The sequence below is a fragment of the Pinus tabuliformis genome, chromosome 7 (assembly GCF_031772625.1).
Source record: "Pinus tabuliformis cultivar Carrire ecotype Pingquan chromosome 7, CPIR1, whole genome shotgun sequence".
Lineage (NCBI taxonomy): Eukaryota > Viridiplantae > Streptophyta > Pinopsida > Pinales > Pinaceae > Pinus > Pinus tabuliformis.
This window is the reverse complement of record NC_142293.1, coordinates 315,401,053-315,545,231: the sequence shown is the minus strand read 5'-3', so window position 1 is coordinate 315,545,231 and position 144,179 is coordinate 315,401,053.

Below are 144,179 nucleotides of genomic sequence, written 5' to 3'. Positions count from 1 at the left end.
AGCGTACAAGTACGTAGTTTTTGTGAACATTAGGTGCGTATACGCAGGTAAGGCCGAGAGAATATGCGTACCCAGAGATAAACACATTTACTAAGACTTTCTCTCTTTTTGGAGTTTGACATGGAGAGCAGAGGCACAAGACTTGCCCAGGAGGATAGCATGACTGTTGATAGAGCCATACTAACTGTAAATAGCCATGGTGACATTTTTTAGTGTAACACAAGGGAAAATACTTCATCCAATATTTCCTTCTTCAATTCTGCTTGAGCGGATGCTGTAACTAATTCTCCTCCCTACTTGGCTATCTGTAGCTCCTTAGCCATTCGCTCGTTCCCATCTATCACAAAGTGAACACTTGAGCTAGTGGCTTCGGCATATGCTCTGGTAGCATTAGCCAATGCTACAAGATGTTTGTGCATATCAGACATGATCACTCATTCCTCAAACTGCATAGGAGATGTATGATCCTCCAAAGTCGACACTCTGCGAGATTGCACAACTCTATGTTGAGACTCGTCGAATGAGATGTTGTGCATCTCCTCCTTTGGACTGTCTTCAAGGATTTCAGTGTCTCCTTGGTCACTCGGGACTTTCTCCTCTTCTAGAAATGGTGAAGCTGGTGGGTCACCCTGTTGGTGGTGAGGCATGAGGTTGATGTCTTGCTCTAATTTCTTTTTCTCCATATCTCTATCCATCTGTTCAAGTGCTTTCTCTATCTCCTCAGTGAAGTCCTGCGATGGTTCACCCTATGTGCCTGATGCCAACTATTCTGATGAGTCTACTATCTATATGGGTGCAGTTTCATCTATCTGCACAAGTTGCGCCCCCTACTGTACCTGTTCTTGATACACTTCCTTCTCATTTCTGTGTAGCTCCTGTTCCTTCTAGAGTTGCTCCTTCAACTCATACAACCCCTTCTATATTTCCTCCATTCTCCATTTCTTTCTCTGCCTTTGCACATTTCTCTTCTCGCGTTGTTGCCTATTTGCCTCTATTTCCAAAGTTGATTTCTGCACAAGTGGGCCTACTCGGAACTTGTAGCTTTTCTCTTCCTCCATGTTGTCAAAAACATTCCTCTTGACCTTGTTGCACACTAGTATGTTTACCTCTATTGTTGGTGCTCTCTGGGATGCTGCTTCATGCTACATCACTATCCATTCCACAGTGAGGCCGATCAGTTAATTGAGTCTGGAGGAGTTGTAACAATATCTCCATTGGTCTTCCTTCGCCCAATGACATGCCCCGTGGATCCAGTTAAACTGTACTCTCGTGTAGTCATCTTTCACAAGACAATGCAGGTCATACGGATTGTAACTACAGGCATCGAATGGATATTTCTTCATCTCCTCTACTTCGACATCCATATGCTTGAAAGTCCTTATCTCATAAAACCTGATCTGCAATAGAAGAGCGGGCAAAGGTGGCTTCTTCTTCCGGTGCAGTCTAGCTGACAATCCTATCGAGATGTGATATGCTACTTCCTGCATGACGATTTTGTCCAAGGAAAACTTTAGTAGAACATGTAGATGCTTCTCCGCGCTATACATCCATATGAAGGTGCCAAATGGTGAGGCATACCAATCAGTTATGTTGATCATTGCCTCCATTACTACCTTCAACATGTAGGGTGTATCCTATTTGAATATCATCTTGTAAATCGAGGTGACAAAATGATCAGATAGTTGTGTGATAACTCCTCTAAAGCTGCGTTCGGACAACATCTTACAATAAGTGTTCACAGAGGTCTCCCTCGGTGTCCATGCCCACTTCAAGCCTGAGAACTCCTGATGGACACATATTGCATCCACGATGTCGGCAGACATGTAGATACCTACTTTCATACCTTTGGGTGGTTGTTGAGCCCTTGTTACCTATTCCTTCAGCTGATGAGCCAACATGTCAGACCACTTGCATGCTTTTCCTTCTTTGGCTAGTTGGTCCAACGCGGTCACCCAACTCTATGGGAAGGTTTCTGTGCTTTCTTGGAGATACAGATGACATGAAACAATGACCAAGTATTGAGATGCCTTTCGCAGTATCTTCGTCTTGTAGACCTAGTTGGGTGTCATGCTAAATTTAGCCGAATTCTTCACCTAGTTCTTCAATGTATCTTTGGAGCTAGCATTGTTGTTGGGTAAGCTGAAAGGTGTCTCCATGGTGATCATGCACCTCAACATCTGATACATCTGCTCATAATCCTGTGCCTTGAAGGTATCAATCTCCGTCCCATTGACACTACTTAATGTCATTGTTTTAGGATTAGCGTGCGAGATGACCCAATGTATCATGTCCGTGCATGGGAGCATGGGATAACTGCATGCAATCCGGTACAAGCTAGACTTGTGGATGTTCACATAGACTTGGTAGTCTTCAAGGTCTTCCCCATATGTGCCTGCAAATGCATCATTGACCCCTTGCCATTTTAGCTTGATGTCCTTTTCTACAATCAACTTGGTGTCTTCATAGATCAGTAGACTTGTAGACACTCGCTCAACTGTTGCTCTAGTTGCACTTCCATCAGTTTCCTTTGATCCTGCTCTCTTAGAGGCCATTGATCTTGGACTACTAAGAGGCAGATGAACACCTGCTATATCTGGAGACAAAGCAACATGCATGGCAAGAAATATGTCAGCAAAAACCAAAGAAAACTTGAGGAATGACATGCAACATACCTGGGGATTGACTAGAAAGGACTGCACAATTTTTCCTGGGAGGATAGGGGACTGGCTACCAGAACTATGCAAAAGGAAGTCCAGGCTATCTGGGGAGGCTGGATGGCTACTAGAATTGCACAATGCACAATCTAGGCTAGCCTACTGGCTACTAGAATTGCGAAATGTGCAATTTCAGCTGGCATTAGTTGCAGGACCAGTCACTGCATTGCGCAATTTTCTGGGCCAGCAGTCATTGTCCATTAGAATTGTGCCATGCAAGACTGGAGGATAGTCACTGGGTAGAAATGTGCATTTTTTGAGAGGAAGACATAGCCTTCCCTCTCAGGATTGCGTAATGCTGTCATAGTGAGGCAGAGTTCAAGCCAAGGCTGCTCAGGTCCACCAACGGGCAACTAAAAGCAAATGTGAATGTGAATGCATGGTGATACTTAGTGTAAGTAGGAGTGAATGATCGTGCATGCAAACAGTGAATGAGAGGTTCAAAAAATGGAACAAAATGCATGTGGGTGAAGCAAGTCACCAAATCAGTGATCGTTCATGCAAAATAGTTTCATGCATGCGACAATAGTAAGATGATAACGAAAACTAAAACAGTGCTAGTACAAGCTAGTATGCATGCAGGTGACAACAAGCGTTTACATAAATCAATCAAACAACAATCACACAAGCGAAAACACAAAAAGCGATGGAAATTCTGCAAAAGACAAGTTAAGCCGACTTACCCGTGAATAGTTGAGATAGATGTGTCAAAGACTCCTAGATGTGCTGTGGGATGTCAGAGCTCCAAGATTGATGTGAATCAGTGATCTCTAAAGCATTGAATAAATAAGTTTGAGTCTCATCATGCGCATGCCACAAATCTAGGAGAAAGTGACACTTGGAGGAAATATTCTAAAATGATATTTGCATGAAAAGTTTAGCTGCTAAAAATAGCTCCCTAAAATCTAGAAATGCTTTTTTCTATTCTAGGAAAAAGTAGTCCATGCATGCAAGTCAAGTTTTCTCAGTCTCGAGTGGAATCGGTCAACTCAATGGCACATGTTGTGCCTGCTCAGCTGAGGAGAAAATTTGCGCATTTCTTGGAGGGAGCTGGGTTGACTGCCGAGAAGGATTGCACAATTTCTAGGCTGAGGATCTTACTATTGCCTAGAATTATGCAGTTCCTGGGATGAGTAGTCTTGCTGTGAGGAATTGCATAGTTTTTCCAATGAAGGCTGAGAGGCAAATTTGTGTAATTCTGGAGCCCAGCAGGGTGCCAGACATAATTACGCAATTTCTGGAGGGAAGGTTGGTTCCCCTCCAGAATTGTACAATTTCTTGAGGAAGCTGCTCAGCTTGCAGCTGGACCAAGTCCAAAGAAACAACCTGAGGGGAATGCAAAAAGCTCTCATGCATAGGCTGGTAGTCTACTAGGAAATAACTAAAACTTATGTACTTGACAAGGCAAGACAAGTTGCTGAGGATGGTTGGTAGGGAGGCTCCAAAACGAAGCTAAGGCAAAATTTTGGAGGTTGGTTGTAGCCGCTACAACAAATTCTTAATTGATAAATCATAGTAATTTAAGAAATGTTATTTTAACTTTGTTTCGACTAGGAAAATTTGTTAGAGGACAGTTATTTTATATTCTGTATTTAGATCACACGATAATTGACATATTCTCACGATGATCTTGCCATACAAAATATGAATGAATTTTGAAATTATAAAATAATGCACTCTCTACCCATGAGGCACAGATAGATGAAGAGAACAGAGGAGGGGAGTACCAACATTGTAATCATGTACTACAACTTTTCATTAATGCAAATCTCTACCATTCATGGCTTCATACCTTTCTTCTGATTATCTTGCATGTTATGTAATTTACCAGCCCTTATTGAGGAGGAAGGGCCCTCCTTCTTAACAGGGACCATTGGTTAGGGAGGTACTGTAGCAGTGTATTTATTCCCTCTCAGCTATGATTTATGTGAGATTTACTGTTACTGTTACAATCTTGTTCATGCATTGCGTAGAATGTTTTTAACATTTGTTATTATGTAAAATCATAGGTCCTAGACCGATCCTTTCATTAATGTGATGTTCATTTATTTTTTTTTATATTTCTTTGGCTTGTTATTTCATTCAATGAGTGCTTTAGAAAATTACTCAAGTGTTGAATGGTTTTTAGGAGCATTGTTTCTTCTAAATAAGAGTAACTATGTGACAGAGTGTCATTTATTCTGTAGTATGTGTCTTTTCTTTATGAAAGTATGAGAATGTTTTCACTGTAAAAAAAAGTGTGTTTTGAATGCTGAGAGTCACATTACAATTATAGGCTTTGATATTTCATCAGTGCTAATTGACATTTGTTCCTGCATAAACTTTGCATGATAGCCTTGAAACAAAAATCCTTCTTGGTATGACAATTAATGTGAGAATCAGGTCAATTATTCTTAATTAAAAGGGAAATTGATCTTCCTAACATCTATCATGTGAATGGTCACATGAGAACTTAGGGGTTAGGCTGGAAGGGTCGTGGAGCAAAGGATAAGGCCTTCGTTATGAGCATGATCCTATGAAAACTTAGGAGATAGGACCAAAGGGTCATGATACAAAGAATAAGGAAACAATTACATAATTGGACATATGGTAGAGCTAGGCCCAAAGAGCCATGAAAAAAAAAGAGGCGCTAGTTACATGGTTTAGCATATGGTATAGCTAGGTTCAAAGGGCTACCACAAAAAAATAAGGTGACCATTACATGGATGGGCATATGGTAGGACCAAAGTGCCATTACATATGAACCGGTCACATATTGGTCCATGTGAACATGGGACTGCATCAACATTATATATATGGAATCCCTCGGCCCCAATTGTGCATGAACCCATTGATTGCATATTTTACGAAGTTTGTCTCAGAGAATTCAAGATTTATTTGTTATTTTTGGTTTCATTGAGCGAGAGGCAAGGTTTTGTCTTTGTTTCATGTTGAGATGGTTATAGTGATCTACTAGTGGAGATCATTACTTAGACAATTAGTGATTTATGATAGCCCAAAGAGTTATGAAAATGGTTTGATTGTGAAGTAGTATCCTAGAGATACGTAGCTAAAGATCTATGACAGTGGTACCCTGGAGGGCCATGACAATGGTTTGATTGTGTAGTGGTAACCTTCATAGCCATGAAAATGGTTTAATTGTGAAGTGGTAGCCTAAGGAGTTGTGACAGTAGTAGCCCAAAGAGTTGTGATAGTGTTATCATTGTGAGGCAGTATCCCAAAGAGTTGTAGCTCAAGGGTCGTGACAATAGTATCCTAGGGAGCTGCAACAGTGGTATGATAGTGAAGTGGTAGCCTAGATAGTCATTACTTGAGAACCATGACAATGGTAGCCTCAAGACTGTATAGTGATCTGATTATGTATGGTTCAAAAAGCCATGTGATAGTGGTATATCCACATTATAAGCCCAGAAAGTCATGACAGTGGTAGATCAGAGAGATGTGGTAGTGGTATATCCACATTATAAGCTTAGAGAGTCATGGTAGTGGTAGATTAGAGAGTCGTGATAGTGGTAGCTTGGTGAGCTAGTGGCAGTGGTCTGATTGTGAAGGTTGTTGATGTATTGTTCAGAGGATCAATTCCATAATGGGGTCATTGTTGGTGATAAAATACCATGATACAACAATGATTCTGACATCAATATTATGGTGAGAAATCCATGAGTTATTGAAAACATTAAAAGAAGGAATGAGTCCTCACGAAGGAGATCCGTGAGCTGGTAGTTGTGATCGATCTGTCAAGACACTTTTCAATGGTTGGTTGGAGGATAAATCCTCATCAAAACATATTTTTTGATTATGTGGAGGTCTTGTTAGTTTTGATATGATTTCTTGACCAATATATGAATATTCGATCCTTCCACTATATAACTCATTGCATAAGTCACTTAGTTGTGTGCGTTGATTTGGTTTACAGAGGTTGTGGGTTTGATTCTAACTAGACTCAATCAAACTATTTTGTAGAAGGGTTTTATGGTGCACTCGATTTATTTGTTTTGTCAAAGAATCAACATTTTCCAGTCATTATAAAATGATTATCTTGTAAAATGCACCCAAAATATTTCATTTTGTAACATGGTTAATCTTTGCATGGTGTTTTTATAATTGCACATGGTTTTTGATGATTTGTGGGCACATTATTTATCCAAATTGGATTATAGAAGAAATGTGATGATCAAGGTTTAAAGGTGAATAACCCTAGAGAAATGAAGAGTTTGGTTTTGATGATCAAAATCCATATTATGTATTTTGATATTTATTAATGTGGTTGCAGTTTTTGTTGAAGAATAGGTTATGAGAAATACCTTATGTAAGTAAATTGTTGAACATGTTGGAGCAAGAGTTTGATCAAGGAATGAAGCAATATAACACCTTTGAAGAATTATATCATATGAAGAGCAAGTGGATTGAGTTTGAAATATTCTAAATATATATCCGTAAGAAGAAGGAGGTGGGTTCCTCCATTAAGGTCGATGCCTCAATTAGGTCAAAGCCTAGAGTGAGTCAGGGTTTTCTCATCATTGAGATTGGAACCTAAATAAAGTTGAAGATTTCTCATCATCAAATTGGTGCCTCAATCTAGTTGGAGCCTAGAGCTGGTAAGAGCTTTCTCATCTTGAATATTGATGCCTCGATTAGGTTAGAGCCTTGAGCAAGTTGAAGCTTGGTTGTCATTGAAGTTAATGCCTCAATGAGGTTGGAGCCTAAAGCAAGTTGAAGCTTGCTCATCATCGAGGTTGGTGCCTCAATCAGGTTGTAGCCTACCTCAAGTAGTAGATTACATATCTTGGGGGTGATTTCCTCCAGTAGGTTGGTGCCTGAAAATGTATGTACTAAATTGAAAATAAGAAGAAGACAAATTTATAGTTTTCTCTCATATGGTTTCCATGTAAAAGCTTGTGTTTTCTTGTGTTGATGGCTTCTTGATTTCTTATTGATGTGATGATAAATTCATGATGAATTTATTTATTTATTGACATATTGTAAATGGTTATTATTATTTGGTACATAATTGTTTGTTGATCAAAAGTTGCGAAATGATTAAATTTCTCTCACACTAATTCACCGTTTGTCTTAGTGTGATATTTGGTCCGACCAGTGGTATTAGAGCAAGTTACCTTCAGGAATAGTTAAATGCTTGAAGGTAGATCAAGGAATTTATGCAAAATAAAGGAAAGAGAAAGAAAAAACTATCTAAAAAAATGAGTTGTTGCAATCATGTGAGAAATGTATATGATCCTCTAGAAGAATCTTTCTACATACACATGGTTGCTAAATAATGAAGTATTTAATTCTGTTTCAATTGTGGTAAAGAAGTCATTATAATCGTATGTGTCCATATCCTATTATATATGACAAAGATGATGTTCCTCAACTAATGAAGGAGGAAGTTCTAACAAAATTAGATTATGAATAAGAACACAAGAATGCTCTAAAGGAAGTAGAAGTTTCAAGAAGAAAGGTTATCTAATTAGAAGTGCAACTATAAGAAAGAGACAAACAACAGAAAAAGAAGGATCATGATTTTTCTACCTTGAAAGATAAACTAGAAGAAGAAAGAATATTAGATGAAGTATCATAGAGTAGTATAAATTAAAAATAAGTCCATGGTGATACGCTAAAATAATATATCATCTTGAGAGATAAGATAGAAAAAGTCAACAATCAAATGACGAAAAAAATAAAAGGTTAACAATAAATTTCAGAAATTAGGGACTATGAGGCAGTTTCCTCAAAAGCACAATTGGAAGAATCTAAAAGGAGCGAAGATGTAATGATGAATCAACGAGAAGAAAATATGCAAGAATTAGAAGAAAATAATTACAAGCTTATTAAAGAAAAAAAATAAATTGTTTGCTTCAATATCAAGGTAGAAGAGGCAAGAAGGAGAGAAGAAATTCTGATAAGTTATCTTAAAGAAAAATCCAAAGACTTGAATATACTTGAAGTAGAGTTCGAAGGAGAAATCATCTCCTTTAAATCCAAATTTGAAGAAGTTATTTCATTGAGGGATGACATTGACAAGCTTAACAAGAGCCTGAAGAATTGACATATTTTGAATAACCTTCTTAGTTTTAAAAGATATCTGATTGAAAAAAAAATCTTGGTTATACAGGTAAGTCTTCTTACAAAGAAGACTCAAGCTCCAAGTATCCAAAGGTTGAATTTGAATAAAAAATGAATACAAAGATGAGGAAGGCTAGATTAGAAATGTTGCTACTCCATGTTTTTGTGCCAATGTTCTCAAGAAATCCCCTTAGGAAGAAGACAACGATAAGTATCATCAAAGGTATAATACTTGTCCAAGGCAAAATATCTTCAAAATATCTTCAAGGAAATATTTCCCATCCAGGTATCAAAGTACATTTCTTGGTTATTGCTTTTTATGTACAAATTTCAGGCATAAGGCTAGGGATTGCAAAGCATATGGCAAACATGGTTATCAATCCTTTAGAAGAAAGTTTTAGGCTGATTACATCCAAATGGCATCAATAGCATAAACTATGTGTCGTTTTATCCTTCATTCAATTATTATACAATGTGATTTAGATGTCACAATCTAAGTCACATTGCATGTGAATGCAACATGAAGTTCCCTAAGCAAACTATAGAAGGAAAGGGTTCTACCAAGCAAATAAAACGTCATACTAAGTGTGGTGAAGAAAGTAGGTTGAAAATAATGAACTTTCCTTGAGTGTTTAAGGCCCTGATATGCGTTTTTTTATCATGTTCCCTATGGGAAAACCCATGATTTGTTTATTTGAAGTTATTCTTAATAAAGAAGTTCTATGTTTGAAAATTTCTATGAAAGGTATGCTTTTGTGAAGGATTTCAAAGGTGGACGACAAAGAAAAAAAGGATTTGAATACATAATTAAAGAATAAAATGATAATGGTACTCCATATATAAAGAAATGAAGAGGATGGACTCAAAATAAGAAGGAGAGAATGAACTAATTCAAGATGATCATTACTAGGGAAGCAATTATTAATGGAAGAGATCAAGGTGGTGACATTTCGACATAGTATATGAATAGATTTATGCATGATGGGAACATATGATATAAGATATGTACTGATCAGAGGATATATTTAACAATAAGGAATACATCACCAAGTAGGAAAATTGATAATGAAAGGCAATGATACAAAAATATACAAAGTTTGAGCAGGAGGCATAGGACATATTGACATACATTGAGCAGGAAAATTAAAGGAGCGAAAGAAAGAAGGAAACATCTTCACAAGTGCATTTCTTAAAATTTTATTAGGGGGATAATTCACTAGATTCACAGATCCATAGGAAATTTTAGGCACAATTGTAGAGCATTGGTAGAAACTTAAAAATGAATGAAGGAAACATGGTCCTAGGTAGGGAGAAACTCGACGACAATTAGAGAATGCATGCATGGTAGTAACTTACCGATGAAAGAAGTATGATCTAAAGGGGAGAAAAAAACAAATTTACTATAATTTGAGAACATAGGAAGGCACTTAGAATTATTAGCAAGATGGTCTTAGGGGGGGGGGTGGCTTTATCAGGTCCAAAAGAAAGCACTGTACAATTGGAGAAGCTTTGGAAGGAACATACAACATAATACCAAGTGGATCCTCCACCTATAAATAGGATTAAGTCCACACTGATAGGAAAAGTTTCCTCAGACACACACATTTTATTGAGTAAGGAAAATAAAATTACATGATAGTATGCAAGAGATTACAACAATTATTCAATTCTCTTGCAAGAGGAGAAAACCAAGAGAAAACTAAGCTTTAAATAAGATTACGTCCTAAACTAATTTTTTTAGGGATCACTTATTTCATGTGACAAGTTTACATTTACATTTAGTCTAATTCTAACAATTTCCCTAACAAATTTCCTAATTTGATTCCTAAATAACAACACTTTTTTAAATTTGAATTCTATTATAACAAATAAATATTATAAGAAGACTCTAAATAATTAAAAATTAAATTATGTACTTTGGATCATTACAAAAAATACCAATTTCTTCCTTGAACTTAGTAAATTTGATCCTACTAAGTGGCTTTGAGAAAATATATGAGATCTGGTCTTCTGAATGACAATATATCAGTTTGATGATGTCCTTTGCAATGAGTGTCATGATGTAATGATACTTTGTATCAACATGCTTTATTTTCGAATGGAAAATAATATTTTTGGAAACTTTTATGGATCATGGGTTGTCTATGAATAAATATGTGGCTTTTTCTTGAGGAACACCTAAATTCAAGAAAACTTTGCACAATCAAACAATCTTACATGCTACTTCCCATGCTGATATATATTCTACTTTTGCAAAAGAATTTTCCACTGCGTCTTGCTACTTGTAACTCTAAGAAACTGTTGTTGGTCCAATTTTCATCAAATAACTTGATGTTGATGCTCCATGATCAATATTTCCAGCAATATTTCTAAATACCCACCAAGTACAAATTTAGTCTTTTTGTAGAGAAGACCAAAATCTTTCGTATCTTAGATATATCTAAAAACATTTTTTGTTGCATTCCAATGGATTTCCCTTGGTTCATGCGTAATCATGAGAGAACACTAACTACATAATATAATTTTGGATGAGTGTTTGTTAGATAGATAAGATAATCAATACTGTTTACCAAATTCCACCCTCCAAATTATGAAATTTTTAATTTTTTCTCCTTTGGGGTGAGAACAAACTTGCAATCTTGCATTCCAATTTTTTTAAGTAGTTCATATGCATATTTGGTTTGACTAATGAAAATTTTGTTTGGATGTTGGAATACTTCAACTCCAAGATAGTATTGAAGTAGTCCTAGATTAGTCATCTTGAATCCAACTTGTAATTCCTTCTTTACTTGCACAATATGATCATTGTTGTTTCTAGGAATGATCAAGTTAACCACATACATAACTAAAATCACCATATTTTAATCTAATTGGCTCACATTTAAGATATCATCTAATTCACTTCGCTTAAATCAACCCTTACGAAGATTTTCATTCTTTTTTGCATACCAATTTCGTGAAGCTTTTTTCAACCCATATAAAGCCTTGATTAATTTGCAAACTTTGTGTTCTTGTCCTTCGAGTTCAAAACCATGAGGTACTTTCCAACCTTTCTGAGATGAAAATGCAAGCTTGAATTTTATGGACTTCCATTTCTCCATAAGCACAAATGTTTCCTCATAGTTTATTCCTTCTTGTTGTGCAAAACCCTTGGTGACAAGTCTTGCCTTATATTTGTTGATTTCTCTATCTAGCTTATACTTGATTTGGTAAACCAATTTGTGTCTAATGGGTTTCAATTTTCAGGATAATCAATAGGTATCCAAGTATTATTTTCCATCACTAACTAATATTCTTCAACCATTTCTTTTTTCCATTCTACATGTTTTATTTCCCCTTTGAATGTGGAGGGATCCGTAAAATCATTTGTTAGTAAGGAATCTTTTTTCTTCTCTTTTTTATGAAATTCTTGTTCCCATTTTGTTTTATTCATCTGGCATAACATCCTTCAAAAGTTGAATGGCCCATTTAGGTAGTTGATCTTGACTTATTAGTGTGTCTGAATGATTATCATCATTACAAATTAGATTGATATAAATAGAGGTTCTTCAATCATCTGAAGGTTTAGGAGGTGGAGAGTCACTATTAGATGAATTGATGCCAGAGGATTTAGATGAAGTAAGTGAATTGGATGAATCATTTTCTAAAGAATTCCATTCAATATCATACCAATTTTGTGTAGTTGGTTGATTTTGTATTCTGATTTTCTCTTTATCACCCCAAGTGTCCAATTTTTGTAGAATAATTTCTACCTCTGTGGCACTCTTTTTTTTGTTTCATCAAATATAACATCTCTATTAACAATAAAAACTCCATTGGACTAAACATGATAGCCATTCTCTTCATTGAAATATCCAATAAATATACACTTCAAACATCGTGAATCAAGATTAGTTTGCTTTTCTTTTGGAACTAAGGAATAGCATATTGAAACAAAAACTCTAAGATGTTTCACTCAAGGTTTGAAACTGAACCACGCTTCATATGGTGTAATTCCATCCAAAGAAGCAGTGGGAGATTTATTCCTTAAGTCGACTTCAATATGTATTGCTTATGCCCAATATGCCAAGATTCAAATTTTTTAAAGTTAACATGGATCTTGCTATCCCTAACAAGGTGTGATTCATTATTTCTTCTACTCCAATATGATATGGATTTTAGACATTATTAAGCTGTCTTTTGATACCACTGTCCCTACAATAAGCTTGGAATTCATTGGAAGTGAATTCCTCTCCATTATATGTCCTAAAGGTGCCAATTTTTTCCTTAAATTCATTGTTTTCAACTAGTTGGAAAAACGTCTTGAAATTTTCAAAGGTTCTAACGTTTCTTTCAAAAAATAAACCCAAGTCATTCTATTGAAATCATCAATGAAAAGTAAAAAAATATTTAAAACCACCTAGAGAAGCCTGTAGATGTCCACAAATGTCACTGTGAACCAATTGCAAACATATGTTCGCATGCCATGAAATTATTGGAAAAGTATCTTGATTTTGTTTCCCATAAATGAAAACTTCACATCTTGCATTTTAATTCTTAAAATTTGGAAGTTATTTGACAATTCTCTTCTTTTTAGGTTGAGAGGACCTTCAAAGTTTATATTCCCATATTTAACATGCCACAACCTTATAGGTGAAATATCTGAATTATTGCTCTTGTGAAATTAGACTATTGTCTAATGACTACCCTTTTCATCCTTAGAATTTTTCCATTTTCATATCTAGTCATGGTTGTCTTTAATTTTTTTTTATAGAATTGATTCCTATTAATCCATTTTCCATAATGAATTGATGTCCTGCTTTGAAAATCGTGGCTAATGACAACATATTATTCTTGAATTTTGGTACATACCAAAACATCAAAATTAGTTTTCTCTAATGCTTGGAAGAGAAACTTTTATTGTACCTTTTTTGATAGTGAGTATGTGTCATATCATCTTCTAGAAATATTAAATTGAGTTGACACTGTTGAAATGTCCAAAAAATTCATGTCGAGAAGTCATATAATGTGTAGCCCCTGTATCTAAGATCCAAGAATTTTCATAATCTTTTTTAAGAGAATATGTGGATACGTGTAAGGGTATTGGTTTTGAATTCCTAAGAGTGTTGAAGACAATTCTAAAGCATCATCATCTTGATCATTAGAAAATTGTTCCAAATACTATTGAAACTTTGAGAGTTTGCAATAGAAGTTCCACAATTCTCATCATAATGACCGACTTTGTTGTGTCGTTTACAAAAAAATAATTCATTGCAAACTTTTCCTCTTCCTTGAATTTTTCCTCTAGCTTGACTTTGTCCTCTGCCTTGATATTTTCCTCTACCTTGACTTTGTCCTCTTCCTTGATTTTTTCCTCTGCTATAATTATTGTTGGCTTGAGGGGGCTTGGACTGAGGTTTATTGTTAGCTATGCTAACCAACAAAAACCTACACTACTAGCCCTTTCGACAACAACCCGCTTAGCGTCGGCTGCAACCTCACTCGAGGTAGTATTGGGGGATGCTAAAGCTAGGTTTCTGCATCCAAAAGGCTATGTGATGTGGAAGTAATGTGTTTCTTTAGTTTCAGGCCCGATCTAACCTTCACGGACCCTTATCCTCAAAATCCCCAAATTTAAATAAGTTTCCAATTAAACAAAGTTATGAGCTTTGCCTAAGGGTCTAATCATGTATAAAATAACATATAATAGTAGATCCAAATCTTCGTGGGGTAAGATAAATGGCAATTTGAGTGTAAATACAGAAAACACATAAGTATATGAATTGCACACATAATTGCTTTAAATACTCTTTATTATTTTAGATCTTCAATACACATACATTTTAGACCATGTGCACACAACTTTAGGGCCCGCACACTCAGTTGCGGACCTACCAAGGTCTCTGTGCACACAATAGCAGGAACCTTCCTCTTCGTCCAAATACAAAAAGATATTACACTTACAGACTCAAAAACATCTCAAATCTGACTAATTGATTTCCTTAGAATTTCTAAGACATCCCCTTTATATATTTTTTCCTATTACAATACGATGGTCCACAAACCATGGGCAGAGCTCAAAGCAATACAAAAACTAAGGGGATTTGACTTTCCTAAAACCCCTTGACTCCTAGTAACATGTGCGCTCTACTCCTTAAAATGCAAAGGCTTTTACAAAACTTAGTCAAAAGTGGACCTAGGGGGGCCCATCCCAATAGGCCCCCAAAACAAAGATGTGGCTCATCCTCAAGTCAGTTCATTGTTATGCTCTGTATCTTTGCTTTCAGGCTACTAAATGAAGACTTTGTTGGGTGAAGCTCCTGTGTGCATTATGTTTTTACCTGTCAAACGTCTTTGACCAACCTTTCTGTAGTTGGACCTTCTGTTGCTAACTTGATTTCCCGCTGCATTTGTTGCGTACTTTTGAGAATGAATTCCACATTCTATGAGAGCTTCCCTGCTTCTTCTTCCTAAGGTTGCATCTGTGTAGTGATATTTTGCATCTTCTTCCACAAATCCTTGATCTATGCTTGCAGGGAAGTCCCTTCTCTCAACCGCACGAACCGTTGCGTAGGTGCGAAGATGTGCATCATTGCCTTGATCTCATCATACTGCAGTTGATTATCCTAAATGTCTACTTCAATATTTTTCACCTATGGGTCCTCATGTAGTGAGGCCCACAGTTCTAGTGTTTCTTCGAATAATTGGCTATAGTCCTTGACTGCAATGTCAAGATTTTCCCTGGTTGTTATGAATGCAACCTCACGCCACTCTCGGATCTTAGGTGGTGTGGTGGGCTATAGCTTCAATTGAAGCTCAGTAATTTGCATATGTAGATCAAAATGAACCTTATCAAACTGCGCCTTTGAAAATATGAATGCATATTCCAGCTGCACTACTTTGTCTTCTGAAGCGGCCTCAGACTAAATTTGGAGCTCTATAAGCTCACTACATACTCTGGAAATGGCATGCTCTAGCTTCTTTCGTCATGCAACAACCTCATCGTAATCTTGGAGAGCTTGGTGCTTTTCATCGTGCAACTACTGACTAGTGATCTTCACATCTTTGATCACCATGAGAGCCCGTCACTCTCACACCTTAAGTTCATTTGCTACACCCTAGTGTAGGTCATGCAATGTGTGCAGAGGGAGTACCGCGAGGTTAATATTCACGTTCTTAGGCAGTTGTGCACTCTCCCTATATTTGGCATTATTCAAGTGTAAAGATCCATCAAGAAATGGTACAACATGGAGCTCTGAAGTGAGTATTGACTGCACACTTCCCGATGTCATTGGTTCCATGCTCGCTTGAGACAGACTTGCTTGAACCATGCTCACTTGAACCTAGCTTGCCTAAACCTATAATTATTTGAGGCCCTCTTGGACCTTCATTAATACAGACTGGTATTGCCCTTCGATGTGCCCCAAATATCATTCGTCGTGAACCTAATAGTGCCCCCAATTTCATCAAGGTACCTGTCAGTGAGGACCATGGCCTTCGAGCCAACAGACTTATCACATTTGTGCTTTTTACATGCACCTCCCGCACTTTTCTTATACCGCCATTTTAGAATGAATGGAGAATCGACGTCCTTTAAATCTACATAGGGGTCTTCGCCACCTTGATCAGGTTCTTTTGTATGTTGTTCTTCTTCTTGCTCACGCTCTAGTTCCTGCGCGATATTCTTGTCTAGGTCAATGGTCACCTTCTTCTTTTCCTTTGACGCATCTTTACTAGTCCCTGTTGTGCCCTCTATAATTTATGTTGGAAATAGCCAGTTATGGGCCACATAAGAACTAGATGGGAGATATCTTCCTCAGTGACAAAAGATGGCAATGCCATCCAAGTCTTTTCCAAATCATGCCTAGTGTGGATGTACACATGGTGGAAATCAACCTTGAATTCAACGATGCACCGATATTCCTTGAATAGACTTTGTGACAACTTGGGCTTCTGACTGATCACCATCAAAAAATTTGTTTCAAATAGTACCTAGAACAAATTATTTTCTATCATGTCGGTAGGGTCCTTTTTTTCCCACAGCGAGGCAAATATGGCAGCCTCGTACAACTCTAGATCCACAGTGGGGAATTGTGAATCATCTGGTTATCTCCAAGCTATCAGCACGATCAACAATAAGAGCCACGTGCAGTGGAATGTATTTCCCTCCTCCTGCGCTTCACAGAAATATTCAAGGAATTATTGGCATAAATAACATTCCCAATAGATAGTTAGCTTGAGGGGGCTTGAACCCAGGTTCAGATTTAGCTGCGCTAATTAACAAAACCCTACACTACTGACCCTTTAGGCAACAACCCACTTAGCAGAGGCTGCAGTCTCATCCGAGGCAGTATTGGGGGATGCTAGAGCCAGGTTTCTACATCTAGAAGGCTACATGATGTGGGAGTAAGGCGTTTCTTTAGTTTCAGGCCCGATTTGACCTTCACAAACCCTTATCCTCAAAATCCACAAACTTAAAGCAATTTCCAATTAAATAGAGTTATGAGCTTCGCCTAAGATCCAATCATGTATAAAATAACATATAACAGTAGATCCAGATATTTGCAGGGTAATTAAGACAATAATACAGATAAATGGCATTCAATTTGAGCATAAATACAAAAAACACATAAGTATATGAATTGGACACAAAATTTATTCAAATAGTGTTTATTATTTCAGATCTTCAATACACATACATTTCAGACCCTGTGCACATAGCTACAGGGGCCCGCGCACTCAACTGTGGACTTACTAAGGTCTCTGCGCACACAGTAGTAGGAGTCTTTCCCTTCACCCAAATACAAAAATATCTTACACTTACACACTCAAAAACATATCAAATATGACAGATTGATTGCCTTAGACTTGCTAAGACACCCCTTTATATACTTTTTCATATTACAATACCATGGTTCACAAACCATGGGTGGAGCTCAAAACAATACGAAAACTAAGGGGCTTTAACCTTCCTGAAACCCCTTGACTCCTAGTAACCTGTGTGTTGCTCGCTCCGCTCCTTAAAATGCGGGGGATTTTACAAAATTTAGTCAAAATTGGACCTAGGGGACCCCGTCCCAACAATTATTGCTCTAGTGGAACTGTTGCCTCTACCTTGACTATGACCACAACCTTGCCATTTGATGCTCCCTAATTTTGATTGCTACACCCTCTATTATTTTTAGTTCATCTTCCTCTAAAACTTTTAGTTGAATATTTACTAGTCCTATCTTTTGTAAAAAAACATCTTCTCCAACTTGTTTCTTCTTTCCAAATATTTTATCATGTTGAGATAGCATTTCACTTAACTCACCAAATGTTAATTTCTCTAGCCTTCTAATCAAGTGTAAAGTTTCCAAGATATGTGTATATGAAAAAGGAAAACTTACAATCAAAATAGTAGTCATAAATCTATCTTCTACAACTTGAAATATTGCCTTTACTATTTCCTTCTTGATGTTCTTTAGTTTGGAAATGTACTCAAGTTTCCGTTGAAATAACTTCAATTGAAGATCCACTCTCTATCTCTAGTTTTTTATAAAAATAAATATTTAATTTTTTTTTCCAAACAAACATTGCAACATAAGCATTTTCTACATAAATCTACATTTCATCATTTACAGAAGATTTAATTAAAACTAATGCCTTTACATCTTTAATCTCCCATTTGGATAGTGAGTCTGCATCAGTAGGTTTGTTTGGTTTAACAACACCATCTGATCCAGGTGGCTCTAGAGACACACACAGGGCAAAGAGGACTTATGAAAGCTCAAAAATCAAAGTGATCAGAATGATTTCAAACTAGAACCAGAGTGTATATCTCGTCATCCTAATTGTGGCAGTGTGAATAGTTTGTCAATCCGAGCTCGTATGAGGGAGAACAATCTAGTCAAATTTCTGGTCAAACTTGGGCTATGGGCCAGGTTTAAGTGTCCTACAATTTGACCGACCCCAGGGCATGAAACCTAGCTCCCAAAATCAGTTAAAATTCTAGCCTCGTTAATTTTCCCAATATCCCTTATTTTCTAAAGGTTGGAAAATCTCCCCTATTTCTAATAAAATTATATATATATATATATATATATATATATATATATATATAGATATATATATATATATACATATATATACATAGATATAGATATAGATATATATATATATATATTTATATCTATATTTATGTATGTATATATATATATATATATATATATATATATATATATATATATATATATATATATATATATATATATATATATATATATATATATATATATATATATATATATGTGAGGTGGCAGGCCACCACCCCCACCACCCCAAACCATATTACACATTGAATTAATAAAAGGCCTACGGGCCATGACCCCTGATGGCCAACCCTCAAACTGTTTCCTCCATATTAAGATACATAACATCAAATGGGGTGGGCATGGGCCACCTCCGGTGGACCCATCCCACACCCCCAAAACACCACCAATGCATAATGATAAGCCAAAGGTGGTGGGGCTTGGACCCACCCAACTAGGGTGGCTGGCCTGCCTCCCGAGCACCCTAACCAACCACACACCAATACATGCAAAGGCCCATGATACGTACCAACCATGATACTCTAATACACACAACGCACTAATGAAATGTTAATGCGCCAACAATACGGAGCTGCGGAGGATTAAGGGGGCGGACCGCCCAATGTGAACCCGACCCCCAACAATAATGTTTGCAATTGTTTAAAAAAACAATAATGAATTAAAATGGGAGGGGCAGGGTTTGACCACCCAACCCCTCCTCAACAAATTTCTTTATTAACCAATGTGCCAAACGAATTCTTTAGGTAATTCGCTTGAGAATCTATATAAACCCTCATTTTCACAGTGCACCCAAATATATGGAGGAACCAAGAGTGGGCATGGAAAACGAGATGATACTTTTTTTAATTAATTTATTGTAGGTGGAACCATGACTGAGCGAAATTCTCAGGAAGGTAAAATTTTTGCAGTGTCCAAATTGGACAAATTTTATGTTGATCTTACACCTCTCGATGACACGAACCCAATGGCATAGGCAGGTTCTTGATTTGAGCAGCCGATTACTAGAGGACCCAGAGGAGGGAATCTTTGAGGAATCTAGGGGGAATCTAAAAGATTCCTTGAGCCCCAAATTTCCACTTTCTCAGAATCCAGAAATTTGATAGTCATTTTGCACTATTCAATGCCACAAATGTGATCGTGCATTTAGATTTTCCATTTTCACATTTCATTTTTCGGCCACTTTTCAAAGTGGAGTGTAGGTGTCAGCATTCATGTGTGAGCAACCATTCCATGAGACTCGACACCGCTAGATCGTTGGTACGACCAGCTTCAACAACTTGACATCCTTTTCTTTAGATGGCCCGAGGATGTGAGGTATATGTAGTGTGTTCATGTACTTCTTTTCCTATGCATTGTTCTGCATAGATCCCTATTTGATGTTGATGTGGGATCTTGTTTCTTACTTGTTTTCATGGTTCTTGCTTGATGTGATACAGAATCATCTGTGTGATGTCCTTGTTGTCATGATTCATCATGTTGTGTTTTGAGATCCCTTTGTTGTATGTTGATGGGATACTCATGTTTTCGTCATGCATGTTTGCATTGAGATCCCTTTTATGCCATGTTGGCAGGATGTTCATTATCATCATGCATGAATTTGTGTCATACTAATAGGAGTCCTTTTGACTGAGAGTTCCTATAGCAGAACACATATTGGAGCCACTCCTACATGAGGGCATTTTTCCTTGTATGATAACGACATCACCTCTTATGTACATCATCACTATTGACAACACTTAATGCAACGGCCTACACCATATTAACATCAGGGCCTGGAGACCTCCTGGATGAACTCCATTATCAATGGCTTATTTTTTCATGTGTTGATGATTGACATGTTCCTTCTTCTTACGACATGCAGATGTATTCATTTATGTTCTTTTAAAAATGCAATTTAACACATCACGAAAGTAAAAGGTCTTGGAAGGGTCCTTCGTCACACCTGGACCTGGATCAAGTCGTATCGGAGTGGTCTTTGCGTGGATGTGAATTGCAAGCATGAACAATGGAGCGTGCAGCGACAGAGGATGAAAAAGCGATGTATGAGACCGTGCTCAAAATTTCCAAAAGGGTGGAGATAATGTATGAAACTCTACAGAAAGAGACAAACGAAAAGGAGTGATTGCAGCTTCTGTTGCAAGCCACGGAAGAGGCCCTGGAAGAACTGAAGCACAACAAACATAATCTTCAAACAGAGAACGTTGAATTGAAGATGCATCTACATGAGAGAAAGAGGAGAAACATAGTTTGCTATGACAACTACAAGCTAAGGACGAGGCCTTGGAAAAGCTGCATCGTGAGCCATGTGAGGTAAAAAGTAGTTCTCTGAATTCATGTATGTGTCCTGATGATGATTTCACTATTTTTGAAAATCATACCACATGAATTGGCTCCAAACTGTTGAAGAGAATGGGGTATGAAGGAAGAGGCTTGGGCATTAATGGCCAAGGCATTTTCAACCCCATCAAAGTAGAAGAATTACCCCGTCAGACAAGACTTGGGTATGTTAGGAAAGAAGTTGGGGAATGCACCGAGACAACTAGTGAACCACCAACAACAGATGATGAGAGGCCCTCATTAGTTCTTTCAAAATTGACAGAGGTAAAAGATGTTGATTTCCTTTTGGTTTCGTCGTCACATAGTATGATTTTTGTTGGAGATGTGGAGATCCCAATTACAGGGACAAACATGAGGCTCCTTACCAGGATGAGGCATGAGAAGGAAAAAGAACTTGGTGTTAATAACCAAGGCATACCCCAACCTTTGGAGGTTTTGCATAAACATCAATTTGTAGGCTTGGGATACACTGAGGGATAATGATCAAAGGTGTTAGATTCTTCCGAGACATTGTTGAAATCATCGAGGAAAGAGAATGATGGGAACACATCCCCATCATCCCATGGTAGTTTCCATCACAGGGAAAGAGCTGAGGCAAGCTCTCATCATCTTACTTACACCAGAGATGGTAAGGAAAGGTATAACCACTCTCGACGTTCGAATGCTCATTTCGATTATAATCATGTTTTTAATGATGGACATAAATCAAGACATCGAAAAACATGTGCCTTTTGTGCATTACATAACCATACATTTTCTAAGTGTTGGAAAAGAATGGTAGCACACAAAAGGATGAGGCGTGAAAGATCCTCTCAACAACAGGTTAAACAAATATGGAGAAAGAATATGTATTACAGTCATTGTGACAAAAGTGGCCATCAATGAGCCACTTGTTGGAGGCTCCATCCAGAACAGTGCCTTAAAGACATAGTGTCGGTGCATGAACCAGGTGAAATGATTGTTTGACAAGCAAAACTGCCACAAGGAGGCGGCCCATTCACATTGATAAGAGAAAAATGGTTTCTAGATATGTTGTCTTGTCATGGTTGTGCTTTTGTAAATCATTTGTTGCATTTCAAAATGTAAAAGTGATGATGTGTTTCCATCACTTGTTTAGCAACAATGATGTTTGGTATTATTTTGAGTCACATTTTAAACTCTGAAAGTGATGTTGTGTTTCCATCACTTGTCAAAGCAAAACAATAGTGTTTGGCCTTATGTTGTAAATCATGTGTTGCAGTGATGATGTGTTTTCCATCACTTGTTGAAGCAACAATGATATGCTGGCCTTGTGTTCACAGCTGGGGTATTGTATCCATCCTGATGTAAACTTGACCACCGAGTATGTGTTATAAACTCGTGGAAAGTGTGGGATGCTTGGGTCATTAGTTGGTCATGCGAGTCAAGCATGTAACTTGCAAAAAACAATGTACTATATGTTGTAGAGGATGTAGGTGTCGTCTCATCGCTTAAGGCTCCGAAGAACAAAGGTGAAGAAGATGGAAGTGAGACCTTTTAGGATGCTTGTGATGCAGACAAGGTACAGAAACGTTGCAGATTATTTTTCATGCTTTTGGAGGACCAAAAGCTCCTCAATGGGGAGGATTGATTCAGGTGGATCTAGAGACACACACAGGACAAAGAGGACTTATGAAAGCTAAAAAGTCAAAGTGATCAAAATGATTTCAAACTAGGACCAGAGCGTAGATCTCGTCGTCCTGATCGCGGTAGTGTGAATGGTTCATCAATCTGAGTTCGTATGAGGGAGAAAAAGCCAATCAAAGTTTTGGTGAAAGTTGGGTTGTGGGCCAGGTTTAAGTTTCATACAATTTGACCGACCCTAGGGCATGAAACCTAGCTCCTAAAATCAGTCGAAATTGTGGCCTCGTTAATTTGCTCAATATCCCTTATTTTCTAAAGGTTGGAAAATCTCCCCTATTTCTATATATATATATATATATATTTGTGTGTGTGTGTGTGTGTGAGGTGGCGTGCCACCACTCCCACCACCCCAAACCATATTACACATTGAATTAATAAGAGGCTGACGGGACATGACCCCCATCGACCAACCCTCCAACTGCACCCTCCATATTAAAATACATAACATTAAATGGGGTGGGCATGGGCCACCTCCAGTGGACCCGACCTACACCCCCAAAATGCCACCAATGCATAATGATAAGCTGAGGGTGGTGGGGCTTGAACCAGCATGGCTAGGGTGACTGACCTGCCTCTCGGGCACCCTCACCAACCACACACCATTACACGCAAGGACCCATGATACGTACCAACCACGATACTCTAATACACACAACGCGCCAATGAAATGTTAATGCGCCAACAATACAGAGTTGTGGAGGATTATGGGAGCAAGCCACCCAATGTGGACCTGACCCCCAACAATAATGTTTGCAGTTGTTTAAAAAAACAATAATGAATTAAAATTGGAGGGGCGGGCTTTGACCACCTGACCCCTCCTCAACAAATTTCTTTATTATTACTTAAAGAATTCGTTTCGCACATTGGTTAATAAAGAAATTTGTTGAGGAGGGGTCAGGTGGTCAAAGCCCACCCCTCCAATTTTAATTCATTATTGTTTTTTTAAACAACTGCAAACATTATTGTTGGGGGTCAGGTCCACATTGGATGGCCTGCTCCCATAATCCTCCACAACTCTGTATTGTTGGCGCATTAACATTTCATTGGCGCGTTGTGTGTATTAGAGTATCGTGGTTGGTACGTATCATGGTGTTATAGACATTTTTGTGCCTTACAGCATGAAGCATGAAATGTCAATAATCTGAGGGATCTAAAGTCCCTAAACATGTTGTTCCTACCCCTAGAGGAACAAGGTCAGCAAACCACAGCACTACAGATCAGTTCTCCACTGAAAAACACTCAAAAACAGGTCAATTTTGGATCAAAGCAGCTGCTCCACTAAGCATCTGCACTGAATGTCAAAAGCTCTATGGTGTACTTGCGCTGCATAGCAAGTGCAACAAAGGCTACCTGCACTGGGCGTACTTTGACATGTGGAGGAATCTTTTCTCAATGTGCCAGTGCCCAAGAAGCTTCCAAAATGACACTTGGATCAGAAGATTCGCCTAATGATGAGTAAAGAGGTTCTAAAACTCCAAGTGGAAGGTAGAAACTCCGAGTGGACTCAAGGACTGAAGAACAACTGGAGTTGAAGAGGACAACAAGTCACACATCAAGCTGACTTATCTTCACTCCAAAACTCTATATAAGGATCTCATCCCATGGGATCTTGAGGCCGGAATTTTGTGCAAAGAATTGCTGTTGGTTTACAGTTGTGAGTATTGGGTGATTGCTTGAGGGAGGTGAAGAGGAGATTTCTTTCCGTCGGGAAGGTGATGCTGGATTGGACCTCTCACGGTTGTATCACCGCTTGAACCTTACTTCCTTATATTAATAAAGCATTTGAGGTTCTTCTATTCGCATGTGTTTCAATGGTGTATTGTCTTACTTGTGTATTTGATTTATGCTAATCCTTGAATCAATTATGAATGCATGCTTCTTGTAGTTTCCTTTCCTTGTCTTGTTCGCAGGATCTCGTGTAGCTGGGCCCGTGAGAAGACTTGGAGCTGGGAGCGAGCGGCAAATAGAGGAGATTGGATCAACCATTTGCGCAAGACATCGGTAAGTGGATCTCTTCCTTTCATCTCTTGCATGTCATAAAGAAGAAACTTTAGATAGCTTTGCTTCAACTGTTGCTAAGGAACTATCACCCTTAGAGTGGGATAGGGTCATTCCGTGTTGGATACTTTTCCCCACAACAGACTGGCGACTCCACTGGGGATCGTGTCTTGTTGGTAGCTTGTGTTTCTTGCTATTCATTTCCTAAACAAAGGGAGTACCGAATCGAACTGCATTCGAATCCTTCGAATGCAAAGTAGAGGGCAGCTACTCTAGCTCAGTGTTGGGCATGTTTATGATTTGAAGAGCTGATCCACAAGGACTCTTTTTAGCTCTTTGTGATAGTGTTCATCTTCCTTAATCATCCTCTAGTGTATACTTGGCTGATAGCCTCTGATTTGGCCAAAAACCATTGATTTTTTAGCAAACTGTGACCCGGAATTTGAGAGAGACGAGAGTTGTCTCTTCAGTGCAGCTGCAACAAAGGCTACCTGCGCTGCAACGCATGTCCCGAAGGGGCTACCTGCACTGCATGTCAGATTGACAGTGCAGTACCTGCGCTGATCCAGTTTTGCCTTGTGCAACTGGGGTTCCCTACTGTCTGTTGCCCAATTTTCAATATTGTTTTTGCAGCCTGTTGTCAACCTGTATACCCAGCTGAAACTACCTTTCTTTGCCTTCATTCTACCTCAGTTGTATGAAGAAACCGTGATTGTTCTTATTGTATTTCTTGCTTTCATTCACAGTTTCCCATAGCGAAAGTGAACTAGTCTTGCTGTGACCTCTTGGATCTAGGCCTGTAAGAAAGTGTCGTTGTGATTCTAAGAGCTAGTTTATTACTGTTCATAGCTGCTTGAACATTTGCTTTCGTTATATGGTTCGAATTTCAGTATTTCTTGTGTTGAAATGAGTGAATCTCAAGGTGTTCTTTTGATTTTTGGACAAAAACTTGTTTTCTTTCACTTGAAATTGAATTCGAAATTATACAACAGCTTTCTTTTTGTAATACATCAACATTAAGGAAGAAGAAAAGAAATACTTGCATTGTGCATGTGCATTTTGACAGTTTGCATGTCGATTTAGGAAAAGTGCATCAGTGTGTGCTCTATGATCTGTTTGAAAAGATGATGTCTTTCTTTTCCCTCAGTAGTTAAGATTTTCATAAGTTGAAAGAATTGAAAAAGCTTACTTATCATTCTTAGACTGCATTTAGGAGTTGTATAATACATCACGTGGTGATCCATAAAGGCAAACTGCTAAGCAAGATCAACATAAAAAGAACTGAATTTATCTAACAACGCTTTGAAACATAACGAAACACAGTAGAGGTCTAGGTAGAGACGTGTTCCGGCGTAGTTAAACATAGTGACCGTCGATCTCTACGAAGGTGGGTGATTCCTCCTGAGGGACGATAGCACTAATACGGATTTGTGCCCCCGCGTACTGTCGCGTATATTGGGGGACCCCTATAGGAACAAAGCCTTTATCCATAGGAAGCCGTGTCGGCCGCCCTACTGATCGCGATGCAGTGAACACAGCATTCACGAAGATCGACCACTCGTACCGTAAAACGTATTCTGTGGTTTCGCGAAAGGTTTGGCACACCCTCTGCCTAGAACTCCAGAGTAGTTTCTTTTGGCCTTTTTCAAACTCTATAACTGAAAAAGTCCATCCGAGCATTTGTCACTTCGGGCTCGTTAATACATCGAAGGAGACTAGAGTCATCTTTAGCTTTTTCTCGACTCTTAAAAATTGAAAAAGCAAGTTGTGTCTAAAGCGTCGTCATATAAAATTCATTTTAAACGGAACATAATCACCTCCTATTCCTGTGTTGATCTTCGAAGTTAGTCTTTTGGCATCGTAAGTTCTTGTAGAATCGCTAAGAAATCTTTTGGATAGACTAGATATGTCTGAACAACCGTCGACATCTAGGACTGTGTCGTCTGACACAGCAGCAGCAGAACCTCCTGCTGCTACTCCAACGATGTTCACTGGTATACCATCTGTCCCGGCAAATTGTCAACAACAAGTCGGAGTCCCATCAGGGACAACGATGTGGTTAGTTCCTATTTCTTCATCCGGATTATCATCTGGTATTTCTAATGTTGAAACTCAACAAATTGATCCAATGTGTCTTCAAAGGCCAATTTACCCTTTAAGTACTGGATTTCCACCATATGGAGGGCAGTATGCTCTTTCATTGTTCCCTCCCGGAGAACAACCATATGGGAGTTTACAACAAGGTTCAGGTCAAACTGGAATTACATCCAGCAGTTGGGTACCAATACTGCCTCAACAACCAGGGGTTGTATATTCAATGCAACCAGTACACCCTATGTCGAATATTCCCACCACACCTGCTATGGTGAATGCGTCGCAAGTACAAGCGCTGCCTATTGTATGTCAACCCCAAGTTTCTCAGGTTGCAATACAACAGCCTCTTGGCTCAACGGCTCAATCACAATCTCAGGGTAGTGCCTCCTTATCTAGAGCGACTCAGGCTCAAACAAGTACTGTGACTCCTAATCTTGGTCAATCATCCAGTATTGGTCAACAACAAATGGTCCAACAACCAGAGCTGTTTCAATCTCAACAACCGCCAATCCAGCAATCATATCAAGGACCTGAGCAACAAGTCTTTGTAAGTAATGGGAAACCATACTATAGTGGCTATGCCCATCAACCTTGTCAAAGTTGCCAGCATTATGCTGGTTTACAAAGACCCATTGCTCAGGCGATCCCATCTTATCCTGGGTATGCTTCGCCTAATCTGAACCAACAGTTGCATTTTGTAGCAACTCTAGAATTACCAGATCTAAACCGGCTGACGAATGATCCAATTGCTTATGCCCCTTGGTGGCCAGCGATTCCGCATAAACTTCCGTCGGACATTCCTAAATTCAATGGAAATCCGGGTGAAGACCCGTCGAATCACGTCATGACTTTTCATCTATGGTGTTCATCGAACACTCTAAACGATGATTCGATAAGACTTCGCCTCTTCCAGAGGACATTGACAGGTCCAGCGGCTAAATGGTACATTGAATTGCCAAGAGCCTCTTTCGACAATTTTAGCTCCTTAGCCACGACTTTCTTAACCCATTTTCAATTACCAATCAGGTATGAAACAGGAACCGAAATACTGACCAACTTCAAACAGACGACAGCTACTCACATATCCGATCATATACATGAGTGGCGTCGTCGTCGTAGGATGGTGAAAACATACGTTCCTGATCAGCTATTAGCTGAATGGTTTATAAAGTCGTTACTTCCGGCTATAACGGAAGATGTGGCCAAGGGAGGAGTCGTAACAGAGGAGCAAGTCATTGCTCGCGCTCAATATTTAGACTTAGTATATACTCAGTCCGGCACGCTCTACGACAAAATACCTGATGCCCCTAGACCTGAATTTTCAATTCCTCCCCCTCCTAAATCGAATACTGACTCTCACGCTAGTAATGGCGTGACTGGCAAACGCAAAATTTCTAGTCAAAATGCAAATGAGGAACTTCTTGCCTCAGAAGTAAATGCCATGTCGACTGACAAGGGCAAACAACTGAAGCAACCAGGGGCCAAGAAGAAAAAGAAAAGGAAAGGGAAACCCCCGACAGGGTGTCATATATGCGATGAGGATCATTGGACGAAAGATTGTCCACATATAGCTGAAGTTAAGAAACTCTTCAAGAGTTCAAAAACCCCAGCAGTATTGACTGATCCGTTTCCTAATCCAAGACAAAATCTGGTTGCTAATCAAAATGCTTCCCGATCCCAAGTGCTTATGTTGTCCACCTCAAAGCAACAGAATAATGCTTTGACAAGGAATAAAGATTACAGGAATCCAAAGCAGTTGAACAACAAGGCAAATAAACAACCTAGTAGTTCAACAACAACTTTGACCAAAGTCGTGCCACCCATCATTCCTGAACCAATGATAAAGTCGCCAAAGGGAGTAGTACACAAATCGACATTTAATCCTCGTGCAAAAATAGCACAGAATTGTAATATAGTAGAGGACCTGGCCCAATCGCCGTCCGCTATGTCGACACTTGAGGTACCGCAAAATTGCCCCTCCCAAGAGCAAGCTTTACTATCAGCGATAAGTGGGATTGGCCCAATGGATTCCAATCTTGTGGCCTTTGATCATAAAGGATATGACCCTCAGTTACCAGCTCAACTAGCTTTCCTTATTCAAGTGAAAGCCCTCAACAAAACTGTTCATCGAACAATTATTGATGAGGGGGCATCTACATGTCTTATGTCGATGAGTTGCTGGAAAAATTTAGGCTCGCCACCCTTGTCAAAATCGTCAACGACATTAAAAGCATTTGATGGACGATCATACACTCCATATGAGATTTTAAGTAACTTGCAAGTTGAACTGGGGGGCAAAACAGTAGAAGTTGATGTGGAAGTAATCGACAGAAACCTCGATTACAACATCCTACTGGGAAGGCCTTGGATATATGCCATGGCTGCAGTTGTGTCGACCTACTTCAGGAGGATTGTATTTCCTTTTCAAGGAAAAATTACAATCGTCGACCAACAAACATTTCTCCCCAACAGTTCTCAAGTTACGGGAAGCGGCACAATGATCCATGAAAGTAATCAATCGCTCCAAAATATTGGAGTAGGTCTCCTAAAAGACCCTTCCTTAATGGGTACTTTTGCCCTACCGCCGGCGGGTAATCTGGCGGAAGTAGCCACAGTGGAAACCTACAATATGAAATCTTCTATATCCAACGGATTCGGAAGATTCCTAAATATTTTTTCAGCATGGATCATCGCCCTAATGGAAATACTGTAAATACAGTGGGCTCCGAGGACGGTTCTTATCTCGTGTCAACCTCGTTAAAAAATGAAACAAGGAGGCTTGAGGATGGTTCTTTTACTATGTCAACCTCATTAAAAAATGAAACAAACCCCCTTTTCAAAATTCAAAGGTAAACCTTCATTCCAACCACCAAGTTGAATGCAATGAAGCTTGGGGGGCACCCTCCTTTGACATGCATTATTATGATGCTAGGGGCATGCAAAATAAACGAGCAGTTTTGGCAAAGTTCATGCTCGTTAAAAAATAAACGCAAAACCGAGCAGTTTTAACGCGGAATTCATGCTCGTTAAAAAATAAACATAAGCATGTGAGCAAGCTTCCTCTAGAGTTCGAGCTCATCCAGAAAAAATGAACCGGTAAATAACCAATTGAGACCATAAATTCATCAGCCATAAAAAGCCTTGGTCGTGTTTGCACCGTCACCTCCACTTTTCATTTGGCCGATCATTCACATCCCCTTGATTGTTTACCTATTTTGAGGAACAGCTGCGAAGAGTGATTTCACCTAGCCATCCTTGTGACACTACCGTGATTGGAAAATTCCAACCTGTACCTGGAATCTGCTGCTATCCCTGTTTATCACTCATTCCTCAAAATACGAGTCTTCTTTGAGCTCTTTTCACTGACTCGTAAAAAAAAAAATGAAAAGTTTGTCGAGTTTTGGCCTTCCAGCTCGTTAAAAGGACCGGAAGAGCTATCCCTCCTCTAGATTTTAATCTTTTTGGACCTGAGGGATTATTGCACAAAAAGATCGAGCGCTTGTCTAGTTCAGCTCGATAAAGCTATCGAACATTCATCCCTTCTGTATTGTTTTATACTTTTTCGGACTTAAGGGATTAGATGACGAAAAAGGACCTTTGGAGTTAACTTTATGTACCCCTTTTAGACTCTCTAAAAATGAAAAGGACCGAGTTGTCTTTGTCGCTAGGCTCGTTAAAAATACTGAATAGCGACAAACTTGTCTTTAGACGAGAACGAGTTTCCCTATCGCTAGGCTCGTTAAAACATAGAGATGGGCTTGCCCAAAGGGCAGGTTATAGAACAAGCATATGTTATCCTCCTCAAGCTTGACAAAAATAAAGAGGTACTGGTCAGAAATGACTGGGGAAAAATTGGGAGAACCTCAAAGATTAATGGTAGCAAGTCGCTCTTGAACATGACACTTTTGCCTCCGTAAAAACATCGGGTTGGGTTGTTTTCATTCACCGGTCCCTTCACCATGGTCTCGCCATACCATCCACATTTGGGGTAATGCTACTGATCCACCACATCAGTGTCGTTATATGTTCAAGAGATGTCATTCAGAGAGTGTCAACCGGGTCCCATCCACTGCCATACATCATCTTTCATCCTTTCATGACCGCCACCCTGAATCATATTTCACAGATCGTTTTCACCATCATCACAATTACTAGCTCCGTTCCGTGTCACTGATGTGGGATTCATTAAGGCCCTCCTTTGACGGATCACTTCTTGTCGACATCAGCTCACTATCCAAGAAGTTGATCTAGGAACACCCCCTCAGTACTTTGAAGCTTGCATGCCTCAATGGCAAGTTTCTCACTTCCGGCGATAGGTATACATTAATGACCTTCGACCGGGAGACTTTGCGTGGTGTTCGACGTCAGATCCTATATTCACGCCACGTGAATTGTGCTGCAGTACCTTGAGGGTCATCATCATTATCGGTGATTCCTCTCGCGCTTGTTAAAAGTTTACATTATTGACTGGTAATCAAGCGATGTCTTTCAATGTTCGACTTCAAGAAATTCTCACATGGATCGACTTGTACTAGAGTGAAGATCGGACAAGTTTGAAGACCCTGGATCTAGTTTCATCCATCTGGGCTGCGATATATATTCAGGAGATAAAAACATAGACATGTGCAGCAGATGATCATCCTACTAAAAGGATGATAATTAAAAGCAGAGAATTATCAGTCTATTATCAGACGATCGTCTGTTTATGTACAACAAATGTATTTATAAAGCTGAGCATGAGAAATGCCCGCATCAGCTAGATCATGAAAAGAAAGTATGTAAAGATAATGTATTGTATTGTATTTTGTTACAGGTCACCTCCTGACGATTGAATGAACTTCGGATCCTCCTAATAAAGCATTTCACCCGATAAACGACCTCATACTTTAGGGGGCAACTGTTATAGACATTTTTGTGCCTTACAGCATGGAGCATGAAATGTCAATAATCTGAGGGATCCAAAGTCCCTAAACATGTTGTTCCTACCCCTAGAGGAACAAGGTCAGCAAACCACAGCACTACAGATCAGTTCTCCACTGAAAAACACTCAAAATCAGGTCAATTTTGGATCAAAGCAGCTGCTCCACTAAGCATCTGCGCTGAATGTCAAAAGCTCTATGGTGTACCTGCGCTGCATAGCAAGTGCAACAAAGGCTACCTGCGCTGGGCGTACTTTGACATGTGGAGGAATCTTTTCTCAATGTGCCAGTGCCCAGGAAGCTTCCAAAATGACACTTGGATCAGAAGATTCGCCTAATGATGAGTAAAGAGGTTCTAAAACTCCAAGTGGAAGGTAGAAACTCCGAGTGGACTCAAGGACTGAAGAACAACTGGAGTTGAAGAGGACAACAAGTCACACATCAAGCTGACTTATCTTCACTCCAAAACTCTATATAAGGATCTCATCCCATGGGATCTTGAGGCCGGAATTTTGTGCAAAGAATTGCTGTTGGTTTACAGTTGTGAGTATTGGGTGATTGCTTGAGGGAGGTGAAGAGGAGATGTCTTTCCGTCGAGAAGGTGATGCTGGATTGGACCTCTCACGGTTGTATCACCGCCTGAACCTTACTTCCTTATATTAATAAAGCATTTGAGGTTCTTCTATTCGCATGTGTTTCAATGGTGTATTGTCTTACTTGCATATTTGATTTATGCTAATCCTTGAATCAATTATGAATGCATGCTTCTTGTAGTTTCCTTTCATTGTCTTGTTCGCAGGATCTCGTGTAGCTGGGCCCGTGAGAAGATTTGGAGTTGGGAGCAAGCGGCAAATAGAGGAGATTGGATCGACCATTTGCGCAAGACATCGGTAAGTGGATCTCTTCCTTTCATCTCTTGCATGTCATAAAGAAGAAACTTTAGATAGCTTTGCTTCAGCTGTTGCTAAGGAACTATCACCCTTAGAGTGGGATAGGGTCATTCCGTGTTGGATACCTTTCCCCACAACACATGGGTCCTTGCGTGTATTGGTGTGTGGTTGGTGAGGGTGCCCGGGAGGCAGGTCGGTCACCCTAGCCATGCCGGTTCAAGCCCCACCACCCTCAGCTTATCATTATGCATTGGTGGCATTTTGGGGGTGTAGGTCGGGTCCACTGGAGGTGGCCCGTGCCCACCCCATTTAATGTTATGTATTTTAATATGGAGGGTGCAGTTGGAGGGTTGGTCGATCGGGGTCATGTCCCGTCAGCCTCTTATTAATTCAATGTGTAATATGGTTTGGGGTGGTGGGAGTGGTGGCACGCCACCTCACACACACACACACAAATATATATATATATATATATATATATATATATATATATATATATATATATATATATATTATTAGAAATAGGGGAGATTTTCCAACCTTTAGAAAATAAGGGATATTGGGCAAATTAACGAGGCCACAATTTCGACTGATTTCAGGAGCTAGGTTTCATGCCCTAGGGTCGGTCAAATTGTATGACACTTAAACCTGGCCCACAGCCCAACTTTCACCAAAACTTTGATTGGCTTGTTCTCCCTCATACGAACTCAGATTGATGAACCATTCACACTACCGCGATCAGGACGACAAGTTCTGCGCTCTGGTCCTAGTTTGAAATCATTTTGATCACTTTGACTTTTTAGCTTTCATAAGTCCTCTTTGTCCTGTGTGTGTCTCCAGATCCACCTGAATCAGTCCTCCCCATTGAGGAGCTTTTGGTCCTCCAAAAGCATGAAAAATAATCTGCAACGTCTCTGTACCTTGTTTGCATCACAAGCATCCTAAAAGGTCTCACTTCCATCTTCTTCACCTTTGTTATTCGGAGCCTTAAGCGATGAGACGACACCTACATCCTCTACAACATATAGTACATTGTTTTTTGCAAGTTACATGCTTGACTCGCATGACCAACTAATGACCCAAGCATTCCACACTTTCCATGAGTGTATAACACATACTCTGTGGTCAAGTTTACATCAGGAAGGATACAATACCCCAGCTGTGAACACAAGGCTAGCATATCATTGCTGCTTCAAAAAGTGATGGAAAACACATCATTACTGCAACACATGATTTACAACATAAGGCCAAACACTATTGTTTCGCTTTGACAAGTGATGGAAACACAACATCACTTTCAGAGTTTAAAATGTGACTCAAAATAATACCAAACATCATTGTTGCTAAACAAGTGATGGAAACACACCATCACTTTTACATTTTGAAATGCAATAAATGATTTACAAAAGCACAACCATGACAAGACAACACATCTAGAAACCATTTTTCTCTTATCAATGTGAATGGGCCGCCTCCTTGTGGCAATTTTACTTGTCAAACAATCATTTCACTTGGTTCATGCACCGACACTATGTCTTTAAGGCACTGTTCTAGATGGAGCCTCCAACAAGTGGCTCTTTGATGGCCACTTTTGTCGCAATGACTACAATATATATTCTTTCTCCATATTTGTTTAACCTGTTGTTGAGAGGATCTTTCACGCCTCATCCTTTTGTGTGCTACCATTCTTTTCCAACACTTAGAAAATGTATGGTTATGTAATGCACAAAAGGTACATGTTTTTCGATGTCTTGATTTATGTCCATAATTAAAAACATGATTATAATCGAAATGAACATTCGAACGTCGAGAGTGGTTATACCTTTCCTTACCATCTCTGGTGTAAGTAAGATGATGAGAGCTTGCCTCAGCTCTTTCCCTATGATGGAAACTACCATGGGATGATGGGGATGTGTTCCCATCATTCTCTTTCCTTGATGATTTCAACAATGTCTCAGAAGAATCTAACACCTTTGATCATTATCCCTCAGTGTATCCCAAGCCTACAAATTGATGTTTATGCAAAACCTCCAAAGGTTGGGGTATGCCTTGGTTATTAACACCAAGTTCTTTTTCCTTCTCATGCCTCATCCTAGTAAGGAGCCTCATGTTTGTCCCTGTAATTGGGATCTCCACATCTCCAACAAAAATCATACTATGTGACGACGAAACCAAAAGGAAATCAACATCTTTTACCTCTGTCGATTTTGAAAGAACTAATGAGGGCCTCTCATCATCTGTTGTTGGTGGTTCACTAGTTGTCTCGGTGCATTCCCCAACTTCTTTCCTGACATACCCAAGTCTTGTCTAACGGGGTAATTCTTCTACTTTGATGGGGTTGAAAATGCCTTGGCCATTAATGCCCATGCCTCTTCCTTCATACCCCATTCTCTTCAACAGTTTGGAGCCAATTCATGTGGTATGATTTTCAAAAACAGTGAAATCATCATCGGGACACATACATGAATTCAGAGAACTACCTTTTACCTCACATGGCTCACGATGTAGCTTTTCCAAGGCCTCGTCCTTAGCTTGTAGTTGTCATAACAAACTATGTTTCTCCTCTTTCTCTCATGTAGCCGCATCTTCAATTCAACGTTCTCTGTTTGAAGATTATGTTTGTTGTGCTTCAGTTGTTCCAGGGCCTCTTTCGTGGCTTGCAACAGAAGCTGCAATCACTCCTTTTCGTTTGTCTCTTTCTGTAGAGTTTCATACATTATCTCCGCCCTTTTGGAAATTTTGAGCATGGTCTCGTACATCGCTTTTTCATCCTCTGTCGCTGCACGCTCCATTGTTCATGCTTGCAATTCACATCCACGCAAAGACCACTTGATCCAGGTCCAGGTGTGACGAAGGACCCTTCCAAGACCTTTTACTTTCGTGATGTGTTAAATTGCATTTTTAAAAGAACATAAATGAATACATCTGCATGTCGTAAGAAGAAGGAACATGTCAATCATAAACACATGAAAAAATAAGCCATTGATAATGGAGTTCATCCAGGAGGGACTACATCTCCAGGCCCCGATGTTAAGATGGTGTAGGCCGCTACATTAAGTGTTGTCAATAGTGATGATGTACATAAGAGGTGATGTCGTTATCATACAAGGAAAAATGCCCTCATGCAGGAGTGGCTCCAATATGTGTTCTGCTATAGGAACTCTCAGTCAAAAGGAATCCTATTAGTATGACACAAATTCATGCATGATGATAATGAACATCCTGCCAACATGGCATAAAAGGGATCTCAATGCAAACATGCATGACGACAACATGAGTATCCCATCAACATACAACAAAGGGATCTCAAAACACAACATGATGAATCATGACAACAAGGACATCACACAGATGATTCTGTATCACATCAAGCAAGAACCATGAAAACAAGTAAGAAACAAGATCCCACATCAACATCAAATAGGGATCTATGCAGAACAATGCATAGAAAAAGAAGTACATGAACACACTACATATACCTCACATCCTCAGGCCATCTAAAGAAAAGGATGTCAAGTTGTTGAAGTTGGTCATACCAACGATCTAGCGGTGTCGAGTCTCATGGAATGGTTGCTCACACATGAATGTTGACACCTACACTCCACTTTGAAAAGTGGCCGAAAAATGAAATGTGAAAATGGAAAATCTAAATGCACCATCAGATTTGTGGCATCGAATAGTGCAAAATTGACTATCAAATTTCTGGATTTTGAGAAAGTGGAAATTTGGGGCTCAAGGAATCTTTTAGATTCCCCCTAGATTCCTCAAAGATTCCCTCCTCTGGGTCCTCTAGTAATCGGCTGCTCAAATCAGGAACCTGACTATGCCATTGGGTTCGTGTCGTCGAGAGGTGTAAGATCAACATAAAATTTGTCTAATTTGGACACTGCAAAAATTTCACCTTCCTGAGAATTTCGCTCAGTCATGGTTCCACCTACAATAAATTAATTAAAAAAAGTATCATCTCATTTTCCATGCCCACTCTTGGTTCCTCCATATATTTGGGTGCACTATGAAAATGAGGGTTTATATAGATTCTCAAGCGAATTACCTAAAGAATTCGTTTGGCACATTGGTTAATAAAGAAATTTGTTGAGGAGGGGTTGGGTGGTCAAACCCTGCCCCTCTCATTTTAATTCATTATTGTTTTTTTAAACAACTGAAAACATTATTGTTGGGGGTCGGGTTCACATTGGGCGGTCCGCCCCCTTAATCCTCCGCAGCTCCGTATTGTTGGCGCATTAACATTTCATTAGTGCGTTGTGTGTATTAGAGTATCATGGTTGGTACGTATCATGGGCCTTTGCATGTATTGGTGTGTGGTTGGTTAGGGTGCTCGGGAGGTAGGCCAGCCACCCTGGTTGGGTGGGTTCAAGCCCCACCACCTTTGGCTTATCGTTATGCATTGGTGGTGTTTTGGGGGTGTGGGATGGGTCCACCGGAGGTGGCCCATGCCCACCCCATTTGATGTTATGTATCTTAATATGGAGGAAACAGTTTGAGGGTTGGCCATCAGGGGTCATGGCCCGTAGGCCTTTTATTAATTCAATGTGTAATATGGTTTGGGGTGGTGGGGGTGGTGGCCTGCCACCTCACATATATATATATATATATATATATATATATATATATATATATATATATATATATAATTTTATTAGAAATAGGGGAGATTTTCCAACCTTTAGAAAATAAGGGATATTGGGCAAATTAACGAGGCCACAATTTTGACTGATTTTGGGAGCTAGGTTTCATGCCCTGGGGTCGGTCAAATTGTAGGACACTTAAACCTGGCCCATAGCCCAACTTTGACCAGAAATTTGACTAGATTGTTCTCCCTCATACGAGCTCGGATTGACGAACTGTTCACACTGCCACAATTAGGATGACGAGATATACACTCTGGTTCTAGTTTGAAATCATTCTGATCACTTTGATTTTTGAGCTTTCATAAGTCCTCTTTGCCCTGTGTGTGTCTCTAGCCACCTGGATCAGATGGTCTTGTTAAACCAAACAAACCTATTGATGCAGACTCACTATCCAAATGGGAGATTAAAGATGTAAAGACATTAGTTTTAATTAAATCTTCTGTAAATGATGAAATGTAGATTTATGTAGAAAATGCTTATGTTGCAATGTTTGTTTGGAAAAAAAAAATTAAATATTTATTTTTATAAAAAACTAGAGATAGAGAGTGGATCTTCAATTGAAGTTATTTCAACGGAAACTTGAGTACATTTCCAAACTAAAGAACATCAAGAAGGAAATAGTAAAGGCAATATTTCAAGTTGTAGAATATAGATTTATGACTACTATTTTGATTGTAAGTTTTCCTTTTTCATATACACATATCTTGGAAACTTTACAATTGATTAGAAGGCTAGAGAAATTAACATTTGGTGAGTTAAGTGAAATGCTATCTCAACATGATAAAATATTTGGAAAGAAGAAACAAGTTGGAGAAGATGTTTTTTTACAAAAGCTAGGACTAGTAAATATTCAACTAAAAGTTTTAGAGGAAGATGAACTAAAAATAATAGAGGGTGTAACAATCAAAATTAGGGAGCATCAAATGGCAAGGTTGTGGTCATAGTCAAGGTAGAGGCAACAGTTCCACTAGAGCAATAATTGTTGGGACGGGGTCCCCTAGGTCCAATTTTGACTAAATTTTGTAAAATCCCCCGCATTTTAAGGAGCGGAGTGAGCAACACACAGGTTACTAGGAGTCAAGGGGTTTCAGGAAGGTTAAAGCCCCTTAGTTTTCGTATTGTTTTGAGCTCCACCCATGGTTTGTGAACCATGGTATTGTAATATGAAAAAGTATATAAAGGGGTGTCTTAGCAAGTCTAAGGCAATCAATCTGTCATATTTGATATGTTTTTGAGTGTGTAAGTGTAAGATATTTCTGTATTTGGGTGAAGGGAAAGGCTCCTACTACTGTGTGCGCAAAGACCTTAGTAAGTCCACAGTTGAGTGCGCGGGCCCCTGTAGCTGTGTGCACAGGGTCTGAAATGTATGTGTATTGAAGATCTGAAATAATAAACACTATTTGAATAAATTTTGTGTCCAATTCATATACTTATGTGTTTTTTGTATTTATGCTCAAATTGAATGCCATTTATCTGTATTATTGTCTTAATTACCCCGCAAATATGTGGATCTACTGTTATATGTTATTTTATACATGATTGGATCTTAGGCGAAGCTCATAACTCTATTTAATTGGAAATTGCTTTAAGTTTGTGGATTTTGAGGATAAGGGTTTGTGAAGGTCAAATCGGGCCTGAAACTAAAGAAACACCTTACTCCCACATCATGTAACCTTCTGGATGTAGAAACCTAGCTCTAGCATCCCCCAATACTGCCTCGGATGAGACTGCAGCCTCTGCTAAGTGGGTTGTTGCCTAATTTATATAAACCCTGAGAATTTATATAAACCCTCATTTGCACAATGCACCCAGGAAGACGGAGGAACCAGGAGTGGGCATGGAAAACAAGATGATATTTTTTTTAATTAATTTATTGCAGGTGGAACCATGACTGAGTGAAATTCTCAGGAGGGTAAAATTTTTGCAATGTCCAAATTGGACAAATTTTATGTCAATATTACACCTCTCGATGACACGAACCCAATGGCACAGTCAGTTTCCTAATCTAAGTAGCCGATTTGTAGAGGAACCGGAGGAGGGAGTCTTTGAGGAATCTAGGGGAATCTAAAAGATTCCTTGATCCCCAGATTTCCACTTTCTCAGAATTCAGAAATTTGAAAATCGATTTTGCACTATTAGATGCCACAAATCTAATGGTGCATTCAGATTTTCCATTTGCTCATTTCATTTTTTGGCCACTTTTCAAAGTGGAGTGCAGGTGTCAGTATTCATGTGCGAGCAACCATTCAATGAGATTCGACGTCGTGAGATCGTTGATACGACCAGCTTCAGTAGCTTGACATCATTTTCTTTAGATGGCCCTAGGATGTGAGGTATATGCAGTGTGTTCATGTACTTCTTTTGCTATGCATTGTGCTGCACAGATCCCTGTTTGATGTTGATGTGGGATCTTGTTTCTTACTTGTTTTCATGATTCCGACTTGATGTGATATGGAATCATCTGTGTGATGTACTTGTTATCATGATCCGTCATGTTGTTTTTTGAGATCCCTTTGTTGTATATTGATGGGACACTCACGTTTTCATCATGCATGTTTGCATTGAGATCATTTTTATGCCATGTTGGCGGGATGTTCATTATCATCATGCATGATTTTGCGTCATACTAATAGGAGTTATTTTGACTGAGAGTTCTTGTAGCAGAACATCTCTTGGAGCCACTCCTGCATGAGGGCATTTTCCCTTGTATGATAGCGACATCACCTCTTATGTGCATCATCACTATTGACAACATTTAATGCAGCAGCCTACACCATCTTGACATCGAGGCCCGGAGATGTAGTCCCTCCTAGACGAGCTCCGTTATCAATGGCTTATGTTTTCATGTGTTGATGATTGTCATGTTGATTCTTCTTACAACATGCAGATGTATTCATTTATGTTCTTTTAAAAATGCAATTTAACACATCACAAAAGTAAAAGGTCTTGGAAGGGTCATTCGTCACACTCGGACCTGGATCACCATGACACAAATATTTCCAAATTTCATTATAGATCAAAATGATTTCCGTGTGCCTTTTCAATGTTATTTAGTTCTTTGAGCCTTTGAGTTTGTGAAAGTCAGAAAATAAATTTACCAACTTGGACATTGTGAAGATAAATATTTTCACCAAGGTAGATCTACACCACACAAAAAATAAGATGAGACAACACATCACACATTGTGCCACAACAAAAAAATGATCTACCAGGGCTTAGCCTTGACCCTCTTATAGTCATTTGAAAAGTAAAATTTGACTGAGCTTTCTACTCAGCTCTAGTGAATTTCCTAGGATTTTTAAAATGAAAATTTCAAAATACGAATCTTGACCCATGTTATTTCTTCATAAATACAAAAGAAATAGAATTTTCTTTTCAATGTTGTTGCAATTTTTCACCTCTTTGATTTTACTTTAGCCCCCTCTCGAAGTAAATGGTTAATTCGAATTACAATTATGTTCCCAAAAAGGAATGGTTGGTGAGTTTGAGAAAAATACTATTGTTGATGGTTAGGAGGAAAATAATTTATCTTTTTTAGAGTAAGGCTCAACACTTCAATGCAACAATTGAAATTCTAGTTCTAGAGTAAGTTGCGCTTGATGGGATGCAAGGTGTTGCAATTGTGACATTTCTTAAAGGGGTGTTTGGTTGGGCTCTCCCATACATGTCAGTTAATTTTCTCTTACACAAAATACAAATGTGGTGTTTCTAGCAATTATGGTATATATTATCAAAACTTGACTATGAACATGTTTTGCAACAACAACTTATGTTACAGATACATGTAAGAAGGAAATGCTAAAAAAGTAAGGCTTCCATAACTTACCGAAGCTCTATGCTACACCCTATTAATCAACACTCTACATCAACAATATTCACCATAATTGTGATATTCCCAGTTCTTCAACCATTTGCGATCTACTCATCGAGTGTAACACATCATCTATCTACTCATTCAATGCATTTGAGGGTTGTTCAATTTAAAGTTCAAGCTAAGAAACTGGAAAAAAAATTGTAAATGGAAAGTCTGATCCTGCGTGAGCTTTGAGATTAGGAGCCAAACATGGTAGGGAAGCTACTCAAGGACCTTGTTAAATATAAATAGGAAGAGAAGTACATTGTAAATTCTTGAGGACTAGATCTATTTACTTGTAGATGGCCAAAGCCATGGCTATGGATTGGAGAGAAGCTTATTCATGAAAGACATTAGATTCAAACTTGCAAATGTCAGCCATGTAATATTAGACATAGATAATCTAGGGCATGGAAAATATGATGGAAACATTGTTGCATAAAAATATTCAATAACCTTGTAACTGATTGTGTAGGCTTTTCAAAACTGTTACTGAGAGCCATGCGTAAAGAAAGAAAATGAGGTTCTTTGTGGAGAATCAATGGGAGGAGTCACGACACTTCTCATCCCTAAAACGTAGCTTGAATTTTGGAGTGGAATTGTGCTTGTTGCCCCTATGTGAAAGATATCAAAAGACACAAGACCTAATTCGATTTTCTTCATAGGGACAATATTTCTTTAACAACAATTTGGATGCACTCTTGCAGTGCAATTCCACTAAGATCTAAAACAACATGTTTGTTATGAAATTTTCTTTTCCTTAAAAACAAATTGACAATTTTCATACCTTTCAATCATTGATTAATTTGGAGTTTTCCAAAAGCATGCAAATCTAGAATCTCCTCTTCTCCTTTTTACACCAATTGCATAATTGTAGTTTTGATATCACAATGATAGAAGAAATGTCCTAAAAAACACACATTTTATCAATTAGGGAAAATAAAATTACATGATAAATGCAAGAGCTTGAAAAATCCTCGATTCTCTTACAAGAGGAGAAAAATGAGCTTTAAATAATCTTGCCCTAAACTGAATTTGTTATGGATCACTTATTTCATGTAACAAGTGTCCATTTACATTTATTGTAATTCTAACAATTCTCGTAACATATTTCCTAATTTGATTCCTAAATAAAGACACTTTTCTAGATATCAAATCTATTATAAAAAATAAATATTGTAAGAACACTCTATGACTCTAAATAGTTAAATAGATATTCTAAGTATTCTCTAACTAACTAAATATTAATTTATGTATTTTGGATCATATATCTAACCTGAACATAGTCATGGAAGCAGTGGTAGGCAACCACATCCCTTTGAAATTGATGTTAAAGGGGAAGAGATCATAGACATTGACAATAAAATCTTATAGATTGATTAGGAAAAGTTCCCAACAACATGTGAAGGGGAATTTGGTCCATTTCCATCAATGACTATCAATGTATAGTGGTGTTTTCATCAATGAAAAAGGGGGATATTATTGTACATAATGTTGTCATTAATGACAATAAGTTTCATTGATGACAAAAGGGGATGTCCAAGAAAATATTAGTATTTGAGATTCTAAGCTCGGATATTCCACAGTCTGCATTTTATGTTGTCTATGTTTCGAGTCTAGAACAAGACACATCCTCTTGAGGATGAGTCTTATTCTAGAATCGAAATGTAGACAACATAAAAATGCAGACTGTGGAATATCCGAGCTTAGAATCTCAAAAACCACACCACAGAAATATCCAAACCATTAACATTAGTATCATTAATGAGTAAATGGAAGCAATATGATGGTTGGACATCTTGCATACACTCATCAGGTTAATTCTAAGAAAGCTTGAATTTTATTGAGTTTTGATAAGGTTGTGATGTCCTAATTATCCCATAAACAAAATGGTTGCTTAGGCCTTGTTGATATTTTTCTAAAGGTATATCCCACTCCGAAAAACTCCTCCTGAATGATAATTTATGGCCATTTGGAAAATTATCATTATTTGAGGGTTCAAAACTATAGGGAAAAACCACATTCTCAATACATTAAAGAGTTCACAACTTTTGAGCATATCCATGGTTTAGAAATAGAGTCAATAATGGATGGAGATCATACATGCATGACATTTAACCAATTAGACATTAAGAAACTTTTCTTAAATCTGATGGATCAAATGAATAGGTGATAAATTAAAAGATGGATGTTTCCAAACATGCATACTAGTTAACCCAGAGTGATAACAAGTCATGCAACGCCATGTGGATCATTGTGATTAGTTGGAAGATGCGATGTAGCAACTATGACACGCGACAAACAACTATTGGCCCGATGTGATGACATGCTAGCTTAGATACATGACAATAAAGTGTGTTATGTCGAAACATGGTGTGAAACATCATTAGATGATCCAAAATGGATCCAAAAACCCTCTAAGTCTTCAAATATTCAAAACTATCACATGAGAAGAATTTTTGGAAAAGTTGGATAACACTATCGGGAGGAAAAAACATAGAGAAAACATTGAAAAACAGAGTATCGGCGGTTTAGAACTACTTTGCATGAGAGCTGTCGGATCTGACAGATCAATGGTCCAGATCCAATCGGCATATCGCAATCGGCGGAGGCTACCAGAGGCTATCGGAGGCTATCACATAGATATTGCGATAGCGATCAATGCGGTCAACAAGGACCATCGATCAAGAGCGCAGATCGACGACCCAAGATGAATCGCGATATCGCAATTGGCGATTACAAAGGAGCACTTACAAATGGCTCGGGGGTATATGCGATATGTGATTGCAATCAATTGCATCACAATATCGCATCGGAGCTATGCAAAGGATCGGGGTTGATAATAACTATGACTGCGATAAACCGGACCCGATAAAATTATAAATGATATTTGATATATTTTCAAGTCCGGTAAAAGGGTTTTTTTAGTGTAAATCACATTTTTGTTAAATAAACGAAAAACAAAAGAAAATACGTCGATGCGATGAAACTAGACCCGAAAGGGTTTGTTAATGCAAATACATATTATTTCAAGTCCGATATGAGTGGGATTTTCATGTTTTAATGTATTTTTAAATATAAAAGGAAACCACAAAACAAGTGGGGTTTTGGGAGGACCGAAGGCGGTAAGAGGTTTTGGCTGGGCTCCGCCCGAGTGTTATGTACCTAGGGGGGATAATATGGGGTACCAAGGGAGGTACCCAAGGTAATAATGTAATAATGGGATGGGCCATAGTAATAAATAAGGTGGTTAACCCATGTCATGTAAGGGACCACAAGTAGTTAATAATAATGTAATGGGCCCATGGTATTAGTTGATGGTATGAGGAAACCATGGTAATGATGCATGGTATTCTATGTATGAGGCCTATATAGAGGCTAGAGACTCCACATGGAGAGATATGAAGAGGAAGAGAAGTATTCTTGTATGAACAGGCATATGGCTTGTGGAGTGTTCTCCTTCCTTAAGGAGTGAATGTATGGTGTTGCCCTACCTTAAGGGTTTGATATCAATAAAGTGAATCATTTCTATCTATATTCAGATCTTGTTATTTCTGGGTTTATTTGCATTGTTATGTATTTTCATATCAGATCTATAATATTTCTGGGTTAGATCTACAACAAGTGGTATCAGAGCTTACATCTACAACAATTGGTATCAGAGCTACAACATCGAGCCCATACATTGGCTACCACGTGTCCAGGCCCTGGAGAGAGAAAACCACTCTTTTCGGGTGGTTAACTCCTGTATGCATGGGCCGCCTGAAATGAACCACAACCGTTGGATCTAGATCTTCCAGATCAACAGTGGAGATGCGATAAGCAACATAAAGGCAGACCTGATAGGAGTTATAAGGGGAATTTATAGTATTTCAAATCTGATAAACGACAGTTTGGTGAATTTCTTGTGTTTTTAGTGTATTTCTCTGTGAACACAGAGAACACTGTTTCTGGGGATTTCAAAGGCCCGATGACCCATTCCGTTACAGAATAGGTGGCCACCATCCCTGAAGGTGTTTAGCAATGATTTCTAATGCTCAGAGGGGGATCTGAGCGGATAGATGTTGGGAAACCAAAGAGCCCGAGAAGGAGAAACGAACAAACAACACCAACTAGATTTAAAGCCATAGACTGAAAGAAACAGAGACAAGTAGTGCTGAGACAGAGAGAAAACAGAGACAGAGAGTCAGTGAGGAGAGTCTGTGTACTCAGAAAGACTTGGGGGATCCAAGTAAAGCCTTGTTGTTTTTTATCTGTTGTGTGAGACTCAAATTGAGCTCACTTTTGTAAAAACTCTGCTTTTGAAAACATAATAAAGAGGTCACCACTGAAGGCTGGACTAGGAGACGTAGCCCAGGAGTGTTGGGTGAACTCCTTATTAAACTTGATGTGTTTTTGTGTGTTTGTCTATTATATTCTTTAATTGCTTCATTGTCTATGTATTTCGAAATATTATAGATCCATTGCACAAAGTAACATAGGCAAATCCATCACATGAGTCTGTAATACCTTAATAATTGTCTAAGATCTCATTATCAGATCAAGTGGTATCAGAGCTTTAGGTTTGCTAAGGTTAGACAAGCTTGTGCTAGATTGTTGAATGCTAACTAGGTCAAAGCTCAAACTAGGAGAAGGAGAACTGGTTGAAGCTAACACAGAAATTGGAAGAGTCTATCCCAGGAGGAAAATGGCAGAAGAAATTCCCTTGTAATCAGACTCTCAGTTCATGGATAGTTTCATGTCCATGAGAGCCATGGTGGAAGAAATGTATTAGGAATTTAAGAAGGATCAAGGTGCAAGCACCTCAACACCCGAACGAAGCAAAGGAGAAGAGGAACCTCTTCTATTTTCCCAATCTGAAGGCAAAGGGAAAGGAGAAAAGCCTCCTCCATCAACCCCTCCTTCTAGCCCTGAAAATAAAAAGAAGAAAACATCTTTGATTAACTTAGATGTAAAATTTGATTTGCCAGTCTATGATGGAGAATTAAATACAGAAAATCTAGATAACTAGGTTATACATATTGATTTGTATTGTAGGGTGTAGAAAATTGATTTAGAAAGGAGTAAAATTCAGCTGGCTAGACTGCGCCTTGGAGGAACTGCCCTAGTGTTGTGGGAAGTCACGACCCAAGCTAATTTGAAGATGCATGGTAAAATTCTTTCTACCTAGAGTGAATTTGTTTCTGCCCTTAAAAAATAGTTCTATGCGGCAAGCGATGATGAGTTTGCAAACTCTTCAACAATTAAAGGGCCAAAGTGTACAAAGCTATACCCAGGAATTTAGAAAAATACCTTTAATGCTAGGCATTTCTCTAGACTCACATGAAACTTTGTTGAAGTATATAGGTGGTATGCATAGCTATTTGCGGCACACCATTCTCATGTTTAACCCCAGTAGCATAGATGAGGTATCCATTCAGGCTACACATCTAGAAGCTAGAGGCAAGAATGTGAACCCAGAGATTGGGGGATCATCAAAACCCATTGCAAGCAAACATAAGGAAAAGAAGAAGCTGAGATGGAAAGAGAGGAAGGTAAACGTTGTACAAAAGGACAAACCTTCATTCATTCACTACAAGAAGGGTGGACATGATGATGAACACTGCTGGTCTTTGCATCCGGAGCTGAAACCCAAGAAGTTCGATGGAAAGAAGAAGAAGACTATTGCTGCTATTCAGAAAGATTTGGGGTCAGACTCAGGTGATTAATCAATAGTCATAGCTATAGGTATAAAAGGTAAAAGTTCTGAAGCATCTACTAGTAATTCTGCACAATCTATTGATAATGAAGAAAATGAGAGTAAAATACATGATATTTTTCATATTAGAGTTATTTCCAAGCATCAAAAGGTTGATACTTTATTTGATAGTGGATCACAAGTAAACTTCATTTCTAAAGTAATTGTGAAGAAGATGGGACTACTAACCACACGTCATAAGAAGCCACATCCATTAGGTTGGGTATGTGATAAAGCAAAGATACAAGTGACTAGACAATGTAAACTTAGGTTTGCATTTGGGTCAACATTTGTAGATGAGGTTGAGTTAGATATAGTTCCCTTGAATATATGTGGTATTGTTTTAGGAAGTCCTTACTTGCATGATAGAAAAGCTATTTTCTATAGAGATGAAAATAAGTATCAACTCACAAAAGATGGAATAGAATATATTGTAAGAGCTCATCAACTCAAAAATAATTATACTCTCATAAACTCAGGGCAGATGAAAAGAATTGTAAATTCATGCAAGCAATTTTTACTAATGGTTGTAAAGGAAAATAATCTTGATAAAACCAATGTATTTGAGGGCTGTGAGGCTAAATAGAAAACTGGTTTAGAAAAAATTCTTTCAGAATATGATATCCCATTTCAAGAACCTAAAGGTTTGCCACCCAAAAGGGAAATTGTACATGATATTCATTTGCAGCAAGATGCTCCATTTCCTAACACCAGAATGTACAGGTTATCCGCTTTAGAGAATGTAGAGATCAAGAAGCAGGTACAGGAGCTACTCGAAAAAGGGTTCATAAGGCCAAGCACATCACCATGCAAATCTCCAATCATGTTGGTGAGAAAGAAAGATGGTTCGTGGAGGATGTGCATTGTTTACAGAGCACTCAATAAAATAATGATCAAGAATCGTTATCCTCTTCCTCGCATAGATGATCTATTAGATTAGTTGAAAGAGGCAGTTTACTTTTCCAAGTTGGCCTTATGTAGTGGCTATCATCAGGCCAAAGTAGTAGAACAAGATGCATGGATTACTACTTTCAAAACAAAGCAAGGGCTATATGAATGGCTAGTTCTGCCTTTTGGCTTAACTAATGCTCCTGCCACTTTCATGAGAGTTATGAATGATGTAATCTGACCTTTTATTGATGATTTTGTAATTGTATATTTAGATGACATTCTTTTTTTCAGTAAAACATGGGAAGAACATTTGAAGCATGTAAAGCAGACTCTAGATGTTTTGAAAAAAGAAAATCTCTATGTTAAGTTATCAAAATGTGAATTTGGCAAAACATCTTTAAATTATTTGGGTCATATTGTAGGGGGTGGTGAATTGAAGATAGATCCCTCTAAGGTCGAATTCATTGTGAACTGGCCTAAACCCAAATCTGCTACAGAAGTTAGGAGCTTCCTAGGAGCAGCACAATATTGGAGAAAGTTTATTGCTAACTTTTCCTTGATTGTGGTCCCTTACATGCTTTAACAGGATTGAATAAGGTATTTCAGTGGGGAGCCAAACAGCAGAAAGCCTTCGACACCTTGAAAGAAAAAATTAGTACAGCACCAGTACTAGCATTGCCAGATCTTCAAAGACTATTTGAGATTGAAATAGATTCTAGTGACTATGCCATGGGAGCAGTGTTGATGCAACATGGTAAACCCATATGTTATCATTCTAAGAAATTTAATTCTGCAATAGTTAATTATCCCACATATGATAAATAATTGTATGCATTAGTGCAGAGTGTGAAAAAGTGGAAACATTACCTATTGGGCAAAGAAATAGTTATACATACTGATCATCAACCACTTCAATATTTACACTCACAAACTAAATTGCAGCAATCAAGACACTATAGGTGGATGGGTTTTCATCGAGTCATCAGATATAAGAAGGGCATACACAATAAAGTTGCAGATATGTTGTCTAGACCAATCATAAATGCACTTACTATACTTAAGCATAACTCAATAATGCATGAAAGCTACATTGAACAATATGCTCAAGATATAGATTTTAAAGATGTATATGCAACTTTAAGTCATAGAAAACAAGTAGAAGAATTGGATTATTATGTTAAGGACCAACTCTTGTATTATTTGGAAAAGTTATGCATTCCACAAACTGAAAGAGTTAACATAATCCGAGAAGCACACACTTCTCTAATATCAGGTCATTTTGGTGAGAGTAAAACAGTTTCACAACTGCAAAGGTTCTGTTATTGGCCAAGAATGCATGAAACAGTTTCTAGATATATTAAAGGGTGTACCATGTGTGCTAAAAGCAAGCCCAACAATAGAAAACTAGGCTTGTACACTCCACTTCCAGTTCCTTCTAATCCTTGGGAAAGTGTTTCCATGGACTTTGTTGGGGGATTGCCTAACTCTAGGAAAGGTCATGATTACTTATATGTTATTGTGGACAGGTTCAGCAAAATGCATATTTTAATAACTTGTAACAAGCAGATTATAGCTAAACAAATAGCAAAATTGTTCTTTCAGCATGTATGGGTTCATTTTGGGTTACCCACTTCCATTGTATCTGATCGAGATTCACGATTTGTTGGGAAGTTTTGGTCAAGTCTGTAGAAACTGATGGACACTAGACTGAAGAAGAGCATAGTCTTTCATCCAAAAATGGATGGCCAAATAGAGGTGGTCAACAGGACAATGATCCAGTTGCTCAAGGGTTATTGCAGCAAGCATCCCAAGCTTTGGGATGAACATTTATGTTATGTGCAACATGCTTACAACCGTGCCAAGCACTCTTCTACACAAAGATCTCCTTTTGAGACTTGTTTTGGTTTTACACCAAGGTCTCCCTTGGATTTTGTCTTTGGAAAAGACATAGTAGTTGAGGGACACAGTGATGTGGACAAAGAAACCAAGTTCATTGAACAGATCCAAGAAATTCACCAGGAAGTGCAAGAACAGTTGGAAAGAAGCCAGGCCAAGTACAAGGCAAGGCATGATAAGCAGCAAATTGAGCATAGCTTCCAAGTTCGTGATCAAGTCTGGATGTACATCAACAAATATAGAATGCAAGGTGATGGTAAGAAGTTGAAGCCGATAAGGTATGGGCCTTTCAAGATACTTGAGAAAATTGGTGAGAACGATTTTCACCTTGATTTACCAGCTTACATGCACATCTATTTAGTAGTTAATGCAGAGAACTTGAGACTATTTGAACCTTCATTGATTGAAGATCCCGAAGATCAAAGTTAGTTGCCTTCTATTGATGATATGTTGCTTGAATATCTCAATGAGTTGCAGGAAGACACAGTTCTGGACAAGAAGGTGAGAACTACGTACAGAGGGATGTTGAGTACCTCAGAATGGGACTCAAATGTTCAAAACCAAGCGGTGCAAGATGGATAGAGATTGGATAAGTGAGGAAGTTGTATCATGACTTGATTGATGCTTAAAAACCAACTTTTGGTGGTCCAAAAGCCTTTTTAGTGGGAAGGCACGATCCAAAATGGATCCAAAACACCCTCTAAGTCTTCAATTATTCAAAACTATTGCATTAGAAGAAATTTTGGAAAAGTCAGATAACACTATCAGGAGGCAAACACATAGAGGAAACATTGAAAAACATAGTATCGGCAATTTAAAACTACTTTGAACGAGAGCCGTCGGATCTCGCCGACCAACAATCCAGATTTGATCAGCGTATCGCAATCGCTGGAGGCTATTGGAGGCTATCACATACATATTGTGATAGCAATCAATGTGGTCAACAAGAACCATTGATCAAGTGCGTAGATTGACGACCCAAGTTGAATCGCGATATCACAATCAGCAATTACAGAGGAGCACTTACAAACAGCCCGGGGGTATATGAAATATATGATTGCAATAAATAGCATTGCAATATCGCATCGTAGCTATGCAAATTATCGGGGCCGATAATAACTATGATTGCGATAAACTGGACCCGATAAAAATATAAACGATATTTGATATATTTTCAAGTCCGGTAAAAGGGCTTTTTCAGTGTAAATTGCATTTTCATTAAATAAACAAAAAACAAAACAAAAATACGATGATGCGATGAAACCAGACCTGAAAGGGTTTGTTAATGCAAATACATATTATTTCAAGTTCGATATGAGTGGGATTTTCATTTTTTAATGTATTTTTAAATATAAAAGGAAACCACGAAACAAGTGGGGTTTCGAGAGGACTGAAGGCAGTAAGAGGTTTTGGCCGGGGAGCCCACACATTAGCTGCCATGTGTCCAGGCCGTGGAGAGATAAAACCACTCTTTTCGAGTTGTTAACTCCCATATGCATGGGCCGCCCAAAATGAACCACAACCATTGGATCTAGATCTTCCAGATTAACGGTGGAGATGCGATAAGTGACATAAAGGCGGACCTGATAGGAGTTATAAGGGGAATTTATAGTATTTCAAATCCGATAAACGACAGTTTGGCGAATTTCTTGTGTTTTTAGTGTATTTCTTTGTGAACACAGAGAACGCTATTTCTGGGGATTCCAAAGGCCCAATGACCCATTTCGTTACAGAACAAGTGTCCACCATCCCTAAAGGCATTTAGCAATGATTGCTAACGCTCAGAGGGGGATATGAGTGGACAGAGGTCGGAGCCAAAGAGCCTGAGAAGGAGAAATAAACAGAGAGCGCCAATTGGCTTTAAAGCCACAGACTGACAGAAACAGAGACAGGCAGTGCTGAGACAGAGAGCAAATAGAGACAGAGAGTCAGTGAGGAGAGTCTGTGTACTTAGAAAGACTTGGGGGATCCAAGTAAAGCCTTATTGTTTTGTATATGTTATGTGAGACTCAAACTGAGCTCACTTTTGTAAAAACTATGCTTTTGAAGACATAATAGAGAGGTCACCACTGAAGGCTGGACTAGAAGATGTAGCCCATGATTGTTGGGTGAACTCCTTATTAAACTTGTTGTGTTTATGTGTGTTTGTCTATTATGTTCTTTAACTGCTTCATTGTCTATGTATTTCGCAATCTTATCAATCCATTGCACAAAGCAACATAGGCAAATCCATCACATGAGTCTGTAATACCTTAATAATTGTCTAAGATCTCATTATCATATCATCAGATGATATCAACAAGGTGATGTGGAATCACGAGGGGTCGCCTCAATGCAAGGACAAATGACAGATGTTGGTTGGAAAAAGGTAAAAAATGGGTGACATGTGGTACCCCTCACAAGCTACCATGTGGCATGATGGGATCATGCTAACATCATCATGTAGAGGACTAGAGACATTAAGGACTCGATCATGTGAACAGTCATATGGGAACTTGGGGGCTAGGCCCAAAGGGCCATGGAGAAAAGGCTAAAGATTTGGTTACCAAAACAATCATATGAGAACTTAGGAGATAGGTCCAAAGGGCCATGGCATGAAGAATAAGGAAATAATTACATGGCTAGGAATATGGTAGAGCTAGGCCCGAAGGGCCATGACACAAAAAAATAAGGTGATGGTTACATGGTTGGGAATATGGTAGAGCTAGGCTCGAAGGGCCATGACAAAAAGATAAGGTAATGGTTACATGTATGGACACATGATAGGACCATAATGCCATTAGATATGAACCGGTCACATGTTGGCCCATGTGAACCTAGGATTGCATCGGCCTTATATATATACAAGCCCTCGGTCCCAATTATGTATCGAACCATTGATTGAATATATTACAAACTCTGTCTTAGAGAATTGAAGATTTGTTTGTCATTATTGGTTTCATTGAGCTAGAGGCAAGGTTTTGCTTTCATTTCACATTGAGTCGGTTATAATGGTCTATAAATGGATATCATTTCTCAAACATCTAGTGATTTGCAGTAGCCCATAGAATCATGAAATTCATTTGATTATGAAGTAGTAGCTTGAAGAGATGTAGCTTAAGAGTCGTGACAGTTGTACCCTAGAGAGTCATGAAAATGGTCTGATTGTATAAAGGTATGCCAAAGAGTCGTGATGGTGGTCTGATTATGAAGTGGTATCTCAAAGAGCCATGACAGTGGTCTGATTATGAAGTAGAAGCCTATAGAGTCATAGCTTGAGAGTTGTGACAGTGGTAGCTAGGAGAGATGTGACAATGGTATGATAGTGAAGCGGTAGCCTGAGGAGACATAGCATGAGAACCATGGTAGTGGTAGGCCAAAGAGTTGTGACAAAGATATAATTGTGAAGTTCATAGCTCGAAGAGATGTGCCAATGGTAGCTCAAAGAGTCATGATTGTTATCTATTCACATTATAATCTTGAAGAGCCATGAAAGTGGTAGCTCAGAGAGCTAAGAAAGTTGTAGTTCGATGAGCTAGTGGTAGTGGTATGATCATGAAGGCCATTGATGTATTGATTAGAGCATGGAATACCCACTGGGGTCATTTTTAGTGATAAAATCCCATGAACGAACAATTATTACAGTGTCAATATTCTGGTGAGAACTCCATGAGTTAGTGAAACCATTAAAATAAGGATAGAGTCCTCATCAAGGAGATCCATGAGCTAGTGATTGGGATCGTTCTACCAAGTTGTTTTTGAGTGGTTGGTCGGAAGATCAATCCTCATAGGCACAAATTTTATATTATGTGGAGGTTAATCTTATTAGTGTTTGATATGATTTCTCGGTAGATATATGAATCTCTAATAATTCCTCTCTACAACTCATTACAGAGGACATACGGTTATGTGTGTTGCTTTGGTTTTTGAAGGTTATGGGTTTGAGTCTTAACTAGACTCAATCAAACTATTTTGTAGAAGGGTTTAGTGGCATGTTCAATTTATTCATTTTGTTGAACAATTAAAATTTTTAGGTAACCAAAATATGTTTGTTTTGTAGAATGCACCCGAAATATTTCATTTTGTAGCATGGTTAATTTTTGGATGGTGTTTATATAGTTGCAAATGGTTTTTGATGATTTTTGGGCACATTATTTATGCAAATTGGATTCTGGAAGAAGTTTGATGATCATAGTTTAATGGTGAATATCCCTAAAGACATGAAGAGTTTGTTTTTGGTGATTAGAATCCATATTATATGTTTTTAGAGCTCTTCATTTGGTTCCAATTAGTGTTGAGTAATAAGTCCGGGAAATATTTTGAGTAAGAAAATTGTTGAACATGTTGGAGTAAGAGTTTGATCAAGGAATGATAATGGTATGAAAACACCTTTGAAGAATTATATTGTATAAACGTTTGGTGGATTCAAGTTGAAATATGTTGAAAATACGTCCACAAGAAAAAGGAGGTGGGTACCTCCTTTGAGCTTAGTTCCTCAATTAGGTTCAAGCATAGAGAAGTTTTGAGTTTTCTCATCATTGAGGTTGGAGCCTAGAGTGGGTGGGAGCTCACTCATTATTGAGATTGGTGCCTCACTCAAGTCAAAGCCTAGAGTAGGTCGGAGCTTGATTATCATCAAGGTTGGTGCCTCAATCAGGTTGGATGCTTGAGCAGGTCAAAGGTTTATCATCACTGAGGTTGGTGCCTCAATTAGGTTGGAGCCTAGGGTACATCAAAGATTTTATCATCAAGGTTCATGCCTCAATCAAGTTGTAACCTATATTGAGTTGTTGCTTGCACATTTTCAAGGTTGGTGCCTCAATCAGGTTGTAGCATACCACAAATAGAAACTTGCATATATTGGGGGTGGTTTCCTCTAGCAGGTTGGTGCCTGCAAATCTATGTCATGAAATGAAAAGAAGAACAAGAATTTGTGGTTTTCTCCCATATGGGTTTCCATTGTAAAAGCATGTTTCTTCACTTTCTGATGGCGTCTTGATATATTATTGATGTGATGATAGATTCATGATGCATTGATTGATTTATTGATATGTTACAAATGGTTATGATTCATTGGTACATAATTTTTCATTGATGAAAAGTTGTCAAATGATTGAACTTCTTTCACATTGATTAACCCCCCCCCTCAGTGTGATATTTGTTCCAACATAGGAGTTGAAGGTATGTGTGATCAATTTAAAAGGAAGAAAATATCCACCTTAGATTACTTCTGAGTTTTAGATATAAGAATATTAATTTGTAATTGCATATTTGAGTAGATCTAGAGATTGGGAGATCCAGTAGCAGTGAGTAGATCCTCTAGCATTTTGATATTATAGTTACTATTTCGTTATTTGGTTATAGATATATATATATATAATTTGAACTAAGGATTCTCAGAGGTAAATATTTTAATGATATATAATAATGGACTCAATAATCCAAGGTAAAAGTTCCGAGATTTGGTTAAAAGTAGTTAATCTTGTAAGAATGCCTTTTATTTTGATAAAGACAAGGTTCATATTCGGGTAATTATGGGTTTAATGAATCTAAGTGTATTCCTAGAATGAAACATTGTCTTTCATAAATAGAGTGATGATCCTGTAAGTACATTTGAATAAGGGATATATGGAAATGATGTTTTATTTTGAAACTGTAGTTAAGTAGTGTTGAACTCAAAGAGAAGCGTATGAGGATCCAAGCAAAAATGTTTTATGTTCATAATTAACGGAACTTTAATTTCCTATAACCACAGGTAAGAGGAATGAGTTTTGGTAAGTAGATTTTTTTGGTTGCTTTAAGAGCACTACCGACAACAAGAGTGCATAAAGTGGTATCAAATGAGGAATAAATCTTAGGTATAAGCAGAGCATAATTTCTCTTAAGGGTATCAGAGTGAGTTAAGTCTAAAGGGACGTTTGGAGAAATGCTATAGAGGAAATAATAATAGTAATTATTTGTAAAAGGTTTGAAGAAATCAAAGTTGATAATTGGTAATATGTCCTTTGTATAAAGTAATTATTGATTGCAGGTAGTAGTAGCAAAAAATAGAAAGTAGAGTAGTGGAAAGGAGACTTAGTAGTAAAGAAGTTGTAATAGATATAAATCTCTAGCTAAGGTTGGAGGTGAAGAGAACAAGTCCTATTTTCAAAATGAGTGAGGAGAAAAAATGGAGTTCTCAAGAGGAAGTGAGAAAAAGTTTAGAGACATAGAAGAGAAAAGGAATCCTAAGAGGTTTCGAGGGAGAGAACCAGTGACACCAAAATACCAAGGAGAGTGTGGTGAGGTATTTGTATCAAGGTGAATTGGAATTGTTATTGCAAAGGATTTTTTTCATGTCATAATGAGCATTGAGAAACTCACAAGGGAAGATATGAACATGACTAGAGGTAGTCAAATGAAGGGTTTAGAGAAAGGAAGACACAACAAGATAGCAAAAGATTCCAAAACAAATGGCATGGGGAGAAGAAAGATGAGCCAAGAGGAATTTGACAGAGAAGCAACTGAGTTGAAGGCAAGACTCAAAATAGTGAATATGTTGCTACAAGAGGATGACAATGAAGAACAAAGACGTGGATGGGATCCAAAGAAAAATATCTAATGGACTATTAGGTAGCTATATGACACGAAGATGAGAAGGAAGCTAAGGCATGCAATGAGAGCTTGGTTGGAGGAAGAGAAACTTAGAGTAACCGAGTATGGGGTGGAAGAATCTCACTATTGTGAACCAGAACAAGAATCATTCCATGGAAACATGGATGATGAGGATGTTGATGAGAGACTGAGTGAGAATCTCATGGATTGTCTAAAAATTTCAGATCAGCATGAACAATTGATAGAGACATCAGAGGAGGCTAAAGAGCCTTATGTTTTTAAAATTGACAAATTGTGTGACAGTGTAGGTTTTGCATGTTATAAGGATGGATAATCCTTAAAGGTTGTTTGAAAGGAAGAGAAAAATTCAGAATTGCTTCAAAGGGGCAGAGGAAAGAAGAATTCAGAAGAGGATGGACAATCAATAGAAATTATTATAAAGAAAGAAGAGAATAAAAAAATTATTTTCAAAGAAATTGAAGAAGGAAAAAATTAGAAATTTGTCATCGATATGGAAGGCACAGAATTACCTCATAGAGTGGATCAAGGAAGAACTTGTACACAATAAAAGGATGAAGCCTATCAATATAGACAAAGGAAGGATCTTGGAGATAAAGTGAAACAATCAGATGTAATTCTCATGAACTTTAATGAAGAGGTTAAAGTTTTGGAGAAATGATTTAGAATAGAGAAATTATTTTCTCGTAAAACTAATCATGTGGATGTATGTTTCAAGGAAATTGAGACAAGGATAAGAATGCCTCATAAGAATGAAAATTCATTTCATTCAAGGCAAGGATATGAGAACAAGAGTAAGGAGTATACAACCTATGACATGAGGGATGGAAACATAAATGTAAATTTTAATGGAAAACTAAACGTGCTATAAGAATGGATAAGTCACTCAAGGATTAAATAGGACTGCATAGAGGATGTAGACTAATAATATGGAGGAAAGGAGGTGCAATATGAATAGGATTGTATCTAGACTATAAATAGGAAGCATAATGAGGAAGAAATTTATATAAATGGAAAATGGAAGCAATAGAATAAGGTGAAATTGAAGCCATGAAGTTTTTGGATGTACCGTTGCAAGTAAGTTGTGCCAGTAGTTTGGTTCAACAAGGAGATAAATTGGAAATTGAAATTAAGGAGTTAGGGATGCTGATGAATAATATAACTAATAAATGGTACATTGAAGCAGAGGAGGCCATTAATAGCATAGTAGAATTGATTGCAAGAATATGCATCAATAGCAACCTTCAGATAGTTGGACACACTAGCATACCCAAGAAAATAATACAACAAAGTAGAGTATGGGATCTTGGAAGATGGAGGACAACAACAAAACAAAAATATAGGCAAGTTGGTGGGAAGCAACAACATAATGTTTGGGATCTTGGAATACTTCAATAAAATTGAAGGCACATGACCAAGAGGTCATAAAATATTTTTCTTTTGGAGTATGACTGTAGAAGCATTAACCTCATAACTTTGGACTAGGGGGGTCATGGATTTTTCCAAAGCCAAGTGGATTCCCTCAAGTAAATTTGTATAAAACTAGAAATAGTGAATTTCTCATGTAAGTATAAGTGTCCTAGTTATAGAAGGAATGTATATTGTCAGTAAAATTTTGATGAGCTAGTACTCTTGTCCATGTGGAAAATTCTAAAAAGGGACAAACTATCATGTGGCTTCTAGATATGAGGATAAGTGTACTTGAATTACTGAACTATTAGAAATAGGCTCTATCTTTTCTATTGTAATGGTTGATATTATAATAAGAAGTGGTTGAGACAAGCTAGCCAGAGTAGACCTGCTAGATATAGGCAATAGGAGAGAGGCATAGGAAGACATAGATTGAATAGTAGGAAAAGGAGAGGCCATGGAAAAGTACACTCATATTATTTACCAAGCGAAGAATTTATGTGTAGTTGAATTTGATTTATTAAGAACATTTTTATATGCATATATCATTGTGAATATCATTGTCTAGTGTTTGGAATGTTTCTTTTGAGTGTAAATGGTAAAATGATTGAGCATATGATTGTGTAATCTGGAAATTTTATGCAATGTTGTAATAGAGTATGGATGCATGGGTTTCAAAGGCTAGTTGATCTTCTACAAGTAATGGCTACAAGAATATGAGATTCTTGTTGAAAATGATGAAGCACTTTTTGTGAATTAGGATCAATATTACTTTTTATGAATTGCATTTTCTTTGAGTTATTACTGTCAAAGTGAAGCTTGTTGAGAGTATCGAACTATGGAATCAAGTGGTGGAAAAATTGCTAAAGGGTTGCATTGAAGAAGGGAATTGATGCCAAATCAAGTTCTCTATATTGCATTGCTAGATTCCAACCATGAGTACTATATTTGAAACGAACAACTCTGATGCTTATACTTAGTAATAGATTGTGACCAAGATGTGGTAAAAAAGTTGATGAAAAATCATCATCCATGTATAGATGAATTAAAACTCTGTTGATTGAAGATCCATGTGGAGAATATCCAAAAACCTACAATTAAAGATTAATGGTGGAGTAGAGTTAGCTTAACAATGTCGTCATGGTTTGGTGAGCAGGGGCATTTTACCAAACTCACAAGAATTTCATTCCAATTAAAAATGTTTTGTTGAAATATACATATTTGGAAAAAAGTGGGTATTTTCATTGATGTAAACTCCAATGTGCTATAGCTCAAAAATACACCCCCTAGGATCTATAAGACAAGAACAACCCTTGCCAAGTCAAAGGGTCAAATTGTGATTGGTGAAACATCAAGAAAAATGGTATTTTGAGGGGTCAAGACTCTTAGCTAGTTTTGGGAGTGAACTATAAGGCCTAGCAATGCCCTTTCCTTGTGTTTGGGACCAAATTAGAAGCCTAATAATGCCCTCTCTACACCAGAGTTATGAAACAGAGTGAACATTCAACTCGATACACATTGATTTAGTCCATTTTAAAAGCTTTGATTAAAATAATAATTGATCTGGTCTAGTTTAATCATAAACTATGATACAGTCAAGAAAGTATCTAGGTTCAATGAGACCAATCATGAGAAAATCCTATAAAATCCAAGCTCTTCACTAGTCATACGAGAGGAGAAATGAACTATGCCAAAGTGTTATGAGTCTACATCCATGATAAAATTATGCATGAAAATGAAAACCAATGAGCATAGATATTAGGAAAGAGGCTAAAGACAGAGGCTTGGAGGAATCAACAATGTACTCTTGTTCATCTTGGATTCTTCGATAATAAAGAGTTTCCCCATTTTTCATCTTCTATGTTCTCTGTATATTATATGGTTAATGTATGTTATGTTATGCACTAATATTATTTTGCAGGAATATTGGTTGGTTCCTTTCTTTATGTCTAGGTCACACAAGAGATCAGGAGCAAAGATATAAGGGAGATCTTCCTAAGAGTTGGCTTCACTAAATAGAGACCAGAATTCTCACATTATAAAGGTAAACCTTCACTTTCCTCTTGTGATTTAATGTGCAGGGGTTTTTCTTCTTATTTTATCTCCACTTCTCTGCACACACATTGTTTAGGCAAACCTTAGGCAAATCCTACAAGGTCTAATTTACCTTTTCGCTGCAAGACAATTTTTCGCTTAAACAGAAATGGTGACCATACTGGGGATCTCCTAGTAAGAGTATTTTTTTAGCATCTTGTACTGCATCATTCTTGAGGATTTTATAGTTTCTTGATGTCTTACAGTGGTCTATAGTCTTCCTAAAACATTAGATTTAAAACCAAAATCCCAAAACCCCTTGGATTTGGATTTCCCCTTCAGGTCTGTTATCACAAAATCTGAGCTTGATAGGTTGCTGATCAAGTAGACTCTGAGTAACTCTTTCAAACCAATCTTTTGGTTGAGGCTTAGCCTCCTCAACCTGAGAGGGCTCTCTCACTAGGTTTAGGGTTTTTGATTAATGATTAGATGGCTAACTCTAGGAACAAAATGAATAAAAGCACAATTGGTTGGCTGGTTGAAACTATGATTAGCAAATATTTATTGGGATATGGAGTCAAAATAGTCTTCAACATAACAACATGATCAGAAAAACATGGAATTCAAGGAACTTAGAGTTTAGATTTATGAATAAAACAGTAACACAATGAAACAACACAGTTTACAAGCATGTGAAGGAAGTTAGAGAATTTTCCAATGAATTCTAAGTATCACAAGCTCATACCACTGCAAATAAGTAATTGAACAAAGCCATAAGAACATCAAACACATAAACTCTTTGTGAATCTTGAGTAATGAAGCTGATCTTTGTATTCAGTATGAAAAAAACAGTTTCTTACAATAACACAATCTTTCCTTTTCTAATTAAATTTCCAACCCTTAGGAATTCTATTTTCAAACTTAATATAGAACTTTACATCATTGGATACTATCATCCACCTTTGGAGGAATTCGAATTCCTAACTTAGACACCTATCTATTCAAAAACAAACTAATTTAATTACAACTTGACAGCTAGCTGCCCTTTAAGAGTGCTAATGCAAATAGGAGTAAAACTCCTAAAACAAGTCTTTAACACCCTTATTTGAGTCTTTAATACATTCTTTAATCAACCTCCAACGCCGTCCTCGAGTTTGATGATGACCATGATGCTATTGCAAAACTTGTTATATTATGCCTTAACTACCCTAAAAATCTGGAGATAGAGTTCTTCTTTTTTAGGACCTTAACCCTTTGTGCTTATCTTTAAAAATTTATCTACTAGTGTATGGGTGTCAAGCATTAATGATTTGTTGAAACATTGTTTTCCACCTGTGCAAAAGGGAAACTTCAGCATGTTGATGAAAACATTACTGTGCTTATGAAAATACTCTGTTTTTGTAACACAACCTTGATTTTACCTACGGAGTACTCCTTGAAGCTTTGCTACCTGCACCCCTGCCATATGAGAGTTCACACATGAACCTATATCCATTAGAAACTTAAAATTTTGGACCAGGTCTCTTGTCCCCTAGGAATTTCGGTCATCAACGCTATAACCTCTGGAGAGACTTGTATATCAAGCATTCTGACCTTTGTCTTTAAACCATCAAAATGAAGTGCAAACTCCTTGGTTACTTGTGTATGCTCTCCTTGCAATTTTTTACAAAACTTCCATCACCCTACTTTCTTGAAGGCCTCTACACTACTTTGTCTCTGCCTAGGACCTCAATGTTTTCTGGCTCGATTCTCAAACAATGGCGAGACCTGTGGTGTTTCTTTTCCTCCGTCATCTTTTCTTCTGAGTTCCTATAAAAAAACTAGCTTGTTTTGAAACTCAATTGATTAGCCTCGCTTGCCGATGAAGATCAGCCTCGCCTGAATGATGGATGAAGAAATCCTTGATGAATGATTCCCAAAGCTTTTTGTCAAACACAACTTTGTTTCAAGGGTTTACATGCAAACTAATACAATGAGACTGGCCAGCTTCTTTGAATTTTGAAATTATCATTCATAATGACCCCTAAATTCAATATGATAAGTTTGGAGCAGTGGCATGCTCATGTACTGACTTGTAACTGACACCTAACCATGAAAATTCTAACGGGTTTTTACTAGATTGAAGTTTTGACAAGACTGTTTTAACAAACCCGCGCTTTCGTAGCACGCTACGAAAAGAGCAGTGTTTTCGTACTTTCAGGACTAATTTCAAAATTTTCAAATTTTCCTTGAGCTATGAGTTTCTAACAGGGTTGTTGGACTCATGAAACATAGGAAAGAGATGTTAGACTTTATGTGGACATAAAATAAAAACTAAACCTTTAAGACATGCTAACCTAGCACCTACCCACTAAAGCATGAGATGACTTGACACGCATCTAAAACCATGAAAAAGAAAAATTAAACTCTTGTTTTGGTGATAACAAGGTCCACGCTTGCAGTTCATGTTGGCATTATGATTCAAGTGTTGTCCTTGATGGCAACTTACTCAGAAGACAGATCCTAGTACAGCTTGCCAAGGAAGTTCATACACGCAGGTTTGTTAAGCCCAAGTCGCGTGTACACGCAGGTTGGCTTCAGAAAAAGCGCGTGTATGTGGAAAAGTACCTTTGGTCCATGGCGGTTAGTCCTTGGAAGTTGTGCCTATGGTTTCGGACCATTGTGTCTCGACGGGCGTGTCGATCCCTAGTTTTGAAGTTGATGGTATTGTGTTTCTATGGTTTTGGCTCTTGGTATTGAACAAGGCCTAAGGCTATATAAGGAGAAGATCACTAGGCAAAGAGTAGGTGTGTGGGTGTCTGACACAGTGAGAGGATCTGGTATTGCTGGTTATCTGTTCGGGACGCTTGACAAGGGTCGGATCTGACAGCAAAGGCAGAAGTAATCATTTCTAGATCTGCACGCGGGTTGCCTTTGGAGAAAGCGCGTATACACGCGGTTTTGGTTCAGTGAAGTAGCGTATGCATGATAAGGGTTGATATTTCAGGTTGTTGCTGATTCTGGTGGTTGTTGCAGAGTTCTAGATTCTGGTTTGGGTTCTGTGTTCTTGATGACAGGGTTTCAGTGATTCGGTATTGGGTTGTTTAATGAATTATGATGCAAGTATAAGTTGATGATTGTATTACGGTAATGTTTGCTTTGTACTCTTGGATCCAGTCTGAAAATTGATGAAACGTGGTCCCTGAAGGTTGTAGGGTCAGCACCTACGTACTAGTAAATGGATCAGCTAGTACAAGAGCTGAGGGGGTTGTAGCTCCCTTCCAGAAGTAGTTGGAAAACGAAAGAGAGGGTTGTAGCCCTCTGCAGGTTGTAGCCTGCATACTGGTAAAGGACTGCACCAGTATATTGTAAAAGAAGTTTCTCATTAAAGAAGAAAGAGACGAATTGCAGCAAGTGGTTTTCACCCACATTGGGTTTCCACCTTATATCATGGTGTTCATGTGTGTGGCTCTTGTGTGATGTTCTGTTCTGTTATACTGCACCTGTTTACTGTTAAATTGCTTAATAATGTTCTGATGCATTTACTGAAGATAAGATTAACTGAATCATAAGATATCTGCATATACGCTAGTTGCTTTAGACACAGTCGCGTGTACACGCGGATTCACTTAACTGAAGTCGCGTATATGTTTCTGAGTATGAAATTGAAAAGGTTTTATTGATCTGATAATACTGATTCACCCCCCCTCTCAGTATTATTTCCAACAATTGGTATCGGAGCAGGTCCTTCAGAGGAAGCTTGATCGCTTGAAGGAAAAGATCCATCAAAATGGCTAATCCAGAAAGAGAGGCACACATCAGGCCACCAGTCTTTGACGGGAACAATTTTACTCACTGGAAGATAAGAACCACTGCATATCTACAGTCTCTTGGAGCAGAAGTTTGGGGACTCGTAGAAGGAGGATACAAATTCCCATCAGCAACTCCTACAGATCCAGCAGAGAAAAAGCAATATGAGCTCAATGCCAAAGTAGTTAATGTCCTATTGAGTACTTTGACTCAATCAGAATTTATGAAGATCATGCATCTCAAATCAGCTAAGGAAATATGGGACAAAATCGTTACAAGCTACGAAGGAGATGATCAGGTAAAAATAGTGAAGCTTCAAACTCTCAGAATCCGGTATGAAACTCTTAAGATGCGAAGTAATGAAAGCGTAGCTAATTATTTCCTGCGTATGGATGAGATTGTGAATTGTATGAGGGATCTGGGTGAAGAATTTGAGGAAGTTGTCTTAGTTCAAAAAGTTTTGAGATCTCTGTCTACTAAATTTGATTCTAAAGTATCTGCCATAGAAGAAAAGGAGAATGTGCGGAAAATTACCATGTCACAGCTTCACGGGATCTTAACTGCTTTTGAAATGCGACAAGAGGTACCACCAGAGGCCGCATTCGAAGTGTCAGAGGAAGAAGATGAGGCAAATTTTGTCAAGAATCTTGAACGGGGAACTGGACGGTTCAAAGATAAGCTACCTTTCAAATGTTTTCTATGTGGTAGAGTTGGTCACTATGCTGCTAGATGTCCTCATAACAAAGAAAGGATATATGAAGAAGATGGTAGAAGCTATTATTCCCATATTAAAAGTTCATTAAATGATAGTGAAGATATTAGAAGTCTCATGGCGCACAAGAAGAAGAATGCTTCATCCAATAATAGCGAGGATATTAAAAGTCTCATGGCACATGAAGAGAAGAATGCAGAAATTGAAGAAGCTGCCAAATTAAAAGAACTATTGGAAACAGAAACCAAGGTAAGGGAGAGATTGCAGGATATAGCAAAAGATCAGAGCACAACTATTCAGAGACTTGAATCAAAGATCCTCTCTCTAAAAGAAGATCTTGAAGATCAAGAACATGAAGTGATCAAACTAAAGCGACAAGTGGAAGAAGGGAGAAAAGTTGAAGAAGACCTAAGGAAGCAGTATCTGAAAAAGGAAGAACAACATCAGGTTGAGGTAAATATCTTGAAAGGTAAACTAGAAGAAAAGGATAAGCTCTTACGATTTCAAGATAGTTCTAAAGTCTTGGATGATATTCTTAATAGTCAAAGATCTCCTGCTATCAAGACTGGTCTTGGTTTTCATGAATATGGTGAAGGTGAATCTAGTTCACAAGGTGAGGCAAGAAACTCTAATGAGAAATCTGAAATGCTCAAGGAACAACCAAGGAAAGAAATTCCTCAAGGAAGATCCTTTACTCCTAACTATGGACGTGATAGACGATTATTTCCTCCGCTGAATAATGTTGAATGTTATGTATGTCATAATCTTGGACATGTTGCAGCCAGATGCAGAAGTAGAATGGTTCAAGAAAGATCATCGCATTCCAGGCATTTCAGAGGGTATTGCTTTGCCTGCAATGCATATGGACACAAAGCAATTGATTGTGATAGAAGGAACATGAAAAATATAAGGTGTTATACATGCAACAACTATGGGCATAAAGCAAGGGAATGCAGGAGCAGATTTCAAAATTCAAGACAAGGGGACCATACATCATCACAGTTGCAGGAATTGAAGAAGACAGAGACAGAAAGGTGTGGGATAACTCAGTCAGCTGACATAACAGACACAGGGGAATCTGAAAGTGAAATTCAGTATTCCATCCTGCATACGCTTATATAATGAAGACAAGTCGCGTATATACGCGAGTTACAGGCTGCAAAGTCGCGTATATGGAGAAAGGGCAGCAGAACAGACCCAGGTTCAGTCATGGTTGGCTCAGGCTCAGGGGGAGCAGAACAGACTCAGGAAATGGTTCAGACATGGTTGGCTTACACTCAGGGGGAGAATATTCTTCAAATAATGCATTGTTGGCATTATGGTTAGAAGGTGTTGATAAAGTCTATGAAGCTAAATGATACATCTTACTGTTTAGGAATGGTATTGCAGGCTGATGCTTATGGTACAGATCATGATGCTGTTGGTGGCGTTCATAAGTCTTGGTCTAGATATTTCATCACTATGTCATGTATCTCTTTTATGATGTCAAGGTCATGTAACGGCCTATGTTGGTTTCCCCACTATGCCTGGGATGAATGATGAAACGTTCATGTATTATCATGTATCTTCACATGGTTAGGTGGATGAGTCAATATTAGTATATCCCCACTAGGTTGGGTGATGAATGTATGTTGAGTCTTTTGGTGATAGGAAGGTCTTCTATGATGTATAAGCCTTTGTTCTTCTTGAAGAACATCTTTTGCAGATCTTGCCTACAGTCAAGGGGAGCATGAACAGCACAATTCAGCAAGAGCAGATTGGTACACCTTGGCATACACAAAGGGGGAGCACATTTGGAGATTTCAGCATGTACTCAGGGGGAGTATGGACAGCAGTATGGACAGGAGAGGGTATACCAAAGAAGAGAATATCTTGGTCCACCCTTTGCCCTTGATGTCAAAGGGGGAGAGTGACTTGGTGTGGTGGTTGCCATCAAGTCCAAAGGGGGAGATTGTTGGCATTATGATTCAAGTGTTGTCCTTGATGGCAACTTACTCAGAAGACAGATCCTAGTACAGCTTGCCAAGGAAGTTCATACACGCAGGTTTGTTAAGCCCAAGTCGCGTGTACACGCAGGTTGGCTTCAGAAAAAGCGCGTGTATGTGGAAAAGTACCTTTGGTCCATGGCGGTTAGTCCTTGGAAGTTATGCCTATGGTTTCGGACCATTGTGTCTCGACGGGCGTGTCGATCCCTAGTTTTGAAGTTGATGGTATTGTGTTTCTATGGTTTTGGCTCTTGGTATTGAACAAGGCCTAAGGCTATATAAGGAGAAGATCACTAGGCAAAGAGTAGGTGTGTGGGTGTCTGACACAGTGAGAGGATCTGGTATTGCTGGTTATCTGTTCGGGACGCTTGACAAGGGTCGGATCTGACAGCAAAGGCAGAAGTAATCATTTCTAGATCTGCACGCGGGTTGCCTTTGGAGAAAGCGCGTATACACGCGGTTTTGGTTCAATGAAGTAGCGTATGCATGATAAGGGTTGATATTTCAGGTTGTTGCTGATTCTGGTGGTTGTTGCAGAGTTCTAGATTCTGGTTTGGGTTCTGTGTTCTTGATGACAGGGTTTCAGTGATTCGGTATTGGGTTGTTTAATGAATTATGATGCAAGTATAAGTTGATGATTGTATTACGGTAATGTTTGCTTTGTACTCTTGGATCCAGTCTGAAAATTGATGAAACGTGGTCCCTGAAGGTTGTAGGGTCAGCACCTACGTACTAGTAAATGGATCAGCTAGTACAAGAGCTGAGGGGGTTGTAGCTCCCTTCCAGAAGTAGTTGGAAAACGAAAGAGAGGGTTGTAGCCCTCTGCAGGTTGTAGCCTGCATACTGGTAAAGGACTGCACCAGTATATTGTAAAAGAAGTTTCTCATTAAAGAAGAAAGAGACGAATTGCAGCAGGTGGTTTTCACCCACATTGGGTTTCCACCTTATATCATGGTGTTCATGTGTGTGGCTCTTGTGTGATGTTCTGTTCTGTTATACTGCACCTGTTTACTGTTAAATTGCTTAATAATGTTCTGATGCATTTACTGAAGATAAGATTAACTGAATCATAAGATATCTGCATATACGCTAGTTGCTTTAGACACAGTCGCGTGTACACGCGGATTCACTTAACTGAAGTCGCGTATATGTTTCTGAGTATGAAATTGAAAAGGTTTTATTGATCTGATAATACTGATTCACCCTCCCTCTCAGTATTATTTCCAACAGTTCAGTCTAGGGCATTGAATGCCCTCTAGTTCTATGCTTACATTTTAGAAAATTATTGATAACCTCTTTAGTTTGGCAGATCCTTCTTTTATAGAGCATTGAAGTAATTTTTCTTTAGAAACTAAAGGGGTTAACCGAGATCTGTCAAGATATTTTTTCATCTCCATAAACCTTGTAGGGGTATGCATTTGAATCTATAGTTTGGACATTGATCATTGTTCTTCTTACTAAGTTTGCATGCAATCTTGTAGACTTGGTTATTTGATTAAGCTTTGAACCTTGCTCTTGGGTTTTGATTCTTATTAGACACATTTCCTTGGGGGCCACTTTCCCTATGGGAATTAACCAATCACAAGTCTACATGGGTGTTAGAGCTAACACCTCTAGCCAATCCACTTCCATGAGTAGCCCTAATCCTAGAAAAAATGTTATGGGGCGAACATATTCTCGACTTGGGTCATAAGGGGCCTCTAACTCCTCCCAAGCTTCATTCACATCTCCTTTCTTGGCAGCTCTCACTTTTCATAATGTTTCTAAGTTGATCTATTCTCAGGTAGGTACCTTGTATCATCGCATTCCAAAGGATCCCTATGTCATCGATTGATACTTTAACGTAGAAACCTAGAATCCATGTTGATGGAATCACGGGATCTGTATCTTTTGGTAACATAAGGTAACTAGCCTCCTAGATGGGACAAATGAACATCACTTCTAGTGCCCTAACTAGTCAACCTGCTACTCAAATGCCTCATGTCCCTATTGGTTGGAAATAATACTAAGAGGGGCGGGGGGTGAATTAGTATTTACAATGCAATAATATTTCGTTTCCCAATCAAATTTATATACACTACTTCAGTGAAGTGAACTTGCGTGTGCACGCTACTATGATTAAAGAAATCCACATATACCCAGAGAACTTATGATTTAGTTAATTTATCATGCGTTGATCTTTAATCAGTGCATCAATATCTTATTGTATAGTAACTATGTGCAGTAATAACATAATAAAGAAACACACATGAACACCAAGATTTAAGGTGGAAACCCAATGCGAGAGAAAAACCACCTGCTATTTTCGTCTCTGTCTTCTTAATATAAATAAAATCAGTTTATAATATTGTACTGGTGTAGACTCATACTAGTACGTAGGCACCCACATGCAAAAGGCTACAACCTTCTCTCATTTTCCAGTGTCTACTAGAAGGGAGCTACAACCCCCTAGCTATTATACTTGCCGATATGTTTACTAGTAGGTAGGCACTGGCCTACAGAAGGCTATGACCTTCTCTCTTCCTTCAGGGACCACCTTTCATTAATTTTCATACTGGAGGCTCTTGGTACACAACAACACAATATGAAGGCCTCGCTTCATCAAATTTTCACACTGGACCCATCAGAAACTTTGAAGCTCAAACTTTATAATAATAACTGCATCAACTAACAACCAATCAATATGAACAGTCATATCACTATCACCAGAACACTATGCTGAACCTAGAAACCTGCATCATCATTCAGAACTAGTTGCAACCTCAAAAATCATACATCAGAATGTATACGCTACTTTAATGAACCCAACCTGCGTGTATACGCTACTTCCTGTAACAAAACCTACATATACCTCCAAACTACTGAATCATACAAACTTCTGAATCAAATCTGGACAAACCAGTAATATTTTGAACATCTACTTTCAATTTACAGAGATTGAGATAGTCAGCAGCAAAGATAACCCTTATTAGTTAATCAACCATTCAATCAGACATAAACTCCTTATGCATTCAGTTTTACTTTCAGATCTAAGAAGACTTCATTGACAAACAACAACACTAATCAAATAGATCAGTCATTTCTGAACAACAAACTTTTCTTTTGCATATGCTACTTGGAAGAGTCAAACCTACGTGTATATGCACCTTTAGCAAGACGAACCAACGTATAGATCTACAAATATTAACTTACAACTTCGTTGCTATTCTAACCTTTATACATACCCATATCATGACATTTAAATAATAAAACATGCATAAGAAATAAGATCTAGCCCAATCAATATCAGATCATATAATGATAAGTCATTTCAGGTCTCATGATCCTGATCCAACATTCTATCCAAGGTGCACAAAATATTTCAGATAATATCATAATCATAGCCCTTGCAACATAAAATATGCTTCAGATAGAAGTATTCCTGAGAAACCCTTTCACTTGCACACTTGGTCCTTTGATCTTCTCCTCCTTATATATTTTTTGGCCTTCCTCAATACCTCGGACCAAAACAACACTTAGAGCTTGTGGTATTCTTGGACGGGATCAAATAACCATTACTCCACTCAATATTGTGGGCTAATACCATGGTATTGACCCTTGGTATTCTTTAATCCTAAATTTCCTTGATTTTCCAACCCATACACGCTTTTCCTCTTGTGAAAGTGTGTGCATACGTATACACCCTTTTTGTTATGTGAACCAGCATGTATACGCTGCTTGGATAAGGTGAACCTGTGTATACAACTTAAACTGACTTAAAACATCCTTTTTCTTCAACTTCTTGATTCTGATCTATAGTCCTTTGTTCCAACTTCATGTTCTTTTGTACCATTGCCCTGTTACCTCTGAATTGACCTGTTGCAATGTGAGTTTCCCTTTATCAAATCTAAACTGTCCTGAGTGAGTTTCCATCAAGGACAACACCTATATCATAATGCCAACAATATCCCCCTTTGGACTTGATGGCAACCATATTGGTGTTGATTACTGCAAGCTATAGAAACTGTAAGCTATAGAAACTATTAGAGATATCAAGCAACACCAAAATACTCCCCCCCTTTGACATCAAGGGAAAATGGCAGACCAAGATCTCCCCCTTTGAGATACACTATGTTGACCATGCTCCCCCTGAGTCTGCAGAGATATGTTTCAAAAGAATAACATGACTCTATAATTCAACTATGTGAGTATGACCTTCCTATCACCAATGACTCATACATACATCAATCACCCAACCAAGTGGGGCTATACCAAATTGTTTATACATGGATGAAATATAACAATTATCACATAATCCTTCCCATGCATAATGGGGATACAAATTACATCATATGTCCAATAGGAATCATTCAAAAAATAAACTATGACAGAACGAGACATATTGCACCCTAGATCTCTACATGACCTATGCAACAATTGATATGAATATATGAAGCCATAGCTGAAATCAAAAATCATAATGCCAACAATGCAAAATGTTTGATAAGGTTAATGCTCCCCCTGAACCTGTGATACTTTTGCATTGCCAACAAATCATTCATCAAGGCATCAAAGAAAAAAAATCAATGAACAAAGCATATCAACAGACTGTAATCATCAATATCAGACTAAGAACCCATGTCAGAGTCTGACCCACTGTTTTTCTATCAGAAAAACATATATGCTCCTTCAGCCATAGAAACTCATGTATATACGCGACTATCCTTCATGAAACCCACGTATAGGAACCTTCTTCTGAAAACTGTATTTAACAACAGGATGATGCAAAAACTACTCCCATCTTTTGTCTGAAATATTCAAATGTTTCTCTAGGAAGCAGTTTGGTAAATATATCAACACCGTATTCTTTGGAGGGAACATACTCCAATTTAACCTTTTTTTCAAGCACTTGTTCTCATAGGAAATGGTACTTAATGGGTATGTGCTTGTTCTTGGAGTGCATGACAAGATTTTTTGAAATACTGATGGCACTTGTATTATCACATAAAATGGAGATGGATGGAGAACATGTGATTTGAATATCTTGCAATGTTTGCATCATCCAGAGTAGTTGTTTGCAGCAAGATGCAGCAGCCACATATTCCACTTCAACCATAGATAAGGCAATAAAACTTTGTTTCTTGTTGAAACAAGATACTAACCATGATCCCATATAGAATGCACCTCGACTAGTGCTTTTTCAATCATCAACATTTCCTTCCCAATCTACATCTGTATATGTATGAAGAGTAAGATCTGTATCTTTAAGATACCATAGACCAAAGCCTTGAGTTCCTTGAAGATATTTGAATGTTTGTTTTACAGCCTGAAGATGTGATTCCTTTGGATTTGCTGGGAAGATTCCAACAATTCCTACTGCATGCATGATATCAGGTCTGGTACCTGTTAAATAGAGAAAACTTCCAATCATAGATATGTATGCTGGTTTATTCATTGTAGGTGATTCATCGTTAGAACTGAGACTACATCATGTTACCATTAGAGTACATACTGGTTTAGAATCTTCCATTCCATACTTCTTCAGAATCTGCTTGAGATATTTAGTTTGTGAAAGAAAAATACCATCTTTTGTTTGTTTTACTTGTAGACCAAGAAAATAAGTAAGTTCACCAAGTAAGGACATTTCAAATTCTTGTTGCATAACCGAAGCAAAGCTCTGACTCATAGATTCTTCATTGCTACCAAAGATGATATCGTCAACATAAACAACAATAATTAGTAGTTTATCATTCTCAATCTTGGTGTATAAGTTGTTGTCCGCAGATCCTTTTGTGAACCCTTGTTGTTGTAGATATTTGTCAAGGTGATAATACCAAGCCCTTGGAGCTTGTTTCAGTCCATAAAGATCCTTTTTGAGCTTGCATACAATCTTTGCATCATTTCCTAGAATGAATCCTTCTAGTTGTTCAATATAGACTTCTTCTTCTAACTCTCCATTAAGAAATGTAGATTTTACATCCATTTCATACACTTTGAATTTCTGAAAACTTGAAAGAGCAAGAAACATTCTTATGACTTAAAGTCTGGCAACAAGTGCAAAATTTTCTTCAAATTCTATACCTTCTTATTGAGCATACCCTTTACATACCAGTGTTTATTTGTTTCTAATAACCTCTCCATTTTCATTCAATTTATTCTTGAATATCCATTTTGTTCCTATAATAGTTTTATCAAGAGGTCTAAGAACTAGTTCCCAAGTATCATTCTTTTCAATTTGGTCAAGTTATTCATTCATTGCCTTAACCCAACATTCATGTTTGCTAGATTCATTAACATTCTGTGGTTTTATGGAGGATAGTAATGCTAGATAACTGGAAGTTACTGCAAGAGTTCTTCTTGTCTGTACTCCAGACCCTTTTTCTCATATAATTTGAAATTATGGATTATTATTTTGAACATACCTATATGGAGTCTTTCCCTATCAGTTTTATCTTCTTCTGATACTTCATTGGTTTCTTCCTCTATATCATTTTGATTTGATACAGGAAAGCATTCACCACCTTCCTCATTGTCATCATCCTTTGTCTGTTCCGGATTTCTGCATGCTTCATCAATTACTACATCAATGCATTCAACAATTTTCCAAAGTCTCTTGTTATAATATTTGTATCCTTTACTTCTAGATGAATAACCAAGAAGAATTTCTTCATCTGCTCTGGTTTCAAACTTACCAAGTTTTTCATCAGTTTTTTTAATGAAACATTTACTTCCAAAAACTCTAAAGTGTTTTATAGTAGGAGGCTTACCATACCAAAGTTCATATGGAGTTTGATCACTATTTACCCGAACATTAGCTTTGTTGAGAATAGTCACGACAGTAAATGAAGCTTCACCCCAGAAGGTGGCAGGAGTTTCGGATTCATCAAGCATAACTCGAGCCATTTTTTGAACTATTCTATGCCATTTTTTGAACTATTCTATTCATTCTTTCCACTACGCCATTTTGTTGAGGAGTTCTGGCAACATAGAACTGCCTTTTTATTCCACGTTGTTCACAAAAATAAAATAAAAAATCATCTGATATGAATTCTCCCCCTTGATCAGATCTGAGACATTTGATTTTTCGATCTAATTCATTTTCAACTAAAGCTTTGAAGGCTTTAAAATTTTCAAATGCTTCATCTTTATGCTTTAGTAGACCTATCCAACACATTCTAGAGAAATCATCAATGAATAAAATAAAGTATTCTTCTCCACGAGGTGACCTTTTCCTTGTTGGTCCACACAAATCAGTATGGATGAGTTCAAGAGGCTTACTTGTTGATCCTTCTTTTTCACTGAAATGAACTCTGGTTTGCTTACCGACTTGACATGGTTTTCATATGGTATTTTTTGGGATGCTGATATCTGGAAGATCATGAACTTCCTTAAGCCTGCATGATTTTCTTATTTGAGAAAAGCTTAGATGCCCCAATCTTCTGTGCCATAACAAGTTTTCATCTATTTGCTTAGATAACATTGTTTTTGTCCTCCTTTCAGTATGTATAAATTGTTTGGAGTTCTTGTACCTTTGATTACGATCTTTCCTGTATCAATCTCATGAACCACACATCCATTTGATTGAAACAAAACTTCATTTCCTTGATCACACATTTGACTGACACTCAACAAGTTATGTTTTAAACCATCAACATACATGACATTTCCAATTTTGACCTTTTCTTTCAAAGAAACAGAACATTTACATTAATGACAGCTTGTGTGTCATTTCCAAAGGAGACATTCTTTTCTTTTTCTAAAGCGTTATATGAATGAAGTTTATCTTTATCACCTGTCATGTGTTTAGAGCATCCGCTGTCAATGTACCACTGATTTTCTTGTCCTTATGCAAACAGAGCTATGCCACATCTTTCTTATTGAAATTCCTTCTTTCTCCATACCCTGGAATTTGATGATGTTTGCTCCTTTTGAAGTGTTGGCCAAAATTTTCTCCTACATTCAAATTCTTCATGACCAAAGTTATTACAAAATGAACATTCAATTTCATCTTCAAGAGGAGAAAAGTTATTATAAGAACTTTTCTTGATTCCTGTTATGCTCCTTTGATTTCGTGCTTCTCTAGTCATGATAGTTTTGTAAGAAACACATTGAGCAGCCTTATGCCCAAAGTTATGGCATGAAAAACATTGTCCATTAAAGAAGTTTATGTGATCATAGAATCTTTTGGTATTGTTTACCTTTTGGTTGATGCTTCTATTGATGTTCATCCTTGGAGTAAATTGAGCATGATTTACCTGATGAGTACTTTTAGGCTTTTGCTAACAATTGACATATTGTTCACTGGTCTTTGCTGCATCAAGATAGCTTCTGGTGGAGGCTGATGGATTTTGTGATTGGGATGATTCTTCAGTATATCCAAGACCTGTCTTTATAAGAGGAGAATTTTGAACCTTGATGATTTCATTTAAAGTTTTTGATCCTTTAGAAAATCTAAGATTAAGAGATTTTGTCTTCTCAAGTTCTTTTCTTAGACCCACAACTTCACATTCTAGTTTTTCATTGTGCTTTTCTCTTTTAGTGATTTGATGTGTCAACGTGTATATGATCATATTATTTTCTTCCAAATAGATTTTGAGTTTAGTGATTTCTTCAAGAAATTCTTCCTCTTCTAACGCATCCAAAAAATCATCATTGTCATAAGCCATGAGTAGTTTATAATCTTGTTCAGTTTCATCTTCATCACTATTAGATAATCCATCACTATCTTCATGAGTATAGTAACTTCTTCTATTAACAACCTGTTTTCTATAGCCTTTTGCAGATTCCTTTCCTTTTTCATGATTATCTTTATGAGGACATTTTGCAGCATAATGGCCAACTCTACCACAAGAAAATCATTTGAATGGTAGCTTACCTTTGAATCTTCTGGAGCCCCGTTGAAGCTTCTTGACAAAGTTTACCTCATCTTCTTCTTCTTAAATATATCCTGATTCATTGTGCTCTTCCTTTTCTTTTCCTTTAGCTAAAGCTTTGAAAGTGGCTTCTCTCATATCTGATGGACCTCCTTTCCTCATTTCAAAGGCAGTTAGAATTCCATGAAGTTGAACCACAGTAATAGATTGAAGATCTAGTTTTTCTTCTATGGGAAATAATTTTGACTCAAATCTAGAAGACAAGGATCTCAAAATTTTCTCTACTAAAGTAGCCTCTTTTATCTCTTCACCCAAATTCTTCATACAATTAACAATCTCATCTACACACAAAAAGTAACTGGAAATACTTTCATCACTATGCATCTTAAGAGTTTCATACTAAATTCTGAGAGTTTGGAGCTTAACACGTTTTACCAGGGAGTCTCCTTCGTAGCTCTGAATGATTTTGTCCCATATCTCTTTGGCCGTCTTGAATTGCATGACTTTGACAAATAATGATTCTGACAGACTTCCCAATAAAGTATTGAATTCTTTGGAATTCATTTCATATAGCTTCTTACCTATTGTATCTGTAGGTATTACTACAGGAAATTGGTATCCTCCTTCCACAATTTCCCAAACATTGGCTCCAAGCGATAGAAGATAGGCCCTGGTTCTTATTTTCCAATATACCAAATTGTTTCCATTGAATATTGGTAGTCTGATAGATCCCATGCCTTTGTGATTATTCATCTGGAAATATCTCCCTTAAAGCAATTAAGCTTATTCTGAAGGACCTACTCCGATACCAATTGTTGGAAATAATACTGACGGGGGGGTGAATCAGTATTTACAATTAAATAATCTTTCATTTCCCAATTAGATTTATATACGCTATTTCAATGAAGTGAACTTGCATGTGCATGCTACTGTGATTAAAGAAACCAATGTATACCCAGAGAACTTATGATTTAGAATTTATCATGTGTTGATCTTTAATCAGTGCATCAATATCTTGTTATACAGTAACTATGTGCAGTAATAACATATTAAAACAACACACATGAACGCCAAAATTTAAGGTGGAAACTCAATGCGGGAGAAAAACCACCTACTACTGTCGTCTCTGTCTCATTAATATAAAGAAAATTGATTTACAATCTTGTACTGTTGCAGACTCATACCAATACACATGCACCCACCTACAAAAGGGTACAACCTTCTCCCATTTTCTAGCTTCTACTGTAAGGGAGCTATAAACCCCCTAGCTCTTGTACTAGCTGATATTTACTAGTACGTAGGCATCGACCTATAGAAGGCTGCGAACTTCTCTCTTCCTCCAGGGACCATGTTTCATTAATTTTCAGACTAGATACTCCTGATACACAACAACACAATATGAAGGCCTCGTTTCATCAAATTTTCACATTGGAACCATCAGAAACTTTGAAGCTCAAACTCTATAATAACAACTGCATCAACTAATAACCAGACAATTTGAACAATCAGATCATTGTCACCAAAAGACTTTGTTGAACCCAAAAACCTGCATCATCATTCAGAACCAACTGCAACCTCAAAATTCATACATTAGAATGTATACACTACTTTAATGAACCCAACCTGCGTGTATACACTACTTCCTGTAACAAAACTTTTGTATACCTCCAAACTACTAAATCGTACAAACTTTTGAATCAAATCTGGACCAACTAGTAATATTCTAAACATCTATTGTCAATTTACAGAGATCTAGATAGTCAATAGCAAAGATAACCCTTGTCACTTAATCAATCAATCAGACATAAACTCCTTATGCATTTAATTTTACTTTTAGATCTAAGAAGACTTCATTAACAGACATCAGTAAAAAAATAGCACTGATCAAATAAATCAGTCGTTTCTGAACAACGGGCTTTTCTTTTGCATACGCTACTTGGAAGAGTTGAACCTACATGTATATGCACCTTTACCAAGATCAACCAACGTATAGATCTGCAAATATTAAATTACAACTTCGCCATTATTTCAAACTTCAGACATACCCATATCATGATATTTAAAGAATAAAACATGCATAAGAAATTAGATCTAGCCCAATCAATATCAGATCATACAATGATAAGTCATTTCAGGTCTCATGATCCTGATCCAACATTGTATCCAAGGTGCACAAAATATTTCAAATCATATCATAATCAGAGCCCCTACAAAATAAAATATATGTCAGATAGAAGTATTCCGGAGAAACCCTTTCACTTGCACACTTGATCCTTTGATCTTCTCCTCCTTATATAGTTTTTGGCCTTCTTCAATACCTCAGACCGAAACAACACTTAAAGCTTTTGGTATTCTTGGATGGGATCAAATAACCATTACTCCTCTCAATATCTAATACCATGGTATTGACCCTTGGTATTCTTTAATCATAAATTTCCTTGATTTTCCAACCCATACGCACTTTTCCTCTTGTGAAAGTGTGTGTATATGTATACGCCCTTTTTGTTATGTGAACCAGTGTGCATACAATGCTTGGATAAGGTGAACCTACGTATATAACTTAAACTGACTTAAAACATCTTTTTTCTTCAACTTCTTGATTCTGATCTGTAGTCCTTTGTTCCAACTTCATGTTCTTTTGTACCATTTCCCTATTACCTCTGAATTGACCTGTTGCAATGTGAGTTTCCCTTTATCAAATTTGTACTATCCTAAGTGAGTTTCCATCAAGGACAACACCTGTATCATAATTCCAACACTATTCCCACCTTCGAGATAAATTGTATTTAGCCCACCTCGAATAAGCATCCTCGACAACTAGGAGATAAAAAGAAAAAGAATAAGTCCAAGACTTCAACTGAGGAACAAGGGGCATCACAAACCCAAGAAAACACTAGGAGTGGTAGCAAATAGAATAAGAAGAAGAATTTCTTTCCCTCAAGATTTTTGGGGATGATAATCTTACTCATGAATGCCCTCGAATAGATGAAGTTCATCAATATTTCTCGCAACAACTTGCTCATGAATTGGCGATCTTGATGAATCCTTTTCTACCCTAGTAACAACACATGGATGCAAATCATCCATCACCTCAACTAGGGGGAAAAGAATCTTTGTTAAGGTTAAGTTCATCGACGAACCATTATATTATAACCTCCTTCTTGTGCAAAGTTGGTTCTATGCTATGATCGTTGTTGTGTCTTCAATATTTCAAATCATGGTGTTCCCTAATGAGGTTAAGATAGTCATCATTGACCATTTAGACTTTTGCAATCCCAATATTCAATTTCATGATAATTATTTGGTACCCCTATAGGAGGTTCCACCACCCTTGCTAAAAGCATTGGAGTGGGAATTTTTAAATAGTCCTCATTGATGGGGAAATTTCCCCTTGCTCCACTAGACCCATATCTATCTAATTCCACAATTAACATGATCTCTTCTGTCACTTGTGAATACCTTGAACTTATTGATCCTTGGGTGGTGCTTATGGAAGTTGAATCTCATGGGGGCACAATGCCACATTTTGTGGAAGTAATCACCTATTAAATGCTTACCCCATTGCCCAATGACACTAGTCAAAAAATCCATCCTAATATGGAATATGATTAGGATCCTCTACGCACATGAGGCATTACTCCAACTCCCTTGATATCGAGTTTCCTTCAAATAATGCCACCTTGGAGGTCATGACTCACAATATAAGTTAAGGGATATTATGCTTTATGTTGCACCTACTCTCTTGCATATGGAATGGATAGAAATTGGCACTCAAAATATAGAATTGATCCAGAGGCCATTTCTTGATTCATATAATGAAGTACCACCCTTAGACCAAGTCAAGTCAAGGATTTCTATTAAGGAACTTGCCACCAGACTATCCACCCTAAATTCACCCATTAATGAGTGTGTCATACCCTTATCATTTCTTGATCATCGCTATCAAGGAGTTATCTTAGCTCATGAGACCATTCACCCTTTATTTCCTTGGGTCATTCTGGATAACACTTATATGGTTCTAACCTATACCTGGAATCATTAACCTTTAGGAACCTCGAACTTTGTTTGGATGTGGCATGGCCCCATGATGGTGTTCCATATGTTGCCCATGACTGCACATGAGTTCATACATTGGAATCCTTGACCTATTCTCAATAGTGGGAACTACGTTGCATAACCTATCAGACTATGACCTTTTTTTATATATCTATATAATCTATCACAAAAAAAACTCATATTTTTCATTATTTCTTTGAGGTACATCACTAAAACTGACATATAGGACTATGATTCACTAATTTGTCATTGGATTATTGGAATTTTCCCTCATGTTTTCACATTTCCTTAGGTCCAACCATATTATCTTGCTACATTAACCACTACATTTTGCACATCGTAACTTGTGTGCTAAGGCCTACCCTCCATGGGAACCCTATTTCTGCCTTGATGTCCATGCCATAGTTTATTTATAGGTTCAAGGATCCTCTTTAGTACTCACCATGACATCATTATTTAGCCTCATGTATCTCTTCCTCTCATATTTCTGCCTATTATCCTATAGGGAGTCCCAACACTTTATCATGTTACTTTATCATCACCTATGCTCACAATGCTTAATTTATTATTAGATGTTATCATAACGATGTTTTCCTTCACTTTGCTCACAAACTTTGTAGCCATGCTCAACATGTTGCCTTTGAATTAACCTTACTTCTGTCTCACAACCTTCCATAATCTTTCAAAAAGACTACTGCGATGAGTGGATTTCCATTGCTAGAAACTTTTCCACTGCTTTCTTCTTTCCTTAGGTCAATATTGTCAGTCACCCTCAGAACTAGATGCATACTATTATACCACTTGTCTCTATGGAAAAAGATTCCTTTTGGCCTTCTCTTAATGCTCATTAAACAATGAAAATACTGAGCTCCTTTTGCTATATTTCATGCTCGTTAAATTTATACAAACATGTATAGTCCATTTTAGTCTGCTTTTCATGACCCATTAAACTAGTGAAAATCAGGGCTTCTTTTGCTACCATATCTTCATGATTGTAAAACCTATATGAAAACACCATGTTATTTTAGTCTTTTCCTACTCATTAGTTAAATTGAAAGTCAATAAGCGATGTGTTTTCCATTCTCAAGCCTATAAAACTGTGAGGACACGATCATACTTTTATATCTTTTTTGGCCTCAATATAAAACTCACAGTTGGTGTTTTCCATAGTTTTGAACCACACATTCAACTTGAGTCGAGTAGCTGTGTTGATTGAGTCAGTATCTCACCTGATTGGTTACCCTTCTAGTCTATGGGCTTTGGTGATGCCTCCTATGTTGCCATAATGTCTGTTGGTATTCTTCAGTCTATGTTGCCAAGTTCATTGTTGTGTCATGTTGTTATATGTTTAAGGGAAGTCTCATTCAAAATTAGACCATCTGCGCATATCATCATAACTTTTTTCTGACATCCCAGTTTTAGTTGTACATTAGTTCTTCATTTGTTATCATCAAAGGCCTTACATTGGTGTCAATTTTATGTCGATGATGGGGGATACATTAAGGCCCTCCTTTTATGGATCTCCTCCTACCGACTCCAAACCTAATTTGAGACATAGATCTAGAAACAATCTAGTACCATGGAGCTTGCAGTCATGATTGGTAGGCTTCCTCATGGTTAACATCAAGTTTTCATCATTGGCCGATGTTGACCAATTCCACGAAGTGCTCAAATTCATCTCATTCATTTAACACTCTATAGATTGTGCTAGGTACCTTGGGAACCATTTTCATTATTAGTGGTCTACCTCACATCTATTAATGGGATGCCTCAATGCTTGGTAGTCAGATAGTCTCCTTACATGCTTGACATCAACTCATTCATTTGCATGTAATCGAGTCACACCATCGGGAAGTGTCGAATACCTTGGGCCATCGCTCCATTTCACTCATGAACCTTGAATCCCCCAAGTTTCAATTGGAGAATATATTATGTATTTTGAGGGCCATCATTAGGGGAACTCACATTAGTGTCCAATCCTACTAATAGTTATTATGCCAGAGATCTACATTGTATCATGAATAATCCTTTATGACATCAATCCACAGTATGTTGTGTGGGCATCTACACTCTATTATTTGAGTGCCGAGTATGGTTATGCATACCTTGGGGACAAAATTATTTATGTATATGACTATACTTTTGATCCTCTGTAGAACTTTTGTCCATTGTCTCTCTCTCTGGCTCACTCATTGGTTCACTCATTATAGTGTATTTCAGCCATCATATTCTCTTATGACCTCATACATTAGGGGGAATATGTTATACCACAAAAATTCACCCTAGGGTCCAGAAGAGAAGAACAACCATTGCTAAGTCAAAGGGTCAAACTATGATTGGGGAAACATCAAGAAAAATAGTATTTTGAAGGATCAATTCTCTTAGCCAGTTTTTGGAGTGAACTAGAAGGCCTAGCAATGCCCTTTCCTAGCGTTGGGGACCAAATTAGAAGACTACAATGAAATCTCTACAATAGCATTCCAAAATAGGGTAAAGCTTCGACTCAATAAACATTGATTCAGTCCAATTTAATGACTTGGATTAAAATAATCATTGATTTGGTCTAGTTTAATCATCAACTATGATATGGTCAAGAAAATGTCTAGGTTCAATGAGACCAATCACGAGAAAAATCTATAAAATCCAAGCTCTTCACTAGTCATAGGGGAGGAGAAATGAACTATGCCAAAATGTTCTCAGTCTACATTTGTGATAAAATTATGCATACAGGTGTCAACCAGTGAGCATAGAGGTTAGGAAAGTGGCTAAAGATAGAGTCTTGGATGACTGAACAATCTACTCCTATTGATCTTGGATGCTTCAATAATAAATACTTTCTCTATTTTTTGTGACTAGCGGGATCGGTAAGGCACCATCTCTCATACTCGCATGACACAGGGTCAATCCCCAACGGTTTCCATTATAACCTCTAGGTGCAACCACACCACCCCTAATCACAACACATGGGTAACTGGAGGTTTGAACCTGTGACCTGCACAATGATGTGCACGCCTTAGAAGTGTGTTTGTTGGCTAACAAGCACCACCCTTGGGGGATAGAATTTCTCCATTTTTCATCTTTTGTTTTCTTTATACATTATATGGTTGATATATGTTCTGTTATGCACTAATATTATTTTGTAGGTAGATTAGTTGATACTTTCATTTGTGTGTAAGTCACACTGGAGATGAGGAGTAAAGATCTCAGGGAAATCTTCCTAAGAGTTGGCTTCACTAGATAGAGACCAGGATTCTCATGTTATAAAGGTAAAACTTCACTTTCCTCTTGTGACTTAATGTGCATGGGATTATCTTATTAGTTGAACTCTACACAAACACACATTGTATGGACAGGCTTGGGCAAAACCTATTGGGTCTAAAGTACCTTGTCACTACAAGAAAAATTTTCCCTTAAACACAATGGTTGGGAAATTTCATTTGCAATTTTTGTAGGGTATATTTTGCAAAACACAGTAAAGGATATCATAGAGAAAAGGGAATTGTTCTATTGGAAGCAAGTTGTGGAAGTGTATTGATCTAGGGGTTTGGAGTGTTATATTCAAAGGCATATGTATTATGTTTGAATTGAGTTGTATGAAGCCTGTGTGACCAATTCATTGTCATTTTACCATTTGTTATTTGAATAAAAAATAATTACATTTTCATTCTTTGTAATGGTAAATGGATGAATGCATTAGCATAGGGTCAACACAAAAATCAGATTGTTATCCATATTGTGAACACAAATTGTGAAGAACACCCTTATCATTAAATTTAATTAATTATGGGTTAAATAGAAAAGTGAATATAATACCTAGAATACCCACAAATAGTATGAAATCAACCAATAGGAGTTGAAGGTATGTGTGATCAATTTTGAAAGGAAGAAATCTCGACCTCAAGTTACTTATAAATTTCAACTGTAGGAAGATTAATTTACAATTGTATATTCTGAATATATCCAGAGATTGGGAGATCCAGTAGTATTAAGGAGATCCTGTAGCACTTTGATATTCCGATAGTTACTTTTTGGTTACCTGGTTTCAAAGATAATATGCAATATGAATGGAGGATTGTTGAAGGTAAGGATTTGAAGGATACATAATTGTGGGCCCAATACTTCAAGATAAGAGTTTTGGGATTTAGTTGCATGTAGTTAATCTTGTTAGAATTCCTTTTATTTTGATAAAGTCAAGGTTCAAATTGTGGTAGTTATGAGTTTAATGAATCCAAGTGTATTCATAGAATGAAACAAAGTTTTTCATAAATAAAGTGATGAGACTATAAGTACATTTGAATAAGGGATATTTCGAAATGAAGTTTTCTTTTGAAACTATAGTTGAGTAAGGTTAAACTCAAAGAGAAGGGCTCAAGGATCCAAACATAAATGTTTTGTATTCAAAAATATAACAAATTTAATTTCCTATAACCATAAGTAAAATGAAGGAGTTTTGGAAAGCAGAATTTGTTGGTAGCTTTAAGAGCCCTACTAGTAGCAAGAGTGCATCAATTTTCCTTCAAATTCATAGAATGTAGATATTTTATTGAATACCTTCATTAAGGGGAAGTTTGAAATGATGAGGAAGAGACATGGTTTTGTGAAGAACACTTTCCTTACAAAGAGGAAGTGCTAAAATTTATACCTTGATTGCTTGAATAGTACTAATAATAGCATATTGTAGCAATTGCATACCTTGGTTCTTGTATAAAGTACTTGTGAAGTTGTGATGAGGCTACAACTAAAAAAGTAATAGGTGTTGGGTTCTAATTATGTAAGTAGAGATAGAGAAGAAACATACATGCTTCAACATGCATGCACCAAAATCAAAACACTTTTGATATTAAATATATTCTAGATTTTCAATTATTAGATTTTTACCTATTTTGAATTATCCTTTATCATTTTAAGAATTAACTAACTATGTTTAATACTAGTTTTTATTTTTAACTAAATTGCATGAAATAGGGAAACTTACATTGTACATAAACCCTTTTCAGTGGGCACACTTTTTGAAATAATTGGCTCATGTATTCCACTTGACAATTTTATGGTCAGAATTCTATTCCTATCATAAGGTGGTCACACATATCAAGAGCATTGTATTCCACTCTAGACAATTTTATGGTCAGAATTCTATTCCTATCATAAGGTGGTCACACATATGAAGAGCATTGATTGTAAGCCTACTTTAGTTTGAGTTTTAGCACATCATTGTGTTGGTTAACCATGCCGAAGACATCCTTTAAGGGAGGGCTTTAGCCAAATATCTATCAACCACCAAAACCAGTCAACGGAAACCACTTATCCATTATGTTAAACAATTTCAGCGCCCCCCTTTTTTTATAAAATCAACCATACATGTATGTTACGGAAACCACTTATCCATTATGTCTAACAATTTCAGTGGTGGTGGGGGGCCCCTTAGCCCTTTAAGCCCCCAATTTTTTTTTTTAAAATCGACCATACATCTATGTTTGGAGGGGCAAGTGGTGGGAAGTGACTCTTTGTGTCCATAATTATCCCATATGATGTAACAGGGGGTATTCATTTCGATATCATTCTGTTGAGATTTATACGATATCATTCTGTTGAGATTTAGAGGTTTATCTCTCTGCACGTTTTACATGTTCAATTCTATCTGAAATTTAATACATTTTAATCTTTTTCCTTTAATATTATTTTGTTAGTAGAGTCCCATGTATTGGCATATGATTTAACTAGTGTCGAGTCACATTTAAATGCCAAGTAGTTGAAATGAAAAGTTAACTTTTTCTATTAAGAGAGTTAATCCAAACCTCCTAACAGGGGAGTATTAAGAAAAAATATATATGATACTTTTACTATATTTAAAAGGGATATGTAAGATCATATGCTATTTATGTTCTTTAAAACTTTTATGTGTTATTTCATTTAATTTTAAAATATTTTAATATAAAAAACTCAGTTATATAAGATTGATGAAATGATATTGTAAAATTTTTTTTACATCCATAACTCTCATTTCATTTATTTTAAAAATATTTATGTATTTTATTTATTTTAAAAATATTTAAAATTTAAAATGTTTTGGTGTTGAATTTGAAGGGTTATCGAAAATTTTATGGAGAATTAAGTGTTTCTATTTTATTTGTTTATAGTTAAGTTAATCTATTATCATATGAATTTTATTCTTGATTTTTCTAAATAAATATTGATATTATTATAGTTATATATTGTTTTCTTTTTGATAAAAATTGAAGTTAAATCTATAAATTATATATTATTTTTAATTTTATTATTAATGAAAATTTATTTAAATTTATAAACTACATATAAATTATATATATAAATTATTATCTGTATTTTATATAAGTAATTATTAAATTGATTTCACAGTGATTAAAGTTTATTTTCTCATTAGAATCTTCTCATAGTATTGTTGTGATCTTCTTTAATACAAAGAATAAAATAGAAGATAATTGGTTAAGATAATGTTTTCTATTAATTTATTTTTTAAATTTATTTTATTAATAATTAAATTTATATTTAAAATATTATTTTTCATTTAAGTTATAATTATGATTTAAATATCATTAAATTTGAGACACATTTATCATATAATTATTTTTCATTTAAGTTGTAATTATGATTTAAAAATCATTAAATTTGAGACCTATTTATGATGTAATTATTTCCTTGTTTTGGTTCTTATTTGCTTATCCTCTTATTTTTATGTATGAGTAGATTAGCATATTACACTAATGCAATCATTATATCTAATAAAAGATATATTTATTACTAGTATATATTTTTTTAAATAATTAGAAAAAAAATTTAATTCAATTGTAAAATTAACAGTGGAGACAACTATGATTGGTTGTTATCAGCAAATCACACTCTTGTCGAATGCCTTATGTCACGCCCCTACACCTGCGGTAGTCTTCCAACCGCTTGTAGCAAGGTGCGGCACCACCGAACGCTTTCTTTTCACCAATACTAACATTCATGGACTACGCCTACTTTCACATTAACATTACTTAGCTTGTGTTTCGCAACCAAGTAAACATGCAATTATCCTTTATACTTAATGAAGCCCATACTCATTCATTATCATCATGCAATTATAACAAGAACATCAACAATTGCAACAAGTATAAAGGGGAGGGGCAACTCCCCGTAATGTGAGTCTGCCCGACAATATATTAAGAATATCAATTTAAAATGTACAAGTGTGTCTTGGCCGGACCAAGTCTCACACTTAGCCAAATTTACAATGAGAGGCAACCCTGCCTTTTTACAATCTTGTGCACCTCTTGCACAAAAGGCGGTGCTCACCCGAGCCACCTAAAACACCCTTGCCAAGTCCTGCACGAAACTGCACTTTCGACTGAACACTGGGCACTCCTTGCCCACGCTTTCACCCAACCTTCAAATGCATCTTTTCCTTATGCGCATACAATACAAGCGCATGAGCTATGCGCTCTGCCTTGTTTTACCCCTGCACCTTAGAAATCTGCGCACTTGTCTTCTAGAGCGAAGATGCCAAGTCGAGTTGCTTCAAATGAGGTTTGAACGCTTTACATATATATGCATTTTACAATAGTTTTGTTGTGGGCGGTGGCACTCCAGCCGACCCCCAAAATTGTGTTATCGCACCCCTTCATGCACCCAAGTATGGTCGGCCTGCCCTCATACTCTCTCCACGCACATGGGTGTATATATCTCATATTCCTTAGTTTATTTTACACAGCGCACTTTTTCGCATGCCTACCTGAGCTTGTGCACTCGCGCACCCGTCGTTCACTGCGTGCTCGGCTTCGCCCGTCGTTTACTGCGTGCCCACCTTGCGCCCGTCATTCACTCATCGCCCATCATGTGGTCGTCGTTTACCTTGCGCCCGCCTTGCGTCCGTCGTTCACCCATCACCCATCGCGCACCCACCATACGCCGCGCGCCCCTCGTGCGCCCGCGCCTCAATGAAAACTCGAGGACCTTACATCCTCCTCCACCTGAAGTCGTTGTCGTCCTCGACAACATGTCATCCTCCAAGCATCAATATCCATGATGTCGACTCCTCCACATAAGGCAAACATCCCTGTAACATATGTAGAACCTCATCTCCATCATGCCTCGACTTAGTGACCAACTGCCACCAAGTTCACCATACCAAGGTATGCACCTCAACGGTATGCTCTCCATCAGATGTCATCTCGATCCATGATTACCAACCCCTTTGTCACAATATCCATTGCAACATCTCGTGTCGTCCTCATCATGTGTCCCTATGTGAACCTCTATCATGATACTCCAACATAATGCTAACACACCTCTGTACACTTCCAGACCCCATGTCTGAACTAGTCGGGTGATCAGTCCAACTTCATGCTCAAACCATGAGAGTGAACGTCCTCATGCCATCATCAGTTGTTCCTCAAACATCTACCACATCCTTGACTCATCAAGAATCTATCTCCACAATCCATGCTCAGGCCCATGGAACTCCATCCATCTCATCTGCAACATGCTGTCCATGATGTTTGGTGTCAATGTGCTACATGAAATCAGCCACATCTATCCCAACATCATCATCTATGTGTGTGTCTCTTTCATATGAAGAGACCCTCTCCTCAAACATCGACTCTCGATGTGCCACATCCAAGTCCATGAAGCAACCTCCATCATATCCGCAATGTGCCATCCCTCAATTCATCCATAGAAACAAGTATGCACTTGTCTCATCTATCCATGTGCTGCCCATGATCATAGATCAATCAACTCCCATGTGTCAAAGTAGTTGAGTCTCGGCTCTACCCATGCTAAGTCAAGGCATCATCATCATCGTAACTCCATCACTCCAAAGTGTCTCATATCGATCCTCCACATCAAGTCACTCTTCCAAGCCATGCCCATACATGTACTTTGAAAGTATGCATCCCATATTGCATCAAAGTCTCTTGACCTCAGCTCCTCAATGCATTGGATCCTCCAAGTCCACCATATGTGAAGTCCCTAAAAGTCACAACAATCTCATGTCATCATGAGCTCCATAATCTGCTCACAAATCCAACCAAGTCCATGGCCTTGTTGTACAAGAGTGCACAACCTCTCCATCGGTTCATAAGTAATAAGTCTCCATGTCATACTAGCAATTCCATCTACACAACATCCCTGCTTTGGCACTCCTCATTGGATGTCCATACGTGACACCTCTATAAGTGCTCCCACACAATGTCCCTGCATAAGACTGCCATGCTCCAGTCTCCAACCTGATGTCCATGACTATGTTGCCCATGGAGTCCAACCAAGTAGACCCATCACAACAATCGGTCATCCTCATCGAAGCTGCAATCTTCGGTGTAGTGAACTCGGTCACCCAACCATCTCATCATGTCATGAGTCTCTTCCATCACAGCTCCTCCACCAAAGTGTCCACCAAGACTATCTCTTGGTCTCGGCCATGAGAAGTCCACCCAAGCATCATCATACCCAAGTGTGTGCCCTCCTTCTATCTGTCCATGAGTCATGCCGGGCACTTAGCCAATTCTCCATGTGGCTAAAGCATGACCCAATCCTCCACAACGATCATCATGTTCCTCCCTTGTCAAGGGCCTTTGCACCTTCTACCATAAGGTCACAAGCAGCCCCAACAAGTTCTGCAATAATCAACAATCCTTGCTTCTTCATACAAGGTCTCATCCTAGTCATCCATGGTAAGATGCCCCCTAGCACCGGCAAACTGGCTTTGCCCTTCCCTGCATACGGTCCATCTACCAAATGCCCAAATGAAACATAAGTATCAACACTTACTTCATCATGATGAGGTTCTTCCTCATTCATCCATGTCCGCAAACTGCACGATCCTGGTCCAACTTGATCATCCTCAAGTTCATCCTCCATCATGGTCATGTTTGCAACATCTTCAATCATCACGGCTTCCTCTTCCTTGATAGCACAATCTGCAACTTCACCTTGCTCCATTGTCCAACCAAGTTGAAGAAGCTCTTCTTCAATATTCCTTTCCAAGACTTCAAGTTCTTTTCGGATCTGGGGCTTCTCTTCTTTCAACCTCTTCAACCTGTATAAGGTAAGCAAGAGCTTCCCTTCACCTTCTCCCAAACTTGCCATGCCTTGTCGTTTAGCTTGGTCCAAGCACTAAGCTTCACCTCTGCCAAACCTGCTTCCACTGTCACGAGCAACCTTGCTCAAACCGAGTCTTGAAACTACCTTCAAATGCTTCAACACCTGAACCTTGTTCAAGTCTCAATATCACCTGTCATCAACTTCCAAGTGTATGCACACTTGCTTCACCCAGCTTCCTGCAAGACTTCTCCAAGTCTTCAGACCTGCTCTGATACCACCTGTCACGCCCCTACACCTGCGGTAGTCTTCCAACCACTTGTAGCAAGGTGCGGCACCACCGAACGCTTTCTTTTCACCAATACTAACATTCGTGGACTACGCCTACTTTCACATTAACATTACTTAGCTTGTGTTTCGCAACCAAGTAAACATGCAATTATCCTTTATACTTAATGAAGCCCATACTCATTCATTATCATCATGCAATTATAACAATAACATCAACAATTGCAACAAGTATAAAGGGGAGGGGCAACTCCCCGTAATGTGAGTCTGCCCGACAATATATTAAGAATATCAATTTACAATGTACAAGTGTGTCTTGGTCGGACCAAGTCTCACACTTAGCCAAATTTACAATGAGAGGCAACCCTGCCTTTTTACAATCTTGTGCACCTCTTGCACAAAGGGCGGTGCTCACCCGAGCCACCTAAAACACCCTTGCCAAGTCCTGCATGAAACTGCACTTTCGACTGAACACTGGGCACTCCTTGCCCACGCCTTCACCCAACCTTCAAATGCATCTTTTCCTTATGCGCATACAATACAAGCGCATGAGCTATGCGCTCTGCCTTGTTTTACCCTTGCGCCTTAGAAATCTGCGCACTTGTCTTCTAGAGCGAAGATGCCAAGTCGAGTTGCTTCAAATGAGGTTTGAATGCTTTACATATATATGCGTTTTACAATAGTTTTGTTGTGGGCGGTGGCACTCCAGCCGACCCCCAAAACTGTGTTATCGCACCCCTTCATGCGCCCAAGTATGGTCGGCCTGCGCTCATACTCTCTCCATGCACATGGGTGTATATATCTCATATTTCCTTAGTTTATTTTACACATCGCACTTTGTCGCATGCCTGCCCGAGCTTGTGCACTCGCACGCCCGTCATTCGCTGCGCGCCCGCCTTCGCCCGTCGTTTACTTCGCGCCCGCCTTGCGCCCGTCGTTCACTCATCGCCCATCGCGCGCCCGTCGTTTACCTTGCGCCCGCCTTGCGTCCGTCGTTCACCCATCGCCCATCGCGTGCCCATCGTTTACCTTGCGCCCGCCTTGCATCCGTCGTTCACCCATCGCCCATCGCGTGCCCACCGTGTGCCCGCGCGCCCCTCGTGCGCCCGCGCCTCGGTGAAAACTCGAGGACCTTACACCTTAGGTCTTGGGCCATTAACCTATTTTTCCTAAGTGTGAAGAAAAAAATTCTTAACCAAGAAAAAACATGTATATATGTATATGTATGTAAAGTTAAATTTAATAGTTATTAATAAATATAAATCTATTATTATTAAAATTTATTAAAATAAAATTAATAAATATTAAAATTGTTAGATCTTAGGTTTTTGTGATCCATAATGTAATAAACATGTCTTTTGGATTAATCACATCAACATTATTTGGTCGACATTCAACCAACCAATGTAGTTCATCCTTACGACAAAGGTGAAAAAATCCATAGATCCTAGTGAACAAATAGCAAAAATGCATCATAGTCCAAAATTAGCCCTTAATAAAATAATATTTTTATAAATTCTAATTAAAAACTAGTTGTTATAAATTAGCCCGAATTATTTTTTAATAATATTAAAATTTCTATATATATATATTATTTATTATAATAACCAATTCTATAAAAAATATATATATATATTAATTTTAAATAATACAAATTAACACTTTTTCTATTTCATCAATAAATAAATAAATAAATAGAATAATAAAAAATAATAATAATAATATAATATAATATTTATTACTGGTTTATACATATATGAAATTATTCATTAATAATAATACTAATATTTATATATTATCTATTATTTTATATAAAAGAAATTATAATCACATAATTATAAATAAATTCATAAGGGGTCATAACTTTAAAAAAAAATGAAAATCACGATGAAACAGCCATAATCCAGCTCATACTCAATTTTCATCCATCATCCCTATTGAGATTGATAGTGTGTTTCTCAATCTGAATAACCTCTCTTAGTTTCATATTATGGAAGTGATCAACCCTGGAAATGACCTTCGCATCCTCAATGCATACATAGTGAGCTTCCTATGGTGGAAGTGATCAACCTTCAAAATGACCTTTGAATCCTCAATGGATAAATGGTCCTTATATTTCTCTGCATGCTCGGCAAGAGCTAATGAGCGAGATCGGTTGTGCCTCATGTCTGTTGCATGCTCTAGGATTCTCTATTTAATAGAGCGTCCAATCTCCCCAATGTAGGGAACCCCATAGGAACATGGGATCAAGTAGACTCCTTTCATGTCCTTGGGGTCCATAGGGTCTTTAATAGATCTGAGAGAATTTCTAATGGTATTAAGGGGCTTGAAAGTAGAAGACATATTATTCTTCTTAGGAATATGGAAAATCCTGTCAGTCGTCCCTTGGATAAACGGGAGCTACACTTTAGGGATTCAGCCATCACATGGAGGCTTAACCCTCAATTCTTTATGGGATCTTTTGAAATACTTGAGTCCTTGAGATAAGTTATAGCCATTATTTTCAAAAACTTTAAGAAGATGACATTTTTCTTCTTCAAGGTGCTTCTCATCCAAAATTCTTAAAGCACGGATGGCTAAAGTACTAAGAACCCCAAATTTTTGTGCCGAAAAATGATGAGAACTGGAATGAAGATATTGTTCTATCTGATTTTTATTGTGAAAGACTCGGTAAGAAACAAAACCATCATTCATTCTAGAGAGAAGGATGTCTAGGAAATGAAGACACGCATTCACCTCAACCTCCATTGTGAATTTGATTCTTTGAACAACCTTGCGGGGTAGTGATGGGTTCTCCTCTTTCCCCTATTGTTGTTAACTTATTCATGGAAGACTTTGAGACTAAAGCCTTAGCCTCAACTCAATTTCACACTAAAAAATGGAAGAGTTTCGTTGATGATACTTGTGTTGTTTGGCCTCATGGTCATGAAAAATTGGATTTGTTTCTTAACCATCTTAATTCTCAATCGAACTCCATCAAATTCACAATCGAGGTTGAGGTGAATGCGTGTCTTCCTTTCCTAGACATCCTTCTCTCTAGAATGAATGATGGTTTTGTTTCTCATATATTCTTTCTCAAAAAAAAGCATGCAAAACAATATCTTCATTCTAGTTCTCATCATTTTCTGACACAAAAATTTGAATTTTTTAGTACTTTAGCCACCCGTGCTTTAAGAATTTTGGATGAAAAGCACCTTGAAGAAGAAAAATATCATCTTCTTAAATTTTTTGAAGATAATGGTTATAGCATATCTCAAGGCCTGGAGGCTTTCCAAAGAGCCCATAAAGAATCAAGGGTTAAGCCTCCTCGTGATGGTCCAATCTCTGGTGTAGCTCCCGTTTATCTAGGGGACCACTGACAAGATTTCCCATATTCTTAAGATGAATAATGTGTCCTCTACTTTCAAGCCCCTTAATAGCATTAAAAGTTCTCTCAAAACCGTTACAGAGCTTATTGACCCCCAAGGACATGAAGGGAGTCAACTCGGTCCCATGTTACTATGGGGTTCTCTAAATTGGGGAGACTAGATGCTCTATTAAACAAAAAATTCCAGAGCATGCAAGAGACGTCAAGCACAACCGATCTTGCTCATCAGCGCTTGTGGAACATGCAGAGAAATATAACCACTAATATGTATGCATTGAGGATGCGAGGGTTCATCACTTCCATAATAGGAAGCTAAGAGAGGCTATTGATTTTGAGAAACATGCTATAAATCTCAATATGGATGATGGATGGAAATTGAGTATGACTTGGATTCCGGCTCTTTCATAGTGATTCCCTTCTTCTTCTTTTTTAAATTGTGATCTCTTATAAATTTATTTATAGTTATGTGATTATAATTTCTTTTATATAAAATAATAGATAATATATAAATATTAGTATTATTATTAATGAATAATTTCATATACTTATAAACAAGTAATAAATATTATATTATATTTATATTTTTTTTTTTTATTATTCTATTTATTTATTGATGAAATAGAAAAAGGGTTAGTTTGTATTATTTAAGATTAATATGTTTTTGTTATTTATATATATATATATATATATATATATATATATATATATATATATATATACGATTAATTTATAACAATTAGTTTTTAATCAGAATTTAGAAAAATTCTATTTTATTAAATAACTATTTCTCAAAGGGCTAGGTTCTCACTACTAATTTTGGACTGTAATGCATCATTGCTATTTATTCATTAGGATCTATGAATTTTTTGACCTTTGTCCTGAGGATGAACCACATTACTTGGTTCAAAACGTCAAACAAATAATATTGATATGATTAATTCGAAAAATATCAAAACTAATATAAACTTATTACAATAAACCTTAATATATCAATTAAAATATAAATTTAATTTCAAATATTTTTTTTATTAAACTTTATCTAAATTAATAAAACCTTATATTATTTAGTTTTCCTTTTTATTCACTTTAGAATAATATAAAATTGGCTATAATTGGTCATTAATCATGTTAATTATTACTAAGATGATAAAAAATTAAAATAATGTAGCTAAGTATATTTTCCCTTATAATCATTAATTTCTGATTTTCTTTTATTGAAAAGTTGGTCTGCTTCTTCATTTTTCCAAATTAATTCTATTTATTTCCTTCTTCTCCCTCTCTATAGCAAGTTTTTCCTGATAATAAGTCATGATATTGACTCAACCTAGAAGACATCAACTTAAAAGACAAAAATAAATACTATATTGCTCACCACAGAATTCTCCAAACTCTCCATACTAACTTAATTAATTAAATTTGAACATTTCAGAATAGGTTAATTTCCTTAATATAACTGCCCTCATAAACTCTTCGGTTGTATTTTTTTAAATGTAATATTCATTTTAAATACGTTATGTTTTCTTAAACGTAAAATTAGGTTAAGTATTCTTCTTATGTATAATTCTGATAATAATATCTCATTACAGATTGTTCTTCCTTCCAACTAGTACTAAACACAAGCGAACTCCACGCAAACCAAAATGAATATATATAATTGTTATTACTGTTAAAGATCGCAATCTTCCAAAAACTAAAATCATTGCACGGAGACGTGAGAATCCCGTTGTCTCATAACTAAATCACAGGCCAATCGGATCACTCTCATCCATCATTATCGGTCCCCTCCACAAACAACATTACTAAAGTCTTGTGACTATATTCTTCTTTGCTACTCACATGCTGCCAAGGACGGTGTACGATTTCCTTCAGTCGGTGCAAACCCAATGTACTTGTTCATTATCTGATTCGAACAAAATCTTGCCAAGAAAAGCGAGTAAACCAATGGAACCCTTCACATATTCTTTACCGACGCGCACACAGCCAAACCAAAGTAAACAAACGATCATTTCACCAAGCACAGTAGATTCCATTTTTTTCTCAGGTGTCTTCATATAAGTTGCTTTGCATTATTGTTGCTTAATTTTCGCTCCCTGTCAAAATCACGGTTTGGCGTTGGATTCAACCCTTCGGTTGTACTGTAGCGATTGATTATAATTTGATCTTCGAGAAAGTATCCCTGTTTCATAATAAACTGTTGAAATATACGCGTTTCATGGTTGGAGTGATCGGTACTGATGGTGGACTGACGTCATTAAACATTACATCATCATACTTTCCTTAATGGATTTCCACGTCATAAAGGAAGAAATTACTCACAATCTATTCACACAAAAGTTTCATAATCATAGGTTCAAGGTTAACATAAGTTTCATAATCATAGGTTCAAGTTTAAAGTGTTGCTTTGGATCTGGAAAACAATGCCAAAACCCAACTCCACACAATGGTAAAAGATAAAGAAACAATTTTACTTACATTGCAATCCATAAATCATTACATTAATAATAATAAAGCGTATAACTTAATATTATAAAATTTCAATTTTATGATTTTAACATATAAGATATTTTATTCTAACTCTCGGTTGCAGTCAACTTAAATGTTTTCGAGTCGCTCTGTTCACTCTAGAACTACAATCATAGAATAACAATAATATTAAATTTATTACATTTATTTTTAATAAGTGTGATGTAGTATAGTTTTTTTTTTCTATGGTCATTTAATTGATTTTTTGCATAAAGCTTTTCGTAGAGTGGAAGCTATCTAAGTTGAGTATAAAATATTATTGATGATATTCGTATTTCCCAATATATTTTTGTATTTGTGTGGAGAAGTCTGTTTTTCATCCACATTGTTTGTATTTCATACACATTGTTTGTTCCGCATAATGGCTACTGCATGTTATAGACATTTTTGTGCCTTACAGCATGGAGCATGAAATGTCAATAATCTGAGGGATCCAAAGTCCCTAAACATGTTGTTCCTACCCCTAGAGAAACAAGGTCAGCAAACCACAGCACTTCAGATCAGTTCTCCACTGAAAAACACTCAAAAACAGGTCAATTTTGGATCAAAGCAGCTGCTCCACTAAGCATCTGCGCTGAATGACAAAAGCTCTATGGTGTACCTGTGCTGCATAGCAAGTGCAACAAAGGCTACCTGCGCTGGGCGTACTTTGACATGTGGAGGAATCTTTTCTCAATGTGCCAGTGCCCAGGAAGCTTCCAAAATGACACTTGGATCAGAAGATTCGCCTAATGATGAGTAAAGAGGTTCTAAAACTCCAAGTGGAAGGTAGAAACTCCGAGTGGACTCAAGGACTGAAGAACAACTAGAGTTGAAGAGGACAACAAGTCACACATCAAGCTGACTTATCTTCACTCCAAAACTCTATATAAGGATCTCATCCCATGGGATCTGGAGGCCGGAATTTTGTGCAAAGAATTGCTGTTGGTTTACAGTTGTGAGTATTGGGTGATTGCTTGAGGGAGGTGAAGAGGAGATTTCTTTCCGTCGGGAAGGTGATGCTGGATTGGACCTCTCACGGTTGTATCACCGCCTGAACCTTACTTCCTTATATTAATAAAGCATTTGAGGTTCTTCTATTCGCATGTGTTTCGATGGTGTATTGTCTTACTTGCGTATTTGATTTATGCTAATCCTTGAATCAATTATGAATGCATGCTTCTTGTAGTTTCCTTTTCTTGTCTTGTTCGCAGGATCTCGTGTAGCTGGGCCCGTGAGAAGACTTGGAGCTGGGAGCGAGCGGCAAATAGAGGAGATTGGATCGACCATTTGCGCAAGACATCGGTAAGTGGATCTCTTCCTTTCATCTCTTGCATGTCATAAAGAAGTAACTTTAGATAGCTTTGCTTCAGCTGTTGCTAAGGAACTATCACCCTTAGAGTGGGATAGGGTCATTCCGTGTTGGATACTTTTCCCAACAACAGACTGGCGACTCCGCTGGGAATCGTGTCTTGTTGGTAGCTTGTGTTTCTTTCTATTCATTTCCTAAACAAAGGGAGTACCGAATCGAACTGCATTCGGATCCTTCGAATGCAAAGTAGAGGGCAGCTACTCTAGCTCAGTGCTGGGCATGTTTATGATTTGAAGAGCTGATCCACAAGGACTCTTTTTAGCTCTTTGTGATAGTGTTCATCTTCCTTAATCATCCTCTAGTGTATACTTGGCTGATAGCCTCTGATTTGGCCAAAAACCATTGATTTTTGAGCAAACTGTGACCCGGAATCTGAGAGAGACGAGAGTTGTCTCTTCAGTGCAGCTGCAGCAAAGGCTACCTGCGCTGCAACGCAGGTCCCGAAGGGGCTACCTGCGCTGCATGTCAGATTGACAGTGCAGTACCTGCGCTGATCCAGTTTTGCCTTGTGCAACTGGGGTTCCCTACTGTCTGTTGCCCAGTTTTCAATATTGTTTTTGCAGCCTGTTGTCAACCTGTATACCCAGCTGAAACTACCTTTCTTTGCTTTCATTCCGCCTCAGTTGTATGAAGAAATCGTGATTGTTCTTATTGTATTTCTTGCTTTCATTCACAGTTTCCCGTAGCGAAAGTGAACTAGTCTTGCTGTGACCTCTTGGATCTAGGCCTGTAAGAAAGTGTCGTTGTGATTCTAAGAGCTAGTTTATTACTGTTCATAGCTGCTTGAACATTTGCTTTCGTTATATGGTTCGAATTTCAGTATTTCTTGTGTTGAAACGAGTGAATCTTAAGGTGTTCTTTTGATTATTGGACAAAAACTTGTTTTCTTTCACTTGAAATTGAATTCGAAATTATACAACAGCTTTCTTTTTGTAATACATCAACATTAAGGAAGAAGAAAAGAAATACTTGCATTGTGCATGTGCATTTTGACAGTTTGCATGTCGATTTAGGAAAAGTGCATCAGTGTGTGCTCTATGATCTGTTTGAAAAGATGATGTCTTTCTTTTCCCTCAGTAGTTAAGATTTTCATAAGTTGAAAGAATTGAAAAAGCTTGCTTATCATTCTTAGACTGCATTTAGGAGTTGTATCATACATCACGTGGTGATCCATAAAGGCAAACTGCTAAGCAAGATCAACCTAAAAAGAAATGAATTTATCTAACAACGCTTTGAAACATAACGAAACACAGTAGAGGTCTAGGTAGAGACGTGTTCCGGCGTCGTTAAACATAGTGACCGTCGATCTCTACGAAGGTAGGTGATTCCTCCTGAGGGACGATAGAACTAATACAGACTTGTGCCCCCGCGTACCGTCGCGTATATTGGGGGACCCCTATAGGAACAAAGCCTTTATCCATAGGAAGCCGTGTCGGCCGCCCTACTGATCGCGATGCAGTGAACACAACATTCACGAAGATCGACCACTCGTACCGTAAAACGTATTCTGTGGTTTCGCGAAAGGTTTGGCACACCCTCTGCCTAGAACTCCAGAGTAGTTTCTTTTGGCCTTTTTCAAACTCTATAACTGAAAAAGTCCATCCGAGCATTTGTCACTTCGGGCTCGTTAATACATCGAAGGAGACTAGAGTGATCTTTAGCTTTTTCTCGACTCTTAAAAATTGAAAAAGCAAGTTGTGTCTAAAGCGTCGTCATATAAAATTCATTCTAAACGGAACATAATCACCCCTTATTCCTGCGTTGATCTTGAGGTTGAGAACATGGAACACGCCAACCAAGGGATTCCACAGGATGGGAACCCTAGCCCTTTCTCCTCTTGGGGAGAAGTTGGTGCGCCCCACATGGCCACGTTGTCGCTTCCAGGACTGACAATTGGCCTGCCAGTTTGGCTATTCTCAACCACTGTAGTTCAGAACACCACGGTTCCTGAACAGTCGAGTCAACAGTTAGACCAGTCTAGAGCTACCCTCCAGCCTTCCACTTCTTATAAGCCTTCCTCCGATCCTTCTTCTTCGAAAGGTCAAGCCGCCGAAAGCGGAGCTCCCATAGAAAAGGAGAAGGAAAAGAAGAAGAAAGAAAAGAAGCAGAAGGAGCCAAAGGCGCCTGGGGGCAAGCAAAAGGCATCTAACAAAAATCCACACACAGCACGGACCGGGCCCAAATCGCCATGTGTCATATGTAGAGGGGACCACCTCCACCGTGATTGTCCCGGTATTCCCCGGATACTAAGGGACTGGTCCCCTCGTTTGCACAGTTCGGAAGCGTCAACCTCTGACAACCAGGTGGAATGCTTACCGTCGACCAACGAAAGTGAAGGTTCTAGACAACGAAGGGGAATGAGATTCCCCTGCGAACTGTGTGAAGGCAATCACACCCTCCGTCGTTGTCCCTTTTTAGACGAAGCAAAGAGAGTTTTGGAAGACCAACCGGTTGCACCGTTGCTACTTCCTCCTGGATACCAAAAACTCGTGCCAAGTCCTTCATTGGTCGAAAATACGGCTGCCCCGCTCATAGGGCCAGTTGAAGTGTCAGTCACTGAAAATGAACCTACTGAATCCGGACCGGACGAAAGTCCAAAGGTCGAGACGGCAGTTGACCCGGTTCTCCCTTCAGAAGTTTCATCTTCAAATACCACAGTCACTGAGGATTCATCTTCAGCTGACACCCCTACCGAAGAGAGTAAGGATGACACCGTCTAGATTCTTTTCATCAACACCGATTCTGATGAACATCAGGGCAATGTGCCCACTCCTTTATCCCAGGAAGGAGCATCGTCAGGATCATACCCGGCCGTGTATTCGGTCCCACCACCAAGCAACCTGGTTGTGTCCTTTGATTGGAACCAACTAGGCAGACCCCGGTTACCAGCCAGTATACCATTTAGAATTATAGTCGAAATATACAAAATGGTGATGGCTGGGACTATCATTGATGAAGGGGCATCTGTGAGTATCCTGTCCTCTATTGCTTGGAAAGCACTAGGTTGCCCAGTGCTTTTGCCTGAGATAAGGAATCTCTCGGGTTTTGACAAAGGAACTAGTCGACCATTAGGGATTCTACCTAATGTGCCTATTACATTGAAAGGGAAGGCTGTCAAGATGAATTTGATGGTCATCCAAGGACCCTTGGATTATAACCTACTCCTTGGACGAGACTACATATATTGCATGGAAGCAATAGTCTCCTCACTCTTTCGAATAATGTGTTTTCCATACGAAGGAAGAATGGTCAAGCTCGTAGACCAACTTTCATTTCCGGGATCACGCATCGCAAATAGTCACATACCTATCCTGAATGGTCTTTTCGATCAAGAAAGGTCTCTACCTCCGGTTCTTCTTCCTGATGAGTGCGAGTGATTCGGGAAAGTAGGGCCGGAACCCAGGGGGCATGCATCCTGGTCTGCTGGGGTCAGAGAAAACCTTGGGTGTAAAGTAGAATTTCCGCGGGAGAATATGACTAGTCCGTACCCCGTCCCCTCCTTCATCTTCGTAAGAGTAAGAGCCGGCAAGAGTCCGGCTCTCATGAGGAAGAAGGGGCTGTTAGGAAGTGGGGTTGTTCTGGAAAAAGATTCTTTTGTTAAAGTTAAGTGTGTGGCGGAGCATCGTCATTCACCGTCGTCTAGTCGGCGTCGCCGAAGAAAGTTCTATTTGAAAGGATTAGCGGAACAATCTTTGGGTAACCTGAAATAGGTAGGCCTCACCCGTTAAAAACAAAGGTTTTGACGGATGAGTAGGGGCGACCTTGAAATTAGACTTACACCTGGGGGCATGCAAACCTCTTGGAATGCAAGCACGGGCGGCTTTTTAGTTTTAGGTAGGACTAACCCCTCTAACACGTAGGATAAGTCGATACCCAGCTTGCATAAAGAGAGTATATGGAGCAAAGCATAGCGAGATGAAGCTCCTTAAAAAATAGCGAGCAATCTACCAGGAGACCTTCCTACTTTATGACTGGTAAAAATGAGCAGTTTTGGCAAAGTTCATGCTCGTTAAAAAATAAACGCAAGATCCGAGCAGTTTTAACGCAGACTTCATGCTCATTAAAAACTAAACATAAGCATGTGAGCAGGCTTCCCCCCCAGAGTTCAAGCTCATCCAGAAAAAATGAACCGGTAAATAACCATTTGAGACCATAGATTCATCAGCCATAAAAGCCTTGGTCGTGTTTGTGCGCCGTCACCTCCACTTTTCATTTGGCCGATCATTCACATCCACTTGATTGTTTACCTATTTTGAGGAACAGCTGCGAAGAGTGATTTCACCTAGCCGTCCTTATGACACTGTCGTGATTGGAAAATTCCAACCTGTACCTGGAATCTGCTGCTATCCCTGTTTATCACTCGTTCCTCAAAATACGAGTCTTCTTTGAGCTCTTTTCACTGACTCGTAAAATATGAAAAGTTTGCCGAGTTTTGGCCTTCCAGCTCGTTAAAAGGACCGGAAGAGCTATCCCTCCTCTAGATTTTAATCTTTTTGGACCTGAGGGATTATTGCACAAAAAGATCGAGCGCTTGTCTAGTTCGGCTCGATAAAGATATCGAACATTCATCCCTTCTGTATTGTTTTATACTTTTTCGGACTTAAGGGATTAGATGACGAAAAAGGACCCCTGGAGTCCACTTTATGTACCCTTTTCAGACTCTCTAAAGATGAAAAGGACCGAGTTGTCTTTGTCGCTGGGCTCGTTAAAAATATTAGATAGCGACAAACTTGTCTTTAGACGAGAACGAGTTTCCCTATCGTTAAGCTCGTTAAAACATAGCGATGGGCTTGCCCGAAGGGCAGGTTATAGAACAAGCATATGTTATCCTCCTCAAGCTTGACAAAAATAAAGAGGTACTGGTCAGAAATGACTGGGGAAAAATTGGGAAGAACCTCAAAGTTTAATGGTAGCAAGTCGCTCTTGAACATGACACTTTTGCCTCCGTAAATATCGGGTTGGGTTATTATCATTCACCAGTCCCTTCACCATGGTCTTGCCATACCATCCATACATGGGGTAATGCTACCGATCCATCACATCAGTGTCATTATATGTTCAAGAGATGTCATTCAGAAAGTGTCAACCGGGTCCCATCCACTACCATACATCATCTTTCGTCCTTCCATGACCGCCACCCTGAATCATATTTCACAGATCGTTTTCACCATCATCACTAGCTCCGTTCCGTGTCACTGATGTGGGATTCATTAAGGCCCTCCTTTGACGGATCACTTCTTGTCGACATCAGCTCACTATCCAAGAAGTTGATCTAGGAACACCCCCTCAGTACTTTGAAGCTTGCATGCCTAAATGGCAAGTTTCTCACTTCTGGAGATAGGTATACATTAATGACCTTCGACCGGGAGACTTTGCGTGGTGTTCGACGTCAGATCCTATATTCACGCCACGTGAATTGTGCTGCAGTACCTTGAGGGTCATCATCATTATTGGTGATTCCTCTCGCGCTTGTTAACAGTTTACATTATTGACTGGTAATCAAGCGATGTCTTTCCATGTTCGACTTCAAGAAATTCTCACATGGATCGACTTGTACTAGAGTGAAGATCGGACAAGTTTGAAGACCCCGGATCTAGTTTCATCCATCTGGGCTGCGATATATATTCAGGAGATAAAAACATAGACATGTGCAGCAGATGATCATCCTACTAAAAGGATGATAATTAAAAGCAGAGAATTATCAGTCTATTATCAGACGATCGTCTGTTTATGTACAGCAAATGTATTTATAAAGCTGAGCATGGGAAATGCCCGCATCAGCTAGATCATGAAAAGAAAGTATGAAAAGATAATGTATTATATTGTATTTTGTTACAGGTCACCTCCCGACGATTGAATGAACTTCGGATCCTCCTAATAAAGCATTTCACCCGATAAACGACCTCATACTTTAGGGGGCAACTGTTATAGACATTTTTGTGCCTTACAGCATGGAGCATGAAATGTCAATAATCTGAGGGATCCAAAGTCCCTAAACATGTTGTTCCTACCCCTAGAGGAACAAGGTCAGCAAACCACAGCACTTCAGATCAGTTCTCCACTGAAAAACACTCAAAAACAGGTCAATTTTGGATCAAAGCAGCTGCTCTACTAAGCATCTGCGCTGAATGACAAAAGCTCTATGGTGTACCTGCGCTGCATAGCAAGTGCAACAAAGGCTACCTGCGCTGGGCGTACTTTGACATGTGGAGGAATCTTTTCTCAATGTGCCAGTGCCCAGGAAGCTTCCAAAATGACACTTGGATCAGAAGATTCGCCTAATGACGAGTAAAGAGGTTCTAAAACTCCAAGTGGAAGGTAGAAACTCCGAGTGGACTCAAGGACTGAAGAACAACTGGAGTTGAAGAGGACAACAAGTCACACATCAAGCTGACTTATCTTCACTCCAAAACTCTATATAAGGATCTCATCCCATGGGATCTGGAGGCCGGAATTTTGTGCAAAGAATTGCTGTTGGTTTACAGTTGTGAGTATTGGGTGATTGCTTGAGGGAGGTGAAGAGGAGATTTATTTCCGTCGGGAAGGTGATGCTGGATTGGACCTCTCACGGTTGTATCACCGCCTGAACCTTACTTCCTTATATTAATAAAGAATTTGAGGTTCTTCTATTCACATGTGTTTCGATGGTGTATTGTCTTACTTGCGTATTTGATTTATGCTAATCCTTGAATCAATTATGAATGCATGCTTCTTGTAGTTTCCTTTTCTTGTCTTGTTCGCAGGATCTCGTGTAGCTGGGCCCGTGAGAAGACTTGGAGCGGGAGCGAGCGGCAAATAGAGGAGATTGGATCGACCATTTGCGCAAGACATCGGTAAGTGGATCTCTTCCTTTCATCTCTTGCATGTCATAAAGAAGTAACTTTAGATAGCTTTGCTTCAGCTGTTGCTAAGGAACTATCACCCTTAGAGTGGGATAGGGTCATTCCGTGTTGGATACTTTTCCCCACAACACTGCACAACTTCTTTTGTATGCGTTATATCTAGACACATAATTCTATTGTGCGGAGAAGTACACATTTCGTTCACTAAAGGTTTTTATTGCTAATATTTTAGTAAGCAATTGACGTATACAATATTATTGGTAATATTCGTATTTCCAAATATCTTTTTATATTTTTGCAGAGGTCCATATTTCATCCACTAAAGACTTTTATTGCTAATATTTTAATACATATTTCATCCACTAAAGACTTTTATTGCTAATATTTTAATAAACAATTGACTTATACGATATTATTGGTGATATTAGTATTTTTGAATATCTTTTTGTATATGTGTGGAGATGGTTGTATTTCATCCACATTTCTTATTCTGCACTACTTACTTCGCGCAACGACGACTACACAACTTCTTTTGTATGCGCTATATCTGGACACGTAACTCTATTGTGTCTAGAGGTCTACATTTCCTCCATTAAAGACTTTTATTGCTAATATTTTAGTAAGAAATTTATGTGTATGATATTATTGGTGATATTTGTATTTTTGAATATTTTTTTATATTTTTGCAAAGAGGTTCGTATTTCATCTACATTTGTGTCTCAACCCATGCTTGTATCGCACAATGACGACTGCAAAACTTCTTCCATACACGCTATATCTGTATACATAATTCTATTGTGTGGAGAGTTTTGCATTTTGTTCACATTTTTGTCTCATCTATTTCGTCCACTAAAGGTTTTTATTGTTAATATTTTAGTAAGTAATTTACGTATATGATATTATTGGTGATATTCATATTTCTGAATATCATTTTGTATTTTTGTGGGAAGGTCTGTATTTCATCCACATTGCTTGTTCTACACAATGACAACTACATAGCTTCTCTGGTAGATGCTATATCTGGACACGTAACTCTGTGGAGAGGTCCACATTTCATTCACTAAAGGCTTTTATTACTAATATTTTTTTAAGAAAATGAAGCATATGGTATTATAGGTGTATATTTTTGTATTTGTGCAGAGAATTCTATATTTCATCCACATTTCTTCTTCCATGCTACCTGTTCTACACAATAATGACTACACAACTTCTTCTGTACGTGCTACATCATGACACATAACTCTATTGTGCGAAGAGATATACATTTCGTCCACCAAATAATTTTATTACTAATATTTTAGTAAGCAATTGACATATACAATATTATTGGTGACACTCATATTTCCAAATATCTTTATGTATGTGTGTGGAGAGGCCCGTATTTCATCCGCATTTTTGGTTTCGCACTGCTTGCTCCACATAATGACCACTGCACAACTTCTTCCATACGCACTTGAAAATGTAATTCTATTTTGTGGAAATGTCCACATTTTTTGCTTTGCTTGGTCTGCACAAGTTTCTCCATAAACGCTATATGTGGAGACCCCACTAGAGCGAATAGTAATTTTAGTAAACAGTTAACCTATACGAAGTTTTTGAACATCTGCTTGTGGAGAAGTGCTCTATTTACGAATGTCTACACTTTACACTAAATTTAATATTATTTTAATTATAAATAATGCATATTAGCAGTCAATTAAGTAAAAATTCTGTGGATAATAACATTGTTTATGTTCATATTATTGATAATATTTTTATTGTAAATAATGTTTTGAATATTTGTTTGTTTATGCTCTTGTGTGAAAATTATTTTTGTGTGAATGTACGCACTTTGCACTAAACACTTTTATTGCCAATATTATTGTTAATACTTTAGTTATAGATAATGCATATCAATAGTCAATGGAGTAAAAGTAGTGGGAAGTGCACATAAAGTTGTGTACAAAACCACATTTCAATTTTCATTAATCAAAAGATTTGTTTGTAGCAAGGAGGATTTCAAGTTTGCATTGTGTGGATGATAGAATTGTTTATGCACATATTATTGATAATATTTTAATTGTAAATAATGTATACTACTTCTATTTAAGTAAATTTCAATTGTAAATAATGTATACTACTGATATTTAAGTAAATTTCAATTGTAAATAATGTTTGAAATTAGCATATGTGCGGAGGTGTAGAGAACGTCCATTGTGTGGATGAAGCTTTCAATGTGTGAATCATCATACTTGGTACTTTAGTATTAAATAATTACAATACCACCAAAGCAAGTGGTGGAATTATACAATTGTTGCTAATACTTTAGTCATAAATGATGTGTATCTACCTATCTCTACAACTAATTAAGTGGGGTTTGCATTTCACCCACACTTCTGTCTCAGCTCATGCTTGCTCTACACTGCTTTCTCCACACAACGGCATTTACACATATTATTTGGTGTATGATATGCGTGGAAACGCTTCCTCCATAGGCGTTGTGAGCTAGAGTCCACCAATGTGAGTAGTTATAATACATACTATCCTTTTATTCAAATAGGCTAAAACATTGGTGCTCTTACTGTAAGTATTGAGATTGTTTTACGGTGGTCCCAATTATGCTTATAAATTCATTTGATTCATTACTTCTGCCAAATGCATAGTCTATTATTATTATTATTATAACAAAATAATATAGTTAATGATTATAGTTAATATTGTTAATATGTATTAATGGTTAATCATTACAAGGATTAGGATTGTACATCCATTTATGTTTTTCCTTGTAATTATATAATAACATTATAAAAATTAATCATTGTATGAAAGATTGATGTACACAAGTTGACACCACGAATTGTGCACAATGAACGTCCACACAATGGAAATTTGAATGCTGAGGACTATGTTGTGTAGGTACCACTAATCGAAAGTGAGCTTGGCAATATCAATTTGAAGTCAAGTTCCTAAAATAATGTTATTGGTATTGAATAATCCATATTTGTTGTTCACAATATTTACCTAGGGTAAAAATCAAATTCGAATAATATTAATAATGGGTTGTCTTACTTATAAGTTATATTTGAGTAATAATAGATTGTAGCTTAATTATTATATAGTATGACCATTATTATTATAATATTAATTTTCTTAATATTTAGGATAATATTAATATTAGTATTATTAATATTAGTATTAATATTAGGATTATTATTATTTTAATATCATTAACCCTAGATTAGGGATTTACCTATTGTAACTAATTTCTAGATATAGTAACTATTGGTAGATATAGATGATGTAATAATCATATTGACCAAGGCTTTTAAACATTATTTATGACTGATTCTAAAAAACACGATCTATTTTACCATTAGATAATTATCAATAAATTACCTAGGATAAATAAATTCTATTTTTAATAATGGGTTTTCTTTTCTTGTAGGTTATATTGGAATAATAAGGGATAGATTATTTATTATATAATATAACCATTATTATTAAAATATCAATTCTTTTCCTAAAATTAACAATTGAATTTCCTTAAATTACCTTATTTTACTTTCTTCGATAAAAATTTTAACTAACCAATTTAGGGGTTTGACCGGGTCAAAATTAGCCGTTAGGATTTAGCTGTTGGAATCTCTGCACACTCTATTTATTCTCGCTACGCCAGATCAGTTCTTCATCTTGTCCTGACGATGAACCACACTGGTTGGTTCGAAACGCGTCGACGAAATATTGGTTATGTGATTTTGCCGAAGATTTCTATACAATGTTATGGATCACAGAAGTCTAAATTCCTTCACAATATTTTAGTTATAAATTATGCAGATTTCTATGTTTCTGAATATCACTACTCAATTGAGCGAAGGTTGGATCATTCCAAAATGAAAAGAACTTGTAATGACATCAATGATTAGAACATTGAGCAGAAACTTTGTTTATGGTTATTTGTAATGAGAAATTTTTCATGTTTTCATTGTGTGGACCTGTATAAATCTAGAATTCACATTGAAGAAATTTAAATTTGTTGTTCGCAATAACACTGAGACGGGTGGTGGACCAATATGATATTATTGTGAATATTTTAATTATAAATATTGTTTTTTATTTCTAATATTTTAGTACTAAATATTTCGTATTTGCTTGTGCAATATTTTTATTATAAGTAATGTGTATCTCTATATTTTCAAATATCATTAGTCCAATATCATTGAATACAAATTTTCTTTATGGTTATGTGATAGTTTATTGTGTGGAGGAAGCTTTCAAGATTTGATTCTACAAATGCTCACATTTCGCATTAAAGGATTTCGTAGATTTTTTACTAGGAACTCATATGTAAGTGTTGAGTTTGGTTGCGAAAAAATTTCAAAGGTAACATGCAATATCAATTTTCATTTATCAAATTTGATATCACATATTATAATTGTTATCTGTGCAGTATAACATGATTACTCTAGATTCTGTCTGGATAGTTGGAAGTTGCAGTGACACATAAATGAGACACATTACTTATTTTAGTGAACAAATTTCATTTAATATATTCATAATGCAAGAAAAGGAAAAATTAATTCAAGTGGCAAATTGACATCTGGGTTTTGAAATTACTTTGGTAAAGGAAAAGTTGGTCGATAGCATGGAAAGTCTACATAGTAAATATGCTAGGAACACGTTAGTTTGGTGAATAATTACGGAAAATAATTTCATTTATTAGAGAAAGGGCTTTACTTAATGAAACTAATATGTAATTTATGATTTTAATCAAACAATATGTTGAAACTAATTTCTAAAGCTTGTAAGGTGGATTAATCATGAAACGTAATCGTGTCAATTGCGTTATGTCAAATTAGAATTTAATTAAAACGTTTATGATTTAAAGTAATAAATTTTGCAATAATATTTTATGATTATAGATCAGGAAAATCAAGATTATCTACATTGAGAACGATTACTAGTTAACGGTTATCATTGAAATCAATAGTAGTTAAATGTCGTTTGAGAACTTAAATGTGAATTCGTGATTTAGATGACTTATTGACTCTTACACATTATATATATGTTTGTTGCTTGTAAAAATAATTTGTCAATGTTCATTTTGTTCTAAAACTATTAAGTGTTTTCAGGTATTGCTTTGTAATTTGTCTATTATTTTTTTCATTTGTTATTAACATCGAAGAAATGGCTCAAAGAAGCAATGGCAGGGGCACAAAGGAATATGTATATGTAGGAAGAAAAGTTATTTTAATTCTTAGAAAAGATATTTTAATGTTAATGCATAAAATAATAGAGCTTCAAAAAATGCTTAGGCATCTCAAAAATGAACTAAATATCGTACGAACGTTATTAGAAAAGTTATTTCAAATCATGAACAAATTAATCAATTCTAGATTCTGATAGCATAATCAATACAATCGTTAATTCCCAGAAACAATTGTTAACTAATAGAGAAGGTGTTACGAGTTTTCTTTTTCTATTTGTTGAATAGATTTTGAAATTCAGTATATGCTAAAGGCTATGTATTGTAATATTGTCAACAAAGTTAACATAGAGAAACATATAAGACTATTCTAGATTACAAATCTATATATAAATGCAATATGTTTTATAAGTTATATCAATTTATAAAATCATTTGAGCTTTGTATGACGAGTTATTTGGATATTTGTTTAAATCTTGTATGGAATAACTATTTAAATAGGAAAAAAATACTAAATTTGTAAACAAAGAAGACCGTTATTGTAAAGTAATGTCACCGAGCCTAAGTAGTTATATAACTTGCAAATTTGATAAATCAAGAAAATAATGCAAAAAATGATAATGAGGGAAAAAAAAACGACATAGCATAATACAAAACATAGAGCCAGAACAAAAAAAATAGTTCATTGGATTATGTTTATGTACAATGTCATAGTAACATTTACATTGGTAGAAAAAATTATCTTGTTGATGTGATGAGTAGATTGCTAATCTTTTTTGCATGGGTATAGTATATTAATTGATAACACGAAATCAAATCACAAATGTCTAGTAAAATGACAAATCTATTAGGATTCTTGGCAATGCAATGAGCAAACATTGTTTCATTGTCGAATTTCTTAACAATGTAAACAAACAAACCTATCAGTGTATACATACAATTACATTTTGATGGTCTATTGTAAATGTGCCATGTAATTTGAAGTTTCTCAAGATTTCAATAGCATCTGTTTTGTTTACATAGTATTGGTCATATGAAATTTGTCGTAGTAATACTTTTTCTAGTTTGACGCCCCTCATAATACACTATTTTTTACACTTGTCAATTGTATATATGATGGAATTTAGATGATGAAAATTAAGAGATCTAGATTGTTGCTTGTAGGAAGTGCAATAAAGCATAGTATTGTTTATAGTTATAGAAATTGTGATTGAAGTATTGCATTTTTCACATACAATTTTGAATAACATCATATATATGCTAACCGTTTTCAGATATCCTTGAAAATGTTGTAAAACTGATGTAGAAATAGATACTTAGTAACATGATATCAAATGTTTTTCTTATTTTTTATTCTTTATCCATGTCTATTTAAACAATATGATATAGCTTACTATGCATATTCTACTTGCCGAGGAAATCAACTTTCTTAGACTATCAACATTTTTTCTTGTGTTCACTCCACAAATGAGTGTTGATTATGATGTATGGAAACTTTTTCTTATTTTTTAACTATATTTTTAGCAATATCAACATAAAAAAAAATTGTACCCAGATGCGGGTGATTATAAAGGCATTTAAAATGATAAGACAGTCGGGCAGCGGAAGGGCTGGCCACATGGCCACCTACGTCTTTCCCCATGCCAACCTGAGAAGCATTCAAGGCACCTTGCAGGCGCCATTAAATGAGTGCTATGGCCAAGACAACACCACAACGCTCATAGCAATGGCTTCTGCAGACCATTATGCTATTCCTCCTCCCTTGCTCCACTGTGTTTTCCCTCCTCAGGTCGCAGAGCCCTGTTCACGCACTGTAACGGGTAGCCGCTGCTGGCTGCTAAGTTGTATAGACTTGGGCAACGGATTTCACTATTCTCACACCAGACTCTGCAACCTAGCTCCTGCTCAAACTTCTTTTGTCCATTCTCTGCGCAGTTATTCCACCAACCCCTCTACTGCTAACCTTGCTTTCAATCCTGCCATGGCTCGCGTCCGTCATCGAATGTGGAGCAGGAGAGGAGGCACTCGCAGCAAGAGCATCCGCCCTCCTGCAATGCCCAGCCCTGACTCTATCTCCCCTGCCTCTTCAGCTGACAATCCCAATCCATATAGCTCCTTCTTTGGCCGATACCCTGACACCCGCAATAGAAAGGGAAGAGCTCGGCTCCAAGGTGTAGGAAGGAGGGATGTTGTTGTTCACACAGCCAATTTTCCCCTTCCTCTGCATCCACCTCCCCATACAATGCAATTCTGTTTTCGCTGCACCCTGAATCGCCCTGTAATCACAGCCACCATTACTATCACATTCTCTGAAGAAATTGACCCGCCGGCACCTCCTCCTGAGCACAATGATGAGCAACAAAGGGCAGCACCAAGCAACAAGGGCACTCGCAACTTAGGCAAACAACAACTCGATGAAGATAGAGCCACCCTGCATAGTAAAGCGTTGGCTGGCAGTCAGCGGGCTGCTGAAGGCAAACCTGGCAACACACAAGCTTCAGGAAGCCAACAGGATGACAAGTCTAGAATGCATGCAGGAGCGAGCAGCATTGAGGGCGCCCATCCAACTCAAGGCAAATGTATGTTAATAGAAGAAGATGATTGGTATAAATACGTGTGTCTGATCAAGGAAGAACCAGCCCCGGACAATCTTTAGTCTTGACACTTGGCAGCCAAGTGATGCCCTTTTGCTAGGTGGATTCTTTTTCAGATGATGGGGCAATTATGGTTAAGTCTGTTGTTTTATGGTTATGTCTACGCAATGTCTAAAAATTTTTTTTTTTGGTCAAAACTGATAACCCCTGTGTGGGTTTTTTTTATTTCATGGACTAGTTTCCCCTTTGTTGGGGCAGTTAAGGATAGACAGTCTTATTTTTTGATGAACGGTGCTCAATACTATTGAGGCCACACCTCATTGTAATTACTTTTTTTATCATATTAATAGAACAATCTTACTTGGAAAAAAAAAACATAAAAACATTTTGTTGCAAATATATTTGAATTGTAACACATGCTTAAATAAGTTTATCGTGTACTTGAACCTGTTACATATTCAACATTTGTAAAAAAAATACATGAAAACCATACAATAGATGATGAATATATTTTCCCCAAACATTGAAATATACAAACCTATGTATATGTAACTTGTTTTTTATTTCAATGAAGTTTGTAACAATAAAAGTTTTAAATAAAACAAAGCCTATTGTACCTCTATCTTGTTCTCCATTGTCATCTTTGATTTTGAAAACATATTACTTTGCTTTTTGCATTGTCAAAATTGCAATAACTACGATTGTGCCTATTGAAAAGACATTGTCATAGTGTGACAAATTTGGAATTGTCATGTTTGGAAACAATCGATACTCTGCACAAATTGGATGAATTTTTTCTACGCTGCTAAAACTATTTAGACAAATAGTTTTCTCACAATCACCACAATCATATTTATGCTTTGGAATAATTTCGAAAACTTTAATAGAAAAACTAGCATTTGCAATACGATTTGACTCATGTCGTTCAATTAACGTGTTGGCACAAACAATCCTATTGTCATTTCTACTTTCTTATCTATTAATTCTGCACAGAGTATTGCTTTTGAGTTATTTTTTTGTCAAAAAATGTTCGATAGGTGACCAAGACAATGCCATGATTTTTTTTTCTAGTTATATTGTTACTGATATCTTCGATTAACAATGGCATCGACTTGATGTCCTTTTTCCTAATTATAAACATTGAATTGAAATATTTTTTTTTTCTTTTTAAGGAAAAATAAAGCAAAGAATAGAAAAATGAAGGTAGGCAAAAAAGAGGAAATAAGGAAAAAATTGATACATAGTTAATTGATTTTTTACATAAGTACCTATATGCGTTTATTTCTTTGATGGTTTCCATTGATTCTATTTTTTTTATTGCAATTTTTTATTTTGTGGCACTTCTCATTACTATGTTCACATTGTTGTCCATGTATACTATGACATCATTCAAATTCGATTAATTTTTCCTATTCGCAAATATTACACTGAAACCACTTCTTAAAAAAACATTATAATTGAAACTAAGTAACAACTATCTAATGAAAAAGGAATATGATAAAGCAAACTCATTAGTAATGTAAAAAAGAACTAGATGGATTTTAGTTTTAACAAATATGAAAGTATTATAGAAATGTTCAAAGTACTTTTTTCCTTGTAATTATAGTCCTGAATCTGAATCTCTTAGTTTCATATGCTTCCTAGAAATAATTTAAAAAATTGCAATTTAATTATAGTACGTTAAAAAATATGGCATAAAATAAATGAGAGCACAAGAAAAATAACGAAAACAACAACAATTACGTTGTGTAATCCAAATATAATCAAAGTACAATAAATAAAACAAAAAGGTGCTTCTTCGAAGGGTTATGATTGTCATTAATAGTATCTATTATGCTTGTACTCATTTTTGCTGCTATAATGATATGAATTAGATCAAATATCTAGAAATAAGAAAATAAGAGTTTCTAATTCCATAACACAAAGGTACTGCAAAAATAAGAACTATATGACAATAATGCATTTTGTCCAAACGATTTTTTTATATTGTCACGTCATATAGTATTTAAACTTTGTATATCATTACCAGAGGACGGTCGCTGACACTACATGTTTTGCAGTTTCATTCTAAATGATAGTCGCTCAGGGTATGCAATTCCAAGAATAATATCATTTAACCCACACAAGAATTCTATTTGTAACCAACTCTTCTGACTTGTGTTTGTAATATGTATGCTGAAAATATTGCATGATGAACACTTGGCGAATGCTTCTAAGAACAACACAATGAAAATTAGTAAGTGGTAATAATAATAATAATAATAATAATAGAAAAGAAAATAATGTTAGACTACGAATATTTAAGTTTAATGCCTTTCCTTTAAAAATAAAAAATAAAAATCAACTCCACGTGTTCCTAGATGAATTTAGATAGATGTTATTTTTTCCCCGTTAAGAAAGTATATTAGTTTAAAACAGCTTCTATATCCCAATTGTGAAGAGTATCAAAGTTTTTTCAAACTTTTGAGCATTAAACATTTATCTGTAAAAGTAGATTGTTAGAAATTTTCCTTTGTGATTAACACATGCATGTATTCGAGATCCGTATTTCGTCGAAAATTCTTTTGCACATGCTATATCTGGACACGTTTGCTCAACTTCTTTCCCACACATAGTTTGTACTTCACATAGTAAAATCTTTGCACAACAATCATATGATATATGGTATACGGTTTGGAAATTTGCAAAAGTATCGCAACACAATGACATTAAAGGATTTTATTACTACAATTTTAGTAAAAGATCTTTTTTGAAGAGGATGTTTTCAATTTCTGGATCACCCCACTTAGGACAAAAGGCCTATATTGTTAATATTTTAATATAAATAACACATATTTTCTAAATAGCATTATATATGCTTAGATTATTGATAATAGTTTACTTGAAAATAATGCCTACTATTTCTATTCAATTGATTATATATTTTAGTATTAAAAATATATACTTTATGCTTATATTAGTAATAATATTTTCGTTATAAAGAATCTATATGTTCATATTTATGAATATGTTTCAAGTTAGGCATTTTTGTGGAAGTGCAGAGGAAGTCAATTCTGCAGAGAAAGATTTCAATGTGCAGTTTGTTGCTCTTGACACCAAAGGTTTTTATTGCTAAAATTTATTAAACCATGCATATTTGTTGTTTGAAATAACAGAAAAGTAAATGCTAGACTAACATGATACTTTTCTAATATTTTAGTGGAATCTATATTTTGTCCACTTTTCTTCCGCACAGACTATATCTGAACATGCTTGCTCAACTACTTTCTCACACATAGTTCGTACTATGCACTATAAAATTTATGCACAACGAAAAATAATCATATTCATCATTATCTAACACATACCCCATCCTTCGTAAACATTTATTCGATATACGATCAGGGAATTACAAAATTATCTTTGCACAATGAAATATTAAGTGAATATTTTTTTGATAAATTGACAAACATATCCCATGTTTTGCACAATCAAAGATCTACACAACGAAACATAATTTAATACTAGATTAAAATTAATAGTTTAACATTAACTTCCTTATAAACTAGGCGTTCTTGTAACACATACCTGGTCTTCCATAAAGAGTCATAGCTTTGAAATCAAATCTCTACACAACTTCTCTCTTGCGCAAACTACATACTTCGCACATTAAAAAGAGTCTTCCCAACGAAAGATAATAATATTCTCGGTTCTCCTGCTCATATCCAATTCTTCGTAAACATTCATACGATATATTATATATGATCTAGAAATTTATAAAAGTATTTCTGCATTTGTTCTCTACATAGGTTGTGCACACGCAAAACCACCTCCGCACAGTTACTTCCATACTCAATAATGCCATTCGATCAGTAATTGACATTTGAAACTGTTATTAATTAAATTAATAGACCTATCCTAACTACACACTTGCTTTATTGATCTCTTAGTAGGTAGGTACATATTACTATGTTTCTACTTCCATACATCCATCTTTGTCACATGTTTTGCACATTGTCTATTTGCACAAGAAATGCTCCATGCACTACTTTTTTCAATTTAGAAAACTTGATAATAGAAAGTCATGATTTTGAAAAAGGTGGATGTTCTCATCTCGAAAAAGGTGGATGGTTCCTTTTCTCATCAGGTGTTTAGAAAGAAGACGCATACTGAGCAATACTTGCATGCTTCGTCGCATCATTTCCCCGCTCAGAAGTTAGGGGTTCTTAGCACTCTTGCCACCCGTGCTGTGAGAATTTCGGATAAGGAGAGCCTGGAATCGGAGAAAGCTCACCTCCTAGAAGTTTTTGAGAAGAATGGTTACAATAGGCACCTCGGTCAGAAAGCCTTCCTCAAGGCCAAGAAGGAGCCTTCAATCCGAAGGGTTCCTAAAGATCATGTTCTAGGTGTGAACCTTCCTTACATCCAAGGAACCACAGACAGGATTGCGAGGATTCTAAGAAAGTTTGGTGTATCCGCAACTTTCAGACCTCTCAATACTATCCGTGGCTCCCTCAAGTCTGTAAAAGACCCGGTTGACCCGAAGAGCATGAAGGGTGTCTATATCATTCCCTGTTCCTGTGGGACCCCTTATATTGGTGAAACTGGTCGCTCTATCAATCAGCGGATCAGCGAGCATTCGGCTGACTTAAGACATGGTAGGACCAAGTCCTCGGCCCTGGCTGAGCATGCAGGGAAGACTATGCATCATGTTTGCATAGAGGAGGCTCAAGTCATTGCCAAAATTCCCCAGTTTCACCATCGCAAATTTAGAGAGGCCCTGGAGATTGAGAAAAGGCCGAACAATCTTAATAGGGATGATGGCTGGAAGATTAGCCGTTGCTGGGTCCCAGCCCTGTCTTCCTAGCCTCCTCATCCCCCTTTGTGTTAGGTCTTAGGGTTTCTGTCCTCCTTTAATTTCTCTTTTGGCAAGTTTGTCCTAGTATTATGGAGTTTTTAAGTCATTATAAGTTATGTTTTAGTTTCGGGATTCCTGGTATATTAACCTTAACCTGTTTTTTCTATTGGGCAATTTATAATTAAATTTGATTTTTCCTTATATCTTTATTATTTCTATTATATCCTTAGAATCGAGTTGCCCTTTAACTTATGTCTAATAAGTATTTTTATTTTATCTAAATAAATATGGATTATTAATGATTGTTTATGGGTATATTATGATATATTTAAACTTGAAATATTGATTTAATATTGAGTAGTTGACCATTAGGTTTAATAGATATTTACGATATACCAATTTGGATTTTAACAACCCTAAAATCTGTTTTTTCCTTAAGGAGCTAAATTCTAGGAATAATTATGATTTAACAATTTGTTGGAATTATAAATTATTAAGTGGTTTATTTAATAAACATATATAACTTACTAAATTTAATTTTGAATAGACCCTTATATTTAAATAATAAATAAAAATAATATATTCTATAATTCTAACTTACCATTATTACCATTTACCTAATAATGTGTAGAAAATATATTGGAATTATATTAAATATGGATAAACGCGAAATAACCATGATAACTAGATTATTAAGATATGAATTCTCTTAATAATTAATATTAGATTTAATTATTTTTAATTAACTCCTTTATTATATAATTTTAAATATTGATTAACTAACTTGACTAGGGTCATTGGTCAAAATTAGCCGTTGGAGTCTCTGCACCTCTATTTAATCAAGCTAGGCCAGATTGGTTCTTCAACTTGTCCTGACGATGAACCACACTGGTTGGTTCGAAACGCATTGACAAAAGATTGGTTATGTGATTTTGCCGAAGATTTTCTAAACAGCATTGAAATATTAAAATTAATGTGTTTTCTCAAAATTAACACAAAATATAAAGCTCTAAAGATTTTTTTATGATATTGAAATAATTAAAATATCAATATTAACATTCAAAACCCCACACACGATACCTCCAATAAGATACCTTCGCACAACCAACTTTTCACAGCTACTTTTGTACTTGCAAAAAACATTCGTAAATAATAATTAGAAAAAACAAAGCCTTCTGCACATTCATTTTACTGAACAACACATAGTTTATTTAGCACCTTTGTCTATGCAACCACCTTTGCACTACTACGTCCATAATCGATAATGCCCTTTAATCAATCATTAACATTGAAAACCATGCACACGATACCTCCAAGCAACTACATATGCACAACCATCTTCATAGAGCTACTTTCGTACTTGAAAAAAATGTTCCTAAATAATAATTAAAAAATACAAAGCACACAGTTTATTTAGCAACCTTGTCTATGTAACCACCTTTGAAAACCTTCATCCACAAAAAGACTTCCACAAAAATGTTAACCATAGCTTGCAGAGTATTATAGAGAAAATCTTGGCGAACCAAAAACTTGCAATATGGCCAAATGTGAATAGAAAAATGGCATATGCAAATCGATTTAGAAGCTTGCAGTATTTTACAACTTCTGTATCTATCTCTACACTACCTCTATCATTCAAGCACAACTTCATAGATAACAATTTATGTAAGACAACAAACACAATTTGCAAAGAGAAAATACTACACACCCCATTGTTTTATTTATCATTGCAAATAACGTTTCTCCTCTCACTATACTAGCTATTTCAAATATTTGTAATCTTGCTTCCCTAGAAATCACTGCTTGCGACTATTTTGCATCTAAAACATGGTATGAGGTTAAAACTGCCATCCAGATTTTTCATCGTCCTAATCTCCACCCTCTAATTAATAGAAAACAGACCTACACATAAATACAAGTCATCTCAACATTCAATTCACTAACACCCTTCTACAATTCATTGAAATTTTAAACTAATGGTAATAAATGTGGGACCTAGATATCATGGGTAGGAAGCATTTGTTCATTGCACACGCTACCTCTGAAGAACACAGTCCATTTTGTGCACAAAACTTTGGGATTTCATTGTATGCACTTCCACATCCTGCAAAATTTATTAATAATAAAACTAGTGTCAAAACACATTACAATTAAAATACCCCTCTACACTTCCCTAATTCTTTACAAATTCTGCACATGCATTTTTTTTCCACATAACCTCTGCACATGCACAATCTTCTGTGCACAACTTTTTTCGCATAACTACTTCCACAATCAATAACGCCCTCAATCATTGACATTCAAAACTAATATTAATTAATGATTATATGTTGTGAAATACATGCCTATATAAGAATTAAAAAAGATATTTGTATATTTATTATCTTAGTAAACTTTGCACAAAAAGTTTGCATTAAATATGGACATGCACAACAACCCCCACACTACTGCATTGGCACAACTACTTCGCACTTAATAATGCCCTTAATTGACATTTGCAACTCTACACATGAAACCTTCAAACAACTAGCTTCAAAACTAATATTAATCAATGATTATACATTGTGAAATATGCCCCAAAATAACAATTAAAAAAGAGATTTATATATTTATTATCTTAGTAAACTTTGAACAAAACTTTAGCATAACTTCTGCACATGCACAACAACCTCCACACAACTTCATTTACACAATTTATTCTGCACTCAATAACATCCTTAAATGACATTAAAAAATCTACACACGATGCCTCAAAAAAACTAACTTCACACAACCACCATCGTACAACTACTTCTATACCTTCGTAAAACATTGCTAAATAATAATTAAAAAAGACAATGCCTTCCGGAGATTCATTTTATCACATAAAACCTTTTCTTCATAGAAATTGAAATTTTAGTTTTTTAGCACCCGTTGTGGTGAAATCACAACCCCCCCATTTTTAAGTTATTATCCTCATAATAATAATGGAGACTCTCTACATGAATTTTGTTCATATCACCCTTTATTTTTTTTATTTGGTTAAGTGTGCGATGTTTTTATGAGATTTTTATTTTCTTCAGATTTCTATTTTGATTACTTCATTGCATTTGATTTTTCACTAGTTTCCCATAGGTTCTTGTTTAATCTCATTTGATTGCATGGTTTCCAAATGGTTCTTATACGAAATTCGATGATTTTCACCGCCTCAGCTAAAAAAAGGTACAAAATGTATATCACTTTGTGTGAAGTAGGAAAGTGTTCTCTCTGTGGACAGAGGCAACTCCTCTAGCCCTAGAATGGGTCTAGTCATAGCAAGGACAAAACAACAATTAATTCCCTTAAATAGTCATCATTGGAGGCCTACCTCAAACCGGTGGTTGGTGAAGTTCCGTTTCGCCGCTCTAGCTTCTCTTTCCTTCTCCTTAATGAGAAATCAACCTAAAACACCATAAGAAAACAACAGAGCACGTAACTGAGAAACAACGATGATCTATTTACTCATAAAGTCAAGAAGTAATGAGCTATCAAGTAAATTACATACAAGATATAGGAAATCATCATTGATTGTATTAATAATAAATCAAGAGTAAAGCTTACAACCAATTCTTGATGTCGCAAGCCTTCTCAGAGGGTCCAGCCAGCATGTTTCTTCAAGCATTCACTCTCAAAGATGGGTCTCCCAAACAAAAATATCTCTCTCTCTCACTCACAAGCTTTAATACAAGGTTAAGGGCACTCCACAACCTCTTGCAAACTATTTAGCAATCCCACACTTGTCACACTCACACCAAAGCTATCTACCAAACTCAAAAGCAACAGCAGCACTGTACAACCAAAAGAACTAGCAAATCATAGCAATGGTGAGTGATTTTATAGGAGAAGGAGTCTCCATGAAATGAGGGAGAGGGAGCTTATCCTCAAGGAAGGCAGCACAAAAGACGGAACTACCATCCCAGGAGGGGAAGGGCAACCCAAACTGACCCAACAACCAGGTCTAGAGACATCCAGAAGGCCAACTGTTGGAACAAATTCACCCAATCTGGATCGTCGTTGGTCGTGAACTAAGCCTTAGTATTGACATCACTAGGAAGCAATGTATGCAGACTGACTGTCGCTAAAGATAGTTAATAGCCTCGCGTTGGGGCTTGAAATCTGACGTTGCTAGAAACAGGTGTAGTTCCGCGATGGGGTTGTGATGGGACTATTTATGATAGGGGTTCGTCGCATGTATTAAGCATATTCTCACGACAAGGTAGAAAACTTAGGAAATGAGGGTCAATTGGCAACATTAGAGAACATTTGCTTAATATGAGCATATTTATTTGACACATGACACAGTAGAAGGACTGGGATGAAGACAGTGATAAAATACTGTGTAACAGATGCCCCCTAAAGCATGAAGCCTAAGAGAGTGGGAGATGTGAAATGCTTTATGAAATTGTCTAAACTGGAACACCACCTGGAAGAACCTGCAGGCGCAAGTACAACTGATATCTCCGATAGTGAAATACATGTAGTCTAGGCATGGGCACAGCCATCCAAAAGACATATGAACTTTGTCTGTAGTATGGACGTAGCTACCCAGCTAATAAGACCATGATAATGATAAAGGTATGGTCGCAACCATCCATGAAGACTCAGGTATGGTCGCATCCATCCATCAAAGAGTCATGTATGTAATCATGAACCAATCCACACAACCCGAACATATGTAATCTTAGTTTAGGGTCTTGAAATCCAACCGATCATAGTACAAATTCTAGCATGCGAACAGATGTGTTGAAGTCGAGCATGATAGAAAGTTGCTTGATTACTGGTCAATGATGAAAACCATTAACAAGCGCGAGAGAAACCACCAATAATGCCAATGGCTCTCAAGGTATCATCCAGTACAATCCACTAAGTGCGAAAAATGAGCTGAAGTCGAACACTCGTGGAATCACCCAATCGACGACCAATGATGAAAGTCTATCGTTAGGCATGAAGAACTTGCCATTGAGGCATGCAAGCTCCAAGGTACCAAAAGGGATCTCTAGATCGATCTCCTGGATAATGAGCTGGCGTTAATAGGAGACGATCTGTCGCAGGAGGGCCATAATGTTTCCCTCATCAACGACACGAGATAAGGAACAAGTGGTAGATGGTGAAACAGAGTATCAGAAGAGGAGGTAAGGGTGTGAACTGCAGAAGGATTATACTCTTGAACATATCGGCGACACGACTCCAGGAGGTGCCAACAATTAGGTACCAAAGGATCAGAGGCTCGAAGGAGGCAACGTGGATCAAATGGAATGAGGCGAAATGGCAACCCAAAACCCCGAAAGGCCAAATGACGATGCATGGATATCCCAACCCAACAAGAAGCAAAAGTGTCGATGTTCAAGAGTGACTAGCTGCCACAGGTAACCAATGATGACTTCCAAATTTTCCCCCACCATTGTTGGCGAGTACCCCAATTATTTTTGGAAACAAGCTTGAAGGGGATAGCATATGCTTGTAATATAAGTTCATCCTTCAAACGAATCCAACCTAGTGATGGTTTAACGAACCCTAGGGAGGAGAAGCTTGAGTCTCATCATGGCGATGAGTCCAATGTCGTCAGGGTTTAACGAGTCCAACATAGGGAAAACTCAAAGTCTTTTTCATGTTTAGAGAGTTTTAAAAAGACACGGAAAAGAAAACTCCATGGGGGTCCTTTTTCGTAAATTTGTGTCCCTCGAGCCCGCAAAAGTATAAAATAATACTCAAGAGAACCGCTTAACCATTACGATCAAGGAGTACTTTTTGTAATTAGTGGCCTCGATCCGAAAAAGTAGAAAAGTGATCGAAGACACATCGTTTCGTAACCAGTATCGAACCTAAAACGACAAAGGTCTGGCGATCTTTTCACATTTATACAGTCAGAAAAGAGCTCAAAGTGGACTGCCTTTTATTCCGTTTAACTAGTCAAAAAGAAAGACTTGGCAATATTTTTGTCTTTTAAGTCGAAAAAGAGCGTTAAAGAGGACTTTTTACAAAATATGGACCAAGTGCATACAAATCATGACATGTACCTACCACCTGTAGTTCTGCACAAAACACCTCAACATAAGACCCATTCAACATAAAAACAGTATATGTGTGGATACAAGGTCAAAAACTCAAAACCCTAACCAAAACCCTAAAATAAATGGAAAAAACCCAAACCATATAGTGTAATATTTTAATTTTTTTTTTAAAACACTATAAAAGGGGGTATGGTAAGTTTATTTTTACCATTTACCATTGTGAGTTTTACCTTGGCATTTTGGTGTGCAAAACTGAGCAAGGTCCCGAGCTTGATTCCGGCACCGACGGTCAACAACTTCGCCCGAGGTCTTTACCAAGTAAGTAATCTCTTCCTTGCGCTCCATTTCATAGCTTTTTCATGCAATTTGGTGGTAGATAGGTGGTTTTTGGATTTTATCATGCATATGTCTTAATAATGTCTCTTATGTTACTTGCAGATGTGGGACCAGAGAGGCTGGTAGGACTAGTTCCCTAGGCACAGAGGGATCCACAGGGAAACATGGAGCTGGCCCTGGTTTGCCCTGGTGGCAATGCAGTGGAGGAGATAGCCCGTAACCCTGAGGGCTTGACAGACGGGATCCCAGATTACAGGGGGATCGAGGAGGTCCCTGTAGAGTACCAAAGACATACAGTCAAAGTGCCACCTAGGGTGCATAGGCTCTTGAGACGAGTCGCACGGGCAGTGGTCTACTATAGAGAGCAGAACCCACCACAGTAGATACCTAGGTTTTACTTTCTGCTGATTTTTTGAGAGACATGCGTCTCGGATGTATGGAGAGCACAGACTCTATTTTTGACATATACACTTATTTTTTGAGCACCTCGGTGCGCCACATGATATATATATATATATATATATATATATATATATATATATATATATATATATATATATATATATATATACATGTTATCTATGGTTCATTATTGTGTTTTGAATGCTTCTATACAATGTTTTGATTACATGTTGCATAAATGTCTGTCTAATACATGATTTGCTAATGCATCAGTTAATTTGTTTAATCTTCTTGGAATGTGTTTATATGTAATAAAATCAAAATTACTTTCCAATAATTTAACACGTAAATAAAACCTTAAAATCCGATGATCTCTGACGAAATAACATCTGTTAAGCTGGTGGACAACAAGTTGAGAATCTAGATTCACAACCAATGCACGAATATCGAGGTTGACAGTCTCGGTCAGTAATTCAATGACAGTGCTATATTCAGCGACATTGTTTGTGGTGCAACCCGAACAAACACCTTGAAGGTCTACTAACTCATCGTGACGATCGTATATTACCCATGTTGCAGAAGAAAGGTTCTGGGTACTGCGGCAGGCAGCATCAGCGAAACCAACGTAAGGTGTACCAAACATCTGCACAAGAAGCAAAGACAAAATAAGCGGCAATTATGCCTACACACCAAGCCAAACATGAAAACACGCACTGACAACACACCTGCTGAAAACACACGTATGTACAAATCAGATGCACGAAACTCATGCATAATATTAAAGCCCATTTCGGGGCTTATCTAGAGGATTCCCTTCATAATCGATCAAAGCATAGGCCCCTTTTTGCAAAACGCATTTCACAATGTAAGGCCCATGCCACATAGGCTCGAATTTGCCTACCCCCAGCTTATCATTTGCTTGATCATAGAGCAGGACTAAGTCTCCTTCAACAAAAGAACGAGGATTGATAGCATGGTCGAAGTGAGTCTTCACTCTCTTCTTCTGTGCTTCAATGGCTACAGAGGCTAGTCGACAAGTCTCATCTAACCGCTCTAAGTAAAGAAGACGTTCTTCTATCGGAGTATTGTTTGGGAGAAATTCGATGGCTAATTTAAGAGAATGGATCTCATACTCAATTGGAAGGGTAGCCTCCAGACCAAAAACCAATTGGAACAGGGTGAGCCCGATGGCATCCTTCACTGAAGTTCACTAGGCCCATAAGGTGGAAAACAACATCAAATTCCAGATGGACTTGTGCATGCCAATGGTGCGTTGAAGCATTGTGACCAAAACTTTGTTGACAGCTTCTACCTGGCCATTAACCTGAGGATAGTATGGTGTTGAGCTATCATGCCACAAGCCCAACTGGGTTTTTAACTCAGTCATCATATGATTACGGAAATGTTTGTCGTGATCAGTAGCGATAGCCTAAGGGACTCCAAATCATGAAATGACATGATTGAATAAAAATTGTGCCACTGTCTAACCATCATTAGATAGCGTAGGCATCGCCTCAACCCATTTCGTGAAATAATCGACGGAAATGATGATATACCCATGCCCCTCGGCCAAGCGAGGGTTACAGGTCATATAATCAATACCCCAATTGGCAAAAAGGCCGATGGTAATGACAGGGTGCAAAGGAGTAGGAGTTGCGCGCATCTTCCATTGGTAGATTTGGCACTCATGACAAGAGCAGATGGCAATAATGCAATCCTTAAAAATAGGCGGCCAAAAATAACTAGCACGGAGGATCTTCTGAGCAGTAGCATATCCAGACATATGACCACCACAAGCACCAGAGTGGCAGTCATTTAGAACTCGTTCAGCTTCCTCGAATGTCAGACAACGACAGAGAATAGAGTCAGCGCCGAGATGGTACAGGGTGTCCCCAATAATGCGATAAGGTTGAGAATGATGGCGAATATGTCGCCGAGCATCCTTGGACAAATCTAGATGAAAGGAGGATGTCTAAAGGTAGACAATAATATCCTCGTACCAAGGATCGAGGGTGCTAATCAAGAACAGAGATTCATCCGGGATATGGTCCTCTAACCGAGAGGGTGCGGTAACAGATGGTAGGGAGCAAAGCAACTCAGCAAAAACGAGGGACTTCTTAGACTTGGTTGTAGTAAACTCCAAGTCAAACTCTTGAAGGATGACAATCCATTTTGAGTATTTACCCCCCAGTAGCTGACGCGATAAGATGTACGTCATTGGGTTGCAATCAGAAATCACCGTCGTGGTGCACAATAATATATAGTGGCGGAAACATTGGATGGCATAAACGGCTGCCAATGCCAACTTCTCGACATAGGCATATCGAGTTTCCGTATCAAGTAAATTGTGACTGAGATAATAAACAACATGCTCAGTACCATCATCATCATCTTGGACCAGAACCATGCCAATGGTGCTATTGGCGGCGGCTAAATAAAGAGTGTAGTCACGGTGATAATCAAGGCGAACATAACAATGGAGCAGAAACAAGGAGGGTCTTGAGGTGCTCGAACGACTCTTGTGCAGCGGTATCCCAAAGAAAAGGGATGTCCCGCTTTAATAACCGTGTATAGCCTTTGGCCACTTCAGCATAATTTGGAATGAAACGACGTAAGAATTTCGCTTTGCCCTACAGACTCTGCAATTGCTGCAAAGAGGCAGGGGGAGGGAGATTCAGGATGGCTTCAACTTTAATGGGATCTAGACAGTTACCCTCTTGGGAGATGACAAACAAAAGAAGTATGACAGATTCCACACAGAAGACACACTTATGTCGATTAAGAAGGATATGATAATGTCGACAGCGAAGAAAAATTTCATGAAGGTGGTTTGGATGGTCTTGACATTTCGTTGAATGAGCTGGAAGGTCATCCAGATAAGGCTACATAATGTGTCAAATGTCATGAAATGCATAAGACATTGCACGCTGGAAGGTAGCGCCGGCATTTTTTAGACCGAAAGGGAGCTTTTTATAAGAAAAAGTGCCCCACGAATAGATAAAAGCAGTCTTGTGTTGATACGCACGCAAGATATTAATCTGGTTATAACCAGAAAAGTCATCCATGAATGAATATATCTCACTCCCAGCACACTCATCAGTGAGCTGGTCAATGAAAGGTGTAGGGTAGTTGTCTTTGGGACAGGCATGATTAATGTTGCGATAATCAACACATACCCTAATAGTGCCCTGTTTCTTAGTCACAGGGACAATATTAGAAACCCAATATGTGAGCGGGATAGGGTAAATAAAGCCAGCCTTAAGAAGCTTTTCGACTTCCACTTTAATAGTTGTAGCCTTTCAGGGGTGCACAGGGTGTAGATGTTTTCGAACAGGTTTGGCGCCTAGATATGTAGGTATTTCATGCACCACGATGCTAGGATCGATGCCAGGCATCTCTTCGTAAGACCAAGCGAAAACATCATGAAATTTGTGAAAAAGATTAGTATAAAGTTGAATCTCCTCCGGAGTACAGGTTACTCCGACATGAATGTGCTCGACAATCCCTGGTTTGACAGAGATGTCGATCAGCTGAGTTTGCATAATGTTCCCCATGTTTCCTTCAGAAAAAACTTGATGAATTTGGATGGGTGTCTAAAGGGGTTGAGAGGGGAGACAGGGAGCAAACTGCTCAAGACAAGTAAGCATTTCCCAGTGGGTAGGGAGAAACGAGGAACGATGGTGATGATCAGACCAAGGAGGTTCCTCAAAAGACATAGTCTCAATAATTGCTTCATCAGAAGGAAAAATTTCCTGTAAAGGGTCTGAAGAAGTGCTATCTCCGAGCCAAGGGGATTGAATGTACAAGTCGAGAGCCTTGCTCGAAGGAGCAGGTTCAGGAGATGAAGCCGATACAGAAACAATTTCGACGTAGTTGAGCTCGGCAGGACTCAACGGCATCACATCGCCCCAGGATTCTATCTGATCAACAGGAGGAAGAACCCAAGGATCAGAACGAACAGAAATCATATTAACGGGAGCAATGTTGGGAGGTGGGAGTGAAAAAACACCCATAAGGGCAAGATCTTTAAAGAGTCCAGCACCCACACTCTCATATGGAATGGAGGTATGCTCCACGAAAGGTACATTGCCATCGAAGGAGGAAGAGGCGAAGAAGGACAACTGGTCTACCATGACAATCTTCCCTTGATGAGGAAAACGAAGGACATGAAATAGAGATGAAGCCACAGCTCACATGGCATATGTCTAGCTTCATCCTAAAAGGAGGTTGTAAGTTAAATTGGCATCGACAACTTCGACCGTCTTCCCTTCCAGGGTAATAGGCAGACGCGGGAGTATACCATAAGGACAAGACTCTCTCCCATCGAAGGCTTCCAAGGTAGTGGGAGACTGACTCAGAGTCGGAGAATCGATAGCCTTCCAACAAGCAACAGACATAATGCAAGTAGAAGCGCCTTCATCAATGACTGTGCAGTGAATAGTTTTAGAATTAATGATGCCTTAAATAAGGAAGGCAATTTGGTGAGGCAGTCTCAGTACATGATTGTCTAGGTCAAAAGTGATCAAATCTGAGTCGGCCAGGTCAATGCCACCGATGGCCGATAGCAACGACTTCCTTTGAGAGGGGCAGCTCTAGAGGACCTCTAATGCGAACATAGTTGATGGAGCCTGGGCTAAGTCCTCAATGATGCTATAGAACTGCGCAACATGAGCATTAGGGTTGTAAGAAGAATTTCGGAGTACCCCTTTAGGAGGAGGTCGGATGATTGACTTAGTACTAGGTCGCTTGATATGGAGTGAACTACAGCTGGACAAAGGGGCACTAGAGGGGACCTCAGTTTCCTTCCTGGCAGGCGAAGGATACTCTTTTGACTGAGTACTGATATGGATGGGAATTATCCCAGCCATAAATACCTGAGAACCAAAAGGAGAGGAGGATTGAGATGGATCAACCACCATTTGAGTCTGTTGTGAGGGAAAAGGCTCTTTGAGCATGGCAGGAGTCCCAGGGGCACCTTTTAACAAACGACTAACTTCAGACTACCTCGGGCAGTCTTTAGTATAGTGATCCTCGTCGCAAATAAGGCAAGGATACTTAGGCTTGCGCTTGGCACCTTCCTCGGGTGGAGGTTTAGGGGAATCTTGCTTCGGTTGATCGGCTTTATTCTTTCCTTTTCCCTTCTTCTTTCCTTTCGAAGTTTTGTTCGCTGTGGTGGACTGAACAACGTTAACCTCGGAAGTGTTACCAGAATTGGATACGGCTTGAGAAGCATTTTCATTCGGAGCGTTCAACTTTTGCTTCCCAGGGTTCACGAAAGATTTTTTAGAGGATGCATTGATAGAACCGATGACACCGTCAACAGATGGTGTTGATGGGGCTTTAGAAGTTCCAGGTCACGGAGCATCAGGCAAATAATCATATAGCATACCGAACTGGGAGTAAACCAAGTCAAGATACTGAGCACGTGTGATATCTTGCTCTTCAGTTACACATGCCCCCATAGCAATGTCTTGGGCTATTGGACCGATGAATGAGGTTCTGAACCAGTTAGTCAAAAGCTGATCAGGGATCCAGAACTTAATCAAATGGCAACGTCTCCTCCATTCATGGATGTGATCAGAGATATGCGTGGCCGTGTTATGCTTTAAGGATGTCAAGAGATGCGTGCCCGTTTCATATCAAATCGGTAACTGAAAATGAGTTAAAAAATCCATAGCCAGCGAGTTAAAGTCCTAAAAAGATCCACAAGCTAGCTCAATATACCATTTTGCGGCAAAGCCGGTGAGAGTTCATTGAAACAGGCAGAGCCAGATTGAATCATCAAGCCATGAATTTGACGAACATGATAGGTGATAAATCATGACATGAGCTTGGGATCTTCTCTAGCTTTACCATCAAATTTGGGACAATCACTGGGAATCTTGGTTGGAACCGGTGGCTAATACGGATTATGAACAATGGGATCATTTGTCAGTTTGGACACATCTGGCAATTCCAATGTTGCTAAAAAGGGTAATTGAGGATTAAAGGACATTTAAGGCCATGGGTAAGAGGTAGCACCAGAGTTCCATCCAGTTCCTTGTTGCCCCCATTGATTTTGTCCGGACGGATTTGGCCCATAAGGATTTTGTCCGTAGGGATTTTGTCCATAGGGATTGTAACTATAACTAGATGGTTGACCCTGTATTTGACCCCCAGCATTCCACTGATTACCAACCTGGCTTGCAGGAGCAACATATGGTTGCTGGAAATTCTGATAAGGGTTAACCTGCGGCTGTTGATAATTTTGGTATGGGGCAAATTGAGTTTGCCCTTGGGACTGTTGAAAACCATAAGGCGGTTGGGCTCCAAACTGAGCCTGGGGACCAGACTGCGTTTGATAAATAGGTTGGGTTTGGGATCCAACCTAAGTTTGGAGACCGGATTGGGTCTAGAACCCATACTGGGGCTGAAAACTGGGTAGAGCTTGAGAAGCAATGAGTTTGAGTGCCCAGTTGAGCAGGCCCAAATAGATGTCCTTTGAAAAACTGAGGTTGAGCCATCTGGCTAGATGGTTGACCCGGTTGAGATTGAGGTTGGACCATTGTCCTAGAGGTTTGAACTTTTTGGGTATTGGGTTGACCTTGCGCAACCGAAGGTTGTCCAAACTGACCAGATGGTTGAGTAGGCTAAACAATTGGTTGGCCTTGTTGAATTTGAGGCTGACCAATTTGTCCAGAAGCGTGACCTTGCTGGGTACCAGGTTGGCCTTGTTGGATGTAAGGTTGTCTTGGGTTTTCAGAAGGTTTCCCGAAGTACATGAAAGAGGAACCACTGAAGGCCAAAGGTTGTCCTTGAATGGGTTGTCCTTGTGGGCCGACAGGTTGCCCTGGATAAGGTTGCCCATAGTACGGATATCCGTAAGATGGTTGTCCATAAGACGGTAGACCTTGATAGGGTGGACCTTGAAAATTTGAAGACTATATTTGGCCACCATGATAAGTGGTGGTACCCCAAGCTACAGATAACAGAACCGAAACCTCAACCACAGGGTGAGATACTATGGGTCTAGGGTGGTAAATATGGGCTCCTCGAGAATCATAATAATGAAACAGATTTTGTGGATTCGGATTCTGAAGAGCTTGGAGATACTTATCATATGCCCCCCCTGCTGGAATGGAACCAGAAGAAGGTGGGGCACTAAGGCTAGGATCAACAACCCCAGATGTGGATGCCAACGGGCCACTATTTGGAGGACCAGTTGAAGGTCCAGCAATAGTGGTCACTACTGAAGATGCAGTGACGGCACTAACAATAGGGGCTGAGGAAGCCACACAAACGGTTGGAATAGTCGGGACAAACGTGACAGTTACATTGTGAATCTGGGGAGTAAAAGGTCTCAAAGTCGGAGTGACAGTACGAGACCACATGGAACTTGTAAGGGGAGACCTAGAACCTATGATATCCACCAAAGCATTGTATCGTAGAGGCAACGTGATACCAAGAGGAGTGACATGGAAGGGTGAAGTTTCTGTAGGTATAGGGATTTCACCACTTGCCATAAAGGTCTCTTCACTCGTGACGGGGTTCGTTTCATCCATGTCAAAAGAAGACATTGCGACCAAAACACCAGGAGGAGTAAGGGGAAAGTCTTCCTCAAAAGGCTCCTAGATGGGGTTCCAATGAATATCGTAAGACTTGTCTTCCAAAGTGCGAGAGTTAAGCAGTTGGATAGTCGGAATGACAGGAAGATTATCACTAACAACCAGTACCGCAGGAGCGACACAAGATGGAGATCCTTGGTCACTTGGAATGGGAGATAGGAACAGTGATTCCACTAGGATGATTTAACTCAAAAGCCCTAGGGAAAACTAATCGAGTAAGGAAAACAACCCTACGCAAAATAAAACGCAACAAGATCTAACAGGGTAAGTGTGAACGTGGCTGAATAAATTTTAAGACACAGAAATAGAACTTGACCTTTTCATTTTTAAAGAGTCAAGAAAAGGATGAAAATATGACTCTAGTCACCTTCAAATATTTAATGAGCCTGAAACGACAAGTGCTCAGATGGACCTTTTCTTTTAATGAGTCCGAAAAGGAACCAAAGTGACTACTCTAGAGAAACTAGGCAAAAGGTTTACCAAACAACCTGTACGACTGCATATACACCTTGGCGATCATATGAAAACCAAGGACTTTCCGTACGATAGTCAATCTTCCCGAATGTTGTGTTTTATGTGTTATGGTTTGCAAGGCGACAGACACGGCTTCCTAAGGATATAGGATGATAACATAGTGGGGTCTCCCAACATATACTCGATGGTACTGGGAGCACAATTCTGTACTAGACCACTATTGAGTCACAGAAGGAGGAATCACCCAACCTTAAGTGAAAACAATAGTGACTAGGTTTAATGATGCCGAAGCACGTCTCTAGCCTAGACCTCTAAATAATGTGTGTTATGTTCCAATGAATTGTTAAGTTCATTCAGTTCATTTTAGAGTTGATTTTGAATTATGTTTCAGTTTAAAGGCCTTACCATATGTATATCAAAAACCTAGGATGCAGCTAGAATGAGTAAAGCATCTTTTACTTCAATTAACACCTACCTATGGGAGGGTAGAGAGATCATTCCCGAACCAAGAAAAACCAAGATCGGCTAAGAGACACAATGCATAAATACATCAATACTATAGTGCAATAATACTACTAATGATAGATTTTAATATTTGCTTTCCAATTTTTCAAATATGAAAACTCGAGAAGCAAATACACTTTCACTTTCATATACTAGCTGAATGTAGTCTTTTGATTTTGATTGTTTTGAATTTAAAGAGACAAACAAGCAAGAGTGAAAACCAGTCGATCCAAACAATTGTGATCTATGTTTGGTAGTGAAAAGAAATCGAATCAATATCAAAGATTGGCTCAATAATTATCACTAAAAAATCAACCAGCAAGAAACAAGCAGTGAAGAAGTCTCAAACAAATTAACAAGAAGGTTGCAGATGAACCTTGGGCAAACAAGTAACCAAGTCAAGTAATTCAAAAAATTTGAAAAACTAGGTCACAAAGCCAAAAATACAAGATCCACTCAACGAAACCAAAGAAAGAGTATCTTAACCATAAGCAATCAAAAACAAACTAATGGGTGAGAGAAAGATAATAGGGGATCGACAGGACTAGTGAATTCAGGAAGTAGAATTTAAAAAACAACTCTACAGGAATCGTCGCGAGCATAACAACAAAAACTAGGGACGATTAGCCACTAGTCGTAGCAATAGAGCGACGTCATTGTGAGAGTACACATCTCTTCTGTGATGGGTCGATTTCAGGAATCGTCGCGGTTGTACGACAAGATACAGCGATGCACAGAACTTTAAAATAGAGACAAGGCAACATTGGCGCGACTGTTAAGCTTTTTTCAGTGACGATCTTAAAAACAATGAAAGATAAACCAAAAACTCCCAAACAAAGACCAACCTATCCTACAGATAATCAAGGGACTTCCCAGATTGACCCAGGTAACCCAAAAGACTGATAGTTTAACCCCAAAATTCAAGAGACACTAAATCAAAACCAAAACAAGAGAAAAAAAACATACGAAGGCTCCCCAGCGAAGTCGCCAACTTGTGAAGTAGGAAAGTGTTCCCTCTGCGGACAGAGGCAACCTCTCTAGCCCTAGAGTGGGTCTAGTCACAACAAGGACAAAACAACAATTAATTCCCTTAAATAGTCATCATTGGAGGTGTTAGAGGTGGTCTTGTCAGTCCTCCGTCAGAGATCAAAGCTTTTTCTGCATTTCATTTTTAGGTGTCTCGCTCCATTCACTTAGCTGCATTCTACTAGGGGCATGCCATAATCTGACAGAAAAGGTCATGTCAGTTAGTTCCCCTCATGTCTGGCACCTGCTGGCGTAGGTATTTTGCCAATGTTCACTAAAGTCCATGACAGTCAATGTTTGGTCTTTTAATGGACAAGAGTCATTTTCAGTCATTAGGTCTAGGGATTAGTCAATTTGGTCTTCAACCATGTCCAATAAAGCCATGCAGGCCAGAGGGAGGCCCTTACAAAGTTATGATTCAAAGAGTTTCATCGTCATGTTGACAGATTACGACTGTTCTTCAAAACTCTGTTTTGAAGAAAAATCAAACAGTGTGTTATTTGTGATAATTTTCAAAGAAGTCTCCAGTTGATTTCTTCAGGTGTAGTCATGGTTTCCTTGGCCAAGTGCCATGTCATGCGACCCCTGCAAAAGTGCCAAAAAAATTTCATCATTTTAGCTAAAAATTCAAAGGGAAAAGTGAAATTCAGTGTTGCATTAAATCAGTGAAAAGTGTCAAAATGAAACATTATTAAAGTGGGTTTTGAAGAAGCAAAAATTAAACCTATGACTCCAAGGTCTTTATATACAAGTTTCCACAAGAAACCAAATCATTGTGCACACCAAGGTCATAGAGAAACATAGCAAAGTGATTGAGAGTGCAAAGCACGCGTTTGGAGTGAGTTTGGAGTCGTTTTCAGGAGCGCGGCGCACACACAGAGGGGCGCAGCGCACATAGGGAGCGCGGCGCACAGAGCGCGACCCCGCAGTGTAAAGTTAACACAGGCGTGATGCATATACCGAGCACGGCGCACTGGGTTTGCTGCACGGCGCACACCCACAAAGGCCCCGATTTGTGCCAAACTTGCAACAAATCTCTTTGAAACCCTTCAAATCGACAGGTAGGGTCTATATCTTGGCTTGCTCATCAAATTTTGTGAACATATGGTGGTTCATGGCTATGTATAATTGCAATAAAAAACGCCTAAACCCTACCTCTTGAAAGCATCAAAGCCATTTCTCTAGGGTTGAAAACTTGTTGTGTTGATGCCAAGGCTCCTCTTTCACCTCTCATTTTTTCACTCCTTTCCATTGTTCCCTTCCCCCCTATCCCATTTTTCCCTATTTTCCCTACCCTAAAACATTACTAAACCCATATTCCCTATCCCTCCACACATTTGTCAACTATAAAACCCCAAAACCCTACCTTATAAAATCCCCAAACCCTCCTACATATCCTTGAAAAAAATTCCCCCCATAACCCCTATTCCCATCATATTATTCCCCTTCCTAACACTCCCTTTTTGCATTGTTCCCCTTGGTGGCAGATATCACAACAGCACCTAGTTTCACTACCATCATCAAAGGGCAGTCCAAGCACAGTACACATATAACAGTCATGGCATCTGAGCATTCATCTGAGTATGAGATGGAAACACAGAGTGATTCATCCTCGGAAGAACAGGATCCCCGGAAACATCACAAAAGTGGCAAACATGTTAGGGATGAGCCAACCACCCTCACAGAATTGCAGGCCTACCCTATTGCTATGTCATGTTTCCAACATCTATCATGTTTTGAGTTTTGTCAAAGAGTGGCTAATGTTCAAGTTCATCATGAGTTGGCCCGTCATTTTACGCTTCACCTACATGGAGATCACTCTATCTTAGCCGGTGTCACCTTCACACTGACACCTGAAACTGTCTCGTTAGAAACCGGCATACCGAATGTTAGAGAACCATGGCACAAGAAATAGAAGGTTGATCGGCAGCATTATGAGCCTTACATTAAGGCCAGTTGCTTGAGGCAGCTCACAAGAGTCTTTCCATTCCGATATTTGAAAGATGAATATGCTCCACTCATGAAGTTGATCATGAAGTACTTCAGCTGTGAGGGGAGGTTCTCTCGTCTATATGCCTATCACATCAGGTTGCTCATGCACTTTACCAGGGTACGGATGATGAACATCCCATATTTCATTTGCAGGAACATAGAGAGGATGAACAGCTTCATGCAGCACAAGACCCATCAGCAGCAACTTAACAGTGTTTATTACTTTGCTCTTATTAAGATTTTGGTGGTTCATCAGCTGGGATTGCAGGGCATTACTTGGGATGATTTCATCTCCTGTGACCTCTTCAGCACTTCACAGGTATTATCAGAGGTTAAGCATGAGGGTGAACCTTCTCGTCGGTATGAACGCCATGAGACTACTAGTGTGTCGGTTTTCATCACATATCAGAAAGGCACCAGACATTTGTTTACAGCGGCAAAGTGAGTGTTATCTCCACCCGGGGTGGAAGGGGCCTCGCTTCCTCCATTAGCATCACAGGAATAGGACAAAGTCAAGGAGCCAATGTAGGATGAGGGGCCTTCAAGTGAGCCATCAGGTGAACGAGAGACTGAATTCGTTCTCCTTCATGATGATGATACAGATGCAGAACCGACAAGTGCACAACTTAAAGAGATCATCCAGGAGAAGCAAGCAGAAATTCAAGCCTTGTCCCTTGATTTGGAAAGAGCCAAACGGAACATGAAATATCTAGAGCAGAGGAACAAATAGCTAGAGGATCAGCAAGCGATCATGGAGCTACAAAACATTCGTGAGCATGGCGAAGCTGCACAAAAGAGAAGGGTTGAGCTCACGTCATTGGAGCAAGAGATCAATGAGGATGGGGAGGCCAATCTCGAGAGAGTTAACATGCACTTGGAGAGGCTACTGGAGAAGGCTGAAAAGGACCATGCATTGCTGAGACACATGGCTTTCCACTACATGGCGCGAAACAAAGTGTGCAAGGCCTGAATCAGGAATTTGAAGGCGAAATTGAGGAAGGCAATCAAGAAGAAAAAGAGGCAAAGGGAGCTTGATCAACTTCAGATATTGGTTGAAGCCTCTTTTTCCTAGCATAACACCTGATAAGGAAGCTCCAGCCCAAATTTCAAGAAATTTGGGACAATTTTGGTCACATGACAAATTTTTTGGCACAACACAGGTTTTTTCTCCCTCTGTGGCACGGCGCTTAGGATTGGGAGCTCCAAATCACAAATGGTTTGTATTTTTGGATTCAGCATGAAAACTCATGACTTCTGGTGCATGGACAAGAAGTTTGGGAAAGTTTTGAGTCCCCAGGAGGTCAAAAACACTCAAAAAATGACCTCTCTACCCCTATTTTGACACACAGGAAGCAGTCTTGGGAGAATGAAGTTTTGGAGGGGCAAATGAGCACCAAATTTAGAAATTCCACTTGGGTTGGAAAGTAGACAGGTAGGGCTTTCCAAAAAGCACACTTGGGCACAATTTTGACTCTAGAAGGTACCTCAAAATCACCTCCAAAGTGGCACGGCGCGTATAGATTTGGGCGCGGCGCATATAGAGAAAAAGGCCAAAATCACTTCCGCTTCGCGACATTTCGATTCGCGACTTTCTCCAAGTGGGCCCGCTCATCTACACTACACTTTTTTCGGCACCTAAGGCAAAATTTAAAGTATTTCCACTAAAGGTTGGCTTCTATCCAAGTGGCAAAGGAAGGCGAGCAGTCACCCAAGCCATTTGTCATTTTTGTAACGCTGCACCTGTAACTAATGGTTGGCTTTCCACTTCCACTTTGTAATGATTCGAAAAACTCCCCAACTCTTGGTCGTTATATTTCCTCATGGAATAGTCTATTTATTGTATGCAAACCATTTACAAAGGATTGGTTGGCATTTCTGGGAACTGTGGGAGAGAAACCCAGTCACCCAATGTACATTTTGACAGAGAATTAATGAAAGATTGCAACTCTGGTTCATGAGATTCCTGTGGCGTGAGTTTAGCAAATGTATCTTCTTTATGTTTCATATTTTCATTCACATTCATTTCCAATGAAAGCTTTCTAAGTAAAAAAGGTAGAATTCAGTGCACTGCTCTGCCTTGGGATAGTTTTCATGTTCTATGTTTTCTTCTGTTGAAAAGGATTCATGTATTTATGCCCTTTTCACACTCTCAAACAATCTCTCCACCTCACATTTTTTCAACTCTAATTGCTATACTTTCTGCCTATCTTGCCTCTCGAAATAGCCTGCGTCTTTGAGTTAAATTCTCTGCTCATGTTGTTCCTTGGCCCCACACATCCCAGAAAACTCAGTTATTCTTCAAACATCTCCATCATATTTATTTACCTAGCCTAAAATCAGTATCCATTTTTGAGTCATCTCAAACCCTATTGTTTATTTTCCTGAGTGTGACCCGGAGAGAGCTCTCTCCTGTTCTGGTAGGGCTAGCTACCAGACTGAGCGTGGTTTATGGTTACCCTAAATTTTGCCTTCCTTCAGCCTAAGGAAAATTTAGGTGCTAACAGGAGGCCTACCTCAAACCGGTGATTGGTGAAGTTCTGTTGCACCGCTCCAGCTTCGGTTTCCTTCTCCTTAATGAGAAATCAACCTGAAACACCATAAGAAAACAATAGAGCACGTAACCAAGAAACAACGATGATCTATTTACTCATAAAGTCAAGAACTCATGAGCTATCAAGTAAATTACATACAAGATATAGGAAATCATCATTGATTGTATTAATAATAAATCAAGAGTAAAGCTTACAACCAAGTCTTGACGTCGCAAGCCTTCTCAGAGGGTCCAGCCAACATGTTTCTTCAAGCATTCACTCTCAAAGATGGGTCTCCCAAACAACAATATCTCTCTCTCTCACTCACAAGCTTTAATACAAGGTTAAGGGCACTCCACAACCTCTTGCAAACTATTTAGCAATCCCACACTTGTCACACTCACATCGAATCTATCTACCAAACTCAAAAGCAACAGCAGCATTGTACAACCAAAAGAACTAGCAGATCATAGCAATGGTGAGTTATTTTATAGGAGAGGGAGTCTCCATGAAATGAGGGAGAGGGAGCTTATCCTCAAGGAAGGCAACACAAAATATGGAACTACCATCCCAGGAGGGGAAGGGCGACCCAAACTGACCCAACAACCAAGTCGAGAGACATCCAGAAGGTCGACTGTTGGAACAAATTTTCCCAATCTGGATCGTCACTGGTCGTGAACTAAGCCTTAGCACTGACATCACTAGGAAGAAATGTATGCAGACTGACCATCACTAAATATAGTTAATAGCCTCGTGCCAGGGCTTGAAATCTGACCATCGCGGGAAACAGGTGTACTCCCACGACGGGGTCGCGATGGGACTGTTTATGACAGGGGTCCATCGCGTGTATTAAGTGTATTCTCACGACGAGGCAGAAAACTTAGGAAATGAGGGTCAATTGGCAACATTAGAGAACATTTGCTTAATATGAGCATATTTATTTGACACATGACACAATAGAAGGACTGGGATGAAGACAGTGACAAATTACTATGTAACACTTTGAATTTTGTAAATTAATTAATTATAGGTAAATACTAATTTTTAATTAATTTTTATTAGTTAATATCTTATTTGCTAATGGCCCTACAGAACCATTGAAATCGAGAAATAATATATATATATGGAAATCTTGAATCCCAATCTCGAAAGTTTTTTTCAAATACAATTTCAAAAAACCATGAGAATCAAGATCCTGATACTTCATATTAATAAATGGTTGTAGTTTTTATATGGTCAAGACTTATTATAAGTGGATGTATTTTCATTATGATGGAGGGAGTTCCCACTCCCACATGGGCCTGACCTCGCTTCACCTCACCTCCCTCCTTCCCTCTCCTCGATTCAGAGCTTCAAATTTGGTACCAATTTTTTTAAATCTCCCAAAATCCATAACCCCCAAGACCTCCTTATCACTCTGATTTCTCACACATTAAATGTCCCTCAATCCTTGGTAACTCAATACCTTGGGACCCTTCTATCTCATAACTCCTTTTTAAATTCACCTCCAAAATCTCCTTACTTCCGAGCCCCAATATTCCTTATATCTTCCACCTTACAACCCTCATAACTCCTGAGGAACTCACCTCTCATCCACCTTATGACTTCCCTCTCCTCAGAGCCATGCATAATAAAATCCCTCCTTATTAATTTTGAAACTATTAAAAAATAGATCCCAAAAGCCATTCACCCATATTTTAATATTTAATTAATATTTGTTTATAATATAACTTATAATATTTAATTAATAATTTAATTTAGTTAATTTTTTTAATTAATTTAATTGTATATAATGAATTAATATAATAATTGTAATTAATTAATTCCTTGTAATTATATAATTAATTAGAATTATTAATTTAGTTAGATATTATTTTTAATTAAAATTGTCTAATTTTGGCTGAGGCATGCATTTTTCAAGAATTCTAGAAGTTTCGACACTTCAAATTTGGAAAGGCATATCTCAAAATTTACTTGGCCAAATGAAGCACACAATAGCTCATTATAAAGCTAAGACTGAGGAGAATAATCTGATAATGATAAGTCTATCAAATTTAATCATTAAATGACCCAAAAACTCAGTAGAAGACAAAGTGACGAATTTGCAACAACAATTGGTTTTTCCTAATTTGATTTGGGAAAATTTCATTGGCTTCAAAAAACTGTTTTTACTAATTCACCCTCGAACGTTGTTCAAAAACTAATCAGATCCATTTGAAGCAATCAGATCTTGGAATTTCTTTGGATTTTATTTATTTTAATTTAGCAATTTCATGAGAGTTTGTTTTTCTCATTCCTAATATGCAATTTAATTTATTTATTTTTATTTTTGATTGGTTTGTAACAGGAGATCAGTTGGAGAAGTTCAGATCTGAGGAATTTTGGAGCAATGAAAAAGATGAGCAAAGAGAAAAATGGGGAATTTGCATCTCTAATTCAAGATTTGGAAAACTGCTCTTAACAGTTCTCTAGTTGGAGATTCTTGTAATAATTAAATATCAATTTTGAGAATGAGGAGGGGGTTTCTCTTATTTGCAACTAGAGGATCTGAAAGAACTATTGTATAAGAGATTATAGCTTTAGGAAGGAGGGAAAACTCAAATCTACACTTTGTATTGGGGACAAAGTTTGCATTATTAGATCTTTCTTTTAGTGGAAGAGTTTATGATCTGTGAAAGATTATTGGAGATCAATCCAAGGAACAGGGCAAGAGACTCAGTTTCATTAGTTTGTAATTTGAATAGTTTTATTCAAATGCAAATTTCATTTATGAAATGGAAAACCTTTGTAATGTTTTCTCATATCATGCATTCATGTTTGATGTGAGGACGAATGTCTTTTGGATTAGCTATCTAATTCATAGTCACATAGATTTGTTATTAATTTATCTTTGCTCAAGTACTTAAACCATATTTCTAAGTAACTATTTACTTAGAAATCTATCATCCAAAGTCGATTTAATTACTATTGAAATTATAAGAACTTTTTCCTGGTTTTAATAGTCAATCATTCATTGTTCATTGATATTCAAACAAAGCATGTTTTGGTAATTATAATATCATCTATTAGAACTATTTCATTAGCCAGATATTCATCATAAACCAAACATGTTAAATTCCCCAATTATTTAGTTATTCTGCTCTCGGTTGGGATAGATCTATATATTCTTAATCGAGATAGATTTAGAATTTATTTTTATCACCTACACTATAGACTAAATTTGCATTTAGATTTAAATCAACATTCTAGAAGTCCCATTACGCAGGGGCAGATCTTAGTTGCAGCTTGGCTGAGCCATAAAGTCAGCTTAAGGATCTGCTTGCTTGCATGTGTACAACAAGATGGCAGATATGATTTCTCTCTTTCTATTGGTAAATAATAGATATATTATAAGCCAACAAAGAGAGAGAGAGGGTAACTGGACCCAATTGAACTAGTCAGAACCACTACATCAAACAAATAAGGGCTTAGTTGGGGCTCTGACCGGGTGGTCTCTCTCACATGTTGATGAGGTCATTTTCAACCATCAACATTTTTGGTGCTAGAAAGAAGGCCACAGTATATTGACTTTCAAGATTTTGTGCTTTAAAATTTTATCTTATTACTATGGCTCCACTTAAAAGATCACCTTGGAGTTTCTTTACCAGACTTCCACCAACTTCCACTCCAATAAAGGTAGTCGAGACTCTGTCTAAGATCAAATTCAATGGTAAGGCTTCTGATTTTGATCATATCCTTCAGTTTATTTTAAATTGTAATAATTTCAATATTGACGAAGGTGTTATTTGCAAGATCTTCACTTTTACACTAACTGATCAAGCTAAAGCCAAGTGCCTATCACTACCAATTTCCTCTGTACATAGTTGGGATGAATTTTCATTCATTTTCCTTCATGTTTTTCAGGAATATGACTGTGAAAAGGTTTGTGATCAGCTGGAAGAATTTCCTAGGACAAAAGGTGAGCCTTTGGACGATTTCCTAATTAGAATCAAATTAATTTGTATGCAATTCCATTCCAAAGATTTATCTTGGTATTCCAAAGATTTACCTCATGAATTTCAACTAATAGGATGGTTCAAACATTTAGTATCTCTTCCTTGCATTTCTTATCAAGAACTAGAAAATATATGTACTACTGTTGAAGAATCGATTGCTCAAAGTGACAATGATGATCCTCTCCCAAAAACAAGAATTACCAATGAACAATTTTAGGAAGAAAATAACGATGCCAAAATAAATAATGTTGTTTTAATTCAAAATAGTTATGTTGCCTTAAATTTTGATGAAGAATATCAACCAACAAGGAGCAACACTCAACAAATAAATCTGCAAATAAAATGCAAATTGCAACAACTAATTCTAAACTTTCTTCTGTTGAAAATAATAATTCATCACAAGAGAAGTCTAGCAACAATTTGTAAGACGATCGAATACATCTTCCTCTTGATATTATTTCAAGTAATAGAAAATCTCTTTTTTTGTATCAGAGAGGACATAGATAACCAATTCAAAGTCTGCATTATTACAAATCAGCAATAATATGAAATGCACAATTTGGATAATAAGAAAAATTCTTCAAGCAAGGAAATTTTCATGTACATAAATTCAAATTATCATTTTCCCTCTACCCAGATCTTTTTGATAATTGCAATTCATTAAATAATTCTTCAACAATATATTTTTACACCAATTTAATTTTAGAAAATAGAGAAGTTTTCATTAATAATGAATTTCTCGTTAATTCTTATTGGGATAGAGAGGATTTAATTATCCCTAATTTCAGCAGTCCTAAACATTCTTTTCATGCATATAATTTTCTACCTAGTTTTGATTTACCTTATTTAAAAGAGAATAATACTAATGGAATCAATTTTTTTGACAACTTGAAAATTGAGAATATTGAGTCTCTTCATTCTTCAGAAAATGTTTTGTTAAAATTCCATAATTCCTATTCTCTAAGTCAATCTATTTTTAAAGATGAAGAAAACACAATCACAGAATTCATTCCAATATTTTCTCATTTTCAATCCCCCATAAATTTTAATGATTTCAATTTTCAGGTATCCACTCTTATTTATGATTCTTATGATGATGAAGTTTCATTTTCTAATCATAAGCTTGAAATTTTCTCATCTCTGCAAGTGAATTCGAACAATGATTTTAACTTCATAATTTTTGTCAAGACTTGTGGGAAGGAAATTTTTGCAAGTGAATCTCAAGTTGTACCATTATTTGTAACATTAATGTAAATTTTAATCTGCTTTGTCTTCATTTTTCTCAGTTTGAATTTATGTTTCTTTTAAATTTTATTTTTCAATTTATGAAAACAATACACTTGCACTTTGAATATTATGACTCTAGACTCCCCTCAAGTGCATTAATGAGAATATATGAGAGTCAACTCCAGAGCTTTAAGCATAAACATCAACTACTTATTATTTTGAAATTTTATTATTTTATGTTTGGTCATTCTATTTTTAAAGATGAAGAAAACACAATCACAGAATTGATTCCAATATTTTCTCATTTTCAAGCCCCCATAAATTTTAATGATTTCAATTTTCAGGTATCCACTCCTATTTATGATTCTTATGATGATGAAGTTTCATTTTCTAATCATAAGCTTGAAATTTTCTCATCTCCGCAAGTGAATTTGAACAATGATTTTAACTTCATAATTTCTGTGGAGATTTGTGGGAAGGAAATTTTTGCAAGTGAATCTCAGTTGTGTTGTACCACTATTTGTAACATTAATGTAAATTTGAATCTGCTCTGTCTTCATTTTTCTCAGTTTGAATTTGTGTTTCTTTTAAATTTTATTTTTGAATTTCTGAAAACAATACACTCGCACTTTGAATATTATGACTCTAGACTATCCTCAAGTGCATTAATGAGAATATATGAGAATCAACTACAGAGCTTTAATCATATACATCAACTACTTATTATTTTGAAATTTTATTATTTTATGTTTGGCCGATCCTTGTGTTGTTTTCAAATGAGTTTTTCACAACTTTTGGCACTTGAGAGAGCATCATTATAGTCTAGCCAGCAACATATTTTTTCTAGAAATCTTCCAAACTTGCTATTTAATTCCCATTTTCACCTTGATAATTTACCTAAAAATTGTTTGGGATACTCAATTCTCCAGGAGATTTGTAACCTTTCTTTTGTACATAATACTATTAGTTTACAACAAGTGAAAATATTTAAAGGTTTATTATTCAAGCTTCGCTTGTTATTTCTCTTCCTGTGAATTTCTTCCAAGCATTAATGGAAATACATACTGGTTTTTATGATCCCATACGTATATGGTTGGAAGAATTTCAAGGTAAGAATTTTGTAAATAAATTTATTTTGTTGAACCTATTAGATGTACATAGTAGGTTGAATGTTTCTTTTAATAATTTTGTTATAGTTTTATTTTTGTTTCTAATTTTTTATATTTTTATATGTGCAGAAATAAAATTTAGAGAATGGTTACATTGGAAGCATGACTATACCTAGTCATATTTTCCATCATACAGTTATATTAAGAATATAATTGGATTAGTTAGATTTCTCTTTCTTCGTGTTTGTTTCAATAGTGAGGATCTTTAATAAACAAGTATTGGGCCCAAATATTTCCCCTGTTATCCATTTCATTTTTAGTAGAAAATGGCTTAGAGCACTTTGGATCATACACACATGTGATTCTCTTAATTATCCTTCTTCACAAAGTTTCATTATAAGTTTAAATTGTTTTTCTCAAACAAAATCATGAATGATAAAATTTCAAAGAATCATTATAGTTGAGCATATCAATTTTCCAAATTCACAGGAATTTCAATACGATCACTTTTACCAATTTTTTTTCTCCAATTTAAATTTGAAGTAGATGAGAATTGTTCACCTTTGTATTTAATTAGATTAAATAAAGAGATGATTTTGAGCATATGTAAAATCGAAAGATAATACACGGGAGAATATCGATATGTATAAAGTAAATTTACAATCAGATTCTTCCAGGTGTGCATATGCATTTTCATTCTCATCC